The sequence below is a fragment of the Marmota monax genome, unplaced genomic scaffold, assembly GCF_021218885.2.
Source record: "Marmota monax isolate L192 unplaced genomic scaffold, Marmota_monax_Labrador192_F-V1.1 WCK01_AAM20220418_F8-fsc00338, whole genome shotgun sequence".
Lineage (NCBI taxonomy): Eukaryota > Metazoa > Chordata > Mammalia > Rodentia > Sciuridae > Marmota > Marmota monax.
Window position 1 is genome coordinate 608421 of NW_026693035.1, and position 144179 is coordinate 752599.

Consider the following 144179-nt stretch of genomic DNA (forward strand, 5'->3'; position numbering starts at 1 on the left):
ACTGTCTCAAAAATAAATAAATAAATAAAATAAAAAAGGACTGGGGAAATAGCTTAGTGATAAAGTGTCCCTGGGTTCAACCCCCGGTACCAAAAGAAAAAAAATATTTTAAAGATATTAATTTACATTTTAAATGGATTTATTTGAAAAACATAAACAGAACACTTTATAGACCACCCCAATAGACATTAATAACATATTTCTTTAAAAATATTTTTTAGTTGTAGACGGACACCATACCTTTATTTTATTTATTTATTTTTATGTGGTGCTGAGGATCAAATCCAGTGTCTCATGTGCAGGCAGGAGCTTTACCACTGAGCTACAATCCCAGCCCAATAACGTACATATTTTTACAAGCATAAACACAGGTTCATCATAAGAATCACACATGTATATAATGGTTATGAAGAGACAAAATGTATTCATAAAAAATATGTCAAAAACCAAATGTATTAACATGTATCACTATGATTTCTAATTGTATCCACCCAGCTTTATATCTGCAGTCATTGGAAATACCATGACAAAGTCTTTTGATGAGATCCATCAAAAACTGCAATGGGGGCGCTGGGGTTGTGGCTCAGCAGTAGAGTGCTTGCCTAGCACGTGTGAGGCCCTGGGTTTGAACCTCAGCACCACATGAAAAATACTTTTTGATAAAGAAGTAAATAAATAAATAAATAATAAAAATAAAGATATTGTGCCCAACTACAGCTAAAAAATAAATGAACATGTGTTTATGCTTGTAAAAATATGTTTTAAAAAACACAAAAAACTGCAATGGGTTACTACCATGTATGCAGTGATCCAAAGAGCTGAGATCTCAATTTTATCTTTCACAAATGCATATGTACAGAAAGGATATCTCTTTATTTATTGAGGAAGTTTCACCGTTTTCATGTACATGAACAATGCTTAACAAAGTCAACATTGTGATAACACATTTCTAATTATATCCACCCAGCTTTATATTCGCAGTCATTGGAAATACCATGACAAAGTCTTTTGATGAGAATCAAATTTGAAAAAAATACATTAAATGGATTAGAATTATTTATATAACTCACCAGTCATGGTGGCACACCCTGTAATTCCAGCAACTCTGGAGATTAAGGAAGGAGGATTATAAATTTGAGGACATCCTAAGCAATTTAGAGAGACCCTGACTGAAATGAAAAATAAAAAGTCCCACATGTTAAGTGTTAAAATGGTTGCCTCCTATATGTGAAGCCCTGAGTTTAATCCCCAGTACTGAAAAAAAAAAAAAGAAAGGAAAAAAATTATTTACATAACTTGTATTTCTAGTACTAGGGAAGTGAAGATGAAATACATAGCCTTAGTGACTTGTAACAAATAATGTTGACAATTTAAAAAAACTAAAAAAGTAATAAATCAGGTGTAGTGGTGCACACCTAGTATCCCAGCTACATAGGAGGCTAAGGTAGGAGGATCAAAAATTCAAGGCCAGCCTGGGCAGCACAGAGAGACCCTGCCTCAAAACCAAAAACCAGGCTGGGGTTGTAGCTCAGCAGTAGAGCGTTTGCCTGGCATATGTGAGGCACTGGATTCAATTCTCAGAACCACATAAAAAGAAATAAATAAAATAAAGTTACCATGTCTAGCTACGACTAAAAAAATATTTTTTAAAACCCCCCAAACCAATCAAACAAACAACAACAAACTAAAAATATTAAAGAAAACTAAGAAAATTCAATATACAAAAAGTGTATTACAAATATAAGTTATGGACAATTGTACGGATGTAGTCCCTAAGAGCTAGTCAGTTTTTAAGATCATTAACTATATTTTGAAGTCTTATATTGTAATGAACAGATGCTTTTTTTCTTTTAGGGAATGGTTCTCCTTGGAGAATACATTCATATTGTTCATATTCTTTTTGTAGGTGACACTGTTCTTGAATTTTTCTATGATTCAATACACACTGACATTAGCATACCTTATGAAAACTTTCTATCTTCTGAAACCAGGGATAGTGGCACATGTCTGTAAATCCCAGCAACTCAGAGTCTCAGGCAGGAGGATTGCCAGTTCAAGGTCAGCCTCAGCAACATAGTAAGACCCTGTTCTAAAATAAAAAAGGGCTTGGGGTAGAGCTCAATGGTAGAGCACCTCTGGGCTCAATCCCAGTACTGCCCACCTCCAGTTTTTCCTCCATCTTCAGTGCCATGTTTCTATGTTGTTTTTAGTACGTGGAAAGTCCATTCTGCATGTACACACATATAGACCACAGATTTGGCAGAAACAATACTATTGATGGAACAGCACCACTGTCGCCTAAGTATCTTATTCTAGGTCACATCCACCGTCCAGTTGTACCAGGGCAGTGGGTAGATTTCAGAAAAGCCAAAGAAAGTACCCGGATACAGCATGCAAGACATATGATTTATCAGGGAAGTCTTACAAGAGATCAGTAACTGCTTCAGGAAGAGTTCATTGCTGATAAGCTGAACAAATAGGACCTCTGTTCCTCAAAGTGTTAAGCAGTGCCTCCTCTCCTTCACAGAGCTTTTCTATTCTGATGGTGGCTGGCTGAACAAATAACATGTATCCTTTTCATGGTGCCCTCAGTTCTGTGCCAGTCCCACTGAGAGAGGGTTATGTTAGGATGCAGAAGCAGTGACATCACCAGCATCAGCTTGCTTAGTCTGCTTCTAGGACCAACATCCCAAGGAGCAACGGTTCTGGTATACCATGCAAGAAAGTAGCTTTCTACCGGTAACACTAACTTGTCCCAACTCTTACTATGTAAAAGAAAAGGTCTTCAAAATAATATGTTTGTAAGAGGGGAGGGGAGGGGAGGGGAGGGGGGATAGTAGAGGATAGGAAAGGCAGCAGAACACAACAGACACGAGTATGGCAATATGTAAATCAATGGATGTGTAACTGATGTGATTCTGCAATCTGTATATGGGGTAAAAATGGGAGCTCATAACCCACTTGAATCAAATTGTGAAATATGATCTATCAAGAACTATGTAATGTTTTGAACAGCCAACAATAAAAAATTTAAAAAAAATATGTTTGGATATCTGGCCCAGGCTTTATCTCACTGTTCCCTTAACTTGGCTGTTTTTGGAAACAGAATGGAGTATTCAGCGACATGATGTTTTACTGTCTCCCTTTCATTAGGGATGATATATCCTACCATGCACATAGTTATTTTTTGAACCAGTTAGTAACTTCACTGGCTACTTCTGAGCAATGCGGCTTAAATTCATTAAAAGTTCCTGGAATTGGGGCTGGGGTTGTAGCTTAGTGGCAGAGTGCTTGTCTCTCATGTATGAGGTACTGGGTTCGATCCTCAGCACCACATAAAAATAAATAAATAAAATAAAGGTAGTGTGTCCATCTACAACTGAAAAAATTTTTTTAAATATAGTTAGTTCCTGGAATTTCATCAGCTGGAAGGAATACCAATTCAAACTATTGACAAAATTGAAGTTTTCATTGTTGCTCTGTACACTGTCAATCTGCTCGTTGGGAGCTGCCCTGGATGCAGACACCTTAAGTCCTGATAATGCAAGGGGTTCTGAACAATTACTGCATTCAGTCTGGCACGGTTAGTGCCAGGTCACAGTCACTTGGGCATTACCCCAGCTCTGATAACAAGGTGTGGCTCCAGGAGTAGGCGTCACCCACTAGGGTTAAGTTACACTCACCTGTTCCTTTGTAATCCTATCTTTTTGCCCTTACTGGGATAGAATGTTCCATGGAACCCCCCCCCCCCTTGTGTGTCCCCTATATAAGAATAAAGAATTCCAGTGGCTCTCCTTCTTTCCATGGACCCTTAAGGTCAGAGAGCTGTCTCAGATTCTGAAAAGCTACTTCTGTGTGTTTGTCGTTTTCTTAAACTATTGGAATAGTCAGATTTTATGAACCCAGCATTAGGTCACCAGCTAGGATAGATGGCAATATCCACTCATCAGATTTTCTGCAAAATTTAAGGGACTGAATGGAAAAAAAAAACACTTACTGGTTACATCTTGAAATTCACTTGTGGATTCTCACTTAATTACAAATCTATCATCATGGTTTGGGTATCTGACTGAAATCCCTTTTCTTCTGCAAAACCCACCATCTTATAAACCAAATAAATGTTTACAAATTGCTTTGCATTTTCCTGTCATTAATTCATAAGCATGTGGCTAAGTTCTAGAATTTTTTCAGGGACATGATGTTTTACTGTCCCCCTTTCATTAGGGATGATACATCATCATGCACATAATTATTTTTTGAACCACTTAGTATCATCACTGGCTACTTCTGAGCAATGCAGCTTAAATTCATTAAAAGTTCCTGGAATTGGGGCTGGGGTTGTAGCTCAGTGGCAGAGCGCTTGTCTTGCACATATGAGGTACTGGGTTCGATCCTCAGCACTATGTAAAAATAAATACAGAGTAAAAAGCACACAGTGGGACAATTCTTAAAGCACCATATAATAATCAAAGTGAAGCTTGTGATGGTTTTTCTATGTGGTAATACAAATCTTTCTTCTTTGATAGTCAAATCCCTTACCAAGAATAGTTTACCATTTAATGCATTTTGTAACCTCTGTATCAGCAAGTGTCTTTGGTTCAGAAGTTTGCTGAGTATATAGAATTATTTTCATTTTCTGATAAAGGGTATTTTTGAAGGCAAGCATAATGCTATGTGGAGGGGCAGAAGTAGTACATGATTGAATAATTTGACAACTATCCTGCATACAAACAAAATCACACTAATCCCTTCCCTATAATTCAATTCTTTCTTCCTCTCCCTCTCTCTCTCCGTCTCTTTTTTGTTTTAGTACTGGCAATTGGATCCAGGGGTGCCTTACCATTGATTTATATCCCCAGTCCTTTAATTTTTTTTTCTCTTTGGTACTGGGGATTGAACTGAGTCACATCCCTAGCACCCTTTTTTAATTTTAATATTTTATTTTGAGTCTCACGAAGTCCTTAAGGACTCATTAAGTTGCTGGTGTCTCAAACTTGCAATCCTCATGCTTCAGCCTCCCAGGTTGCTGTGATTACAGGTATATGTCACCATATAAATTTTTTAAATTTTGAGGCAGGGTCTCTCTCACTAAGTTGCTGAGGGGCTTGCTAAATTGCTGAGTCTGACCTTGAAATTGCAATCCTCCTATCTCAGCCTCCTGAGTCACTGGATTACAGGCATGGACCACTGTACCCAGTTTTCTATCCCTCTTTATATAGTCCTTTCTTTCAGGAAATTGGGGTTTTCAGGATTTCCAACTTCAAGAATTTGGAATTTGAGATTTTAATTGTTTAGGATTGTGATTTTCAGGATTTTGATCTTTAGAGGATTTTAGACTTTAGGGATTCTGATTTTTCAGAAATTTAACATTCCAGAATATGTGTTTTGATATTTTGATTAGCACGAGGACACACAATCTATTTTTTTTTAAATACCTAGGATTGAACCCAGGGGTCCTTAACCATTGAGCCACATCCCTGGTCCTTTTTCATATTTTATTTAGAGATAGGATCTCACTGAGCTGCATAGGGCCTTGCTAAATTGCTGAGGCTGGCTTTGAACTCACATCCTCCTGCTTCAGCCTCCTGAGCTGCTGGGAGTGCACCAGCACACCTGGTCTATTTTTCTTTTTATGGTAATTCAGTAAAATAGAATGACTGTGTTTCCTTATATAGAGGAACCAACCATAGTACAATTTATCCTGCATGTTTTTGGATAAAGTTGCAATTTTTTTTGCATCACCCCTGTATTAGTTATTTGTGACTGGATAAATTACTCTAAAATTTACCACCTTAAAACAATACATTTTCACCAGGCACCGCTGTGCATACCCATGATCTCATTGACTGTGAAGGTTGAGGCAGAAAAATTGCAAGTTCAAAGCCACTCCCAGCAATTTAGCCAGACCTTTTCTCAAAAAATAAAAAGAGCTGGGGATGTAACTCAGTGGTAGAGTTCCCCTGGGTTCAATTCCCAGTATAAGAGGTGGGAAGCATTTTCATCATCTCAAAGTTTCTGAAAGCCAGGGATTTGGGAGCAGCTCATCTGGGTGCCTTCAGGAAATCTATGAAGATGAGTAAATAAAAACCTAAAAATGTTAAGATTTCCCTGGTGCCAAAAGAGAAAGAAGTATATAACTCATTTTCAAAGCTAAATAAACCCCTTACCAGTTTTGCACCTTAGGCATGTCTTTCCTGGAGGCCTCTTTGAAATATGAATAATGAGGAAGAGAATGGTGCTCTGTCTCTCTGGTTGTGGGAATTTAGCCTAGATGCTGGCTCCAAGTTACGAAGTCCTCCTGCTTGTCAAAAAGATACAGGGACTGGGGATATTCCTCAATGATAGAACACTTCTAGCATGCCTGTGACCCTGGCTTTGAATCCCAATACTGCAAAAAAAAAAAAAAAAAAAAAAAAACTTTTCAAAAATAAATAAATAAAGTAACATATTTTTTTCCTTTGGGGATAAAGACAATTTATAGTTCAATGGATTGTATCTGCTTGGCTCTACAGAAGACTGAAATTTCTTTTTCTTTGGGAATCTAGTGGATTGTAGCAAACTGCCTGTGATAGCCATCACAATTGTTTTGAGGATTATTCAGTAATAAAATGTTTTCAGTCTTTTCTGCATTTTTTTTTAACCTACTGGGGATTGAACTCAAGGGCACTAAACCATTGAGCCACATCCCTAGGCTTTTTTTTTTTTTTTTTTTAAGACAGGGTCTTGCTAAGTTGCTTAGGGCCTTGCTAAGTTGTTGACGCTGGCTTCAAACTTGCAATCCTTCCGCCTCTGCCTCTCGAGTTGCTGGGATTGTATCTTTTCAGTGACCCCTCATCTAGTTAAAAATGCTCTAATATTTGCATTCAAAGCTGACTTGCCTAAAATCAAGAAAAATGAAATCATAATTAAAATTTTTAATTTCTTCTTAAATAGCAAACAAGAAACACTACAAATTGAGAGACTGCAGAAGAAAAGGCTTTATACTTTAGTTGAACTTTTAAGAGCATTTTTCTTTTACTCTTTTATGAATTCTGTGCTTTCATTTTGAACCAGTCCTGTAAATTATGTAGCAGAGCCTGTCTGCCAGCTAGGTTCTGTTTGTAATTTCTTGGATCTCTTTTCTCATCCTAGAGAATGTTCACTTTTCTACCTAATTTTGCATTCCCTTTCTTCTACTCTCTTCCCCCAGTTCTGGGACTAGAACCCAGGTTGAAAAGTGCTCTGCGGCTGAGTATTTGAATTCTCTCATTTTTTTTTTTTTTTAAACTGGGGACTGGGGATTGAACCCAGGGGTACTTTACCACTGAGCTACATCCCCAAACCTTTTCATTTTTTGAGACAGGGTCTCATTAAATTACTGAGGCTGGCCTTGAACTTTCGACCCTCCTACCTCAGCCTCCAGAATTGCTGGGATTTCAGGAGAACGCCACCGTGCTCCCCTTGGATTCTCTTTCTTAAAGACATCCCCAGGAATGGTAAAATCTTTGGTCTCCCATATGAGCTGCATCCTCCACGACCTTGAGAGATGCAATACCGAATTATTTCCCTCTTTTTCACAATAAGCTTGTTAGAGCTCTTATAACTAGTGGTAGGGGGAGGGAAAAAAGACAATCCTCCCAAGGGTGTGCCATTTCAAAAATTAAAGGAAATCGCTGGCATCCGAGGGGAGGCCGGAAGCCCAGGAAAAGGAAGTGGGCGAGCACTTGGGGTCCTCAGCCGCCCGCCCCTCGAGCTGCCAGGTCGGGCCTGAGGCTCCGGGGCTTCCCCTTTAAGGGGCGGGGCCAGGGCGGAGCCGGCGGCGGCCGGGGCTCCCAGGCTGCCCTGCGCGCGCGACGGCAGTTCGGCCACGTCCCTGGCCACGTCGCGCCCGCTCTCGCCATCTTCGCCGCTTCCTCTCAGGGGCAGCCGCTGCCGCTTGAGCTGCCGAGCCCCAGGGCTGCCGCGCCGCGCCGACCGCTGCCACCATGAATATCTTCCGGCTGACCGGGGACCTGTCCCACCTGGCGGCCATCGTCATCCTGCTGCTGAAGATCTGGAAGACGCGCTCCTGCGCCGGTGAGCGGCCGGGCAAGGCCCCGAAAAGCTGGGACGCGGGGCCGGGTCACCGGGAGGACCCGCCGGCTTCCGCTGCCCAGCTACCCGTCGGGCCGGCGCTGGGCCGACACACCCCCCTGGCTGGCTCGCCTGGCGCTCGGGCCTGGCGTGAACCTTCGGCCTCTCTGTTTGGTGCCTGGGCCGAGCCGGGGTGTTGCAGCGCCGGGCCCCGCAGCGCGCTGGGTCCTTTCGCGAACTTGAGTGGTTGGGGCGGAGGGGCGCTGGCCGAATTGCTTACGGCCCTTGTTCTGCCTGAAAAGTTTGTAATGGGAGTGGAGGTCCAGCAAATGTGTCTCCCGCCTTGGGCTTTCCTGGGGCGCTTCTTCAGGCAGGGTCCCGAGTGGAAGGCCCGCGAATCAATGGGACTGGCCGGAGGAGGATGGGCAGGACCGCGTCGGCTCCGCCTGACGTGGCAGCCAGGCCACCCGAGGAGGTGGGGCGGCCAGGGAGTTGGTGCGAGAGGTCATTTCGCTCTCCACCCTGCCCGTTTAAAGACTGAGATTCTTATTAAATCTGTAGGGTATTGAGCCAAGCCTGGGCTTAGAATTGTGTAGGCTTCACCCAAGTCCTGGCAGGATAATGCCTGCCAAGGGAGGGGCCGTGGGAGGTGAGTCTTATTAGTGAAATTCTTGGTGCCATTCTTGCTGCTTTGAGAAGCAAGCTAGTTTGTCAAACTCCGAATGCCTCCATCTAATAAGTGGTTCTCCTAAAACCGTGGCGTTGGGTACCGCTGAGGTTTCATGTGGTCTCATGCAGTTCCTGGCTCCACGTCACCAGTGAGTTGGTTCAGCCCCTCCCCAGGAGTGCACATTTTATACAAGCATTGCTGGGAGGTAGTGAACAAACCTTTCTTAGATAATAGCCATGGGGTTTTACACTTAATTAATCCTAAAAGCTTAAGAATTATGAATTTTTTACATAATTTCTTTAAATGCATTATTTTTGATGCTATGGCCTCAAAATGCATTATTTTTGATGTTCGGCCACATGAAATAGCTTTTGATTAACTCATGAACTTAATTTTTTTCAGTTAAAGATGGGTGGCTTAAAGGAAGCAGGTGGCAGAGATTCCCTTTACCTGGTTTATTTATAAAAATCTCCACATTTAAAGTAGCACCATGTTTTTGACTCTGTTTTCTGCAGCCCTCACCTGTCTCCCTGGAACATAGCTGAGATCCAGGAAGTAAGCAAAACCAAAAAAGACCTTTGAGCAATCAGAATGGATGTCACAAAGTCCATGTACTGAAACCATGTCTGACATGGAGGTGATCTCTCAATTTTTACATAGTGCTGAGAGGCTCAATTGCATGATTTCCAATGGTAGCAGATTTATTGCAGTGATTATGATAGCTAACGTTTAAGCACTAGCTATGTACTAAGTAGTCAGCTAAGTGCCTTTATACAGCTTATCCCAGGTGGTTTTTAATCTTATGAGGTAGGTGCCATTATTCCCATTCTGAGAACAGAGGAACTGAGTCTTGGGGAATTGAGCAAAGTAGTGATAGAGCCAGGAATGCAACACAATCAGTAATTCACAATTAAGAGTTTTGAATAAATGTCTGCTTCGGGGTAAACAATTCTAGTTTAAATATTAGATGTCAATAGTGTAAATTCTTTTGTTGTTGTTATTACACTGAGATATCATTTTTAATTTTTAGTTTTCTTCAATGTCTTTGTATGTGTCTCTTCATCTTTCTCATATTTCTCAGAATCCTCTCTTCTGGCAGATAGTTATATGTTGGAGTGTGCTGTCTCCTAAATTTGTATCTAAACTAAGATGTTTGATTGAGTTTAGTACAACTCCAGAAATAGAATTCTTAAAGGAACCTTGAGTAACAAAGAGAAAGTGAAAAGATTTGCTGTGTTGGTCATTTTTTAATATTCACTATTTACATTTGGGAGATTTAGAGCATTAACAGAAATATAAAGTACTTCAGCTAAAATGCTAAGAAAGAAAGAAAAATAGATTAGTTTGTGTGTGGTTCCCAAGTATTCCTCAGGTATTAATAAGCTATTCTTATTTGCAGACTTAGGATGATTTTCATTCTGATATGAGTTTTCTTGGTCTTTTAAAAGTCAAAAATCACTAAGATCATTTAATCTGAATTAAATGCTAAATTTAATTCACTGCTTTGTTTTCCCATTATGAATTATAAAAGTTGTGTAGAGACATTTGGAGGAGTAAGAACTTGATAAGAGTTTCTCAAATAACTGGAATAGGAGACACGTACATCCAGATTGTGTTTCTCACTTTGAAAATACTGGTATTGAGGCTCATTTTAGGATTTCAGCACCTGTTTTGAACATGCCTATAGCTTTAGGAACTTAGGGCTTTTTTCCCCTAGAGGAAGGGGTGAGGCAGATTTATGAGGAAGCTGGAGGTTCGGTTTTTATGGCATTTCTAGTTCCAGAATGGTTGCCTTTAAGGACCTATATTAAACTGGGGACAGTGAGTTAATCTTTGAATCTGCATTCTCTTGTGTCTGCATCTGCCATTGTCACTACAGAGGAATGTCCAAATGAAGCATGTCTCCTATTCCTGAACTACCATTGCAACTTGATCCATAGTATACTCAAGTTGTCACTTTTATGTGTGTGTGTCCTAAACCCTGACCTGAATAATCTCAGAGCAAGCTGTGGTTTTTAGATGAAGGACTTTCTAAGTTTTCTTATATATTATTAATAGTTAACAGTGCTGCATCTACTGAACATAAATGACAGTGGAGTCTTTCTGAGACCCAGCCTTACTCCCCAGTCTCCTTCCTTCTTTCCTAGTAGTTGTTAGAAGGTTGCAAACTTTTCACCCTATCAAATATGACAGGCCAGAATGATGTTTCCACATTTTATATAATTGGATATCAATGGAAAACACCTCATCTTTTATTGGTGTTGAATACTTCAAGAAACGTTTGCATTCTCAGCTCCCTCTTGGAGCTGTCACCTCTGTCCATTTGAGTTCCAGTCTCTTGAGTAATCATTACTCTCAAGCATTTATCGACTACCTACTGTGTGCAAGGCTCTGAGACACAGAGCTGCAGCTGGCAGCAATCAAAGATTTTGCTCTTATGAAAGCTGCAGTGGTACTATACTTCCCTAGTATGTGTGATGCCCTGGGTTATATCCCCAACACCACCCCCCCAAAAAAAAAAAAAAAGGAAGTCAAGTTGCAGTTCAGTTGAGCTAGTAAAACATGTATGAAAAGATGTGGTTGTATGGGCAGTAAATCCTATGGAACTGAAGCAGCAAGAAAGGTCCCAGAGATGCCTCCTTTGACTTTTCCACAAAGGAGTGTACAAGACCTCTGGAGAAAAGAATAAAACTTTGCTGATGGATACAGATGATTTGAATGTATATTCTTATCAGGGTCCTGGATAGGACCCCGCCAGACTGATGAAGAAGCAAGATAACACATTCCTCCAGATTAATTTATTAATTCAGAATGTTAAAGACAACTGAGAAATAATCTGTAGTATATGTAAATGACAGAAGGTTACTATCCATATTAAAGTAGTCCTACAGGTAAAAACAACTTGATAGAAAAATGAACAAAGTTGGCAGTTTACAGAATAGTAGAAGACCAATTAAGCATAAAAGAATGCCCAGTCACTAGAAGTTTGGAGGTTAGGTATTAAAATGACAGCAAATACTGTTTATATGCCTGCTGGGCAGAAAAAGGTTAAGAGAGGTTTAAAAGGTCTAATGTACGAAAGGTATGAAGAAAGGGGCCTTCCCATCTGGTGTTAATGGATATGTAAATTGGCATGTTCTTTCTAGGAGATATTTGACAATATTTACCAAATTTGAAATATTCATGTCTTTTACTCCAACAATTCTAGGGAATCTGAACTACAGAAATTAGTGTGTGAATAATTGGCATTTGGGTACAAAATGTTTGTTGAATATAAATAAGTACAGAATATTGCTACAGATACAAAGATGTTTGTGCAGGATTTATAACAAGAAAAATTATAAACAATAATGGAGTGGTTGCACAAATTGTGGTATAGCCACATTGAGGAATACTATGCAGTCATTTATAAAGAACAAGCCAGAGCTAAACCTGTTAATAGGAAAAGATGAATCTGAGATACTTAGTTCAAAAGGCAAGTTGGAAGGCTCAAAATTGGCCCCACTTTAACAGTAAACATGCAAACACATAGGAAAAAAACTTTAAAAGTTACACTTAAAATGGAGATGGCAGGGTTGTTCAAGAGACTTTTCACTTTTTATTCCATATATTTTATCCCACTTGAAATTTTCAATAAAATAATTTACATGGATTTTTTTTTTAAATAAGAAAAAAAATGATACAACAGTATGTAATGAGCTGTCATTTCTCAAGCATTTGCAGTGGCAGGTATATTATATTATAAAACTTTAACTTCTCTTTTGATTCCCACAGTTAGTATAATTTTTCCCCATTTGACAGATACAGAGGGTATTTGACAGATACAGAGGGTAAGGTCAGGGTGATATATAATGGAGCCTGTACTACAAGTGGCCGAGTTTGAACCTAGAAGCTCTAGATCCAAAGCCTCATTTTTCCTAAGTCACATTCTGTAATAAGAGAAAAAAGCCTTGTTAAGAGGTTGTTCTTAACCACTAAGCCAAGAATTCCAGGGAACATCCAGATCCTTTGAGAGTGGATAGGAGCACAGTTGCAGTGCTGCCCTGAGGACTGTCCTGTGGTCTGACTTGCATTGCTTTGTTGTATCCCTGCTATTACCAGGAGAACAATTCCTGGACTTTTTTTTTTTTTTTTTGGTTGAGGAATCTATTCAACCAATAGAAATGTAAGGAAAGACGCCTTTCACTTGCAGTATAATAACATACAATGAGGTATATAGTTGTAGGCTTTTATAAACTTCACTTGACCCTGTGGGAAAAGACCAGAATGATGTTAAATTTAATGAATTATTTCCATTTGGCAAGTTATTCTCCTGAATGTGTAACTTGGTGCGTTTTGTGTTAGGACGCCAGTTTCTGAAACCTTTACAGTTGAATATTCTATAAGTACATATTACATGATACAGTCTTAGCAAGGAGGTATTGGCTGGGGGTAGAGGTCAATGTTAGAGTGCTTGTCTTGAAGACACGAGGCCCTGGGTTCCATCTCAGTACCACCCCCCCCCAAAAAAAAATAAATAAAAAATAGAAATAAAACAGGGAGGTAGCCATTCTGACTTAGCAGTTATTTCACATGACCAGGTGATTTCTGCCCCATTCCCTTCTGTCTTCACCTGATATATCTGCCTTTCTGGGAATTCAGGACAGTTTTGCAATTTTAAAGCGTAAAGCTGCTACTTGTTAATCAAGATTCAGACTAGGGGGCTGAAGTTGTGGCTCAGTGGTAGAGCGCTTGCCTAGCATACATGAGGCACTGGGTTCGATTCTCAGCACCGCATGTAAATGAATAGAATAAAAGTTCTGTCAGTATCTGAAAGAAAAAACAAAAAAGATTCAGGCTAGGGAGAACTATGTAGAACTATTCATTTCCCAGCATGCTGGTTCTTGCATGGAACAGGACCTGTCTCCTCGGTTCCATGCTCACCCTGGGGTCTTTCCTACCCTCTAGCTGGTAGTAAATTAGGGCAGAACTTATATAGCACATTGTCTGTTTATAGTCATAGAGACACAGTGGGACTTGGAAATTCTTCAGAAGTATTATCCCAAAATACCACTCGAGAATTTCCCATATGACATGGAAATATTTTCTGGACCCTGCTGTGGGTCAGGCCCAGTGCCCAGCACAGGAAATATAAAATGGAATAAGGTACGACCCCAACCTTTAGAGATTTCTGTGTCAGGTGGGAGTTTGAGGGGAGAGGAGAGGCAGGAACCAGGTCATCACAATGTATCTTTATAGCTCTCTAATAGGAGGTAGCCCAGCAGTTGATATGAAGGAGTTCCCATTGTATGCCTGCTGAATGAATGCCAACCATTGAAGAAGGGCATCTCAGAGATGACCTCCCAGGGGAGGTGATAGGTGAGTTGGGTTACAAAGGGGAAGGATCAGAGCTATATGATGGTTCTAAGTTTTTAGTTTGGAATGCTGAAAAGAAGGCTTAAGTCTGCTTGGCTTCCAAAGCTCCGTTAGAATAAACTCTGTACATCAAAATGTACCCATCTCTATCCTGTAAGTTTTAATTTAAAATATTAGAATGAGCCACATAGCAAATGTCTTCAACAGATTCCAAATGTGAGCTGTCTGCTCCCTTTTCTTTCCACATCTTGTATTCTCTTTCCAGTTTTTAGTACCAACTTCATTGTTTATCCTTTGGAACATTGATCTCTGATAGAAAAAAAAAAAGGGTCTTTATTACTGAGGAAAGGCTATAAACAAAGCACCTTATGGCCTGCATCGCCATTGACCCTCAAAATGGGTTTCTGTTGATCAATTTGGAAAGACAGAGTCATCTTTTTCTAAATTTTGATTGCTTTGTGTATAGGCTGGAACTGCAGTTACTTACATTTAAAAAATAACATTCTTAATCCAGGCTCTTAATTTTAGCAAGCTGCAGATGCTTATAAAATGCATTGAAAAACAATGTAATTTTCATGTTCCAGAGGAGTGTTGCTAATGACTTAAATGCAGTGACATTTGAAATGTGTAATGATATGAAGTTTTGCATTATAGTTGAGGGTGGGTAGATTCTGGTATCTAATCAGCTTTCAGTTTCCTTAAAGAATTTGCCCAGTCTCCATAGTTCACACCATTTGTCACATAAACATTTGGTCAAATGTAGATGTCAGAAAAGCCATGTGAACTATTCTCTCTCAGCTGAGTGTGGATGTACTGCTTTGGAGATGGGTTGGTGGTAGAAATGAAAACAGTTTCAAGTTATGCCAAAGTTAGACACATCTGAAGACTGCCTGTAGTTGTAGGTTCCTACTCTTGTGTTTATCATAGCATCCAGGAATATGTTTAAACAAATATCAGATTGGTTGTGTGATGGATCTTAAATGATGGAGTTTCTGAAAATCAGTACATCCAAGTAAATGCTGTTTTCAGCAAAGTAGTCACCTTGGGAGGTCATGCCATTTTTTCCAGGGGATGCAGGGTTATTGCTCAGATTCTTACCTAAAACAGTGTTCCTCAGTTGAATCCTCATCTCCTTAATCAGAGTAAATTCTAACTCTATACTCAAGAGATTTATCACCATGGATATACACTTTTTAAGTGGAAAGAAAGATCTGAAGGTAAAGACAAGTTACAACACAAACAGCACAATTATTAAAAGAAATTTATTCCTACCTAAGGTGACATATTTGAGAAGTATAATGTTAATGTTCATTTGAAGAATATGTCTAGGTATGTTGGAAATGGTGTAACAAAGTCATTTTCCTAAGTTACCAGTCATAGTAAGACAAAGTTGATGGAGCCTTCCAAAAGGAGTGTGTTCGGCAGGGGTTGGGGGGTTGTGGCTCAGTGGTAGAGCGCTTGCCTAGCATATGTGAGGCACTGAGTTTGAGCCTCAGCACCACATGAAAATAAATAAATAGATAAAAATAAAGATGGGGCTGGGAAGGAGTGTGTTTAAGAGTTGTCAAAGGAAAGAAAATTGAAACTGCTCTTGTTTACTCATCCCCAAAGCTCAGCCTTTGACCCCCAAGTGTTCACTTTCCCTATCTGCACTTCTTGCACAGTGTGATCTCAGGAGTTGTAAAGCTCTCCAGGGCTTTTCTAATGCTTTACTTTTGTTTCTTTAGGTATTTCTGGGAAAAGCCAGCTTCTGTTTGCACTGGTCTTTACAACTCGTTACCTGGATCTTTTTACTTCATTTATTTCATTATATAATACATCTATGAAGGTATGGTATGGCATCTGGTAGGATGTATTTTATCTGTAATATACAGATCTATGGAAGCTGTCAATTTATGTCAGTTTTTTTTTTTTTTTTTTTTCGTTTAGTTTTGGGGTACTAGGGATTGAACTTGGGGAGTTATTCATCCCTAGTTCTTTTATTTTTTATTTTAAGACAGGACTCACTAAGTTGCTGAGGCTGGCCTCAAACTTGTGATCTTCCTGCCTCAGCCTCCTAAGCTGCTGAGATTATAGGCATATGCCACCACACTCTGCTTCCCTGGTTCTTTTTATTTTTTATTTTGAAACAAGGTCAGAGTTGCTTAGACTGGCCTTGAACTTGTGGTCTTCTTGCCTCAGCCTCCTGAATATCTGGGAGCTTGTGTTTTTTTAATTAAAAATCTCCAAGAATACTATCTAAATATGCTGTTGTGTTCTTAAAAACTTTTAGACCACCTTGTGTGTATAACTTGAAATAGTTATCATTAAGCATACATTTCTGTTTCAAAACAATCATTTAAAGTACTTTTACTTAGAGGTTTTAAAATTTAAGTTCCTTAAATATGATAGAGCTTCTAAAGCTCTTGATAACCCTGTAAGAAAGAGGGATTTTCAAGCACTGGGAAATTATAGACTTCCCAGAGAAACATAGCAAGTCAGTACATAATGAGGAATTAAAGCTGGAACTTCTGGTTGTAGAGTCTTGTTTTGCTGCTGCGTATAATCTTGCACTTTTTTTCTTTTTTCCACTTAGTTTTTCCTAAACTTCTGTGTTTGTGCTCTCATTGTTTGTCATGTTTAAATAATGTCTGCACCACAATTTACTTAATAATATGTTTTAAACCTTTTAACTTGTCCTAAGCATTCATATCCATGACACCTTTGGTGTCCTTTTATATTTCTTTTAATTCATGTTAAAGCAAATGAGTAACTATTAAAATACAAAATGCTGCATACCCCTAACATTTATATACACTGTGGTCATAGTTCACACTTGAGGAAGCACTGCCTCAGTTCTTTTCCACAATCATTGAGCTTGTGTTATAAATACCTACAGAGTTAGGCACTGAGTATTTGATTTGAAAAATAAGCAAGTCTTATAGTCTGGTGTGGGAGAAGAGGCAGATCATCCCAGCACTAAATAAATGACTGCAATTTGTGATGGACGCAATGAAGGAAAAGTAGAGAGGTTTTCAGGATGTGTAATAGGTGTCTGATTTCTTTCATTCATTCATTCATTCTACAAAATCCTAGCACCTGGATGCTGGACATTGTTCTAGTTATTTGGTTATAGCTACACCTAAGGAAGTAATATTTAAGTTGAAGCCTGTTGGTGTGGAATTTCAGTAAGTGTCCCCCCAGCACATTGTGTTCAAATGTGTATTTTAAGCACCATTAAAATAAACAAAGCAATATTTGAATTTGTGTTCTTTACTAAAAATCAAATTTGACTTGGTGCCGTGGCCTAATTCTAGCTCTTGGAGGTTGAGGCAGGAGGATTGCAAGTTTGAGGCCAGCCTGAGCAACTTAGCAAGACCCTGAATCAAAATAAAATGTAAAAATGACTTGGGATGTAGCAAAGATAATAAAGACAAAGATGTTCCATCTTATCACTTCTAGTCAAAATAGTGGAGGTTCTAATTGTTGCAATAAAATAATAGAACATACATACAAATTGGAAAAGAAGTAGTAAAACTTTTTATCTGCAAATGATGTGATCACCTGTATAAGAAATCCTACAGAACCTATAAAAAAAACTACTAGAACTAGTTAGTTTAACACAGCGGCAGGATACAGTATCAATCCACCACTACCTCAAAAAAAAGAAGGAAGGGGGAAAAAAAGCAAATTTGAGTCACCTGTAATCATTCCATTCTTTACTAAGCAATGGAAACCTAGTAATCAGGAAACAATCAACTGTCTTAAAAATGGCTAAGTCCCTGCTTGGTGCCTGGGCAAACTGAAACTGCAGGCATTAAAGGTATGTGAGCCAGAATCCTCCACCTCCTCTTTAGGAGTACCACCTTTCAGAGGAATTCTTCTGGTTTGCTTGATTGCAATTCCTAAGCATTGTGTCCTGAAAGCTGGTGGAGTTAGACCCAAGTTGTACATCCTCATGTTTTACTTGAACTTTAAGCACTAGTGAGAGGAGACGAACAGCTGTTGTTTCCCGGTGGCTGCTAAGGCCTGGATGGACCGAACCTCCCTGGCTCCACCTGGCCTGCTGGGGCCCCTGGCTGCCAGGAGCCTCTTCTGCATATGTGCCAGAAGAGGGCACAGTGTAAATGCACATGTATATGTACTTTATTTATGCATGTGTATGATTATGACTGACAATTTGAATAGTGTTGACTGTTTACTTTCAAATATAACTGTATAATATACCAGGGACTCTTTAATGTCTTTGTGGGTTGTTTACATTGTTTTTAGGCATATGAAGGCTTGATGATTGCTCTCATTTTCCTGTTAAGTAGTTTGCCCAAATGTTTTTCTAATTGTTTGTCAAGTCATATTTCCTAAGGAGAAGTAGTACCAAGTAGGGTGGTCCCTATCCCAGTTGTCTCTATGCACTAAATCTGCTGTTGATTCTTGAGCCTAAATTTCTGCAATTTGAAAATTGATGTAATTTCAGCATATCAGACCTTTTTCCTTGGTCAGGTGACTAGATGATATTTCACCTTTTAAAGATGAAAGAACACATAACTTAATTGTAAGTCCTTGAGCAGTTATACTGCCATGTGCACAAAATCATTCCCTTAGAGGCAGCAATGTTTTCCAAATTATCATTAACTTTAGGTTTTGCTTTTGTTATGTTACCAAACCATTTCATAACAATTTTCCAAATGTTCAGTGTTAAAAGTAACATAATTTAAGTAAATCATCATGGCAGAGTTTAACTTGAATTGCATTGCATCTTTTCTTTACAAAAATGCTAGCCAAGGAATAATGTTATGCTAGAAGGAAGTTCATGGGTTTTGAACTGCATTGAACTTTTTTTTTTCTTTAATCTGCTGTAATAGTAAGATGAGATTAAAGTTTATTTCTTTGGCACTTTTATTAAAAAGTGAAACTTACAGTTGACATTTGACCCAACAAACCCACTCCTAGATATAAAACCAAGAGAAACGAAAAGTTATGTTCTCATAAAAGCCTGTAACATGTTGATAGCAGCGTTGTCCACCACCCTTCCACACTGGAAACCATCTAGCTGTCCTCTAACTGGTGAGTGAATAGACAACTTATGATGTGCCCTCACAATGGGCCAGTACTCATCAATAAAATGGATTATTAATGCTATGCTGGACACAGTGGCCATTCCTATAATCCCAGCTACTCTGGAGGCTGAGGCAGGAGAATGGCAGATTCAAAACTAGCTTGAGCAACTTTGTTAGATCTGTCTCAAAATAAATAGCTGGGGGTGTGGCTCAGTGGTAGAACACCTCTGAGTTCAATCCCCAGACAGTGGAGGATGGGAAGCAACTAGTTTGTTGGCTTTCAGATGCATTGTGCTAACTGAAAGAGGCCACATGCAAAAGGCAACATGCTGTCTGACTTCATTTATGTGGCATTCTAGAAAAGGCAAAGTGGGACAGGGATGATTAAAGGTGAAGCCTGGAGAGGCTTGACTTTGTACAAAGACAGGATGATGGAATTTTGGGTTTAATGGATAAAATTTCCTGTTTATATCACTCAGAAGTATACATCTCCCCAAAGTGAATTTTACTGTTTAAATTAAAAACAAAAACAAACAAAGCAACTGGTGATGTAGAAAGCTGAGGAGTTGAAACAATTGCAATGTATTGACAACCTGGTATTTTTCTTTTGGTTTTAGCTTATCTATATTGCCTGCTCTTATGCCACGGTGTACCTGATCTACATGAAATTTAAGGCAACCTATGATGGAAATCATGATACCTTCCGAGTGGAGTTTCTGGTGGTCCCTGTGGGAGGACTCTCATTTCTGGTCAATCACGATTTCTCTCCTTTAGAGGTTAGTTAAGGTCTTATTTAGTAGTCATGTCTGGTTCTCTAAGGAAATAAACCTATATGCAGATAATGTGGAGTTTTGTTTTTGTTTTTCAGGTAAACTTCTGGTGCAACATGAACTATTTGGTGTAAATATATTATAGACAGGAATTAAAGCATGCAAGTATTTGGGTATCTGTTGACAGCTTATCCCCTGACTGTCCTTGAGAAAGAACTCAAAACTGTTTTATTATCTTAACTTCTGTGGTTCCAAACACAGCCCTGCCTGTCCTTGTGTTTGAAGATAATATGGTCTTCTCCCTACTCTGACTAGGTTTTGTTTCCTTTCCACATATGGATGTTGCACACTGATTTTGTGTCTATGCATCTCCTAAGCAGCACTCCTAAACTTCTTACCCTTGGGGACAGTGATTTATGGTGCTCTTTACACTACAGTGGAGTGAATTGTTCCTAAGTGCCTCTTTCCCAGTGAAGAGCTGCTGATTAGCACCTTGGTGTTTACTAAGTTACTGCAGTGCTCTTGGTTGTCTGATAAGTGCTGGGAGTGCCTAGACTACTTATAAGTCTTTCTTTTGTCAACATGAGCAAAGTACCACATCGGACAGAGTTTTCATAATTACACTTCCAATTTCTGAACCCTTTGATTTAACTACTCCTGAAAGCCTGAAGACTAATAAAAATATAAGTCCTTGACTTATGATGGGGTTGTATCCTGATAAACCCCTTGTAAGCTGAAAAAGTATTTAATAACATCTAACTTACCAGAAATCAGCTTAGCAACATATGGTACATTTTAGAATGTTGATTGTGTCCCCTTGGGATGGTGTGGTTTACTGGTGAGGCTGCTGCTGCTGCCCAACATTAAAGCAGAGTGTCATAGTGCATATCAGTAGTCTAGGAAAAGATCAAAATTCACAGTATCCTTCTACTGAGTGTGTATTGCTTTCACACAATCATAAAATAATAAATTATAAGTCGAAAATTTATGTCAGAGGTCACCTGTAAGTGAAAAATATAGGAGTCTGGAAAAGATCAATTGGTAAGGAAAAACAGCAGTGATGAAGTAGAAGGAACACAGTTATCAATATTTTTTTTTTCTTTCATTTTGGGGATGGAACCCACGGGGGCACTTTACCACTCAGCTTCATCTCTAGCCCATTTTACTTTTTTTTTTTCCTCTAATATTTATTTTTTAGGTGTAGATGGACACAACACAATGCCTTTATTTTTATGTGGTGTTGTGGATCAAACTCGGGTCCCACCTGTGCTAGGTGAGTGCTCTACTGCTGAGCCACAATCCCAGCCCTACCATTTTACTTTTTATTTGGGACAGGGTCTCATGGAGTTGCTGAGGCTGACCTTGAACTTGTGATCTTCTTGTTTCAGCCTCCTGAATTGCTGAGATTACAGGTGTGAGCCACTGTGCCCAGTGAACTATTGGTATTATTAACCCTGGCAGAAATCAGGGCTGATTGGAGACTCTAGATTTAGAGTAAAACATGCTTGTCCAGGAGGAACATCTTACATGTAGATTCATAGAATGTTATACAGGGAAAAATAAGGTGTTAGACAAGGTAGTGAAAATTCAGAGGTAAAGGTGTCCAAGTTACCCAGCTTGTCTTGGGCAGTGCCTATGTTGCTTAACTATCTGTGATGTATGTAGTCTCTATGCTGCTATTTGAGGCCGAGATGCCCATACCCAGACTTCTTACTCTTTAAGCTACTCTATAGTAAAGCAAGAGTATTTCCCCTGAACATGTGGTGGGCACAAAATCCTGACTGAAGTTTGCCCTTTCTCTTCCAGATTTTATGGACCTTCTCCATCTACCTTGAATCAGTGGCCATCCTTCCACAGCTCTTTATGATCAGCAAGACTGGGGAGGCTGAGACCATCACTACCCACTACCTGTTCTTCCTGGGCCTCTACCGTGCTTTGTATCTTGTCAATTGGATCTGGCGCTTCTATTTTGAGGGCTTCTTTGACCTTATTGCTGTAGTGGCTGGTGTAGTCCAGACCATTCTATACTGCGACTTCTTCTACTTGTACATCACAAAAGGTATGTTGGGTCTGGCCTTCATGGTTCCTGTAGGCACATCCTTTATTGGGAGCTTGCTTACCATTTCCCTTGTCCAACTCTGCTTATCTGACACTATGACTCTCAGAACAGAACTGGCTTCAGGAAAATTCATTTTCATAGTTGTCAAATAAAATTCAAGATCAGGGCTTTGGGTCTGATATATAGGACCTTTTTTCCATTGGCTACAGTTCCCCCCCCCCCCCCCCCCCGAAATGGCACATTTTCATTATGAAAGATTCAAATCAGAATTAATTTCAAAAGATGGTCATCAAGATCCTACCCCTAAGAGATAATCACTGTTAACCCATTTTGTCCCATTGTCTGAGATAAAAACATATAATACATAATTATATAAGACATAACATAATCATATAGCAAAGATAATATAACAACTGTAATATGTGACATTAATATATAAGTTCCATATTGTTATTCCAGTTTATTTTAATGTGCCTGTGTCAATTTCATTGAAATATTTTCAGAATTGAAAAATTGAGATCTTTGATTAACGTTTCAATAAATCATAATTCCAGATATTTCTTTCTTTTTTTTTTTTTTTTTTAAAGAGAGAGCGAGAGAGAGAATTTTTTTTTTTTTTTTTTAATATTTATTTTTTAGTTTTCGGCAGACACAACATCTTTGTTTGTATGTGGTGCTGAGGATCGAACCCGGGCCACACGCATGCCAGGCGAGCGCGCTACCGCTTGAGCCACATCCCCAGCTCCAGATATTTCTTGAGTGTATACAGACACTTCATTTAAACTATATTTACTATTCTGTGATCTGCTTTTTTCCCAAGTCACATTTTTTCATGCAATAAATAGAAATTATCCATATAGACTTTCATTATGTGTTGTATATACTATAATTTATTTTTTTAATTTGCTGCTATTAAAATTCTGTGCTTAAATCAACCTCCTTATATGTACATTTATAGTTTCATGTTTGCATGAATATAAAATATGTGAACTTTACAAATATCTGATGAAAACTATGGTCCTTGCTCATAAAAAGTATATATTTATACATATGTACACAAATTCATGTGTATTGTTGTGGGGAATTCAGGAGTACCTAAAGCTATAACCACAGATTCCAACCTAAGTATCTTTGCTGTATAGTAACATTCCTCATGGTAGACTTGCTCCATAAAGGAACATATTTATCGTGTGTGTGTGTGTGTGTGTGTGTGTGTGTGTGTGTGTGTGTAGGAGGGTAGTGAGGATTGAACCTATGGGCACTCTACCACTGAGCTACATCCCTAGCCCTTTTTACTTTTTATTTTGAGATAGAGTCTTACTAAGTTGCTGAGGTTCTTGCTAAGATGCCTCAAACTTGGCATCTTCCTGCCTCAGCCTCCCAAAAGCATGTGCCACTACAGCCAACTTTAATATCCAAAATTTCAAGACCCCTTTCATAAGTCATATTTAATATATGTTGATGTGGGGGGGAAATCATAACAAAGAGTAGATGTAAATTTGGTGGTGCTTTTAGTTGAATTTATATTTTTTTAATGTAATTGCTTATATCCTTGTATTTACTGGGTAGAATCTTGTGTATGACAGCCTTCTAAGCATGAGAAAAAGGAAACTGAGGTTGTCAATATCAGTAACATTTTCTCTTCCTCTATTTACAATTCTAGTACTCAAGGGAAAGAAGCTCAGTTTGCCAGCGTAAGTGCCAAAGACCATCAGCAGCCTCTGTCCTTCAGGGTGCGTGGACAGAATTCTTAACCACAGCAAAGGCATGAGATGCTTGATGCGGAAAATCAGAAACTTAACTCTTTTGTTGCAGACAGTCATCAGTGGCTCTGTAAGAAAGCAGAGGAAAAGAACCAGAAGGTTTCTGTTTAATGCATCTTGCCTTATCTTTTTTTATTACTATGTACAAAGATTTTTTTACACAAAGAAACAATGCTGTATTAATAAATTCAGTGTGTAGTTTAATTGGGATAGTTCCAAAAGTGATGATTTTTTGTGAGGAATAAGTGCAAACTTTTTTATTTTTAAAAATTCTTGGAAATTGTTGATTGTGTCTGCAATGAAATCGTACTCCTTGGCAGTTGGTAGATTATCTATTCTAACATCTATCAAACTTGCATTCCACTATATTTATTTTTTGCCAAAAAGATGAGTTATTTTTGTTTGAAATCTGAGACACTATGTTGAATTTTGTTTATCTGTCCAAATTTATTTCTGCCAGCCGTGGAAATCCTTCTGTGGACATCACAACACTACATTTAAGGTTAGTGATGGTGACTTGCAAGTCTTTCAGAACCAAATTTTAAAGTTCTGAATGTAGATGGGGTGTCAACTAAGAGTCACCAAAGGTGCCTGCCCTCCTCCCCTAAGACTGTTAGTCTCAGTTTGGGACTATCCCAAGAGAACCGAAGAATTAATGGGCAGGGGCTCTGGACTGCTTGCCCTCCCGGTGTGTGATGGGAGGGACTGTAATGATTACTTTAGATATGAGACTCTATTCCTCTGAGGAACAGAACACAATTTGTTATCTCTCAGCAGTTCCCAAAAGATTGCCACAACCATGTCCTTGCTCAGATTCAAACGGTTTTTCCTATCACTCTTGGGTGGTAAAGTGATTTACAATTTTTTTAAATTGACAATACCAATTACCATTCCTTATATTCTTTTTTTTTTTTTTAACTGAGCTCTTGCATGACTTATGTTATCCCAAATAAACATTTTATTAAATACAGAATAAATTTGTCTTTTTTATGAATTAGGCTTTTGAACATCCTATATTGGGATGATTTGTTTTTAATTTGGCAGCAAACATTTCACTTAACAATCTTTAATCTTTCTGTATTTTGTGGAGAAACTAGAATTTTTCTTTCTGATTTTGCCATTATATTGACTTTTTATTGATTTATGCAAAAGTATATGACTTTGTTTTTATATGATGCCCCATCAGTATGAAAGTGTTGAATACTAATAGTGCTTACCACAAGGAGGATGTAGTATTTTGCTTCCTGCATTAAAATGTCTTGTGGAGGAAGGGAGCTGGATGAGTTGTATGTTCATTTAGTGTGGATTATAATGTCTTTCTAAATTGGCAGTATAATTGCATAGTTTAACCCTCATTTTATTTTCCCCTCTTGCTTCATATTTTTTGCTTTGTGTAGCAGTCTACCTGTCTTCCCAGCATCCTAATCTTGGTTTAATGGCTGTGTTCTGTTTTCATCCTCCTTGGGATAATTCTGAGAGTAAGGAGGAAAGGTGGGACATTGAGTGGCAGTAGGTCAAGCAGACTGCTTGCTGCTCAGACTTGGGGTGGGGTGGGGTGGGTGGGGCCAATTCCTGTCTTTGCGCATGCAAATCGGATAAGCTGGGATGCACAGAACAAGCACCAAGCACAGGACAAGATCTGGAACCTCAACATGTCAAAGCCTCCTGAGATCCTTATTCCTAAGTAAATATCAAATTGGCTAAGATGTCACCCCATTTTATGGTGAATCAGGATGACATTTTATTAAGGAGGGTGCTTGAGCTGGAGTGCGGGACTGGGCCAAGTCCTCATGTGTTGGAAACAAAGGCCTTTCCTTGTCTGACACGCCTTATGAAGCACTGTTTTCTTTCACTTCTTGAATAAAGGTTATCAGGTAATTAGTATTTTTCATTGAGGTGTTTTGTGTGTGTATGTATGTATTTTCTTTGTTTCTTTTTGTAGTATTGGGGATGGAACCCAGAGCTTTGGCCCACGCTAAGCGAGTACTTTACCACTGAGTTACACTCTTGGCCTATGTGTGTGTGAGGTGATAACTGTTAAAACTCATGGACACCGATCCATTCCTATCCAGTTCAGTAGGAGTGTTTGAATCATGTTTCCTGCTGCCTTACATTCTTCCGAGAGCGGAGGTAGAGAAATAAGTTTGATAGAAATCATAGTGCTTTGTGGGAACTGTAAATAAGAAAAGCATGAGCTTTGGGATTAGATTTGTGTTAATGCACTTGCAGCTCTCTGGGCATGGAATCTCAAGAGTCTTGTTCTCCTGTTACGTGGAAAATTACTGCCACAGGCTTTCTATGAGGCTGAAAAGAGCCCCTGTTTTGGGATGGGGGAGGGAAGAATGGATTAGACAAAGGGGAATGAAGGAAGGGGGGGATGGGAAAAGGAAAGAGTAGAATGAATCGGCGATAACCTTCCTATGTTCATATATGAATACACCATCAGTGTAACTTCCCATCATACAACCACAAGAATGAGATCCTAATAAGTTATACTCCATGTATATATAATGTCAGCTCTACTGTCATGTATATCTAAAAAGAACAAATTTAACAACAAAAAGCCCCTGTTGGTCAAGCTCACAAAACCAAGCTTGGTACATATAAATCACTTCCAAGACCCTCTTTCCTCTCCTATTCTTTAGAGATAGCACCCCCCAAAGCTGGCTGATAACTGGTACTGGAAGAGCCTTTCCTGTCCAGTTAATGACACTGGTCAATTCTGCTCAAAATACTTGTCAGAGAGGAATAGATGAGGAGTAGTTGACTCTTGGTGCCTTCCCAAATGGCCCCTCAGGTTAAATGGTGAATGGATTGGGGCTTCAAGAAGATTTTGCTCTTTCTTCTCTTTAGGGGTCAGTCATACGTGGAATTTCCAGGGAACCTGAACTCTGGGATGGGTTTCCCCACCTGTCTGTGTTAAATCTTTTTATAGTATAGACTTTTTGTTTGTTTGTTTTTCTATTTCCAGTATCGGGAATCAAACCACTGCTTTACCACTGAGCTCTATCTCCATTCCCTTTTTAAAAAAAATTTTGAATTCTTTAAAAAGAGTCTAAGTTGCATAGGGCCTCACTGAGTTGTGGAGGCTGGCCACCTCAAACTTGAGATCCTTCTGACTTAGCCTCCTAACTCAGATTACCTGTGTGTCCTACTGCGCCCAGGCACAGTGTACAATCTTGGTATAGGTTCTTTGGGTGTTTCTTCAGGTTTGAAGTATTGGCTGCTTTTATAACTGCAATTTAAAAGCTAGGTGCAACATGGCACTCATTAAATGATAAAGCAAGGATAGTTTTTTTGATAATCTTATTAACTTTTCATCTAACCAAAATGTCTGACAAACAACTTAGAGGTGGAAATTTTATTTTGGGCTTATGATTTAAGGGGGTCTTACTTAGTCCATGATCTCCCAACTGTATTACTCTTTACTCCAGGTGAGGCAGAACATCAGTGGTGGTAAGGTGCACTGCACACAAGAAGCAGAGTGGGCAAGGCGCCAGGGACAAAACATCAAACCCAAAGGCAGGTCACCGCTCTCCGCCCCCCAATTTTCTCCAGTCATGCCTCATCTGCCTACACTTAACACATAGGACAGTAGTCCTTTTAAATTATTAACCCATCAAGTTAATTGAACCACTGATTAAATTACAGCTCTCACAATCTAATCTTTTCATCTGTGAACATTGTTACTTTAACTCAAGAGCTTTTGGGGGACACCTCATATTCAAGCCATAACATACTAAAATAGCACTCCAAGTCTCTGTCCTACTTTCACCTCCAGCACTTAAAGGGTGTCTTAGTCAACCCAACGCCACATTTGACTCTGCTGCCAGAATAGAATGAAAAGATAAAACCTATTTATTCTCCTAATAAGGTTTCTATGACATGAATGGGTCTCTCATAAGGAAATTGTGTGTCTGAAACAAAGTTAACTTCAGGATCTGAGAACTCAAGATATCAGGACATTACAGAATTCTTTTTTTTTTTTAATGTAATTTTTAAAATTTTTATGACAGCAGAATGCATTACAATTCCTACTACATATAAACAGCACAATTTTTCATATCTCTGATTGTATACATAGTATATTCACACCAATTATCAACTATCCAAATTCAGTAGGCAAGAATGGCAAAAGCTAAATGCAAAGATATTCATTTTTTCCAAATTAGGATTGACTCTAATCAAAGAAAATCAAGTACTAAATGGAAAAATAGAGGAAGGTATGAATTAATTTCGAAAAATGAAAGATTCAAGATGCTTTTCCCCTTGAATATAATGATGAAGTACCAAATCTTGTAGACTGCTTCTTGTAACTTGCAAATAGTGAAGTTAACCTAAAAGAAAAGCAGACAAGGATATCAAAGATGTTCATTTTTCCAAAAGTCTTACTTTTGGAAAAATAGAATATCATAGGATTTTATCCCTTGTTAAAGAGACCTGGTGAGTTGTTAGGTTTTGGGAAACTCCTCTATATCCGAAACATTTTCCTCATGGAAAAAAAGGCATGAGGGTGCTTTGCCTTCTAAATAGCTATGCTTTGATCTGGATGGTTCATTTTGAAAGAAAGATTTCGATTTCTTTTTTTCTTTTTGTATTGGGGAATTGAACTCAGGGACTGTTGACATATCCACAGGCCTATTTTGTGTTGCTTAGTGTCTCGCTGTTACTAAGGCTTGGCTTTGAACCCAGGATCCTTCTTTCTCAACCTTCCAAGCTGCTGAGATCACAGGAATGTGTCTCAGCGCCGGCTTTAATTTCTTTTTTAAAGTACACTATCCACCTGGTCATGGGGCCTGCACAGGTGTAGGGGGCGCGGGGTGGCGGGGTGTGTGTGGGGTAGTTGCATGGCGGCAGTGCACCTGCACAGAGTTGCTAGCTGGTAGAGTGAAAACCACAAGTGCACCTGGATCGAAGAATTGGAGACCATTGGTCGGCAATTATGACCCGGCTCCCCTGTGCCAGGTCTCAGTGGTGCTGTTGATGTGACCTTGGACACAGCCTCCCTCCTCCGTCCTCAGTTTGACATTTGCACAATGAGGACAGCAACCTCACCTACCTGCTTCCCGGTGGTAAGGACAAGGGAACACAAGGGAAGTGCGGTGACAGAGTCAAAGTTCTGCAGGCTGGCGACTCTTATCACTGTCTCAGGTGACCCCGCGACCCCGCTCCTACTCAGTGCGGACAGCACTAGCACGAACTTCTTGAAGAACGGAGTGAAAACCACATAATCGCTGGAAAAGTCCCAGCGCTAGCGTAAGGGTTTACCAGTTGCATATTTCTGAGGCAGGATGGACAGTTTCCAGCAGGCTGACATTTTATTTGCTAGCTTAGGGTCTGAAAGGGATTTAAATGGATTCAGCAGGCACTGAAGAAGAACAATGATATAAGCCTAGAAAGTGTGTGTGGGGGGGAGAAAGTCATAACTCTTTAGTTGACTTAGTGTATCTTTCACTGATGAAAATTATATTCCACAGTCAGACTTACCTTATTTTGGGAAATATTAACTCCCTTTACTTCTTTGTGTCATGTTTTATAAAACAGTTCCTTTGATTTCATTTCTCACCCCCCTGTTTCTGGGCAGGTGGATTGGCATTCTAGTTTTGTATGTCACATATAAAGGGAAACTAGATGTGCTGATGAAATCCTGCTGAGCAGTTACTTGATCATCCTCATGGTCCTCTGGCAGTTGTTATAGATACTGTGTCAGCCATCTTGTGTGTGAGCATGAAAGGTGAAAAGTAGCCATTTATATTTGACACCTATTTCTTTTTATTTATGTTTTCCTAAGCTTAGTGAGATGTAATAGAGAATTATACAATAGGATCAGGGTAGCCCTGAAATTGCAGCCATTGGTGAGAAGGGCAAGTAGACTGGAAAACTTGGAGCTTATAGCTGGTTTCTGAACACAGGGCAGCGTAGAGGGGGCCAGTGGGCTCAACTTGTAGCGTGTGACCTCCATGCAATTGATCAGCATTGGAATTGCATTGAACAGTGCCTTTTTTTTTTTTTTTGCTTTTTTAAAAATTAAGAACATTTATTTTTAATACCTTTATTTTATTTTTATGTAGTGCTGAAGATCAAACCCAGTGCCTCACGCGTGCCAGGCAAGCACTTTACCTCTGAGCCACAATCCCAGCCCACGGTACCTGTCTTTAATGACTTCCCTTCATGGAACTTTTACCTCTTCAGTTGCTCCACTCACCCAACCACCATCCCTCTTGTAACACATTCAACCAGCCTTAAGCTCATTGCATGTAGGTACTTCCCAGCCTCTTGACATCATTTCCATTTGCCTCTCCAACCCCACACCACATGTCATCACTGGCTCTGTTGCCACCTCTCTTTAGCTTTGTTTTTCTTCTGATACTTTGCTTCACCTGCTTCTTTCCACAGCTGCTCCCGTATTCTCTCAAGCTCCCATCTCCCAAGATGCTTGTCTGCAGTCATTCAGTGCCCACACTGTTAGCTCTTTCCTCTCTGTGCCTACTTATTTATCAGCTTGAGCTCTTCCTATCATCTTATTCATCTCACAACTTGCCCTAGTACCTTCATTTCCCTTCACCAGTTTTTCAACAAGACCCTTTGGGTTTCCTTCTGTTATGTAAAACTAGAAATAGTTTGTGGAAAAGACTCAAATTGTGATTCCAGTAGCAAAGTCTTCCATTCCCTGTGTGTCCCCCATCTTTGGACCATTACCAGGAAGGCATCTCCTGTTGAAATGCCTCTTCTTGATTTTGGTTTTAGATTGTTATGCAGCTCTCCTAGAATTTTCTTTCACTCTTCCTGTGTTGTCTCTCTCAATGTCCTCCCTGTGTTTCCTGCTTCTAGACTCTAGTTAGAAAGTTCTGTTTTCCAAGATGAAAAATAATTGAGGTGTTTTCCTCCATAAGTAAGAAATTTGGTTAATTAAAAACAACCCTGTTAAACCACAGTATCATTTGACAACAAACAATCTAGAATAACATGATCATGTGTATCATTAAGGTAGAAAGATTTTCACCTTTATTCAGTTTCCCTACAAATGCACTGAGCTATGATCTTCAAAAGAACATAGGCACCTCTGAAAAAAATCACATAGCACATATGGTCTTTTACAATCCATACTTGAAAAAGACAGAAAAACATGTCAAGGCAAGTTAAATAACAGCAGCTCAATATTCACAATAATGATGATTGAACATCAAATGAAAACTTTATAAGACTATGGGGTAATGCCACTGAGATATAAAAGTAACAGATAAAATAGATTAAAAACTTCAGAGAAATAATTATGTATACAAACGGTTATAACACTCATTACAAAACTAATAAGAAATAACAATTTTCCAAACACCATCTATCTCAAAACTATTTAAAATAAACATAGATAAAATAAGCAACATTTATCATATGTACTAAAGCTATGACAATCCTATGAATAAATCATCTCCTTGCTTCATATTCTTAAGGAATGTATGACCCAAGATGAATTAAAAGAAGAGGGTAAAAAAGACAATTTACAGGTGAGTGAGATATTCATGACTAAAGGACATTTATTCACTTTAGACCAAGATCAACCTTTCACCATTGCCGACATTTGGGCCCAAATTGTCTGGGTTAAGGATTTCTAGCACGTCCTGTGTGACAAACTGTTCTCTCTCAGGTCTGGATGAGCAACCTCAGAGCACCCAGCACACCTCTAGGAGGTCATCTATGTGGTTGGGGTTTGAGACCATGAAGCTGACTTGGAGATGCAGTCTGTTTCACCTCTACAGAGGTGGCTGTGGGTGGGAGGTGGACAGGACTGGATCAAGAAGTTAGGTCCTTGAGCGTCCTAAATAAACAATAAGTGACCCTGTCATCAGGCCAAGGATACAGAATTTTGTACCTCCCCTCAGGCCTCCATGGTACCAGGACTTCTAGGCAATGAAGGTGTGATCTCAGCCCCATACCCAGAGCTCCGGATCATAAGCTTGAATCTTGGAAAGAAAAAGAGCCCCCACCAAAGCTGATGACTTTACAGGATATTGAGTGTTTTGAAATTAAAGTTAATTTATTTTCCCATTCCTTAAAATTACTTCACTTTGATATAGACTTTCTAGTCACCATGATTCAACAGTCTACAAATATCTCAACAAATACAATGTTGAGAGGCTTGATTCTATTAACTAAGTTCTGTCAGCTACAAAGCAAGTGACATATCAAGGTGTAACTATTAGATTTATTTAGCCTGGTGAGAAATGAAGTAGTTATATGTGGATATCACAACATTATTTCACTTATTACTAACATGGATAACACAGGAGCATATTATATAAGATGTGGGACATCATATTTTCAGCTTTCTTTTCAATAAAAATTAAGTATACTTTCCTATTCTATATCAGATAAGTAAATTATGCTAGCTGTGTAGAAAATTTTGTGAAGATGCTTTGACAGATACAATCATTTTGGTGTCCCATCTAAATCAAACTTGAAAAGTTGATTTTATCAAGAGACAACTTTATTATTGTCTCTGATTTGAGTGGAATAATGGTTAGTGATATTTATGCTTGGATCCATCAAAACAACTTAGTTACATAGTTAAATGTATTTTTAATCATTGAAATCCTATTATAGTTTCAACATAACCATAAGGTTGGCAGGTCAGTAGTTTTGGTATGATTTTTGTTTAAAACTAAAGAGTACATCTCGGTGTTCCAGACAAATAATTAAACTGTAATTTTAGTTAGATCCAAAGTAGTAATTAATTGTGCAAAAATTGTATAAGTGAAAAAGTATTTCACCATAAAATGTTCTGCTTTGTGAATAATTTTAGTATAGTATGAAAATTCCTTCATCTCATTTATCCACTTCCTTTAAAATAAACCATAGATTACAATTGTTAAATCTATTTATACATAAATATATACTAAAGACCCAAGATATATATCTAAAAAATCGCTTATATGTGTTTTATTAAACTATAGTTCCCTTAATGCATAGAAATTGGATTTGGCTTTACATTTTTAATGTACTTTTCCTCAAGATATGAACTTCATTTTCCTAAAATGGAACTTTCTTTTATTACTTGAATCACTTATGTATACCTAGTAAATTTCCATGAATTTTTTGTAAGATTGCATACAGTAAATTGAGATACAAATTTGGTTCACTACAAAAAAAAAAAAAAAATGCAACAAACAAACTGATGACTGCCTGGAAGTCCTTCCCTCTGTGCACAACCTACAGAGTTTCTCCCCTTCCAATCCCACCTGCAGTCACCCACCTTCCTGTGTTTCTCCAATCAGCCCATCCCTCTCCCCCCACAAGCACACACAGCACCACCCACCCCTTCACACTCCTCCCTGGAAACTCGACTGTTCCAGCCCATGGAATAGATGAATTGGTAATGTGTGGAACAGGGGACGCTGGACACAGCTCTTCCCATAGAGGAAATGAAAGATGTCTTGTTTAGGAGCCTGGTTGTCCTCCTCCAAGTCACTCGCCAGGTAGCTGGGGAAAACCAGGTTGTTCCTCAGAGGCACAATCAGGAAGGACCTCCCCTTGGAGGCAGCTTCCCAAAAAGGACCCCCAGAGGACCATCTTCAGACAGGACTACACCAGCCCTATTAAGGGTTACGGAGAACCACGCCATGGTCCAGAGATCTCTGCCAGACACACACCTTCTGAAGGACTCTAGCCTTTTTCTAGAAAGCATTGAGCAACACAGTTGTGGGAGAGCCTAAGGGGTGGTTGGACCCATCTTGGAAGGATTTTCAGAAGGTATGTACAAGGCCACAAATGTGAGAAGGCATCTGTATGAAGGACCAGAAGGGAGCACTTTACACTGCACCTGTGCCGGGCTGGGAATTGGGCATCTATCTTGGAAACTCAGAGGCAGAAGACAACAATGTTGGTGTAGATACAGGAAGTAAGAGCGGTCAAATGTGGCTGCACCTTCAGTCTCTCTGCCAGGGACATAATGCTTCCTTCACTCCTTTTAAGTGAGCTTCATGTTTCCTTTGGTTTTGTTTAATTTTTTAAATCTGGCCTTAATGAAGCTCATGTGTTTGTTTTGACTAGGAGAAGTGTGAAAAACAACCATGCTACAATGCTATAATTTCTTGTACACAGGAGGGTCTTGGGTAAGCTGGAGAACAGGGGGTCCCAAGAGCAAACAGGACAAAGAGGCTAAAGATAAACTATAGGTTAGTGCCCCTCTGCTCCCATTCTACCCTCCCAAGTAATGAATCCTGATTGATGAAGGAGACCAAATACTCACAGGGCCAGAAAGAAGTGGATTCGTTGGTACTGCCAGGAGAAGAGGCCAGCCCGGCTAACATAAGCTATGATCATAGACAGGAGGTACTGATGGAGAGAGGAAAAAAGAGAGAGAGGTCACATCCTGGAAGAGGAGGAAAGAGGGGAACGAAGAATGGAGGTCTGGGGTAGAGAGTGCTCCTAGGAGAAGGTAGCCGAGTAAGGAGACCTGCTTCTTTGGGGAAGGACAGGAAGGATCAAGGTCAATTGGAGCAGTCAGGGGGAGAGAAGGCCTAGGTGTGCACTGGAGGGCCAGATCACAGGGGACCTTTTGAGGGAAGGCATGTAGGTCAGCTGGGTGAGGAGGGTCTTAGGTAAGCTGGAGAACAGGGGGTCTCAGGGAGCTCAAACAGAAGAGGAGCCCAGAACCTCAGGTGGCAACAAGCAAAAGGAAGTAGCCATGCAAGACTGTGGACTTGGGCTTGAAGCCCAAAGCACCTCAAGAAGAAGCAAGGTCCACCTGTCCTCTCTGCAGGAAACTGCTAGGTCCTGAATGGAGATGTGACAAGCCACAAAGGAGCCAGGACTTGGCACATTTTGTTGGCTCTACGTGGAGCCAGAGGGAAGGACCATGGGCTAGAAATCCCTCCCCATGCAGGCTGTGCTGGAGCAGGAACACTGCCCAGTGGAGAACAACCTCACCTTGTCAGACACCCTCAGGTTCTTGTCCCAGGCCAGGAATCTTTTGACAGCAGGATCCTCTGTGAACAGAACACTGGTGTTAGTTGGGAACCAGAAGGGGCTTCAATGGGAGACAGAGAGCAGAGAGGAGAATAGGACCTCCATTGGAGAAGGTGTGGGATTGGAGCACAATAGAGGTGGATAGGAAGAGAACGGGAACATTCCTAGGAAAGTTGCGTGGACCTGAGACCCCCCAACCAGGGAAACAACTGAGTGAGGGTTTGTGTAACAGAAAGGGTATCTGTATGATTAAGAGCTTCTAGTAAACTGTGGGGGCCCATCATCACTCCAAAATACACCACCTTAGAACCAGAGTTACTAGGTCATTTTTCATTTGATTTCATTTTTCATTTTACAACAGCGTGAACATGGTCCCATTAACCACCTCTCAGGGAGGATGAAATGTATTACAGCCACAATGTCTGCAATCAGTGAGGATAATTGGAACCAAGCTCTGTGATCCCAAGCTGGGACCTTTTCATTTCTAATATAAGCATCCATCATCTAAGAGTCTCTGAGGGCAGATGGGTTCTGAGTCCTCCAGGAATGAGTAGATCAGAGATAGCAGGGCTCTTTGTGAAAAGTGCAGTGGCTGTAAGTTTCCCCTTTGTTTAACTCACACCATGATGCTTGCCAGTTACTTCACATTTGAACTAACTTTGTGACAAACATCTCTAACATCAACACCAAGAACCAGGAGACCAGGTGCCTGATCCCTGGCCAATCCCCTCATTTGTCCCCATAGTACCTGCTCCTAACTTGGTTGCCTCCACGTGGTTGAAATAAAATCTTTGCTTCATCCTCTGCCCAAGTTCAAACTCTACTGTGTTCTGCATAAGAAGCTGTCCTGAAGCTATTTCTTAACCCCCTGTGGTTATGAAAAACTTCCTTGACCATGAACTTGACAGGGAAAAGTGTGATTATATAAGAGGAGAGCTTTGTCCAGAAGTAATAAGTCAGTGGGCAGCATATATTCAGAAGTGAGTTCCGGCCATAAGCCATTTTATTGTGAGCAAACTGTAATGAAAATAGAGTTAATGAGAATATCTTCATTGTGGAATATGTGAACAGTTGCATGGAATATCCTACTGTGTCATATTCACATTGTTGTAAATAAATCTCCGTACTTGGTATCCTTAGGGAAGAATGGTCCAAATGAAAAAAAAGTGTAAAAAGGCAATTAATTTATGTGGAGAGAGGGAAACTCATGGCTAAGAGTTATTCACTTTAGACCGAAAACAACTTTTCATCACTGCTGACATTTGGGCTTAATTCTCTGAGTTAAGGATTTATAGCACATCTAGACAAACTGTTCTCTCTCAGGTCTGGCCAAGCAGCCTCATAGCACCCAGCACATTTCTAGGAGGTCATCTGTGTGGTTGTGGTTTTGAGGCTATGAAGCTGCCTGGGAGATTCAGGCTGTGTGTGCATGGCTATGGTGTTGCATGGTGTACAAAAGGTGGCTGTGGTGTTACATGGTGTGCAGAAGGTGGCTGTGGGTTGGAGGTGACAGGAGGGCGTCCAGCAGCTGGGTCCTTTGGATCTCCTAAATAGATAATGAATGACCCTGTCAGTAGGCCAGGGATACAGAATTTTGTACCTTCCCTCAGGCCGATGACCATAGGCCTCCATGGTTCCAGAACTTCTAGAGCATGAGAGTGTGATCTCAGCGCAAACCCAGAGCTCTGGATCATAGCTTGAATCTGGAAAGAAAAGGAGCTACCACAAAAGGAGATGGATGACCAGAAAGACCCTCCCTCCTTGTGCATCCTCCAGAGCATTCTCCCCAGATCCCACCTGCAACTACTCGCTTTCCCATGTCTGTCCTATCCAGCCCATCCCTCTCTACAAGCACACATGGCTGCACCCACCTTCACACACTCCTCCATGGAAACTTGCATTTCCAGCTCATGGAACAGATGATTGGTAGCATGGTCTGTGGAACAAGGGATGCTGGGTATAGCTCCTCCCACAGAAGAAACTAAAGATGTCTTGTGTAGGAGCCTGGTTATCCTTCTCCATGTCACTAGCCATGTAGCTGGAGAAAGAAATCAGGATGTTCCTCAGGGGCACAACCAGGAAGGACCTCCGTTTGGTGTCCTCATCCTTAAAAAGAATTCAGGCTGACCATCTTAAGACAGGACTACACCATCCCTATCCAGAATTAACCCTTGGTCCGGAGGCCTCTGTTGGACAGACACCTTCTGCAGGGCACCTCTCACACCCTGATGCTACTGAGAAACCCTCTGCAGCACCTGAGGCTGCTTATTGCCAGCGCAGTTGACTCGGTTTCCCCATCTCCATCCTCACCCACTTCCCTTCTGCTTTTTCCATGTGCTCACATCTGTGTCCCCATAGGTCAGGACCTGACCCTGGTTTATTTCTCTCCCACCAATTTGTCATCCCTCTCCCACCAATTTGCTAGTGGATGGCTTGGTTTTCATTGAGCACTTATTCAACAAGCTGTTGATAGATCTCCTTCCCCAGGTTCCTATTCCCTGACACGGAGGACCCACTTCATAATGTTTTGTTGAACACATGAATGAATGAATGAAGCTTTATCCATAGCCCAGTGCCTTATGACCACGTCATAGACTAAGTGCTATAACATAAACACTTTTGCAAGATAAAAAGAAGTCAGCTTAGTATTTTTAAATATTTGGATATTTGGATAAGACCTTGCCTTCCTGAGGTGTTCAGTGCAGCGGGATTAGGGCAAGGGGCAGGGAACATGATGCCATCTTATTATGGGCCTTAGTACTGCCAGGCTGTAGAGGGTGACTGATCTGGGAACAGAGCACAGATTTGTTTTGTTTTACAGACAGGGTTTTGCTTTTTTTGCACAGCTTATTGTCCAACTCCTGGGCTCCAGCGATCCCCTTGCCTGAACCTCTGAGTAGCTGAGAGTACAGATGGGTGCCACCCTGCCCAGGTAAGTGTTAGTTTTTAATCTGACTTTAAGAATAGGTCATTTTTGGGGCTGGGGTTGGGGCTCAGCAGTAGAGCACTCACCTAGCACGTGTGAGGCCCTGGGTTCGATCCTCAGCACCACATAAAAATAAATAAAATAAAGGTATTGTGTCCAACTACAACTAAAAATAAATATTAAAAAAATGTATGAAACCAGCTTGACAGGAAATACAAGATAAAGAGGGAACAGAGGGCATTTGGAAGATAGGTGGTAAAGGAATTTAATGGTGGAAAGACTGTAGAGAGGGCTTAATTCCACATGAGAACTCCATTTTTGGTTTAGAAAGTGATGAGCAACACAGTTGCTAAGGAGGCCTGGGAGGTTATTGGACCCCATTTTGGAAGGATTTTAGGGAATGCATAAAAAGTCTCAGGCCTAGGAGTCACTGGTAAGAAGGGCCAGCAGGGAGCACATTACAGTGAGCCTATACTGTGTAGACAGACCTGAACTGGGCGTCTCTCTTGGGAATCCAGAGGCAGAAGAAAATGCGACATTGGTGCAGGTACAAAGGTGTCAGATGCAGCTTCGGCTCCAGTCTCTGCAGGGATGGGATGTGCCCATGCTTCCCTCCTCTCAGGTGGGCTTTGTGTCCTTTGGTCTCATTGACTTCTTCTGACATTAAGGTAGTTTAAATGTTTGTTTTTACTACGAGTTCAAGAAAACTATGCTATACTGCTGTCATTTCTTCTACCAACTGCAAACAGGACAAGAAGTTAAAAATCAGAGGACAGGCTAGAGCCCCACTACTCCACTCCTACCCTCTCAGGTAGTGAATCATTGTTGTGGGAATAAAAGTGACAATGGTGACAGAAACCAAATGTCCAACCCTTCAGAGGACATTTATCTGAGTGTTTTTCTGTTTTAGGTAGAAGATGGAAGCCACACTTGGATGTCCAGGAAGCCGTGTGGTGAAGAGGGGCAGAGCCAGAACTCCTGGACCCCACCCAGTTCTCGCTTCCCACCTTCCATAGCCCAGATCTGAGAGGCTGCTTCAGTCTGGTTTCTGCACTGTGACCTCTAATTGCCATGTCTCCTCAGGTACCAATTCTGTCCTTTCTGCTCAGGGACACTACTGCCTTGCCCAGCTGTTCTCCTTCTCTGTGGCTTGGAGACTCCTCATCTGGCCAGTGAGCTGTTCTTTGTCTGGTCTGGCTTTTCTCAGCAATTTAAATTTCTAAAGATTGACATTTCTTATCTTTTTCCCTCTTTTTGAATTTGTTTCAGAGAGGACAGTAAGTCTGGACCCTGTGAATTCCATGTTGGGTAGAAGTGGCAAAAGTTCACCTTTGGCACTCATTCTTTTCCCCTAGGGTTTCACTAGTTCTTTGGATCATGATGGGACTTATCAAGGTACAGGGGCATTGACTTACTAAATTACAAGTGAAGGTGAAAGGAGAAGACTCAGCCCATGTGAGCCTGCCAAGGCAGAGGTAGGCAGAGCTTCCTTGGAAGCCTTCTATTCACATGAACCCCAAGGCTGAGCAAGGGGTTGTCACTCACCAGGATTGCAGCCTGGTTCAGAGGGTCCCTCTCATTGGAGGACTCAAGACCTGCTACAGCCCTTCCTTCTAAGGCCCTGATCATACCTCACCTCCCCACAAAAGTATTTCTTCTTTATTTCCTACTGTAGTGATTTTGATTTCTTTGGGATCCCTATTGCCTTATCCAACCAGAAGTTTCCAAAACTAAAATTATAACAGTGAAAACATTGTCATTCCCATTTAATCAGAATCTGTGAGGCTAGGCCCAAGCACCTGTGCTGTAGTGTTCCTCTATGCGACTTTATGCTGAAAGGCTGGTACTTGCAAAGCATTTCTGTTCACTCTGCCATCTCTCTAGTATAACTGTCATTGTTGTATCAGACAGCATCCATCGGAGAAAAAGGGAAGTGGAGAGGTAACAGTGGATTCTAGGCAAAACCTAAGAATTTACTCTAGTTTGGATAAGATATCAACATATAGTGAGACCAGCACTGCCTACTTGTAGCCAAAATAATCAAGGCTTTTCACGGTTTACAACAGAAAATTTAGCTGCAACAGAATTTTGATACTTTTGCATAGTCATGAATCACTTCAATATTAGATAAGGTGTTAGCAAATGTCATTGTGGGAAACCAAGAGTACAATTACTAAGAAGCTAAGATAGCTCTGATATTCTGGGAAATATAATCTTATGGGACCACAAATGGAGGCATGGGCTGTCCCTGACTGAAACATCATGTGGCACGTGAGTGCATTAGAAAGCTGTCCACTAGAAGAGTGTGTGAACTTCTCGGTTGTTATGGGTGGACCCAACCAGCTCTGTTGGTCACAGTTATCATGAATGGAAACTGGGTAAACAGAGCATCCTGGCAGTGGTCTTCTACTGTGATAGGACCTGCTTCCTGACCAGCAGTACCTTTCACATCAGGGAGAGACTTAGAGGGTAGCTCAGGCCTGTGAGGAAGAAGCCAAGGAACATGCAGGTCTCTTGGAAGGCCTCTGGGATCTCATCCAACTGAGAACATTTACTATTGCCTAATATAGTGGATACTTACTCTGCCAGCAGGTTAGATAAACTAAGTTCACTTCATTCATATTTGGTATGGGTAGATTAGAGTCAGGGAAGAGATCAAAATATAAAACAAACAGATATGCCTATATATAAGGTCTAACAGTGTATTAAAAGAAAGACTTTATAGCCCAAATGTGGAAGCAATCCAAAGCCTGTCAATGGATGAATGGATGAATGGACAAAAGATGGAGTCTATCCTCAAATTCAACTAGTAGCCCTAAAAAGGAAATGCTGGCACATTTCCACCAATATAGGAGCTTAAGGTCGGTGCACAAATCAGCCAGACATAGGAACAAATACTCTTGAGTTCACACTATGCAAGACAGACGAGGCACCAAGAATTGTTAAATTCATACAAAGTAGAATGAGGGTCGGCAGGAGCTATGGGAAGAGAAGTAGGGAGTTTCTGTTTCAAGGCTACAAAACCTTGTAGGGGTGATCAAAAAAAAAAAAAGCTCTAGAGAAAGGAATGTGGTAGTGACTGCACAAGGAAAACTTACAGTCACGCTTCACATGACAAAATTTTAGCCAATGATGGACCAATACATCACATATATGAACGGGCTCCATCACATGATATTCCACAGTGATGTCACAGCCACAGGTGTAAGCACACTGTATGCTGTGAGTGCACAATGATGAGATCAACTAAACACATCTGGGAAGAAACCTCCCTCACAAGAGACACATGGTCGTACTTAATGTTGCTGAATTCTACACTTCACAATGGTCACATATTTTGTTTGGAATATATATTTATTCACAAATTTTGCTGAGAGAGAGACAAAGCATGACTCGGTTACAAAGGTAGAAAGCAGAGGCCTAAATTAGGAGGTTGGTGAGCAACTCACCAGTTCCTTCAGGTACCATGCACTTTCCCCAGGAGAAAACAATGTCTAGAATTACAGAAGTTTCCTTTTTTTTTTTTTTGTATATGTGACATTTTTCTTTAAGGTACATAGTGGTAGTGAAATATGTGTGTCACGACCCATGCTTGGAATTCCAAATTTGCTAAGCAAGTGAGATTAATTGGAATTGAGAGGCAGACTTTTAGTTGACATATAAACTCCCCAAATTATAGATACCGTGTGAAGAGTATGTGAGTACATGCAGTTTTGTATTTTAGATCCTCAAAATGTCTCCCAAACTCAAGGATGGCTTACAATGTGTCCTCAAGACAGATTCCTGAAGACAGTAAAAGCCAGTGACATTTAGTAGAATAGCTTTGAAAACCACGGGTTTTCATTTTTCAGCTGACAATTCAATGTACCTGGTCTTTTGTGTATATTTATTATTTTCCTCTTGAGAGGACTTATCATTTCTGTTCTCCTTAAGTTTCCTTGACATTCTTCTCCCTCTTGGCCAGACTGAGCTCTGAAATGGTAATGTGCAGAGAAGAAGGGACAGACTCCAGAGGCCCTTGGCACACAGGGGACAAGTCTCTCCTCAGGACTGATCACTGCTGATTTCTCCTCTATCTGGAGAGGTGCATGTTCAACCAGATTGCAGAAGGGTTTGCAAAGATCAGAGTCTAGGTTTTGTGGAAGAGAAGCAAGTTTGGGAGAACTCACGACCACTTGTCAACTGTCTGCCAAGACTGAGGACCAGAATTCCCAGCTTAGCACCTCAGGGTACTGCCTGGAGGTAGTGGTGGATGACAAAGTTACAGGACCATCCGATGAGGGAGCTGGAGTGAGAACAGATTTGAGACCGTGACTGGCATGGAAGAAAGGATGGAGAAGTCAGGAAAGGTGGACTAAGGAAGCCCAGTTTGGAAGAAAGACAGGACAGGATGTGGGTCAAAGTCGTCCACGTGGAAGGTCAATCTTCAGAGAGAGGAACTGGGTTTGGAGATATGATCCAAACAGAGGAAAGGGTTAGAGGGGATGTAAGCAGGGTCACTCCCCCCAAAAGAGAAAGTTTGTATAATGTGGATAAGTTTTTAAAAACGGGGAGATGGGACCATGGAAAGGGAAATCAGGGGCAGATGGTTATCAACAAAGGCAAAATGTGCTGAGGAGAAAGGAAGAGTTGACTGGTTTGGGTTTTCTGGTGGTGGATTAGGCTTAGTGGTGAAAGGCTGAATTCTAAACAGCACCTTTACTTGGGTTTCTTTACTCAGCCCCACCTGCTGCCTCAGTCTTCCAGCCAGAAGAGGCAAACGGGTGATCATTGGAATTCAAAGAAGATGAATGGATATGCCAGAGTTTTCTGACTCGACCCAGAGTGTAGAACCCAGGATTCAGCCTGTCTTCTGTCCAGAAAAGAAAAGAGGTGCCATCTTCAGATTCAGAAGTGGAGGTGGAAATTGTCAGGGTTTTGACTTGACCTGGAAGGCAGGACTCCCAGCCTTCATACTGTCCTCTGTCCAAAAGAGGAAAGAGGAGTCGTCATTTGATTCTGAGGAGGAGATGGAAGTGGAGTTGTCAGTTTTGTGACTCCACTGAGGGGGTAGATCCCAGTCTTCAGAACTAGTCCTCTATCCTGAAGGGGAAAGGGAAGCAGTCATCAGATCCAGAGAAGCTGGAAGTGGATCTGTCCAAGTTTTCTGACTCCATACAGAGGGTAGAACTTGGGCTTCAACTTCAGTGCTCTGGCCAGAAGAAGAGGAAGTGGTCATCAGATTCTGAGGAGGATCTAGAGGATCTGGACCTTGAGCCTAAGTACCTCTGGGTTGTGGAGACACTGTGGCCTGAAGACGAAGCTGAAGAGACAGCGTGTGTACTCAGTGCTACCAGAGCACCATGAAGTCTTCACCAGGCTGGTAGGCAGGGAGACCTCATTTAGTTCCTTCCAGAGCTTTTTACACGAAACAGGAGCAGGCATATGGGGAGACAGTTGGGGGTTAGGGTAGGGATCAGGCACCTGAGCTCCTGGGTCATGATGCTGATATGTTAGTGATGTTTGTGTCATGGTTAAGTTCCAATGGAATAACTGGCAGGGACCACGGTGTGAATTAACTCTAGAGTGCTATTTTCCAGGTGTGTTCTGCTCCACCAGCAGAATTACCTCAAGTCCTTGCTATGAAGCAGAACTCTGGGCCTGACCTTGGGTGTATGAAATGATTTTTGGAGTAGGGATCAATAAAGTCTGAGGATCAGAACCAAAAATAAGGGCTGGGGTTGTGGCTCAGTGATAGAGTACTCGCCTGGCATTTGTGAGGCACTGGGTTTGATCCTCAGCACCACATAAAAATAAAATAAACATATTGTGTCCATCTACAACTTAAAAAAAAATAGAACTGAAAATGATGGTTCAGGGTGTCAAGAATAAAGGTTGAGATAAAATTGGGATTCTAAATTGGTCTAAGAACTTACTCACCTTCATGTCTGAGAATTGCATCCATGAAGTCAAACAACCTCTCCTCTTTCTTCCAGATCACTGGGTGAGGAATGTGGTGCATTTTCAGCAGGATATCTCAGGGGACACTGAGAGAGGCATGAGAAAAAGGGGCCTCTTGGACAGATAATCCAGGATCACCCAGAGCCACATAGTTACCGTGTCATACTCATGGGAGCTGGGAGTACACGAGTCCATGAAGGAATGATGAGAAACCAGGGTTCTTTCTCATTCCATTCATTCCTCAGACATCCCTAAATTTTAGTGTCCTGAATTCAGCTTTTCCCCTGTGGTATTGATATCAAGGTCCTTTTTTATATATATTTAGGTGCCACGGTATTGGACCATTTGAAGGTGTCATGTAGTGACTAAGAATGAAATGGAATTACTTTCAAAACATTTGAACCAGAGGACTAGCGTAGATAATTTTACTACATATCATGAATTTCATTGGTTTACTTTGAACAAGTTGGCCATAAAATTATTACTGTCTTTTAATAGTTTTGAGACAGTTGTTATTTTGAAAACATGCTGTTCCTAACAAATTTTCTAATGGGTGTTAAGAGTTTTTTTTTTATAGGTACATAGATATTTTCACTTTTAAGAGAGATTTTCATCTTTTCAGCTATCATAGTTATGTATCTACTATGTTTCCAGATCAGTGGTAATACCCCAAATTCTGAACAATATAAATATTAATGTTTAATCCTCATTACTGAGTTGTGAACATTGAGTTGCCATTCTTTAATGAGCCTTGACCCTTGACACATCTGTCATTTTAAGTTTTTTTTTTTAAAGGGAGAGAGAGAAAGAGAATTTTTTAATATTTATTTTTTTTTAAGTTCTCTGCGGACACAACATCTTTGTTTGTATGTGGTGCTGCGGATCGAACCTGGGCCACATGCATGCCAGGCGAGCGTGCTACCACTTGAGCCACATCCCCAGCCCATATATCTGTCATTTTAAAGAGAGTGTAGGGGCTGGGGCTGCACGTTCAGTGGTAGAGCACCTGCCTTGCATGTGTGAGGCCCTGGGTTTTGATCTTCAGCACCACATAAAAATGAATAAATAAAGATATTGTGTCCATCTACAACTAAATAAATATATTTTTGTAAAAAAAAAAGAGAGTGTGTATTTTAACGGTTCATGCACTGGGCTGGAGATATAGCTCAGTTGGTTAGAATGCTTGCCTTGCATGCACAAGGCCTTGGGTTCAATCCCCAGCACCACCCAAAAAAAAAAAAAAAGTTCATGTGGTATGTGCTTTGAAAGAACATAGCATATTTCTTGGGGAAAATTAATAAAGATGAATGTCTTTGCACTTTTATGATGTATGGGATCATGTCAGTCTAGACTGCTTCTTTGCTGTCAAATGACACTGTTATATCACAGGGTTCCAGGTAATTGACCAAATTTCTTTCTTGTGGAAAAAAAAAATCTTCAAGTGCTTTTCATGTTGGAAAACAACAGAGAAGGTGGCAGATCCTAAGCTGGAGATTAGAAGCAGGAAACATAGGACATTGAGGGAGGCAACTCTGGAGTAGTACAAAGAAGAAAGAAAACTCTTAAGGGAACTGTATAAAAATCCTAAATCTGAAATCAAGGAGAAGTGGTCTCACAGGAGGATGCCCTCCTGGTAATGGTCCAAGGAGGGAGATGCTCAGGGGAAGGTAGAGTTTGTTAGTTGAGTCATTATTAGAGTCTTTTCCACAACCTCTAATTCCAGTTTTACATAAACAGAAGGACAATCCATAAGGTTGTGAGGAAATAGAAACACATGAAGGGAAATGAAGGGAATGGAGCAGGTTCTAAGAAGAATGAGGTGAGAGGAAGAATTAACGCTCTAAACAAAGAGGCATGGAGAGGAAAGAGATACTAGTGCAGTCACAACAACTGTAGAAAGGCATCTTGGGAGATGGGAGCACCAGGGAATGTGGGAGCAGTTGGGGAAAGAAGCAGGTGAAGCAACATATCATCCAGAAGTAAAACAAAGCTAAAGAGAGGTGGCAACAGAGCCAGCGATGAGATGTGAATGGGTTAGAGAGAGAGAGAGAACAATGCTGCGGGGCTGGAAAGGATGACATTTGGAGCTTAAAACTAGATGGATACATTAAAGAGGGGGATGGTGGTTGAGGGAGTGGAGCAACTGAAGAGGGAAAAGTTGCATGAAGAGAGAAGCCACTGAAAACAGGCACTGTTATTGGGTGTGGTAACAGAAGCCTGTAATTACAGTGGTTTGGAAGTCTTAGTAGGATTGGAAGTTCAAGGACAGAGTTAGCAACTTAGTGAGTCCTTGTCTGAAAAAATAAAGAGGGCTACGGGTGTGGCTCAGTGGCAGAGCACCTCTGGGTTCATTCCCTAAAGAACAACCAGCAACAACAATAAACCAGATGGGCACTGTGCAAAGCAATTCTGATGCCGATAAACTGCACTGAGGTGAAGTGCTACAGATTGAGGCCACAGGCCTCACTCCACTGCCCACACTTCAGACACCAGCTGCAACCTCTGGGTTTCCAAGACCACTCATGCCATCCCAGAATGTCCTCAAGTCCAGGCTGACATGTCCCGGATCTCAAGTTCAACATGCCTGAAATCCAGTTGCTATTCCTGTCTAAGGCTGTTCCTCCTCTAGCCTAATGGAATCACTCTGCAGTATTGGCCACACTCACCAAAGCAATAAGCAAGCAGATGACACGTGTTCTACTTTTATATTTCATTTCAGGAAAGTCCACAGCCTGCTACAAGAGGTATCAGCAATAGCATGACTTGGTTGTTCCCAATTTCCAGCTGGCAACCCTGAATTTCCTTTCTCCACATTAACACATTCCAGGAAAGGAGAAACACTGTCCTGAGAAGGGACAGCTAGCTCACCTGGAAACTGATTTTTAATGTGCATCTTCTGAATTCACAAAAACTCCCACCAGCACTATAACTGCTTCCTTTTAGTATCATCACCTCTATAATAAGATGATGATGGTCCCAATCACATACTGTACCATCAGCAGGAAGCAGGGGCTCCGTGGAAAGCACTTAATGCAGCTTTGTGAATACCGCACTTATCAGTGTGTCTATTCCTGGCTTATCACTTTCCAAATTAGTACAGCAAATAAAGTAAGTCAGAGATTTTCCTTCTCCCTGGGCTCATCTCCAATCTTATTCCTCCCATCAAAACAACACAATCCTCTTTTGACCTCAACTCCCTCCACAGCTACTGACTAATTCCATTTTTCCTATTGGAGCAACATTTGTTTAAAAATTTATACACAGATGAAATCCAGTTCTTTCACTCTCTTTTAAACCCCTCCAGATCCACCTAAACAAATCCTCAAGGAGTCCCAGGACTGAATCCCATGGCCAGTTCTGTCCTTGGGCTTGACTGTGAACAGTGTTGATACAGTTCTTCCTCCAACCCCCAGATCTTTTAATTTCCTTAGCTCCTGAAACTTCATGCCTCTGGTCCTCATTCTGGCCTCACTACCAGCCCCACCCAGTCCCTCCTTCTGTAGCAGACTTTGCACATGGAAGAGTCCTGGGCTCACCCACTTACCCAACACAGCTTTCCATGCTGACTTCCAGCGCAGGCTGTCTACTGAAGTCCCAACACAAGCCCTGCCCTCTTGCTATCTCTGCTTTACCTCATGCTAACAGCGCCAATTCAAAATGGCTAAAACCCAATTCTGGCTTTTTCTTAAATTTGATTTTTCACCATCTTCCCACTCCCAGTTTAATGATAACCTACTTTTCTTGGTCACTCAGGGAGCCTCCGAAGAGCTTTCCACATAGGGGCAGCATGATCAAATTATGGTTTTAGGAGAAATACTCAAGGCAGAAAATGCACTTGAGCCAGTGAAGGAAAGTTGTAGTAGAGAATGGGAGTTTCTGCAGGAGTCCAAAGAAACAAAAACAACCCCCAAAACTGTAATAATGGTAACAAGGAGAGAGTAAGGGGAAAGGATAACTTTGAATATAACACCAGCAAACTTGAGCAACTGCCTGTGACAACAGCAAATGGAGGATCATAGAAGGATCCCACTTTTCTGGACAGGCTCATAGGCTGCATCAATGAACAAACAGGGGCAAGAGCAGAAGGCATAGACGGACCAACAAAAATGATTTGGGATCTATTGTATTTATAAGCTTGAGGTGTCCTCTGGACATACCCCAGGGAGAGGCTCAGTAGCTGGCTGGACAGAGGCATCTGATCCCCATGGGGGATTGACATAGACTTGGGGTTAAAAGCACAGGACGGTGAGATCAGACAGGAGTAAGGAGGGTCATGAGCTAACGGCAGAAGAACTCCTCAGATTCACAAAGAGGGCAACAAGACAAATGTGGGACAGAAAATTACAGGGGAGACTGCAGAGTGTCTAAGACAATGATGGGCAATTAGCCCTGGGTGTGCATGTTAGAAATACCCAGTGTACATTAGGTCGTGGGCAACCTTCACCAGAACAGGATGAGGGAAGTGTCAGGCACAGAATGGAGACCGTGGGAGGCAGGATAAAAAGGGAATGGGAAATGAGGACCCCTCTGCCAGGGATTTCTACTGCATTGTCTGCTGTGCAACCCAGACCAACCTGCAGAAAGAACTGCTTAGACTCACTTAAGGGAGAGGCCATTCCTCTAGCCGATCCAGGCCTTATCCTTGCACAGAGCAACAAAACCAATGTTTTAGTCACCACAAAGATCATGTGTGCTGAGTCCTTCCTGGGCATTATGCTGTCTAGCCAGAGGAGAGACAAGTAAGGTACCAGTGGCAGTGGCTTGCTGGTGGTTATTGATGTGATTAGGAAGGCTATTCCTAATCACATCAAAGAAATATTTAAAATCCAAAAGAAAGAAACCTTCCCACTTATGGTCAATGTAAGTCAATGAATGTATAATATTAATAATTACTTGCTATGAATGCCAAAAAATAGGAGACACACATGTACTCTGGTTTTAGGGATGCTTTAAGGATCATGCTGTTCTACACACATGAACAGGACAAAGTCATTGGTTGTTGATCACTACACTGTTTTGAACATATTTAGACTATTTATTTGCCTCCTAAGGAGTACTGTAAGCAAAAGTAGAGAATAAACACATGAATAGAAAAACTCACCAGGGATTTATTCATTTTCTGCTGCTCTTGGAAAACATGGAAGATGTGGAAGCAGGTGCAGACCTGGGGATTGAAAATGCAAGCAGTGTGGTTATGAGTCATCTGGCCTGCCGTGGCAGGGATCTCCTGCATAAAAACCTACCCAAAAACCTCCCAGGACATCTCCTGGGAGGCTGTCCCATTAGGCCTTCCCACCCACATGTTTGTATGGGTGAACAAGTGGGTGTGAGTCTCATGGTGAATGAACTTCCAATTCACATGAAAATATCTGCCATCATTTAAATGTCAGCTGAAAAAGGAATTCTGCTCTACAGCACTCATCTGTTTTCTAATTGTAGAAACTTTGGCTCTGGTGAAAGGGGTATTTTTAAAAATATTTCTTTTAGTTGTACATAGACAAAATGCCTTTATTTTGTTTATTTATTTTTATGTGGTGCTGAGGATCGAACCCAGTGCCTCATACTTCCGAGGCAAGCAGCTCTGCCACTGAGCCACAATCCCAGCCAGAAAGGGATATTTTATTAAGAAACTTACTGTGACTTAAATGAAATACAGGGGAAGGCATACTGGCCCGAAAGTGCCCACAAACTAACGGGAGACCTCGGTGAACTACTCCCATCTCAGACCCAACAGCTCCCTCCATCAAAGGAGGCAGAAAGAGACTTTTCCTTCACTAAGCTGCATGACTCTGCAAGGACAGGCCTCAGCGGGAGTCAGTCAAAGAACTGAGGTGCAGATGGAGGCTGTCACACACTGGGAGACACTCGAGCTCCCAAGGAAGAAGGGAGAAGGAGCAAGAACGGAGGAGAGAGGCAGAAGTCTCACAGAGGACAGGAGGACAGTGTCCCCTCTTCCCCAGCTCACGGTGGCCTTACAGATGTACCCACGGAGCACCTCGTCCTGCCAGCAACCCGACCATCCTGAAGCCAGTAAACCCTGTCCTGCTTCATGCCATAACGTCCCGCCACGCGGTTCCTGCACCCACTACCTGCCCCGCTGGGATTGCGCAGCTGTGGCCCTTCAGCTCCTGAGGGGTAGGGGATGACAGGGGCGAAGGTTCCCGCCGCTGCTCGGGACAGATCTGGGTGCAGATGATTCCGAGGGCCATTACGGGTCCAGAGAAGAACTAGCGGTTCCTGGGGCCGTTATTGCTCCCGAGGGGGCCGAGGCGTGGACGACTAACAGAGGCCCCTGCTGCTCCCAGGCCTCCAACCTGCCCTCGCCAAACAGGTGTGCTCCAAGGGCCCAGGCCGCGCCTCCCTACAGGTCCCAGATCCTCCTGCTCTGACTCAGCCTCCAGAGTCATGCCTGCTGTGGCGCTGCCGCCCTCGCCTAAGCTCCATTCCTTATATTGTGGTTTTTGTTTTTGTTTTTTTGTTTTTACTGAGCTCTTACATGACTTATCTGGTGTTACCATCCTAAATAAATATTTTATTAAATACAGAATGAATTGTTTGTCCTACAAATTAACCTTTTGAACATCCCATGTTGTGGTTTGTTTTTCATTGGGCAGCAAAAGCTCTATAGGGCTGCAAACATTTCACTCAACAATCTGTAAAACTTTATGTATTTTGTGGAAAAAATATAATTCTGGATTCCTGATTTTGCCATTGTATTGATTTGTAATATTGTTTTGATTTATGTAAAAGTACTCGACTTTGGGGCTGGGGCTGGGGCTTAGTGGTAGGATGAGTGCCTAGCATGTGTGGGGCACTGGGTTCAATCCTCAGCACCACATAGAAACAAATAAATAGGGGTATTGTGTCCATCTACAACTAAATAAAAAACAATTTAAATGTTTATGACTTAGTTTTTATGTGATGCACCATCAATATAAAAGTGTTGAACACTAACAGTGCTTACCACAAGGAGAATGTAGTATTTTTGCTTCCTGCATTAAAATGTTGGAGGAAGGGAGCCGGATGCGTTGTATGTGCATTTAGTGTGGGTCATAACATCTTTCTAAATTGACAGTATAATTACATAGTTTAACCTCATTTTATTTTCATCTCTTGCTTTGTGTTCTTGCTTTGTGTAGCAGTCTGTCTTCCCAGCATCCTAATCTTGGTTTAGTGGCTGTGGTCTGTCTCCTCTTCCTTCTGAGTGTGAAGGAAAGGTGGGAATCCAGCGGCAGTAGGTCCAGCAGACCCTTTGCTGCCCAGACTGGGGAGTGGGTGGGCTTAGTGGGGCTCACACCTGTCTTTGCACATGTAAATCAGACAAGCTGGGGTCACTTACCACAGAGCAACATGCACAGAACAAGAACTGGAACCTCAGAATGTCAAGCCACCTGTAGTCATTATTCCCACATAAAAATAAAATTGTCTAAGAAGTCAAAACCATTTCATGGTGAACCAGGATGACATCTAATTAAAGGAGGGTGCCTGAGCTGGAGTGCAGGACTAGCCAAGTCGTCCTGTGTTGGAAACAAAGGCCTTGCCTGTGGGACTCCCCTTATGAAGCCCTGTTTCAGTTACTTTCATTTCTTTCCTTTTTTTTTTTCCAGTAAACATTTCTTTAATCTTTAGATTTCTTTTTATAAGAACCCAGTTCAACACATCTGTAATTCAACAATATAAAGAGAACACAAATATCAAAAAACCTACCTTTCCTTCCTCTTAATATATCCCTTATTAGCTTGAGGTAGGACTTATTTCTCTGAAGATTCTGTTATTAAGTTGCTGTCAAAATGGAACTGAAGTCCTATGTGGAGCAGTGGCATACCTAAGTGAAACATTAGAAAATAAATAGCTAATTCAGACTTTAAAAAGTACATGATTGAATCATGTGATAGCAAAGTTATGGTCTTATCCAGAAAAGCTACTTGGAAAAGGTAATTTTTAAAGGGTAACATCCTATGAATTGTCACTTACAAATGGAATATAAGCAAAGGTACCAGTGAACAAGCAAAGTACAACTGCCTCAGTCCCATAAGTAGACTTGAGTGTGGTGAGGCATAAATAAAGTCTCCAATGAATAGTATCGTTTTTGCTGTGAGAAAGAAGGATGAAGGCTGGAGTTATAGCTCAGTGTGAGAGCACTTGCTTCACAAGTGTGAGGCACTGGGTGTGATCCTAGCACCACATAAAAATACATAAAGGCATTGAGTCCATATACTACTAAAAATTTTTTTAAAAAGAAAGAAGGATGAGTATACTGTGTAATTTGTCTAGCACCTATGGAGGATGTGACATCTACATAAGTAAATTTTCCACATAAAATTGAAGTAGCCTTGTGCAAGGCCCTGGATTTGATCCCCAACACTAACAAAAACAAAAAACTTTGAAGTTGGTGTTGAGATGGGCAAAAGGTGTGACTTATGCAGTTGAGGGGGAGAAATAAAGAATGTCCACTTGCTTCTGCCCTTTTCAATGCTTTATTCACTCAAATCACTCAATACAATTTCACTCTATAGGTTCTTAATCAAGAAAATGATAATCCTTAATTCTCGGCACTGCAATAGACATAACCAATTCACAGCAAACAATTCTGTGGATTAATTAATTCTAAGCACTGTAACACACTTAATCATGACAGGCTAATGACAGGCATTTCCTCTGCATGCTAAGTTCAAGTGTCAGATCAAAAGTCTCAAGCCTTAGGCTTTAAGTCCAGCAGATGCACACACACTTAGACCTTGGTGATCAGGTCAGGAACCAAGGCAGGCTTTTCCTGGGGGAAGCTGACAGCCGGCTGAGGAGGCGGTCCTAGGGAGAAGTTGTGGCTCTTACCAGGGTCAAGATGTGGCTGTAGAGTTTGAGAGCGGTGAGGAAGATACAGAGGATCAGCAACCGATGACAAGTGATGGGATGTCAGTCCAGGTCATCATCAGGCTCTCCATCTTGTGTGCATCAGTATCGGCTGGCTGAATGTTCCTTTGCTCTATTATTTATACTAAATTTTGGGGCTTTTGATCCCCCTTTCGATCCTTATCAGCTATCACTGGATTTCTCAGTAACATCATTTTACTCTGGGGTTAAAACATCTCACCTGGTGGTCCCCACCCTGATCTTTTCACCTTTCCCTATTATCGGGCAAGGATAGCCTGCCAGGGTTCACTCTTGAGTTTATCAGGGTGAGGGGAAGTGACTTGTTTGTGTCTGAGGGCCACACTGAAGGGCTCCATTAGGCGTGCATGGTGAGACTGCAGGTTTCAAACTCGAGTTTTTAAAATGGAGGTGCTTAAGCTCAGGCCTAAGGCCATCCTCACAGTTGGCTACTTTAATTTTAATTAAAATAGCCACAGACTGTATATTTCTACCAGCCTCTGTAACTGTTTTGCCTTTTCTCCATTTGAGTGATAAAAAAAAAGAAAAGAAAAAAGAATGAAGGTTCTGTGCTTTAGGAAATGCACCAGTATCGAAGGCCAATGGAGGAATATAGGCTTAGGAGCCCTTCTGAAGCTCTGGGCAGGGCGTGGGCTGGGCTTGTAAGTATGTGGCGCCACTGCAGCTTGCCCTGGCAGGAGGATTGTGGCCCCTTAGCAAAGCCCGGAAAGCTCCTGTCCCTTACCCTGCCCCTACTTTCGCTTCTTGAAGAAAGATTATCAGGTAATTAATGGTTTTCATTGAGATGTTCGTATGTGTGTGTGTGTGTGTGTGTGTGTGTGTTTCTTTCTTTTTTTTTTGTAGTGCTGGGGATGGAACCCAGGGCCTTGTCCCACGCTAAGCAAGTGCTCTACCACTGATCTACACTCCCAGTCCATGTGTGTGTGAGTCAAGCATACCTAAATGCAGAGTGTGTATTCCCAGGGAAGCTTTCAGAAAACGGTGGCCAGTGGCATGTAACCAATCAGATTTGCTAAACTGAGTGTTTCCATTTAACTTTTTCAAGTGATAATTCAGTGTACGTGGGTTCTTTGTATATACTGAGCTCCTTCTTGGGAGGTCATGTCATTTCTGCCCTCCCCCTTCTTGCTTGCCAAACTCCTTAATCTCCCACTGCACTGAGCTCTGAAATGGAAATGCCCAGAGGTTGGATGTCTAACAGAGAGAAGTGAAAAAGGGGTCAGAGACCCATAGGGTAGTTTGGCAAGGTGGACAGAGTTTGGATCAGTAGCAGCAGAGACCATCTCCTCTAGAACTCTAGGACAAGTGCACACACCAGTCTGACAGTTACAGGTGTTTTCCTTCAAAGTAGTTGCCAGGTTGGAATGAGTGATGACATCAGAGGATTCCAACCTTCCTGATTGGAAGGGACAGACTGTGTGGACCACTGGCAGTGCAGTGGGCAACAGTTTATCCTCAGCACTGTTCTTCACCTGGTTTCTCCCGTTTGGAGAAGAGCAGACAGACTCCTATTCAACCAAATTCTGGAAGAAGGTTTTGCCTTAGTAAGAATCTAGGTTTTGTAGAAGGAAGACAGAGTATTGGAGAACTTATGGAGGATCAACAAATCTCCCAGTCTGGGCAATCGCCTTCCCAGCCAAGCACCTCAGAAACCCACCTGGAAGTGGTGGTAGATGATGAGGTGGCAGGTCCATCAGGTGAGGGAGCTAGAGTGAGAACTGATTTGACATGATGACTGGTAAGGAGGAAGGAAGGGGTAGAGAAGCCAGGAAATGTAGACTAGGGAGCTCACTTTTGAAGTTTGAAGTTCCTTGCCATGGGACAAGGAAGTCCACATGGATGGAAAATCTGTAGAGAAAGGAGTTGGGTTAGAAGATGAAATCTAAGCATAGGAAGTAGGTAGAGCAGATGTAAAAAGGGTCACTTCCCCCAAAGAAGAAAGTGTCCATAATGAGGAAGAGTTTTGAGGAACAGGGAGATGGGACACTGGTAAGGAGAATCAGGGGCACATGTTTATCAGCAAAGGGGAGAGATTGAACAATAGCTCAGAAGAAGGTAACAGTTGAAGGTCTTGGGTGTGGGAGGTGAACTGGGATCAGATGATGAAAGGCTGAATTCCAAATTCAGGAGCTTGACTCTGCTTCCTTTACTCAGCTCTGTGGGTAAAACCCTGCCTCCCATGTCGGTCCTCAAGGAAGAGAGAGTGGACCTCAGAATCTGAGGAAGACTCGGAGGATGATTCCCCAGGGATTTTTGATTCTGCACCCTGGGTAGAATCTGGCCTCCTGCCTGAGACCACTGGTCTAAAGAGAAAGAGGGAGTCCTCCACTGAATCTGAGGATGAGCTGGAAGATCTGGAAAGTGAGCTAAATCACCCCTGGGATGTGGAGTCACTGTGTGGCCTCAAAATGAAACTCAAAAAACGTCGCATGGACTCGGTGCAACCAGAACACCATGAGGTTTTCAAGAGGCTTCTAGGTAGGGAGACACCCGGGTAGCGCCCTCCAATCCTTTCTTGACACAAACAAGGAACTTCCAGCCACTGCACTTTTCCAAAGAGCCCTGCTATCCCTGAGATCCCCATTCTTGGAGGACTCAGGACCCATGTACCCTGTGAAACTCTTAGATGATGGATGATGACGTTACTCCTGAAAAATGTCCCTGCTCGGGATCACAGAGCTTGGTTCCAATTGTCCTCACTGATTGCAGACATTGTGGCTGTAATACATTTCATCCTCCCTGAGAGGTGGTTAACGAGACCATGTTCACGCTGTTGTAACTATCAAATGAGAAATAACCTAATAACTCTGGTTCTAAGGTGGTGCATTTTGGGGGGATGATGGGCCCCCACAGTTTACTAGAAGCTCTTACTCATACAGATACCTTTCTGTTACACAAACCCTCACTCAGTTGTTTCCCTGGGGGACTCTCAGGTCCAAGCAATTTTCCCAGGAATGTTCCCGTTCTCTTCCTATCCACCTCTAGTGGGCAACAATCCCACACCTTCTCAAATGGAGGTCCTGTTCTCCTCTATGCTCTCTATCTCCCATTGAAGCCCCTTCTGGTTCCTAACTAACACCAGTGTTCTGTTCACAGAGGATCCTGTTGTCAAAAGATTCCTGGCCTGGGACAAGAACCTGAGGGTGTCTGACAAGGTGAGGTTGTTTTCCACTGGGCAGTGATCCTGCTCTAGCACAGCCTGGATGAGGAGGGATTTCTAGCCCCATGGTCCTTCCCTCTGGCTCCACGTAGAGCCAACAAAATGTGCCAAGTCCTGGCTCCTTTGTGGCTTGTCACATCTCCCTTCAGGACCTAGCAGTTTCTTGCAGAGAGGACAGGTGGACCTTGCTTCTTCTTGGGGTGCTTTGGGCTTCAAGCCCAAGTCCACAGTCTTTATGGCTACCCCCTTTTGCTTGTTGCCACCTGAGGTTCTGGGCTCCTCTTCTGTTTGAGCTCCCTGAGACCCCTGTTCTCCAGCTTACCCAAGACCCTCCTCACCCAGCTGACCTACATGCCTTCCCTCAAAAGGTCCCCTCAGAGCTGATCCTACAGTACACACTAAGCCTCCTCTTCCCCCAACTGCTCCGACTGTCACAGGTCCTTCCCCAAACCAGCAGGTCTCCTTACTTGGCGAACTTCTCTCAGGGGCACTCTTCACCCCAGACTCCCATTCCCCCCTTTCCTCCTCTTCCAGGATGTGACCTCTCTCTGTGTTTTTCTTCTCTCTCCATCAGTACCTCCTGTCTATGGTCATAGCTTATTTTAGCCGGGCTGGCCTCTTCTCCTGGCAGTACCAACGAATCCACTTCTTTCTGGCCCTGTGAGTATTGGGTCTCCTTCATCAATCAGGACTCACTACCTGGGAGGGTAGGAGGGGAGCAGAGGGGCACTAACCTTTCTTTTACTTTTAGCCTCTTTGTCCTGTTTGCTCCGTGTACACGAGATCACAGCACTGTAGTATAGTTTGTTTTTCTTTTCCACACTTCCCTAGTCAAAGCAACACACAAGCTCCCTAAAGGCCAGTTGTTAAAGAGTCAAGAAAACCAAAGAAACCTAAAGCCCACCTGAGAGGAGTGGAGAAAAGCATGGGCACCTCCTGTCCCTGGTAGAGAGACTGGAGGTGCAGCCACATCTGACTAGTCTTCCTTCCTGTATCTATACCAACATTGCTCTGTTTTCTGCCTCTGGATTTCCAAGACAGATGCCCAATTCCCAGCCTGGCACAGATCCAGTGTAGGGTGGTCCCCTCTGGTTCTTCATACAGGAGTCTTCTCACATTTGTGGCTCTTTCTACACACCCCCTAAAAATTCTTCCAAGATTGGTCCAACCATCCCTTAGGACTCCCCCACAACTGTGTTGCTCAATGCTTTCTAGAAAAAGGCTGGAATCCTTCAGAAGATGTGTGTCTGGCAGAGTCCTCTGGACCAAGGCATGGTCCTCTGTAACACTTAATAGGGCTGGTGCAGTCCTGTCTGAAGATGGTCCTCTGGGAGTCCGTTTTGGGAAGCTGACTCCAAGGGGAGGTCCTTCTTGGTTGTGCCTCTAAAGAGCAACCTGGTTTCTTTCCCCAGCTACCTGGCCAATGACATGGAGGAGGACAACCAGGCTCCTAAACAAGACATCTTTCATTTCCTCTATGGGAAGAGCTACGCCCAGCGTCCCCTGTTCCACAAACTGCGCTTTCAGTTCATCTGCTCCATGGGCTGGAACACTCGGGTTTCCAAGGAGGAGTGTGAGGAGGTGGGTGGTGCTGTGTGTGCTTGTGGGGGGAGAGGGATGGGTGGTTGCAGGTGGGATCTGGGGAGGAGAAAGCTGTGGAGGTTGTGCACGGAGGGAAGGACTTCCCAGCCAGTCTTCAGGTTTGTTTTTTTGGTTAGTGAGCCAAACGTGTATCTCAATTTACTGTATAACATCTAACAAAAACTTGGTGAAAATTTACCAGATATACATAAGTGATTCAATAAAAGAAAGTCCCAATTCAAGAAAATGAATTTCATATCTGAAGAAAAAGTAAAGTACATTAAAAATGTAAAGCCAAGTCCAATTTCTATGCAATAAGGGAAGTATAGTTATAAGCAGATTTAAGTGATTTTTTTAGTATAATTTTCAGCAGATTTAAGAGATTTTTAGACATATATCTTTGGTCTTTAATATATATTTATGTATAGATACATCTAACAATTGTAAACTATGATTTATTTTAAAGGAAGTGAATAAATGAGATGAAACGAATCTTTATACTATAGACTAAAATTATTCACAAAGTGTAATATTTTATGGTGAAATATTTTTTCATTTGTCGAATCTTTGGACAATTAATTAATACTTTGGAGCTAACTAGAATTAGTTTAATTATTTGTCTCAAACTCTGGGATGTACTCTTTTGTTTTAAACAAAAATCATCCAAAACTATGTATATGCCAGGCTTATAATTATGCAGAAACTTTAATAGGGTTTCAATGATTAAAGATGCATCTACACATGTAACTAAGTTGTTTTGATGGACCCAAGCAGAAACATCACTAACATTAAACCATTATACTACTCAAATCAGAGACAATGATAAAGCTTGTCTCTTAATAAATACAACTTTAAAATTTTTATTAGATGGGACACCCAAAGGATTGTATCTGCCAAAGCATTTACAAAATTTTCTACACAGCTACCATAATTTACTTATCTAGTATAAAATAGGAAAATTTATTCAATTTTTATTTGAAACAAAGCTGAAAATATGATGTTCCATGCCTTATATTATATATAATATGCTCCTGATAAGTGTCGTCCATGTGAGTAATAGCTGAAATAACGTTGTGATATCCATACATAGCTACTTCATTTGTCACCAGGCTAAATAAATCTAATAATTACACCTTGCTATGTCACCTCCTTTGTAGCTGACAGAACTTAGTTAATAGAATCAAGCCTCTCAACATTGTAGTTTTAGATATTTGTACACTGTTGAATCACGGTGACTAGAAAGTCCAAATCAAGGTGAAGTAATTTTAAGGAATGGGAAAACAAATTAACCATAACTTCAAACCCTCAATATCCTGTAAAGTCATCAGCTTTGGTGGGGGCTCTTTTCCTTTCCAGATTCAAGCTTATGATCCGGAGCTCTGGGTGTGGGGCCGAGATCGCACCCTCATTGCCTAGAAGTCCTGGTACTATGGAGACCTGAGGGGAGGGACAAAACTCTGTATCCCTGGCTTGATGACAGACAGAGTCAGTGATTTTCTATTCAGGATGCTCGAGGACCTACCTTCTTGATCCAGTCCTGTCCACCTCCACCCACAGCCACCCTCTGCAGATGGTGAAACAGCCTGAATCTCCAAGTCAGCTTCATGGTCTCAAACTCCAACCACACAGATGACCCCCTAGAGGTGTGCTGGGGGCTCTGAGGTTGCTCAGCTAGACCTGAGAGAGAACAGTTTATCACTCAGGATGTGCTAGAAATCCTTAACCCACAGCAATTGGGCCCACATGTCAGCTTTGATGAATGGTTGATCTTGGTCTAAAGTGAATATCCTTTAGCCATGAATATCTCTCTCCCCCTGTAAATTCTCTTTTTACCTCTCCTTTTAATTCATCTTGGGTCACATATCCCTTAAGGATACCAAGCATGGAGATGATTTATTTATATGATTGTCACAGTTTTAGTAAATATAATAGATGTTATTTATTTTGAACTATGTTTATTTTCAAGAGTCTTAAGATAGATATTGTTTGGAAAATTGTTTTTCCTTATTAGTTTTATGATGAGTGTTATAATAGGTTTATGTACATAACCATTTCTTTGGAATTTTTAATCTTTTACTATTTTATCTACTAATTTTATATCTCAGTGGTTATTTCTCCATAGTCTTATAAATATAAAGTTTTTATTTGATGTTCCATCCTCAGTATTGTGAATATTGAGCTGCTGTTATTTAACTTGCCTTGACATGTTTTTCTGTCATTTTAAAGTATGTATTGTAAAGACCACATGTGCTATGTGCTTTTGTTTTGTACTATGTGCTTTGGAAGAGCATAGCACAGTGCATTGTGTGGAAACTGAATAAAGTTGAAAATCTTCTTACATTAATGATGCATATGATCATGTCATTCTGCATTGTTTGGTTTTTGTCAAATGATACTGTGGTTAACAGGGTTGTTGTTAATTGACCAAATTTCTTACCTGTGGAGGAAAACACCTCAATTATTTTTCATCTTGGTAAACAAGAGAGAAGGTTGCAGAACTTTCTAACTAGAGACTGGAAGCAGGAAACACAGGAAGGACATTGAGAGAGACAACACAGAAGAGTGAAAGAAAATTCTGGGAGAGCTGTATAACAATCTTAAATGCAAAATCAAAGAGAGGCATCTCAACAGGAGATGCCTTCATGGTAATGGTCCAAGGAGGGGGACACACAGGGAATGGTAGACTTTGCTAATGGAGTCACAGTTTGAGTCTTTTCCAGAACCTGTTTCTAGTTTTACATAACAGAAGGAAACCCAAAGGATCTTGTTGAAATAGAAACTGGTGAAGGGAAATGAAGGTACTAGGGCAAGTTGTGAGAAGAATGAGATGATAGGAAGAGCTGGAGCTGGTAAATAGATAGGCACAGAGAAGAAAGGGCTAACAGTGTGGGCACCGAATGACTGCAGACAAGCATCTTGGGAGATGAGAGCTTGAGAGAATACAGGAGCAGCTTTAGAAAGAAGCAGGTGAAGCAAAGTATCAGCAAGAAGAAAAACAAAGCTAAAGACAGGTTGCAACAGGGCTGGGGATACAGCTCAGTTGGTAGAGCGCTTGCCTTGCATACACAAGGGCCCTGGGTTCAATCCCCAGCACCATTAAAAAAAAGAGAGGGGGTGGGTGGCAACAGAGCAGAGATGAGATGTGATGTGGGGTTAGAGAGGCAAGTGGAGATGATGTGAAGAGGCTGGGAAGTACCTACATGGAATGAGCTTAAGGTTGGTTGAATGTGTTAAAAGAGGGATGGTGATTGGATGAGTGGAGCAACTGAAGAGGTAAAATTCCATGAAGGAAGAAGTCATTAAAGACAGAGGCTGTGCAATGCAATTTTGATGCTTATCAATTGCATGGAGCTCACTGACACAGGTTGAGGCCCCCTCTATGCTGCCCTGTCTTCAGAAACCAGCTGTAAGCTCTGGGATTCCCAGGCCACTCGAACTTCTAATCAATGGCGCATAATTGGGGATTCCCATGATCCTATTTTGTATAACTCTCTATAACATCTCACTGAGGTTAGGAGAGCATAAATCCTACATTTACTGTTTTATCTTGTCAAAAAGGACACAAATTGGCACCAGCTAAAAGAGGCACATGGCTGGAGATGAGCTTCCCAGCTTGGTCGTATACATCCAATGTCCTACTGTATAATTCTCTGTAGTATCTCACTGAGGTTAGAAGAGCACAATCCTATAATTACTGATTTGTCATGTAAAAAAGGACACAAATTGGGACCAGCTAACATAAGAGGCACATGGCTGGAGGTCTAGGAGGGTCTGAATGAAAGTTATCGTGTCCTCAGGATGCAGCATCTTCAGAGGACATGGATGTATATGATCAACCTCGGAAGCTCACCTTGGTTTCAGTGTCCTGAGTTCTTACAGAAATTTCACTAAGCATTTGGTAGGAGTGGGATGAGCAGAGCAATAAATCAGACTCAGGTCCTGCCCTGTGGGTACTTACTATAGAGTGGGGCTGAGTGTCCAGGAAAGAAGACAAGGAAAGGGGTGTGGATAGAGACCGGGGAAATCATGACATGAACTACACAGTGTGAGGGTGGCACCAGGCAGCGTCAGGGTCTCCAGACTGGTTTGGTGTTCCTGATCACTGTGTGAGAGGTGCCCTTCAGAAGCCACTGCCAGGAAACTCTCTTGATGAAAGGCCTGTCTTGGGTAATGCTGGGCAGGCAGGCACCGGACTCCAACTTTTGGGCCCACCAAAAGGCTGTCTTTCTGGGCCCACCTAAGTCAGCCTTCCTATTCTCACTCTAAGACCAATTTCCTGGCCACACCAGAAGTCAGCATGAAGAGCTCACCGGAAATCCATGTTCCAGGGCTCACGGCAGGTACCAAGGCAAGTACTAGGACTCTATTTCCCAATTGATAAAGACCTACAGACTCATTGAATGGATGAAATTTCCTAATGTAAATACTATCCTATAGTCTTATCATGTGTTCATATTGGGGGATATTGCATGAATGGTACATTGTGTGTACCATTCTCACAAGTTTCCTTAAACCTGCAAGTATTTTAAAGTAAAAAAGCAAAATATTCCAACCAAGCATTTATCTTGACTGAAATTCCAAAGCCTGGAGAGCATTGTTTAATTCCCATTTTATGCATCTTTGGGAAAGACTGCTCTTATCTATGGCAGATCGGTGGATTCCTAGCGGTAGGGGCTGGGTTGCTCCTTTTGGAAAAAGTCATAGGAATATCTCTATCATTATTTTGGCAATAATTAAATGGTCAATTAAATTTCCCCCCAATTATCAAAACATTCACATAAATGAATGCTTTGGTTGTAAATATTAACGATAACAAGTTGATTTTCAAAACAAAATGAAAATTATATTTCCTGATTTGGGAACATTAAGATAGAGCTTGGCAGGTAGCAGTGACAGGTAAGCTGTCTTTTATTCATTCCCCCTTCTCCCTTTTAGTACTACCACCCTGATTTTATTTTTCCTTCTTTTCAGTTGGTGTGGCGTATGATTAGTTTAGGCAAAAAGATACAGGAGAACAGAGAATCTGAACAATCATAGGAGAGAACCTGAGTGTATGGGATTAGCTGAAGTGACAGTGTCCTTGGGTGGCCTGCTGGACTCTTCTGTCATTCCTGTTGCATCTTTCTGATCTCTAAACATTTTGTCTTCATAAAGCTGCTGCCACTGGTTTTCTTCCTTCCTCTTAAGCTATCTCAGACCTCCTCCCTCAGTAAAGCCCACCTCCATAACTGTCTGGGATCCTAAGTATCTTCTGATGTCCTGTGGCATCATTTTCTCCTCATAGAAAATTGTGGTTTCCTGATTCTTTGCTCTTTCAATTTTCTCATCTGATCCACTTTGTATAAGTTTTTATAACCTCAAACCCTTGATTCCTTTGCCCTCCTACTTTTCTGTTTTAATCATTCTTAACACGGTTTTGAATTCTCCCCACACTTCTCTTTCTCTAAGAAAGCCAGCTGTTCCTGTGACCCGCAACGACAGCTGTCCTCTCCCCAGCTCTGCTCAGCCTCCACATGCAGCTCTGTATGTTCTTCAGTTCCAGAAGCCTGGGCGCTCCGAGTCTGCCATATTCTTGTCTCAATTGCTCCCAATCATCCATCTCTGAGTCACATTCCTCCTGTCATCACAATGCGTTTCCAAAGCAACTCCCTTGATGCCGGGTTTCTGTTCTCACGAATAAAACTCAGGGGTCACTCCAGTTAAACTGGGCTGACTGGGCTGCACAAAATAACCACACAAGAGACACAAATATCTTTTTGTTTGGGGTCGCTGTGAAGGCTCCTCTGACCTTAAGGGTCCGCAGGAAGAGAGAGAACAAGAGCACGTGCTGACCCCCTTTTATTGAGGAGAAGCTATTCAAATGGGGCAAGGGGTCAGGTTTCAGGGGGCTGAGTCTATCTTCATGATGTCCACTGTCAGCAGGTTGACTGACACCTGGGTAGGCCACACCCAAGGGCACAGTAAGAGAAGGGGACACACACAAGGCACTTCCATGGAAGATTCTATCCTAAACCGGGCAAGGGGTTATATTATAAAGGAACAGGTGAGTGTAGCTTCACCCATGGGGCTGTAGCAAGACACACCCATGCACGAGACGCCGACCCTCGCACCCAAGAAGGGTGGGGAAAGCTCTGCCACATTTCTGTGACTGAGTGCCTCAGCACCCAGCCGGGGAGTGTGACTCAGTCACATGTAAGGTTGGTCTCCCACACCTTGATTTATTTTCCTTCTCAGCTTTCCATGGCCTCCAGCCCTCTCACTTTCTCAGCTGGTCCGTATCTTCATCCTGGGAGTGGTTTGAGCTTTCCCCCTTCCCAGTGACCTCCCCTCTCTTCAGCTGGACTCACTGCAGGCTTCTCTCTGCCCCTTGGTTTATACCACAGCCTTCTTTCCAAATGCTCCCACCCTGACCTCTGTAGCCTGGCCGTCTGCTTTCTTGCCTGATCTGGACTGGTAAATACATCCACCACATGCATCATCAGTTTCTTGGGTTACCCGTTTTCATTCAGTTCTTCTTCAAGGTGCTCATATGTCCTCTTCTACCCACGTCTGCCATCCTGAGTGGACCTAGAGCTACTTCACTACCTGTGGTTCCTATGTGTCTCATAAACAGGATCTGTTTCCAAGCTGCCCTCACCAGACCATTTCTCCTCTTCATTTTCTAGCTATGTCAGTGTCTGCAGAGCCTACACTCCATGCTGCTCAACTATCACCTTCATCCTGCTTCTGATTGCTGCCCATCTCCTGGAGCTGTGTCTTAGTACATTATTGTTGCAATAAAGAAATGTATGAGGCTTGATATTTTCTTTAGAATAGGCATTTATTTGCTTACTTTTGAACTGCCAGGGATTGAATCCAGGGCTACATGCATGCTAGCAAGTCTTGTACTACTGAGCTATACCCCCAGCCCCCATAAAATTTATTGAATTGATAGATCTGGGAGTCCAGGAGCATGTGCTGGATTACTGGAAGCCTCCTGCTTCATGGTGACATCAGAGTGTGGTGCAGAAGTAAAAAGGGAGCAGGCCAAGTGCAAAAGGGGCCAAATACAGATGGTAGTCTCCCTACACCCTCCAAAATAACAACCTGTTCTCATAACTCAGTGTGTGAGACCAGCATTAATGCCTTCTGAGGTAAGGGTCCCCATGATCTAATTACTTTCCATTTGGTGCCACATATAAAAGGTTCCACCACCTCAACACTGCCACATTGGGGAACAAGTTTTAGGCACTTGAACCACTGGGAGGCACATATCTAGTTTCAGTAAGCTGTCTTCCTCTGACTGTTCCACTTCCTGTGACTCCTTGGCTTGGATGGATTTGCTATCTGCATTACCCAGTATTTGAAGTTTTATGGGTAACAGGGAGAGACTATAATTTATAGTGGGCCCCTGGGACCAACACTGAATTTATGATAACAAGCCAGTTCCAATTGGGGAGAGCCAGCCACACTAGAAATGTCACCACATGATGAGGGGAGGGTGTGAAACTTTGGGCTACATGTCAGCCAGTGCTCCAGGAAGCAGAGGAAGGCTAGAGATTGGGTTCTACTGCAAGACAACTGAAACTATCATGCCTCCCTAATGAATTCCAGTAAAAACTCAGGCCACTGAAACCAAGGTGAGCTTCCCTGGTTGGTGAAGCACTGAGCACATCAATGTCCTGAGGACACAAATGCTTTCACTAGGGCCCCTCCCACACCTCATGTCATGTGTCTCTTTGGGGGCTGGTTCCAATTAGTGTCCTAACTTGGGGGTCCCCGTGAATAGGAAGCTTCTAAGCAAACTCCACTCACCTCCTCCCCAGCAGGTTCTCCACACCTTGTCCTCTCTTCTCAACATCCTCCGTCCTCTGGTGAGTAAAGGTCTCTGCACCTCCAAGAGTGTTTCCCCTCTGTGACCACAGATCCAGTGACATCCTTGGGAAAAACAGAATGAGCGTCAATGGTGGACTTTGGTGGCTTCTGCCCAACATGGATTTAAGGGTCCAGTTTGCTGTCCCAGCTGAAATGAATTTAAAAGGCAGGAAATATATATGGAAAGTTCATGTTTAGGAATTTAGATTCCTGAGAGGCCAGCCCAGAGACAGCCCAGCTCCCTGGCCAGATAGGGAGTGTTCAATCCACAGAGAAGGAGGGGACATGGGGTCAGCAGTGTCCCTGAGCAGAAAGGACAGAATATCTAAGGCAATTAGAGGTCACAGTGCAGAGAACTAGAGAGAACTAGAGAGGCGAGTTTTAGAAGGGAAGGGGCACAGCAGAACTCCCCAGCACAGTGTCTTAGGCTGGGGCGACTGTGTGCTGTTGACTTCCAACCAGAGCACACAGGCAGTGGGAGAGTCTAGAGCAGGGGACCAGTGAAAGGTGTTTCCTGGCAGTGATGAGTCAGTGGGTGAGATGTTCCCTGCAGGCCAGCAGAGACTCTCTTGTGTTCAGCATTGGGTACCCCCAATCCCCTACCAGGCTCTGGGTCACAAAGGGGACTTCAGGGACTTCAGGTAGCTGATGGAGAAGTGATTAGATGTCACACACCAGGGAAGAGAAGGCAGTTTCTCAAAGAGAAAATCTGGGTGGGGGAGCGGCCTCGAAATGCCAAACTTTACCAACATTCAGCATCTGAGGCCCAGCCATGTGGACTCTTCCCTAATGGAGATGGAAACTGTCAGAGTGGAACTGGGGGCTCACAGGTGAGGGGAAATTCAAAGCAAGTGGAGGTTCACACAGAGGCCTTTGCTCCTGTGGTTCAAGGGTTGGGTTTCCCTTCCAACATGTGGAAACCAGAGCAGTGCAAAGCCCAGCCCCGTTAATCTCAATCTGCATGGGGCTGCACAAAGTGTCCTAAAGGTTTTGGCTGATGAATAACACAATATATTCTGCGAAGTGTATGTATGTATGTATTTATTTATTGTAGTTGTAGATGGACAGAATGCCTTTATTTTACTTGTTTATTTTTATGTGATGCTGAGGATCGAACCCAGTGCCTCATGCATGCTAGGCAAGTGCTCTGCCACTGAGCTAGAGCCCCAGACCCTGCAAAGTGTATTTAGAACAACAAGAATTTGACTGTGATTCTTGCCTAAACGCTGGGCATCTGTCTAGTCAGATGTGGGAGAACAAGTGCCCAAGGATACACAGTTTGAGCCACCTGACCTTGTTAACTGGCTGATTAGGCTGCCCTGGCTCAGAGTGGCAGATCCTCCCTGGGGAGGAAAAGCTTAGAAAACCACACGCCCTTCCCCAGTCAGCATCAATATAAGCAGGGCAGAAAAGTCTTTGCTTTGCAGAAGGACACAGAGGGGACACATCCCATGCTCTATTTGCCTCTAGAGGATTTGTGTAGAACTCCACAAATATGCTAGGATTTGAGGTTCCATTATGGGGTATGAAGTTTGAATCAGGCCCTTTGGCCTGCCACCTGGGCCATGGTAGCTAAGTCACTTCATGTCTCTGGGCCTCAGTTTCCCTACCTGAAACAGTGATGAAGCTAGAGTTTCTCTGCTTCTACTGACAAGTGGGTTCTGTGTCAGTTACAGACCTCTGAAGCCAAAAAATCCCATTTCTTCTCAACTCCCACGGAGTGGTGTTAAGAGTGGCAGCTCTCAGTGGTGGGCTATGCGCCCAGTATTGCAGCAGACCCTACAGCTCACTGCAAATTTCTTCTTTCTGGATTCTTTGTCATGAATTTGAAGAATGAAAACCACGGATGAGGATAAGTGAGTGCAAGAGCAGAATATATTCAAGTGTGAACAGAAGCAGAACTCCCACAGGGCAAGAGGAGACCCGATAGGATCGCTACTTGGGAGTGTGCTAGTCTAAGGATTTATACAGCACTTGGGTGAACACACTGGATGAAATTTATGCAAATCAGTTTTGGAAAAATACCAAGGCTATTGGTTAACTCTTGAGACTGAACTTCCATTCAGGTCTGCCTTACTTCTGTTTTCTCACTGCTGGCCTGCAATCCCAGCTTCCCAGGAGGTTGAAGTTAGTGGATCCAGGATGCCCAGGTGTTCAGAACTGCAGCCCTGTGAGGAGAGGGTACCTGTACTGGTCCAGGGCCACGATGCGGTGGGGTGACAGGTTGGCATCCTCTGGCTTGCCTCAGTATTGCCTCACTGTGCCTCAAGCCAATTTTGTCATAGCAGGCTCTGGAGAGCTATGGTCTCTGTGGATACACATTCCCTGGGATATCTGCTTGCACTTAGCTAGGGGTAGCAGAAGGTGGTTGGCAATGTGGGTGGGCCCTGGTGTATTCCAGCTCACCCTGGATATTGCTTTGCTATTCTGGGACAAGTACATGGATTCAGTGGCATCTGCAGCTCTAAGTCATAAGGCCTAACTGACTGTCAGAGGTACAGCAACAGGTAGTGATAGACTTTGATACACAGCAGCTGCTGTTGTTAAGACAATTAACAAGGGAGAGATTGCAGATAACAGCTAGGACCTTCTTTTGAAGGTTTTTCTTTCAGAGCTATCACCATGGCCAAGATGTTGGGTTGCATGTGGCAGAGAGAACTGGGCAGGTCTCTCCTCCAGGGCACCCTTGGCTGCTAGGAACACATCTTCACCTTCAGTTTTGGGCTCCACATAAGAAGTGGGTCTTGTGCAGAAATGACCTGGCAGGGCAGAAGGATTTAGGTGGAGGCTGACGGTGGGTAAGAGACTTCCTCTACTGATGCAGGAGGAAGAATATGGCCACACAGGCTTCTCAAGAGTTGTTGTTGTTGTCTGGTCAGACATCTACGAACAGATCCTAGAAAGGAACACTATAGAGTGACGCCCCTGGGCAATGAGCTTTACAAAGATCACTTCCTGTGTGGGGTGCTGAGTTTAGGATCAGCCCACTTCAGAGATAAGGAAATTAAGGCTGGGAGAAGTCACTTGACCTGCGCATGTATCAGAGCTGGACACTGGTAGAGCAGAAATTGAATTCAGGGTTACCTGGCCTGATTCTGTATTGAAAGAGGCTGGATTGGATGTGGGAAGCAGGACTTGGGAACCCACAGCATGGCTGCTGTCCTCTAGAGCTCTTCATTTGTCAGAGATTAGATGACACAAGAATGACCTAGCAGGGGAATGAGGAGGATCAGCGGTGGGCTGGCCAGTGTGCTTCCAGCATTCTAAGGGCAGGTAGTCCAGCTAGGCATAAATGTGCTGGGCTTTGGAGAAGAATAACAAGCTTCTATCTGAGACACTAGTGTGCCATGCCCTTCCCCTGAGGCTGGCATCCCGGCAGTGACTAGAGGAAGTTGGGCGTAGACTGGCTTTGCCCCAAGCAGGCTAGTTGGCACATCTGGGGTCCATGACAGCTCCTTCCTAGCTGCTCAGAATCAGTACTGCTGGCATCATGGTCATGCTCTACATCAGCCCATACCTGAGGATCTGCTACTAATCCTGTGGAGTCAGCCTCTCTTCATTTGTCCTGCTTATAACTTTAGGAGCACTCCTCCCTAACATGTGGACACACAGCATCTTGCTGAGATGAGTCTGGGGTGGGTCCTGGGACCTGCATTTCTAACAACTACAGGGTAAGGCCAAGGCTGTTTGTCTGGGGAACTTGCAAACACTCCCACAGCCTCCATGCTTGGTCTGTGTCCACCTGTCCTCCTAGTATGCCATCTGGTTATCTCCCATCCTTCAAGGCCCTTCCCTGCCTTGTCAAACCCTTCTCCACAGCATGAGCCTACACTCCTGTTTCAGCCATCCTGACTTTTTGTAACTGAGATACATGCTTACTCCTACCACCCATGCCACTAGGCCTCGCCTGGTCAATTTACAGGGTTCTAGTGTCCCTGCAGAAGTCCATGCCTCCCTGAGTTTCATGTTACAGCAATTCCCATCCTTTGTTTTTGTTTCTTTTTCATTTTGTACTGGGGACTGAACCCAGATGTGCTCTACGACTGAGCTACGTGCTCAGCCTTTTTATTTTAAATTTGGGGCTCAAACTTGTGATCCTCCTTTCTCAACTTCCCAAGCGGGTAGGATTATAGGGGTGTGCCACCCAGCTTAGATTAATCTTTACAAGTATCTATGCCCTGGGATGATAGTATTCTTGAGGGGATTTTCTTTTTCCTCTGCCAGGCCCCACTGGGACAAAGATGTGACCCTTCTCTGGGCAGCTCTAAGACCCTCAGGGATGCAGTCTTCATCAGAATACGGCACCTCAGACTGGCAGCCAGGATCATTCTGGCTCCTCATCTCAGGAGCTCCAATCCTCCTCGAGTCCTGGTTCCTCAGAGGTTTCTGATGGATCTGAAGTTCACTGGGGTATAGTTCAGACAGGAGGTTCTTCCTCATTAGTGTATCGTCTGAGTCTGGGGGAGTGTGTCTGACACAGCCATCCCTGGTCACAGAAAAGGAGCAGCCCTGCCCCTGAATTTCTCAGTGGCCCTGCAGCCAATGCTCCCCTCTGGAGGTCTTGGATAGTGTCTGTGATCTCACTGTTATCTGCTGAGGGGAGGGGTGGCTTACCTCCCTAGGTCAGGGAGCAGGGTCCAATCCCCTGGTGGTATGCTCCTTCCTATTTGGTCACTCTGAGCACCATCCCATTCATCAGTCACAGTGAGACCCCTCCGGGCTTTCCTGGCCACTCTCCCTCCCTTGGGCTCTGCATTGGTGGTGTCCTGACTTCCTCAGTTCTGTCCATGCCCACACTCCTGGGAAGTGAGTCTTTATCGTGGCTGTAATGGCTGAACATACACCTGGTCCTACAGTTCAGGATTCTCCCTGGGCTGAGGTTGAGGTGTGGGTAGGCTGCATTCCTTCTACAGGCTCTGTGAAGAATTTCCCTCCTGCCATCTAAAGCTTCTGGGGGAAACTGCATTCATTGGCTTGTGGACCCTTCCTCTATTCTCCAAGACAGCAATCAGCTCATGTCTTTCACTCTGACCTCTGGATAATGCAGAATAATCTCCCCATCTCAACATCTGCAACTGCACATGCAGAATCTCTTTTGCCATATGAGGTGCTATGTTCACAGGACCCTGGAACATTGCGGGCTTTCAGCTGCCTATCCCTTCCTGAGGCTATTGTGGCACATCCTGAAACCCATTTTATTAGCCCAACAGCCTTGTCAGTGTCCCTGCTTGGCTACTGACAGATCTCAGTTCTGCCAATCAGATCAGCTCCCATGACCCTGGAAGAAACAGCAACCTGAGAAGTTACTGGCCCAGAGGTGCATACTACCTGACCCACAGGCTCAGCCACAGCCCTCAGACCATAGCATGTGGCTGCTTTGAGCTTTCATCTTCACAGCAGATGTTGTTAGCTCACATATGGCTTGGGAAGGGCTGGTCACAGACAGGAGAGGACAGGGCTTGCCTGCCCTGAGCTGGGGCAGGGGATAGGTCCCAGCTACCTCCTGACTTGCAGCCCTATCTCCCCCGATGGCATCCTTTACTTCTTGAAGAAAAAGCTGGGTGGCACACTGTATGTGTGGGTCTCATGCTGTCCTACCTGTACCCCCATGAGACCTGCAGATTGACCTTCCCAGGTTCTTCCCAGGGCAAGTGAGACAGTAGAAGACTGGGTACTTATATATGATGGATAATATCAACTCTCTCCTTTTGGAAAACTTTTTTTTTTTTACTTAACTATTGTAAGTAAAATAAAATGCCATACAATTAATACAAAATTTAAAAAAACAGAAAAATATCTAAGATCTAAAGAATGAGATAGTAAAAAAATAGCCTTTAAATTCCAAGAATTATCCTGTTAAGAGTCTCATTTTAAAATAGTAGGCAATCTATGTCCTCATTTTTGGCTCAAAGGCAGGTTTTATAAAGTAATTAATTGTAATAGTTCTCTTTTGGAGATAAATGGTGCAGATCTGTAAAAACAGTCCCACATAGCTGGCCCTCCAAGCAAAACAGAAAACAATACCCCCACACTGCCTCCTGGAGAGCTGGGACCCTCAATAAGAATATGTCCTAACACTGTCCATCCTAACACTATCCAAAGTCCCTGGGCTTGAAACACCTAGTGACAATGCCTACAAATGCTGCATTAATGCAGAACGCACACAGACAAAAAGTAAAAGTGGAGTGCTTCAGATCAAGGTTCCAGGAAGACATGAGGCACTGAAGAAGACACAAAGCTATGCAAGCCTTGGAAGGCATCTGCATTTGCACATTCACTTTCCACTTGAGATAAAGAAGCAGAAGTGGACCTGGGGCCTGTAGTAGGTGCCAGGTGATGACCCCCTACCAAGGAGCACAGCTGTGTTGCAATGTCCTCACCAGTCTTCCTCAAGTGACCCATAGTCCTACATCAGGTACAGCCACTGACAGCAGAGCAACAAAGATCACAAAATTGTGGATGTTTCTGGTTCCTGCAGCCATTTTCTATGGCTAGAAATGAGCAAGAGCTCCTGAGGCTCAAAGGCAGAGGAGAAGAAAGAGACGTCTCTTCATTAAGCCAAACATGGTAAATAGCAGCCCTCATCTGTCAAGGGCCTTCTCCTTGAGCACATGATAGCAATGAGAATGAACTGTTTCTAGTTAAACCTCTCACACAGGGCCAACTACAGCACCTCATCTCAAATCAAAAAAGAGCCAGACAGAGTGGCACATGCCTATAAACCCAGCGACTTGTGAGGCTGAGGCAGGAGGATTCCAGGTTCAAGGTCAGTCTCAGCATCTTAGACCCTATCTCAAAATAAAAATAAAAAGGCTTGGGGATATGACTCAGTGGTAGAGCGTCTCTGGGTTCAATCCTGAGAGCCACGCACACATGCACACACAGAAGCACACAAAATAATAGAAAAAGAAATGACTACGATAATATCAAGAGTATTCCCATCAAATACTTGCTCATATATATTTATAGAAAAAGAGGATCAACCTTTTGAACACAGATAATAGAATTATATTTGTTCCAAATGCTCCCTCTACAACTTGTGATATTTCTTTTATAGAGAAATATCAACCCAAAGCTAAAGACATTGTCTTTATGCTCAAATGATGAATTAATTATTGAGAGGTGACTAATAAAACAAAGGCACAATGGAAATTATACACGTACCAAGAATTACCAATGTGTTAATTATTTTAAAAAAGCAGACTTGAAAGTAAAATTTATAGGGGAAAAAACCTCACTGATTCAATGAAGGTAACACAAATAACAGTTAAAAACTGCAAATGGGTCAAGTTGATAAAAACTCCATTTTAGGACTGAGTGGTAGGACACTTGCCTAGCACGCAAAATGTCTGGGTTCCATCCAAAGTACCACACAACAATGATGATGATAATGATAATAATAAATTAAGTTTTAGAACCTCCTCCTTTCCCTGAACCCTAGTCCTCAGTTACTTTTTCTAGAAATAACAAGTAGCTGTGTCTCCTTCTATGGAAAGTACATAACATTACATATTATATTCTGTTTAGAAGACCAGCAAATGACATACGATGTCTTGTACCTTAGCCCACACGAAATCACCCTTTACTGTTCACAACTTATTTTCTCTTTCTTTTTCCCCCCACCACTGTGCAACCTGTTTCAGTGCCAGCAGCCTAAAGGCAGAGGTCAGGCAGAGCTTCTGGGCTAGTGTGCCCTCGGCTGGAAACTATCAGAGGCACAGGGGAGGGGCCTGCCACAAATCCATATCCAGGAATCACTTTCTCACGTAAAGGTGCACAGCAGACCATGAAATGGATGAAGTAGGTTCACCTAATCAATGAACTTTGGACACACATAGTGTTTTCTGATGTTTTATTTCTAGGAACAGCACCATGATGAAGATCCCTACAAGAGCTCCTTTGCACACGTCAAATATATAGGAAAAATGGGTGTATACAATCCCAAGGGATTCAATTAATTTACTTTCTCACCAACAAAATGAGCTGCCTGAGGGCTAGGGACCTGGCTCATGGCAGAGGACTTGCCTGGCATGCAATTGCCCGGGTTCCACCCCTGGCATTGGGGGAAAAAAAAAAAAGAGCTGCCTATTTCTACCCAGCCTCACCAGAGCAATGTACTAATAGATTTTATTTTGTAATTGAAGCTAAACATTTTATACATTTGAAAGTCATTTGTTTTCTCTACTGCTCGTGTTGTCTGCCTGTCTTTCTACTGCCTGTGGGTTCTCTTCGTAGTCACTGTAGAAGACATTATATGCTAAGGACACTGCTTCCTTATTTAAAGTGTTACAAATACTTTTTCCTACCTGGATTTTTTGTTTGCTTCTTACCTTTCCCACAGTATTTGTTGTTCTTGTTTTAGATATACATGACAGTAGAATGCATTTTGACATATTATATATACATGGACTCTAACTTCCCATTCTTGTGGTGTAGAAGGTGAGAAGTTAAAGTGATCATGTATTCTTATATGAACACAGTAAAGTTATGTTTGATACATTCTGTTTTCCCTATTCTCTCACCCCCACTACTCCCTCCCTTCCTTTCATTCCCCTTTGTCTAATCCAATGAACTTCTCTCCCCACCACCTTATATGTTAGCATCCACATATGAGAGAACATTCAGCCTTTGGTTTTTTGGGATTGGCTTATTTCACTTAGCATGATAGTATCCAGTTCATCCATTTACTGGCAAATGACATAATTTCATTCTTCTTTAAGGCTGAGTAATATTTCATTTTGTATGTATACCACATTTTCTTTCTCCATTCATCTGTTGGTGGGCATCTAGATTGGTTCCATAGCTTAGCTATTGTCAATTGAGCTGCTATAAACACTGTGTGGTTGCATCACTACACTATGTTATTTTAAGTACTTCGGGTACATGGGATAACTGGTGGTTATCAAATGGTGGTTCCATTCCAAGTGTTCTGAGGAATCTCCATTATGCTTTCCAGAGTGGTTGCACCAATTTGCAGTCCCACCAACAACGTAAGCGTGTACCTTTTTCTCCACATCCTCACCAACATTTATTGTTACTTGAACTCTTAATAATTGCCATTTAATTTGTTTTTCTCTAATTACTAGAGATGTTGACTTTTTTCATCTGTTGACTGACCATAGACACTTCTATGGTCGCAGAAGATCCTCTGCCTATTTATTGATTGGGTTATTTTATTGGTGTTCAGTTTTTTCAGTTCTTCATATATAGGAAGATTAATGCTGTATTGGAGGTGAAGGTGGCAAAGCTTTTCTCCCAATTCTGTAGGCTCTCTCTTCAGATTCTAGGTTGTTTCCTTTGCTGTCGGGAAAATTTTTAGTTTGATATTTATGATCTTTTGGGAAAGTAAAAGGTGCAGTTCCTTAGAAGTTTGGCAGTTCCTTAAAAGGTTAAAGGTAGAGTTACCAAATGACCCAGCAACTCTACTCCCAGGTGTGGGAAGCTATCCTCACACGTGATTTGAGTTACCTCCCTGGCTGGGTGAGAGGCGCTTAGACACAGCTGTGTCAGAGCTTTCCCCACCCTTTTCCAGGTCCGAGGGCTTGTCCGTGCAGAGGCGTATCTGGCCACTGCCCCGAAGATCCAATCGTCGCCCCTGACCTTGGGATGCTGCCCCCCTTAACACTTCATTAGATGGGATTTTCCCTGCAATTTGTTTCTCTCTCTCTCTCTCTCTCTCTCTCTCTCTCTCTCTCTCTCTCTCTCTCTCTGTAGCCTCTTTAATAAACCTCTCTACCTCATTAGGTGGCTGGAGGCGGGAGCTAGGAGAAGCCGTCCTGGAGCTGGTTTTAAAGGTAATTAGAATCTTATCTCTTTAATTTAAAACTCCCTAGCTTTTACTCATGAATCGAACCTTCTTTAATGAAGCCAGTGCTGGTCGTGTGGCAGACCCAGGTACATACCTGGGAGAAATGAAAACACATGTCTGTACAAAAACTTGTGTGCAAATATTCATAGCAGCATTATTAGTAATAGTTCAAAAAGGGAAATAGTCAAATATTCACCAACTGATGAGTAAAATGAGTCAATTCCTTCAATGTAACCTTATTCAGCCATAAGAAAGAATGAAGGTCTGAGCATGTAAAATAACATGGATGAACCCTGAAGATTTTACACTAAGAAGCCAGACGAAAGGTCACATAGTGGATAATTCCACTTCTGTTATGTCCAGAATAGGCAAATCTATGGAGACAGAATGGAGATGAGAGGACGCCTAGGGCTGGGTGAACCGGGGGGAAATGGTGAATGACTGCTAATGGGTACTGACAGGATTTCTTTTGGAGGTGATGAAATATTCTGAAGTTGATTGTGGTGATAGTTGCCCAACTCTGATGTGTACTATAAACCCCTGAGTTGTACACTTTAAATAGGTGCATCACAGCGTATGCAAATTACATCTCAATAAGCTATTAAATAAAAAGGAATAGGTGTCCAATAGAAAAAGCTACTCTTTAACCTTTCACACTGACACACACAATGGCCCAGATAGCACTTATAACAACTGCCAGGAGGACCCTGAGGAAGATCAAATAACTGCTGAGCAGAATTCAAAAGGTACATCAAATCTCCCTTGCTGCATGACATATGAAGTCAGAATGCCAATTCACCTGTCCAGAAACAGGGAGGGTCAGAAAGAGAATCCAAGGCATGGCTTTGTTAAACATGATTCAAAGAAATAAAGGGAGGCAATATTTTCCAAAACAAGTAAGGCTGACAGTGGAATATAATTTTCATCAATAAAATATCTACTATGTCAACTAAATATTATGGCTTTCTTTTTTTTTCACTTGCTATATTTATATCATTGTTCTTAGTCTACGCTTGCTATATTCCATTTAAATGCGTTTAAAACCATAAACAAGCAAGTATAATGCAAACCACTATGACTCAGAAATATGCAACCAGTAAACCAACAACTACATGTTTGCTAAATTACTAACAAGAGAATTTGTACATCTGTGGATTAACAAGATAATACACATTAAATCTGAACAAAGAGGGAAGGCACTTGAACAGAGATGCAAACATGCTCATGGTGAGCACTGATAAAACTCAAAAGGAGAAGTCCTGTGGCCTATAACTATGACTTTGTAACTCACTGCAGAACAATGAAAGTCAGCAACAAAAAACACAAAGTCATAATTGTAAGAATAAGACAAGGTGGGCAGCGACCAAAGGAGGCAGATTTAAAAAGGCTGCTGAACAAGGCTTTATTTGAGATTCACTCCTGGGCGGCAATTCATCAGACCCACAGAGTGGACAGGAGAAGGGTGTGAGGAGAAACCGCATGGGAGCTCCACTGGACTGGGATTTTATGGGGCTTAGGCAGGAAGGGAAGGGCTTGGGACAGGAAAAGGTGTTTTTAGAGTCCCTTGTCCCTCTGGAGTTGGTTGCAGGAAGCTGGTTGAACCCCAGGATTGGCCAGGGGATTCTGCTGACTGACAGGCGATTCTGTCGGCACCTGATTGATGTTTTTTTCCCAAGGGCAGGCTGCTTCACTGCCACCAACCTGACAATAATGACTCTGGTCCATCCCTACATCCCTATTTTAGCAAAACATAGCACATCACTTGGCAAGACTGTCCTATTAAAGATTCAGGTCCAGGGGGCTGGGGCTGGGGCTCAGCAGTAGCGCACTTGTCTGGCATGTGTGAGGCACTGGGTTCGATTCTCAGCACTCCACATAAATAAATAAAATAAAGGTCTATCAACAACTTAAATAAATAAATAAATAAAAGAGTCAGGTCCAGAACCTTTAAGTAAAACTAGGGCGTGGGTTGTGGCTCAGTGGTAGAGCGCTCGCCTAGCATGTGCAAGGCCCTGGGTTCGATCCTCAGCACCACATAAAAAAATAAAATTAAATAAATAAATAAATAAATATTTTAAAAAAGAAGTGGAACTAGGGGAAGGGGAATTTAGCTCAGTGGCAGAGTACTAGTGTAATTTTCATCAGTTTTGTGGTATCAAGTCTGCAAAAAAAAAAAAAACAACCCTGGGAACCAATCTCTGAAAAACCTGACTCTGAACACTAGGAAGTGCTTGGAAGGCAGCTCATAAAAGTCCTTGTTTTCAAATTTCTTTCCCCTTCAGAATCTACTTTTTCAGAACCATTCCTTGCCCACACCCTTTGTGAGTGGACTTCATGCACCAATGCTGCTCCCCACTGGTTCCACACTCTGGAACAACACATAAATGTGGAGCCTTTCCACTTCTTGAGAAATTCTGCCACCTCTGGCTCAAGAATGTCCAGAAGGGCATTGTTTTCCACTGCCCGATTTCTAATTCTTTAGGATCCTTGCTACTTTCTCCAAACAGATATTTTGAAATTTTAAAGACTCTAGTGAAAACACTGTCATTCCCATTTGTGGGGAGCTACTCTGAATGACCCATGCCTTCCATCCTGAACCAAGAGGCTCTGAACAATCACTTCGTGACTTGGGCATTGCCCCAGCCCAAGAAGTAGAAGGAATGTCTTCAGGAGCTATACTCAGCTATTCCTTTGTTATACTACACCTTTGCCCTGTTTGGAATAGAATGGTCAACGAAAATGCCCTCTGTGTGTCCCCTTCTCTTGCTCTGCCTCTGGGTGTGGCCTTCCTAGATATCAGTCAATCTGCTGACAGCAGACACCACAAGCTAGACTCAACGCCCGGTATCTCTGTCGCTTGCGTGGTTATTTCCTGCAGCCCAGTAAACTCAGGAGTGACCCTGAGTGTTTCAGTACTGAGAAATACGACACCCATTTAATTAGAATCTGTGAGGACTGCCCAACAAACTGTACTGTAGTGATCCTACATGTCACCTTATGCTAAAAGTGGTATTTGCAAAGCACAATGATTCACTCTGTTATCTCCCCAGTATAACTATCATTATTGTTGCATCAGACTATATCCATAGAAGGAAAAAAGTTGTAGAGGTGAAGGTACATTTCAAACAAAATCTGCACGTATTACTCCATTTTAAAACAAGATAATCACATATATTAATATGGACTGGGCCTGCTATCAAAGAACACAAGCAACAATAACTCCCCTACCCCCAACACTCCCGCAATAAAGAAATTCTTCCGACCTGCCTGGCTTAACTGCAGATCATCAGGCCCTTATTACAGAAGGAATGCTGCAGAGTGGCCCGAAGAGCCTGCACAGACAGGCCTGGCTGGGCCACCCCCAAGTTCACTACCATCAACTCACACACTTCTTTTCCAATCATGTTTCTACATGGCTGTCCCTGCCTCTTCAGACCTGAGCATAAAAATGGGGAGTTCACCCTGGGTCTTTGGGTCTTCATTCTGAAGCCTCCAGTATTACATAAGACTACGATCAAGTAAATTTGTTATGCTGGCTGGGCACAGTGGCACACACCTATAATCCCAGTGACGTGGGAGGCTTAGGCAGGAGAATTGTAAGTTCAGGCCAGTCTGGGTGACTTAAAATTTTGAAAGGGATGGAGAGGGGATTAAATTATGCTGTGTGCTTGTACAAATAAGTAAAAATGAATCCCAATATTATATATAATTATAATGCATCAATAAAAATTACCATTAAAAAATAAAAAAATAAGGGGCTGGGGTTGTGGCTCAGTGGCAGAGTGCTTGCCTTGCATGTGTGAGGCACTGGGTTTGATCCTCAGCAACACATAAAAATACATAAATAAAGATATTGTGTCCATCTACAACTAAAAAAAAAGAATAAAAAATTTAATTTAAAAAAAGGACTGAAAAGTATTGCTCAATGGTAGAGCACTTGCTTGAGGCTTTAGGTTCAGTCTCCAATACCACTAAATAAATAAATAAATAATTTGGTTATGCTTGTCTCCTGTTAACCTGCTTTTGTTATAGAGTGTCAGCCATGATCATCAAGATGGGAAAGAGAGGGATTGTCCTCTTACTGTTTCCCCAAACATGCACACATCACCTACAGACACACAGGTTCCCATGTACACAGGCACACTAACATTTGCACACAAACACATGTGTGTGCTCACATGGATGAATGTGTGTGTACACTTGTGTGCATATGAAGCTTGTGAACTCAAACAACTTCATGCACTCACAAATGCACAAATGTGCACATGCAGAGCGCACACTGCCACACCAACATGCTTGCATATGCCCATATACTGAAGGAACCAGGCCACCTCTGCCTGGAGCCCTGGGATTTTCATTGCCCAAAGGTGACAAAGGTAGACCTGGGCTTTCTATTGAACCTTCACGGCCTCCTGGTTTGAATAAACCAGCTGCAGAGGCATTTGGGGTAAAATTTGGAGAAATCTGACAATAGGCAAGATATGAAATGATGTTCAAAAGCATCACTAATTTTGTTGAGAATAATTATTTACATTGTGGTTTTAGAGGGAACTGTACATTACTGTATCTAGGGGTAAAGTGTCCTGATGTTTTTATTTATTTTATTTAAATGTTTAACCTCATAGTTACGCCATTCAGTGGTCATCTCCTAGGGCAATTTGTTATTCTTACAAGGATCTCTCAAGCAACAGAAGTTGGACACTCCAGGAAAGAGGAAGCACTGGCTCTGAGATCAGCCTCAGGCCACCTGCCAAACAAGAGCCTGGGATTCATGGCCTTGGTATCCACCAGGCTGGATCTCACCTACCTGTCTCTCTCCAGTGGCATTGAGGGCAGCTCAACTTGGGGGCCCCGCGGGAAGTCTTTCCTGTCCTCAGGCTGGTCTCAGCTGGGCTCCTCCGGCATGGGTGAGATATGCAGAATGGAGCCATCCTAGGACCAGAAAGTTGCTAAGTGAGCTCGGCGGGGATGTGAGAAAGCCATGTTATCAAGCAGAGGGTTTCTGAGGGACATGGGAAGGTCCATGTCCTCCCTGCCATTGCCATGCAGTGGGAGGCCAGTCATCTGCACAAAACCTGCAAATGGATATTTATAGCAACTCTTTTCATAATTGCCAAAATTTAAAAGCGACCAAGATGTCCCTCAGCAGGCAAATGGAAAAACAAACTTTGGAACAGCCAGATGATTGATGGATAGTTACTTAACACTTAACACGGTCAGTGGACTCCTTAACTCCTGCCCCCACCAAGGAGATCTCCCATGTCAAATCCCCAGGGATCATCCCACCACTTCCACCCTGAGCAACAGTGGTATGCAAGGAGACACCTATGTGAGAAACCCTAAAAGTCTATAGGCCTGCAAAAAGTTAAACAGACTTATTATGTGACCTGGAAATTCCAGTTCTGGGTCTATACCCAAAAGAATTGAAAGCAGGGACTCAAAAGAGACTTTGCTGCTGTGGCATTCTTGCCAAAATGCATCATCATGAGAATTAGCTCAATCAATCTACTCATGGAAAGACACCAGGCCAACACAGAACAGGGACATTCTACAAATTAATGGAGGAACAGTCTTCAAGTGTCAGACCTGGGAGAAGGAGAAAGACTAAGGAGCCATCCCAGACTGAGGGAGACTAGGGAGACATGACTGCTAAAGGAAAAATGGATCCTGAGTTGGGTTACAGACCAGAAAAGGACATGAGTGTAGAAAAGCATTGCAGAAGATGCTCCTGTCACCCCACCACTTAGGAGACAACAGGGGCTTAGGCAGGACACAAACAAGAGGAGCTCATGGTCCTTACTAAGGAATGCAAAATTCTATGGCCACTCTGGAGGACAGTTTATCACTTTCTTTTTTTGTTTTTGTAGTACTGAAAGTTAAACCCAGGGCATTCCACTTGCAAAGCAAGTCCTCTGCCACTGAGCTACATCCCCAGCCCAGTTTGTCAGCTTCTTACAGAAGTAAACTTACTCTTGCCACATGGTCCAGCAATCATGCTACTTGGGATTTACCCAAAGGCATTAGAAACTTACATCTGCACAAAACCTGCACATGGATATTTATAGCAACTCTTTTCATAATTGCCAAAATTTAAAAGCAACCAAGATGTCCCTCAGCAGGCAAATGGAAAAACAAACTTTGGAACAGCCAGATGATTGATGGATAGTTACTTAACACTTAAAAAAAGTGATCAAAGCATGAAAACACATGGAGGAAACATTAAATCCCTGTTACTAAGTAAAAGCATTCACTCTGAAAAATCTGTTGTATGACTCCAACCATATAGTTTTGGAAAAGGCAAAAAGTCAGAGGCAAACAACCAAAACATTGGTGGTTGCCAGGATCTGGTGGGGAGGGAAGGATGAGCAAGGGAGCATAGACGATGCTCATGGCAGGGAGACTGCTGGACGACAATACCGTGGCAGGTACTTGCCTTCTAAGTGTCCAAACCTACAGCATGACACTACAAATGAATTCTACAGTAAACTATGCCTCTGGTGATAATAATGTGTTGGCATGTCCACTAACTGTAGCAATGGACCACTGTGGTGCTGTGTGGGATATGGGTAATGGAGGTTCGTGTAGGGGTGGGGGAGATGGGAACTCTGTGCTTTCTGTTCCACTTTGCTATGAACCCAAAACTTCTCTAAAAGAGAAAGTTTATTAAAAACAAAAGACAAAAACCAAAGTGAGACAGATGTCTGGAAAGGATGGGGAAGCAGGGCAGAGTAGAGGCTTTTCTCAAACAGGAAGCAGATATGCAAGAGGTAACTGAGCCCACAGACCCAGAAGAGCAGCCCAGCACCCTGACTCATCCTGCTCTCCATTGGAAAGCACAGACAGTGTACTGCCAGAGCCTGAGCAGGAGAAGGGGGTGGGGTAGGGAGTGCTTTGGCTGAGCCTTCCTCATGCCATGCATCGCCCACCCCGGCTAAGGTCTAGAAGTTTCTTCTTTCTTTCCTCTGGAGAGTTAAGTCCAGGGTCTATGGTCTGGGGACATCAGGCCTCCTTTATGGCATGCGAAGATCAGGTATGACAGCATTCATGCTCAATAGCCAATGCAGAGGCTACCTCAAAGCCCTCTCCCCTGCAAGCTCACCAAGCCTATCCTGACAAGACACCCAGAGCAAAGAAAGACCTAACTCTTGAGATCTCGCCACGGGTCCCAGAGGACACTTCTCTAGGTCATCAAGGCAATAAGGCCCTCTGCTCAAGGAAACTCAGGAATCCCTGTTGGGCTTTGCCACTGGCAGAAATCCTGGTAATAGCTAAGGATTAGAGAGGTCCTAGGAGACAGAACAGAGTGGCCTGGTCCTGTGAGTGGACCTCCTCCACTATCTCTGGCCAAGCCATGTCCATCAGAGCCCAGGGAGGGCTGGCCTCATCCTGAAACCTGCCTGAATCCCCAGCCTGTGGCTCTGCCTGTCCTCCACCCTATTGCTCTGGCACTAGGCAGTTGGTCTACTGGTGTTTCCAAATTTTCTCTTCTGTTTCATAGGGCCTGGCACAAACAGGCCCCAGTGCCACGGATGGGAGAGGCTGACTATGGCCTGAGCCTGGGGCGGGGGTGGTGGGGGATGACTGGCAAGCAGGACTCACCTGGAGGGAGCCAGACATCACTGAGTGCAGCAGCAGCAGGCGGTCTAGTGTGCCCTCGCTCCGCTCCTGGGAGTACAGCCGGTACTGCTTGTCCAGAGACTCCGGAACCTGGATACCACTGTCTGAGGGAGCCAGGAAAGCAGGATTAGAATGAGGAAGGACAACCCCTAGAACCAGGCAAAATGTCCACTACTTGTTACAAGACAGTATTGTGTACCGGAAATTTGAAGGCAAACACTCCAATCTGATAGAAGAGGCTTTTCTGTTACATTGTCTTTGCTTCTGTCTACTTAAAAAAAAAATTGTTCTTGTCTTTGCAGTGCTGGATATTGAACCCAGGATCTTACGTGTGGAGGAAGTGCTCCACCACTGAGCTACACCACCAATACAAGTTTAAAATTTTTCTATTATGTTCATATATTGCCTTTCAGTCATAAAATAGTGTTATTAACAATTCTTAAAAATACTTTTAGTTGTAGATGGACAGAGTACCTTTATTTTGGTGTATTAACTTTTATGTGATGCTGAGACTCGAATGTGCTAGGCAAACGCTCTACCACTGAGCCACAACCCCAGCCCTGTTATTAACAATTCTAAAGTACAAATAAAACTTAAGTTAAAAATTAAAGGACCTGGGGCTAGGGATGTGGCTCAGTGGTAGATTGCTTGCCTAGCCTGTGTGAGGCACCAGGTTCGATTCTCAGCATCACATAAAAATGAATAAATAAAAAAAGTATTGTGTCCATCTACAACTAAAAAAAGAATAAAAAAAAAAAAAAGTTAAAGGGCCAGGGCTTGGAATTTAGTTCAATTGGTAGAGTGCTTGCTTTGCAAACACAAGGCCTTGGGTTTAATCCCCAGCACCACAAAAAAGAAAAAAAAAAATGTTAAAAGACCACTCTTAGGGATCTACCCAAAAGAATTAAAAACATGTCTCAAAGAAAAACTCAAACACAAATTTTATTCACAATAGCCAAAAGACAGACCCAACCCCATTTCCCATAAACAGATGAATGGTGAACATAATGGTTAATCCACACATGGAATATGACTCAGTCATAAAAAGTTTATGATGTTCAGGGTGCAGCAGTGCATGCCTGTGACCCCAGCTACGTAGGAGGCTAAAGCAGGAGGATCTCAAGTTCAAGGCCAGTCTGGGAAATTTTATGAGACCCTATCTCACAATTTAAAAGAGAAAATAAAAAGAGCAGTGGGGGCTGGAGTTATGTCTCGGTGGTAGAGCATTTACCTAGAGTGTGTGAGGCACTGGATTCGATTCTTAGCACTACATTAAGTAAATAAATGAATAAAATAAAAATATTGTGTCCAACTACAACTAAAAAAAAAAAAAAGAGCAGGGGGTGTAGCTCAGTGGTAGAATGCCACTGGGTTCAGTCTCCAGTATCATGAAGAAAAACGAAGTTAAAGTAGGAAATTGCCAGGTGTGGTGTTGAACACCTGTAATTCCAGTGACATTGGAGGCTTGGGCAGGAAGATTGCAAGTTAAAGTCAGTCTGGGTAACTTAGCAAGACCGTGCCTCAAAAAAAAAAAAAAAAAAAAAAGTGTTGGGGATGTAACTCAGTGGTAGAGTGCTTGCCTAACAGGCACAAGGCCGTGGGTACCATCCCTAGCACTGCAAAAAAAAAAAAAAAAAGAAGAAAAAAAGTACGGTTATAGCTCTGACAAAATTAATTTCACTGCTTCTAGGCAAGGTGTTGAGTTATAGGGGACTTGCTATCTTTTCCAGAACATTCATTAATGCTGTTATAATTCATGCCTTTTTCTCATAATAAAGAAAATCATGTAATATCTCCCCAAAGGAAAACTATTATGCAATTTAGTGAGTGTTGACTGCAGGGACAAGATGACTATGGTATCTGCACACACTCAGGATGCTACACACTTGCACAACCATGTGAACAAGAGGAGACACAGGGGTGGGTATCAGAACACAAGATGAAGAAACATCTCAATTGGATGGTTAAGAAAGTGCAGGCATTTCTACAGATAAGGCGGTTCATTGTCCCCTTAAAGGGCAGTTTCAATAAAAAAGAAGTCAATGAAAAAGAAGGTAAGGGTGTGTGACATGCTCATGTGGGTGTAAAACCCCCATCCAAATGCTATCTCTTTGCACAGACCTCTAGAGAGCACACGCAGGGAGTTGGCAGTGGCCAGGCTCCCAGAGGGGAAGGGAGGAGCTGCCTGCTGTCTCTGCTCTGCTGCCACTGGGGACTGCTGGGGTTTGTGACAGCAGGCATGGTTCCAGAAAACAACCATGATGAATAGCGCGCCCCAGAGGTGGCCTACCCTGCATCAGCTGCCGCTGCTCCTGGATGACCTGCTCACAGAGCAGCCGGTGCTGGTGGTAGCGCTGGATCATAAAGTCCTTCTGGCACAGCAAGTTCTTCCAGTACAGGCTGTTGGCCTGCAGCTCCGTGTTCTCCACCTCTAGCTCGTGGGCCCTGCACAGCAGCCTCAGCACCTCCCGCTGGTCCTCACTGGTGACTTGCTCAGGCAGCAGCTTCTCCATCTGTGAGGCTTTCTGCTTGGCATGGGCCAGGCGTTGCTCCAGCCCGGCCTGAGGAAGACACTGAGGACTCAGGGAGGACATGGGACCCTGCCAGCCATGGCCGTTCATTCCTATGTGCCAAGGTCTACTGATCACGCTCAGGAGACACACAGTGGTAGGCTCTAGGATGTGCCACTGTCCCCTAGACTTTCTGTCCTCCACTTTCTGCATTCGGACACTTTGACACCTGGGGCCTCACTGATCCTGGAGTGGCAGCCCCTCTCAGCCTCGCCAACTTCTGGACAAGGCAAATGACTCATCCATGAGTTCTCTCTGTGGGACTCTCACACCCTGGTTTACATTCCACCTACCCTAATCTCCCCAGAGCTCGTACTAGACAACTAGGACAGCCCCTAGGCCCAAATTTTCTAGCCAGTCAATCCTAAACCTTACTAGCCTTCCTTGACTGTTTCTTCCTGCAGAAACCACAGTGAAGGCCTTGGTCATGTTGCTTTTCCTGCCTCTTAACCCACCCTGGTGCCCCCCATGTGGCCCTGCATGGCACAGCAAGCCCCTCTTCTTGGGAACCACGAGTAGCAAACTTTTTAATGGCAGTCATCTCTTGATCCGTCAGCCCCACTGAACCTCAAGTTTTCTATTGACACGTTGTGTTTTAGCTATAGCACCAGGGCTCACCACTCACCATGTGCCCAAGTGTTGCCATGGGAAACAGAGAATCCCACTTTCACACTGTGGAGCAGCCCCTACATCTGTCGTATGATGGATGGTCCACAGCCAAGGTTCTGGGTCTCCCAAACCAAGCAGCACATGAGAGGAAGCAGGAAGGGCTGAGGCCCGGCTCCTCCACTATACGCCCACAGACTGCTGTCCCCCTTGTAGGAAATGGGCTGGAAGCCCTGTCAGAGTTCTCCAGAGAAACTGAACCCACAGAAGCCCCATACAGATATAGACATATGTTGTGTACATGTCTATGCACATGTGTGTATATATACTAAAGTCAACTGAGTGCATATGCTAACCAGGCCTACAAAATACCTTCAGAGCAACGCCCAGCGTTTGATGGCATCACTGCATCCTGTAGCCTGAGGGTAACCATCATACCTCACAATTCCATCCAGGTAATAACCATCAAAGTAACCATCATACCTCACAATTCCATCCAGGCCCCCAGAGAGTAACATGTGGGCCAAGCCACCTGGTGAGCCCAGAATCAAGGTCCCCAGGAATGGGTCAGATGACAGTTTCCAAAGCACTGAGGAGCTGCATCTGGCCACCTTCTTAATTGGGATCAACAGGGGACCACATTGGAAGAGTTGGCCCAGCTCCCCAGCTGCTCTCCTCCTACTGGGCATTACTCTTTTCCTGAAGACCTCCCTGACTCCCAGGCTACACTAACAGTCCCTCCCCTCCCTCACTTGCCCCTGTTCCTGCATTGTTGCTATGCTGCTGTACTGAACTGCCATGCTGTCTCTTCCCACTAGGTGCGAGCACAAATCATAGAATGTGTCTTGTTCATCTTTAGGTCCCTAGGGCCTGTCATTAACGACACTTAAAACATTGATTTGAGTTGATTAACTGTTAACTAAGTAGTCAAGTAACAGACTTATCATTTACAGACTCCATTGCATATCAATATTCATGCTTGTTCTTGAAGCCATGCTTTCTTGTTGATGCATATTAGCGGCTCAGGCAGAAACCATTTTTCTTATTTTTTAGAAGTTGGAGGAAATCCAACTTTGAATTTTGAAGTGAAATTGCACGATCCCCATGCTGCAGTCAGATGTGGTAGTATCAAGTTCTTGGTTTGGTTCATAGCTTCTAAGTGAAATAAATCCTACCTGCTCGTAACAACATGATGTCCCAGACACTTTTTGCACTGCCTGAGAAGATACCTGCAAGCATTTACTAACGAGCTGCAACAGTACATGCTTCTGAGGAATCTCCAATATGCACCAGTTCAGCAATTTTCCTGAAGTGAGACTATTAGATAACCAGCTATTATATAAACAGCTCAAACGTGAAAAGACTTCCATCTCCGGAGAGGAACTTGAATGTGGCTTCCTTCTGATGGTACCCCTGGTCCTTGCATGATATGCCCAAGACCAGAATCAGGGGAGGAATGAGCCAGATGCCCGTGGAATCACTCTGCAAACTACAAAGTGTTCGCTCTGCATGGAGGTTATTGCAAAGGGAATGAGCGAGCTTTGCCATTCCAGGGTGTCCAGAGAAGGCGAGGCGGGCAGAGTCTCAGTGGAGCAGACACTGCCACTCCTGCCCCACTTTCACACACACAGGCTTCCTGCCCTGAGCTCCCCCTTCACTTCCTGGGGCAGCAAAACTCCTCAGGAGGGGGCAAAGGCATTGGGTCAGACCAGGTCAGGTCCCAGCTCTGCTCCTTCAGTTTACTCAATACATCTTTTTTTCTCCTGCTTGCACCACTGAGCAACATCCCTAGTCACTTCTATTTTTATTTATTTTTTATTTTTATTTTTTTAAAGAGAGAATTTTAATATTTAGTTAGTTAGTTATTTGCAGACACAACATCTTTGTTTGTATGTGGTGCTGAGGATCGAACCCGGGCCGCACGCATGCAGGCGAGCGCGCCACCGCTTGAGCCACATTCCCAGCCCCTCTATTTTTATTTTGATATAGGGTTTCACTAAGTTGCTAGCCTCAAACTTTCAATCCTCCTGCCTCAGCCTCCCAAATTGCTGAGAGTACAGGTGTGCGCCATCATGCTTGACTTAATTTATATCTGCACCTCAGTTTCTTATCTCTAAAATGATGGTGATTGACTTTATTCCATGGGATGAGCTCATGTTCACAAAGAGCCCACCCATCCATTGGTTCATAAGCACCATCCCCGTTACCATGAAAATGCTGCGTCTCTCTCCCTCACCTTGAGGGCCGCAGTTTTCCGCTGCTCAGCTAAAAGCAGGCCGACTTCCTCTCTGGCCAGAACCACTTCGTGCGGCTCCACAGACTCGCCCTCATCCACATCAGCATCTGCAGGCTCCTCATCCTTCCCTGGGTCACCCTTGTCCTTGTGCACGTGGTGGTGGGTCTTCTCCCGTTCCCAGCTGTAGCATGGCAGAGGGGACAGAGTGCAAGCCAGGGAGTCCTGGTGCCTCATGTCCCAGAGCCTTTCTTGGACCCAGCTGGCTACCTCACAGGTGTGGACATGAAAATGGAGCAGAATTGGATCTTCTGTATGATCTTTTCTCTACATATGATTCCCTCCCTGCTTGCCCAGGACTCCCTACAGCCACCTTGACTTTAAATGTGCCCCTGCTGAGCCTCAGTTTCCTCACTATAAAGCTGTATAATGGAGCTAGGGTTGTAGCTCAAAAGTAGAATTCTTGCCTAGCATGTGAGAGGCCCTGAATTCAATTTCCTGCAGCCCAGTAAACTCAGGAGTGACCCTGAGTGTTTCAGTACTGAGAAATACGACACCCATTTAATTAGAATCTGTGAGGACTGCCCAACAAACTGTACTGTAGTGATCCCACATGTCACCTTATGCTAAAAGTGGTATTTGCAAAGCACAATGATTCACTCTGTTATCTCCCCAGTATAACTATCATTATTGTTGCATCAGACTATATCCATAGAAGGAAAAAAGTTGTAGAGGTGAAGGTACATTTCAAACAAAATCTGCACGTATTACTCCATTTTAAAACAAGGTAATCACATATATTAATATGGACTGTGCCTGCTATCAAAGAACACAAGCAACAATAAAGGTTGGCAAGGATATGGGGAAACTCATACATTGCTGGTGGGACTGAAAATTGGTGGAACCACTCTAAAAAGCAGTCAGGAGATACCTCGGAAAACTTGGAATGGAACCACCATTTGACCCAGTCATCCCACTCCTAGGTTTATAGCCAAAGGAAAATCCGCATACTACAGTGACGCAGACACATTAATGTTTATAGCAGCTCAACTCACAATAGCTAAACTATGGAACCAACATAGTTGCTCTTCAACAGATGAATGGATAAAGAAACCGTGGTATATATACATGGAATATCACTCAGCCTTAAAAAGAATGAAATTATGGCATTTGCTGGTAAATGGATGGAGCTGAAGAATATTATGCTAAGTGAAATAAGCCAATCCCAAAGAACCAAAGGTCAAATGTTTTCTCTGATATGCAGATGCTAATTCCCAATAAGGGGGTGTGTGGAGAATAGAGGTATTTTGGACTAGACAGAGAGGAGTGAAGGAAGGGGAAGGGTCATGAGGGTAGGACTGACAGTAGAATGAATGGGACATTATTACCCTATATGCAGATATATGACCAGTGTAACTCTACCTCATGTACAACCAGAAGAAAGAGAATTTATACTCCATTTATGTAAAATGTATTCTACTATCACGTGTAACTAATTAGTATAAAAAATGTAAAAAAAAAAAAAAAAGGGGATGAAATCTGCCTAACTGCATGCAGCATGTCTAGACCAGGTGGCCAGCAGAGATAGGAAATGCAAATTATGAGTTGAATTTGGGCCAAAATTATGGGGACTTTTAATTTGAACAGAATCTTCTCACACACTCATGCATCATTTAACGTTCAGGATAAGGACTGAAAAATGTGCCCATAGGAAATCTGTCTTTGGGGGGCGTCACAGAGTATACTTACAGAGGCTAAGTTGGCTCCTATATCAACAGGCGATACTATCGTGTGAGATCAATATCATATATGTGGACCATCACTGACCAAAACATTATCATGTGGCATGTGGGTGTACTTGAAGGCTGTCCACTACAAGGGAGAGTGTGAACTTCTGATTTGCTATGAGAGAACCCAAGCAGCTCTGATGCTTAAAGACATCATGGGGAAATCGAATAAGCGGAGCATCTATGCAATTGGTTTTCCACAGCAACATGACCTGCTTCCTGACAGCCAGGACCTGAGAGAGAGCTGCCAAGGAACTCATGGTCACTTGGAAGGCTGCTGGGTGCTCATTGAACTCTGAACATCCAGGGCTGCAAAACTAGGTGGACACTCACTCTCAGCTGACAACACAAATCAACTGCATTTACTCCTGCTTGGAATGGGGTCATCAGAATCATGTAAGACATTAAAATGCAAAATAAAGCTTCAAGCACAGCATGAATAACAAACATGATCTTGTTGATAAGGTCCAACAGTGGCAAAAGAAAGTCTTGCAGCTTAAATATGGAATCAACCCAATGCCCACTGAGGGATAAACAGATGGACAAAAGATGTTATCTTCTCTTCTGCTATTCAGCCTTAAGAAAGAGGGAAATTCTGACCCCTTCTCCAGCAATGTGGGATCTTGAGGACAGTACACAAAGTGAAATGACCCAGACACAGTGGGACACATACTGTATGAGTTCACAGTCTTCGACACAGATGAGGTACCGAGGGTTTTCAATTTCATAGAGACAGAAAGTAGAATGGTGGTCAGTAGGAGCTGAAGAAGGAGAAGTAGGAATTAATGCTTCATTGGTAAAGAGTGTCTGTTTATGGTGATGGAAAAGCTCTCCAGATGAGTGATGCAGGTGGTTGCACAACAGAAATTTAAACTCATGCCCTACACGATGACGTTATGGCCAACGATGGAACCACATACATGAATTTGTCCCACAATATGACAGCACAGTGAAATTGTAGCCATCTCAGTTGGTGTAAGAGCACTCTAGGATGTTTATACAATGATGAATCACCCTATAACACATTTTTAGGAATATATCTCCATTATTAAGTGAGACATGCATGTAATTGACACCACTCACCCTCTACACACCACGATGGGTAACATGGCAAGTTTTCTACACATTTAAACACATTTTGTGGACAGAAAGATAAAACATGGATTGAATGCCCAGCTGGAAAGCAAAAGGCTGAGTTAGGACGTTTGGAAGCAGCTTCCCAGTTCCACTGGGTGCTGGGTCACATCCCATGCACTTCCCATCTTCTCAGCAAATACTATTCTCTGTCTTCAATGGGAAAATCTCCCATTTGTTTCTTCTTTCTACATGTGAGACTTTCCATAGGGTGCATGGGTGATAATGAAATATGCAGGTCAAGAGCAATGTCTGTGCTCCCAAATATGCTATGTAACTGAGAGAGATTGATTGGAACTGAGAGGCTAACCTGAGGTGATCCATAGACTCCCAGAAAGTGTAGACACTCTGGGAAAACCATGAGCATGGGTACAATTTCCTATGATTTTATGACCTCAAAAGGAATCCTTGTGTCAAACATGCCTAAGTGCAGAGTCTGTGTCCCCTTAACAGATTTCTGAAAACAGTGAAGACCAGTGGCACTTAGCAGATTAGATTTGCTAAACTGAGTGTTTCCTTTTAGGGTTTTCAAGTGATAATTCAGTGTACGTGGGTTCTTTTGTACATACTGAGCTCCTTCTTGGGAGGTCATGTCATTTCTGCCCTCCCCCTTCTTCCTTGCCATACTCCTTAATCTCCCACTGCACTGAACTCTGAAATGGAAATGCCCAGAGGCTGGGTATCTAACATGTGTTGTGTTGAGAATGGAGAGAAGAACCCATGTCTAGACAGAAGTGAAAAAGGGGTCAGAGACAAAGTGGACAGAGTTTGGATTAGTAGCAGCAGAGACCATCTCCTCTAGAACTCTAGGACAGGTGCACATTCCAGTCTGACAATTGCAGGTGTTTTCCTTCAAACTGGTTGCCAGGTTGCAATAAGCGATGACATCAGAGGCTTCCAACCTTCCTCATTGGAAGGGACAGACTCTGTTGACCACTGGCAGTGCAGTGGGCAACAGTTTGTCCTCAGTACTGTTCTTCACCTGGTTTCTCCTGTTTGGAGAAGAGCGAACAGACTCCTATTCAACCAACTTCTGGAGAAAGATTTATCTTAATAAGAACCTAGGTTTTGTAGAAGGAAGACAAGAGTATTGGAGAACTTATGGAGGATCAACAAATCTCCCAGTCTGGGCAATCGCCTTCCCTGCCAAGCACCTCAGAATCCCACCTGGAGGTGGTGGTAGATGATGAGGTGGCAGGTCCATCAGGTGAGGGAGCTAGAGTGAGAACTGATTTGACATGATGACTGGTAAGGAGGAAGGGATAGAGCAGCCAGAAAGGTGGGAAGCCCACTTTTGAAGTTCAGAATAGGCCACGGGACAAGGAAGTCCACATGGATGGAAAATCTGCAGAGAAAGGAATTGGGCTAGAAGATGAGATCTAAGTTCAGGAAATGGGTACAGGGGATGTAAAAAGGGTCACTCCACCCGTGAGAGAAAGTGTCCATAATGAGAAAGAGTTTTGAGGAACAGGGAGATGGGACAATGGTAAGGAGAAGACAGCTACCAGCCAAGCTAAGAAGGCAACAGTTGAAGGTCTGGGGTGTGGGAGGTGAACTGGGATCAGAGGATGAAAGGATGAGTTCCAAATACAGGAGCCTGACTCTGCTTCCTTTACTCAGCTCTGTGGGTAAAACCCTGCCTCCCATGTCGGTCCTCGAGGAAGAGAGAGTGGACCTCAGAATCTGAGGGAGACTCGGATGATGATTCCCCAGGGATTTTTGATTCAGTACCTTGGGTAGAATCTGGCCTCCTGCCTGAGACCACTGGCCTAAAGAGAAAGAGAGAGTCCTCCACTGAATCTGAGGATGAGCTGGAGGATCTGGAAAGTGAGCTAAATCACCCCTGGGATGTGGAGTCACTGTGTGGCTTCAAAATGAAACTCAAAAAACGGCGCATGAACTCGGTGCAACCAGAACACCATGAGGTTTTCAAGAGGCTTCTAGGTAGGGAGACACCCAGGTAGCGCCCTCCAATCCTGCTCTTTACACAAACAAGGAACTTACAGCCACTGCACTTTTCCAAAGAGCCCTGCTATCCATGAGATCCCCATTCCTGGAGGATTCAGGACCCCTGTACCCTGTGAAACTCTTAGATGATGGATGATTACATTACACCTGAAAAATGACCCTGCTTGGGATCACAGAGCTTGATTCCAATTATCCTCACTGATTGCAGACACTGTGGTTCTAATAGATTTCATCCTCCCTGAGCGGTGCCTATCAAACTAGAAAATAACATAGAAACTCTAATTCTGAGGTGGTGCATTCTTGGGGGATGATGGGCCCTCGCGGTTTACTCCAAGTTCTTAGTCATACAGACGTCTATCTCTTACCCCAACCCTCACTCAGTTGTTTCCCTGGGGGGTTTCAGGGCAAAGCAGCTTTCCCAGGAATGTTCCTGTCCTTTTCCTATCCAACTGGGATATCGGGCTCTTTTGGGCTCTATTGCACTCCAATCCCACACCTTCTTCAGTGGAGGTCCTATTCTTCTCTCTGTTGTCTATCACCCATGAAGCCCCTTCTGGTTCCCAACTAACACCAGTGTTCTGTTCACAGAAGATCCTGTTGTCAAAAGATTCCTGGCCTGGGACAAGAATCTGAGAGTGTCTGACAAGGTGAGGTTGTTCTCTACTGGGCAGTGATCCTGCTCCAGCACAGCCTGGATGAGGAGGGATTTCTAGCCCACGGTCCTTCTGTCTCCATGTAGAACCAACAAGATGTGCCAAGTCCTGACCCTTTGTGACTTGTCAACATCTCTCTTCAGGGCCTAGCAGTTCCATGCAGTGAGGACAGGTGGACCTTGCTTCTGCTTGGGGTGTTGCATTCCTATCCTCCTCTCTTGGCTATTGTTACCTGAGATTTTGGGCGCCTCTCCTCTTTTATTTTTTTAAATATGTTTTAGTTGTAGATATACAGAATACCTTTATTTTTTATCTTTATGTGGTGCTGAGGATCGAATCCGATGCCTCACATGTGCTAGGCAAGCTCTCTACCACTGAGCCAAAACCCCAGTGCTCAACAGCCTTTTTTCTGTGATGCTAGGGATTGAACCCAGGGCCTTGTGCATGCGAGGCTAGCAAGCACTCTACAGAGTGAGCTATATCCCTATTGCTGGGGCTCCTCTCCTCTTTGCACTTCTTGGGACCCCCTGTTCTCCAGCTTACCCAAGACCCTCCTCACCCAGCTGACCTACATGCCTTTCCTCAAAAGGTCCCCTCAGAGCTGATCCTACAGAACACACTAAGTCTCTTCTTCCCCCAACTGCTCTGACTGTCTCAGGTCCTTCCCCAAACCAGCAGGTCTCCTTACGTGGTGAACTTCTCTCAGGGGCACTCTTTACCCCAGACTCCCATTCCTGTCCCCTCTTTCCTCCTCTTCCAGGATGTGACCTCTCTCTGTGTTTTTCTTCTCTCTCCATCAGTACCTCCTGTCTATGGTCATAGCTTATTTTAGCCGGGCTGGCCTCTTCTCCTGGCAGTACCAACGAATCCACTTCTTTCTGGCCCTGTGAGTATTGGGTCTCCTTCATCAATCAGGACTCACTACCTGGGAGGGTAGGAGGGGAGCAGAGGGGCACTAACCTTTCTTTTACTTTTAGCCTCTTTGTCCTGTTTGCTCCGTGTTCACGAGATCACAGCACTGTAGTATAGTTTGTTTTTCTTTTCCACACTTCCCTAGTCAAAGCAACACACAAGCTCCCTAAAGGCCAGTTGTTAAAGAGTCAAGAAAACCAAGGAAACCTAAAGCCCACCTGAGAGGAGTGGAAGAGAGCATGGGCACCTCCTGTCACTGGCAGAGAGACTGGAGGTGCAGCCACATCTGACTGCTCTTCCTTCCTGTATCTATACCAACATTGCTCTGTTTTCTGCCTCTGGATTTCCAAGACAGATGCCCAATTCCCAGCCTGGCACAGGTCCAGTGTAGGGTGGTCCCCTCTGGTTCTTCATACAGGAGTCTTCTCACATTTGTGGCTTTCTACACACCCCCTAAAAATTCTTCCAAGATGGGTACAACCACCCCTTAGGACTGCCCCACAACTGTGTTGCTCAATGCTTTCTAGAAAAGAGCTGGAGTTCTTCAGAAGGTGTGTGTCTGGCAGAGTCCTCTGGACCAAGGCATGGTCCTCTGTAACACTTAATAGGGCTGGTGCAGTCCTGTCTGAAGATGGTCCTCTGGGAGTCCGTTTTGGGAAGCTGACTCCAAGGGGAGGTCCTTCTTGGTTGTGCCTCTAAAGAGCAACCTGGTTTCTTTCCCCAGCTACCTGGCCAATGACATGGAGGAGGACAACCAGGCTCCTAAACAAGAAATCTTTCGTTTCCTCTATGGGAAGAGCTACGCCCAGCGTCCCCTGTTCCACAAACTGCGATATCAGTTCATCTGCTCCATGGACTGGAACACTCGGGTTTCCAAGGAGGAGTGTGAGGAGGTGGGTGGTGCTGTGTGTGCTTGTGGGGGGAGAGGGATGGGCTGACTGGAGTGACACAGGAAGGTGGGTGGCTGCAGGTGGGCTCTGGGGAGGAGAAAGCTCAGGAGGGAGGGAAGGACTTCCTGGGCAGTCCTCAGTTTTGCATTTAACCATGTTACTAAGTATTCTTGATGGATCCAAGCAGAAATATTACTAATGTTCAACCACTATTCTACTCAAATCAGGGACAATGATAAAGCTTGTCTCTTGATAAAATCAACTTTTCAAATTTGATGGGAAGGGACACCAAAAGGATTCTATCTGTCAAAGCATCTTTACAAATGCTTAATTTATTTATCTGATATAGGAAAATATACTCGATTTTTATTGAAAAGAAATCTGAAAAAATGTGTCCCACATTTTATATAACATGATCCTGATAAGTGTCGTCCATGTGAGTAATAGCTGAAATAATGTTGTGATATCCGTATATAGCTACTTCATTTGTCACCAGGCTAAATAAATCTAATAATTACACCTTGCTATGTCACCTCCTTTGTAGCTGACAGAACTTAGTTAATAGAATCAAGCCTCTCAACATTGTAGTTTTAGATATTTATAGACTGTGTGAATCACGGTGACTAGAAAGTCCAAATCAAAGTGAAGTGATTTTAAGGAATGGGAAAATAAATTAACCATAACTTCAAACCCCTCAATATCCTGTAAAGTCATCAGCTTTGGTGGGGGCTCTTTTCCTTTCCAGATTCAAGCTTATGATCCGGAGCTCTGGGTGTGGGGCCGGGATCGCACCCTCATTGCCTAGAAGTCCTGGAACTACGTTGGCCTGAGGGGAGGGACAAAATTCTGTATCCCTGGCTTGATGACAGACAGAGTCAGTGATTTTCTATTCAGGATGCTCGAGGACCTACCTTCTTGATCCAGTCCTGTCCACCTCCACCCACAGCCACCCTCTGCAGATGGTGAAACAGCCTGAATCTCCAAGTCAGCTTCATGGTCTCAAACTCCAACCACACAGATGACCCCCTAGAGGTGTGCTGGGGGCTCTGAGGTTGCTCAGCTAGACCTGAGAGAGAACAGTTTATCACTCAGGATGTGCTAGAAATCCTAAACCCACAGGAATTGGGCCCACATGTCAGCTCCGATGAATGGTTGATCTTGGTCTAAAGTGAATATCCTTTAGCTATGAATCTCTCTCTCCCCCTGTAAATTCTCTTTTTACCTCTCCTTTTAATTCATCTTGGGTCACATATCCCTTAAGGATACCAAGCATGAAGATGATTTATTTATATGATTGTCACAGTTTTAGTACATGTGATAAATGTCATTTATTTTGAACACTGTTTATTTTAAATAGTTCTGAGATAGATATTGTTTGGAAATTTGTTTTTCCTTATTAGTTTTGTAATGAGTGTTATAACATGTTTGTGTTCATATATATATTTCTCTGAGGTTTTTATTCTTTTTATCTATTTTATCATATTACTTTTATACCTCAGTGTTATTAACCCATAATCTAATAAATATAAAATTTTCATGTGATGTTCTATCATCATTATGGTGAATATCAAGCTGCTGTTATTTAACTTTTCTTTAAATGTTTTTCTGTAGTGTATATTGTAAGAGAGCACATATGTTATGTGCTTGTGAAGAGTACAGCACAGTGCATTTGTGAGGAAACTGAATAAAGTTGAAACTCTTCTTACTGTAATGATGCATATGATCTTGTCATTCTGGATTATTTTTTTGTTGTCAAACAATACAGGGTTGTGGTTAATTGACCAAATTTCTTACTTGTGGGAGAAAAACACCTCATTTTTTAGGTAGCGAAATAACAGAGAAGGTTGCAGAACTTAAAGTAGAGACTGGAAGAGGAAACACAGGAAGTCACTGAGAGAGACAACACAGGAAGAGTGAAAGAAAATTTAAAGGAAGCTGTACAATAATCTTAAATCCAAAATCGAGGAGAGCATATAACAGGAGATGGCTTCCTGGTAATGTCCAAGGTTAGGAACACAGGGGGAATAGTAGTCTTTGCTACTTGAGTCAAAATGGGAGTCTTCTCCACAACCTGTGTTTCTAATTTTACATGACAGAAGAAAATCCAAAGAGTCTTCTTGAAATAGAAACTTGTGAAGGGAAATGAAGGTACTAGAGCAGGTTGGAAGAAGAATGAGATGATAGGAAGACCTCGAGCTGGTAAATAGAAGGCACAGAGAGGAAAGAGCTAAGAGTTTGGGCAATGAATGACTGTAGACAAGTACCTTGAGAGATGAGAGCATCAGAGAATATGGGAACAGCTGGAAAGAAGCAGGTAAAGCAAAGTATCAGCCAGAAGAAAAACAAAGCTAAAGAGAGGTGGCAACGGAGCCATCGATGAGATGTGATGTGGGGTTGGAGAGGCAAGTGGAGATGATGTGAAGGGATTGGAAGGGACCAATATTGAATGAGCTTAAGATTGGTTGAATGTGTTAAAAGAGGGATGGTGGTTGGGTGAATGGAGTAACTTCAGAGGTAAAAGTACCAAAAAGGAAGAAGTCATTAAAGACAGCACTGTGTAAAGCAAATCTGATGCTGATCAACCACATGAAGGTCATGTGCTACCCGTTGAGGCCACAGGCCGCCCCTACACCATCTTCTTTTTAGACATCAGCCATAAGCTCCGGGTTTCCCAGGCCACTCGCACTTCTCACCAATGGCTGCAAATTCGGGGATTCCCATGATCCTATTGTATAATTTTCTATTAACATCTCACTGAGGTTAGGAGAGCACGAATCCTATAATTACTGATTTGTCATGTAAAAAAGGACACAAATTGGGACCAGCTAAGAGAAGAGACTCAATTTTTAAAATTTCCTATGCCCTTTTTTATTAGCCACAGAATGCTTAGCTCACTGTGAACCACTGCAATCAAAGAGGGGAAGATTCCAATATTTCCAGAGATATTTTCTAAGAAATGATTGCATAAATCTGTAATATGTTGGAAGAATTATCAAAAAGATTAGACAGAAGGGCTAGTGGTATAGTTCACTGATAGATTTTGGTTACCATGTGCAAGGCCCTGGATTCAATCCCCAGCACCAAAACAAAATAAAGGGGGTGGCACAGAATCAGTATAACTATAACTCATTAATAAAGAGATAAATAAACTTGTTTATCCTTTTACAGAATTAGTTCTCCAAAACTGATGGCCAATGAGCACATGAAAGGTCAACACCTTTTAGTCAACTGGTCATCAAAAAATGCAAATCAAAACTACTAGATACCATTTCCTGATCACTAGGATGTCTATAATCAGGAAGTCTAATAATGTGTTGGTTAGGATGAGAAATTAGAACCCTTTACACTGCTGATGGGAGAGTAAAAGGTGCAGCTGCTCAGAAGTCTGACAGTTCCTCAAAAGGTTAAATGTAGAGCGGCTGGGGTTGTGGTTCAGTGGTAGAGCACTTGCCTAGCATGTGTCAGACACTGGTTTAGATTCTCAGCACCCTATAAAAATAAAAAAAGGTCCACTGACAACTAAAAAATACTTTTTGAAAAAAGGTTAAATGTAGAGTTACCACATGACCCAGCAAGTCCACTCCCAGATATATACCTGAGAGAAATAAAAACACACTTCTGTACAAACACTTGTGTGCAAATATTCATAGCAGCATTATTGGTAATATTTAAAAAGAGAAATACTCAAATATTCACCAACTGATGAGTAAAATGGGGTCCCTTCAATGTCAATTTAATCAGCCATAAGAAGGAATAAAGGTCTAAGCATGAATAACATGGGTGAACCATGAAAACATTATGCTAAGAAGCCAGACTAAAAGATAACACAGTGGATAATTCCACTTCTCTGATGTCCAGAATAGGCAAATCTATGGAGACAGAATGCAGATGAGTAGGTGCCTAGGGCTTGGTGAACTGTGGGGGGAAATGCTAATTGGTACTGACAGGATTTCTTTTGGAGGTGATGAAATGTTTGGAAGTTGATTGTGGTGATAGTTACACAACTCTGACATGTACTAAAAACCCTGAGTTGTATACTTTAAATGGGTGGATCACAGGGTATGCAAATTACATCTCAATAAACTATGAAAATAAAATGAAATAGGTGTCAAATAGAAAAGGCTATTCTTTACCTTTCATGGTGACACACATGATGGTTGACACAATAGCTATAACAACTGCCAGGAGGACCCTGAGGAAGATCAAGTAACTGCTGAGCAGGATTCCACAAGCACATCAAATCTCCTTTGCTGCATGACATGCGAAGTCAAAATGCCAATCCACCTGTCCAGAAATAGGGAGGGTCAGAAATGGAATCGAAAGAGCTGCTTTGTAACACATGATACAAAGAAGTAAAGGGAGGTAATATTTTCCAAAACAAGGTAACCCTGACTATGGAATATAATTTTCATTAATATAAAGACACACTAAGTCTGCTATTTGAGGAGGCATCCTGGGAGCCTTCTGGAGATTTGCGGCTTCTGCATTTCTGTCCACCCTACAAAAATAAGGCTCCCAAGGTAAGCTAATTCATTTTTTGGTTCCTGGGATTGAACCCAGGGGTATTAACCACTGAGCTACATCCCCAGCCCTTTAGAGATGGTCTGGCTAAGTTGTCCAGGCTGGCCTAGAATTGTTACAGTCCTCCCTTGGTCTCTCCTGAGTCGCTGGAGATTACAGGCTTGAGCCACCAGGCCCAGCGTGGCCTAAGCTAATTCTTCAGATCAAAGTAAGACTAGCATATTGAATAAGAGGGTCTGGACTGGGGTACAGAGAAAATCCTGCCTCTGCCCCACTATCCAAAGAGGACAGGCTGGGGTGAAAAGGGAATCTGGTTTTCCCTAGAGACATTATTACTAGGTACCCAGCTGTGACCCCTAACTCTAGCCTATTTTCCATATGCCTAATTTCTAGTGGCCAATGGTTTTGACATTAATGTTCCAATTTGGGAAATTTCCAATCCAAATCCTTCAGCTACAAAGGGAATTCAGGGTTTTTACACACTTTAGATATTCTCTGGATTCCCATGTGCCTTAGATCCCTGTTACCACTGGGCCCCCAAAGGGAACTGGGAATGTGGGGATCTGCTGGAGGCTTAGCCATTGCTGATATCTGCATGGGAAGATGGTTCTCTGCACTAGATATCCTCCAACCCCAGACAAGTAGTTGGTTGGCATCACAGGCATGCACTACAAACCAGATGAACATTATCTTTAATAAACTGCTTCCTTGAAAAAAAAAAGATACACTAAGTCAATGAAAGAGTATGGCTTTCTTTCTTTTTCACTTTCTAAGTTTATATCATTGTTCTTATTTTATGTCTATTATAGTCTATTTAAATCCATTTCTAGCCACAAGGATGCAAATATAATGTCAGCTGCTGGAAAACTGCTTGATATGACTCAGAAATATGCAACTGGTAAACCAATAAACTACATGTTTGCTAGATTATTAAACAGAAAATTTATACATCTGTGGATTAACAAGATCAACACACATTGAATCTGAACCAAGAGGGAAGGCACTGAACACAGATGCAAACATGTTCACAGTGAGCACCGATAAAACTCAAAAGGAGGAGTCCTGTGGTCTTATAACTATGATTTTGTAACTCACTGCAGAACAATGAAAGACAGCACTGAACAACACAAAGTAATAAGAAGTCTGACCCATCTCTACAGGTATTTTAGCAGAAGGCAAGACTGCCCTATTAAAGATTCAAGCCCAGATAAGAAGCGGAACCCGGGGACTGGAATTTAGCACAGTAGTTGAGTGCTTGTGTTTTTCATCAGTTTTGTGCTATTCAGGTCTCCATGTCTACACAAAATAATAGGGAAATGATCTCTGAAAAACCTGGCCCTAAAAACTACAAAGTTCCTGGAAAGCAGACCACATTTCTTGTTTTGAAATCCCTTTCCCCTTCAGAATCTACGTTTTCAGAACCATGACATTATTCCTTGCCCACACCCTTTGCAAGTGGACTTCATGCACCAATGGCACTCCCCACTGGTTCCACACTCCGGAACAACACACATATGCAGAGCCATTCTGCTTCTCGAGAAATTCTGCCACCCCCAGCTCAAGAAGGGCAACAACGAAGGGCATTATTTCCTACCTTTGTCTTGCAGGGCAGGAGCTCTGCTCTCCCGCGCAAAGTGGGAACCATGCAAGTGCACCTGGCTCTGTTGTGGTGTGAACTGATAAATACAATCAATAAGAGTGTAAATTAGATTACATATTAGTTAAAAATATAGTTTATAGATATAAGAGTTTGATAAGTGAGATAAGACAATTATGAAGCAAGAACTGTCATAGACAGGCCTAAGACTCCATTTTGCTGCTTTCTATAAAAAACTGTTACAAAAGCTGTTTTCTTATAAAAATTGTTTTTCTGTACTTTGTATCCCACAAATTGTACCCTAATCAGAATGCAGTGGTAGTCATGGTGAGCTATATCCTGGGTCTGAGTACACTTGTGGGTCTATATGACTTTGAAGTAGATTCTCAGCCCCCACAACACCCGCCCAAATTCAGGAAGCAACTGTCCAGCACCTGCTTGAACCCAGGACTGTGATCAACTGAACTGCAAAGCTAATGCTTGTTTTGCTTCTGTTTATCGCTGGCTTGCTGACTGGAAAATTCCAGTCCTGCCTGGAGCCCACAGGTCCCACTTACTAATGTTTTAATTTCTATGACCGGCTAGCTTACATGATGATAAGCGAGTCACTGAGTTGTGGATTTTGTGCTTATATTCTTTTTGGATGAACCAGGAAGCTGCTGTCCTCCCACAGAGCTTAAATCTCCACGGTGGGTGACAGTCCCTGGCCAGGTAAATAAAGCTCTCTTTTGATTTGAAATTCGGACTTTCAGTGCTTTCTGAGGCGTCTCCTCATAACAGCTCCAGAAAGTTGGAGGCCGCCATTTTGGGTCTGTAATGACGCCCCGCTCCACCCGTCCTCCGCGCGGCAGCCCGTGCTCCTGCCCGGCAGCGCTGACCTCTGGGCCGTGGATGTGACCCCGACACGGCCTCCCCTCTCCCGGCCTCGGTCTGACGTCTATAAAGCGGGGACAGCACCCGCACCTACCTGCTCCGCCGTCGCGAGGACCAGGCAAGAGACTAAAAGGCCATCGCGGTGACCGCGTCAGTACCTCTCGTCAGAGCCTCAGGTGACGGCTCGCCTCCCTGCTCCTCGTCGCCGTCCAGGACAACGCTCGCAGGAACAGCTTCAAGAACGCGGGGAAGACCAAGTTATAGCGGGACAGCGACGGCCAAAGAGCAGCAACCCTCAGACGACGCCAGCGCCTCTCACCTCCCTGGACTCCACAAGCAAATCCGCCGATACTTCGCACAGGCGCACAAGGCGGGGCACTGCGCATGCTCGCTCAGGACCGAGGCGCGCGCACGCGCACTGACCCACCCGCCGCCCACCGCCCTCTAAAGATAGGACAAAAAATCGAGCCCACATAGCCCAGCAAAGATGTAGAGAACCTGTAACTCCCTTCACATCACGGGTGGGAGTGGAAAATGGTGGAAAACAGTTTGTTGGCTCCTTGACCAAGTAAACACAGACTCCCCGTATGAACCAGCAATTCCATTCAGTGTATATTCCCAAAGAACTGAAATCAAGTACCCCAACAAGGATCCATACACACATGCTCACAGATGCATGATTCACCATAGCCAAAGAGGGAAAACCACTCCAATGTCTATCAGTAGATGAATGGGCAAACAAAATAGGTTTTATCCTTATGAAGGAATATTATCAGTTAAAGAAGGAATGAAGTGCTGGATGTGCTGATGTATAGATGTAAATATACAGCCATTGTGCATTCATTGTCTGTCAGTCACAAATTCACCCCCTTTTCTTGCTCTGTGATCATGGACCTGGTCCTTGTAAATCTCACTCCTTTGTCATCCTAACTGGTAAACCTTGTCTGGAGGGGATTCTGGGAGAGAGATGGAGCTTGATTTCACACTTAGTCCCCTCTTTTGTTAGACAAGGAAACTGTACTCAGAAAGTTGTCCCAGTCGTACAGCAATAAGTGACAACTGGAGATAAAGCACGGGTCTGCTGCTGGTGCCCCCAAATTCACCTGCTCTGTAGTTTTTTCCCAAGTCGGCCCCTCTCCACTCCCTCACAGATGAGAGCATACAGCTGGAAACCCTCATTTTGCAGAGCCTGGTTTTCTTTTCCATTCCTCACCCTGATATGGAACCCTATCTTGGTTCCCAGCTGGTTCATTCCATGTTGGTCTCCATTCCACCTCCTGGCCAAGGACCTATGCTCCCACAATATGTGATGCACCTGCATCAGGTGCTGAGTGCCGGTGTGCTGTTGGCTCAAGGAAGTCCTGCAGGGGGCTCAGAGGTGCGACCTATCCATCCAGGTGTCCAGTGGCAGGTGCTGAGTCTGGAGTGGTTGAGAACAATCACCAACTACTTAGGACCTACAACTGTGGGTCTCTAAGGTCAAACAGGAAAGCAAATCACAGAAAGGCTCCTTGACTTGCCCAACACTTTACAGACATTCTCTAACAAAAACCTGCTGGGCTATGTGGGCTCGATTTTTGTCCTATCTTTAGAGCATGTCCCTATCAGTGTGTTTGTTCATCTTATTCTACATTTTAATACTTAAAAACATTCTTTTGGTAGTGAAGATGGACACATGCCTTTATGTTATGTTATTTTATTTTTTTTAATGTGGTGTTGAGGATCTGTGCCTCACACATGCTAGGCAAGCAAGCACTCTACCACTGAGCTACAGCCCCAGGCCTACATTTTAATTTTCTTCTAAAAACCCTTCTGGATTAGAAGCAGTTATTCTATACATGGTTTATAATTTTGGTATTTTTGTGAGAATGTATTTTAATCTTAAAATATATAGAAGAATTATCCTGTGTGCATGAATATCTTTGTACTTAGAATTTGCCACTCTTGTCTACCAATTTGGCCAGGTGATTGTTCAGGAATTTGGAGAGTTGTTTTTCTGAGAATTCTTTAAAGTCCTGAGATCTTTAGGCCTTAGACCATGGAGGAAATAAGTCACATTGTTAGTTTTAGGGCACATCAATTTCCTTATGACAAACCCACATTGTCGTAGAAACCTTACAGAGTGAGTAAATAGGTTTTATCTTTTCTTTCTAATCTGGCAACAGTTAAAAGTGTAGTGTTGAGGATGACTAAAGACTTGCACCGCTTAAGTGCCCAAGGTCAAAGTAGAACAGAGATTTGGAGTGCTGTATTTCAATGTCTCTTATGGCTTGAATATGAGATGTCCCCCAAAAGCTCATTAACAATGAGCTCAGGTGAACAATGTTCACAGGTGAAAAGATTAGATAGATTGTGAGAGCTGCAATCTAATCAGTGAACTAATAATTTGAAAGGACTACTGTACTCAGTGTTAGGTGTAGGAAGATGAGGTGTGGCTAGAGAAAATAGGTCACTGGGGTCACCTGCCTTTGGGTTTGATATTTTTTCCCTGTCGCCTTAGCCCACTCTCCCTGCTTCCTGGCTGCCATGTACTGAGCATCAGGCCCTACTGCCATGGTGCCTCACGTGGGCCCAGAGTCATGGGCTCAGGAGACCATGGACTAAGTCCTCTGAAATCGTGAACCCCAAATCAAGTTTTCCTCCTCTAAATTGTTCTTGTCGGGGATTTGTGTAACAGCAATGAAAAGCTGACCATACATAAAAGCGTATCCTTGTTCTGTCATTTAAAAGGATTAGTGCTATGTTGCAACTTACTTTTAAACTGTGGCTTAAAAGCAGGCATTACTTCAAACCTGCAGGAGAAACACCTAAATAACCTACAGCAAGATTGCACACTGTAACCAGGCATGCTGGTGTGCACCTATAATCCCAGTGATTGGGGGGCTGAAGCAGTATGTTCTCAAGTTTGAGGCCAGCCTCAGCAATTTAGTGAGACCCTGTCTCAAAATTAAAACTTTAAAAATGGGAAGGGAATAGTAAATCAGAGATTTTTTAACCTCAGTGATAAAACAGGGGTTCAATCTTCCATATTTAAAGAAGAAAATAAAAAATATAGTTTACACTGTAAAAGGGTAACCCTAGACAGGTGGGGGAACCCATCTTAGATAGAGTTATGATCCCTGGGAAATTCCACTTCAGACTGCTAGAGGGAAAAATCACAGAAAGACTCTTCTTGAAGCCCATTCAATCAACATTTAAACTGACGAGCCATTTGGGAAGGCACCTAAGACCAATTCCTCCTCATCTATGCCTCTCTAACAAGGATTCTAAGCAGAACCAGTTACCAGCCAGCTTTCAGGGGCGCTGTCTCTAACGAACAGAAGAGAAAGTGGGCCTTGGAGGTGATTAATGTGTGTCAAGCTTAGTTCTGTGAGCTTCACCAACAAGGGTACCTTTAAACCTCACAGAAATCCTAGGGCAGCAGTTTTTCCATGAATCAGGGGAACAAGGCTCATATGAGATTCCTTGTCCGGGAAGTCTGACCCCAAAACACAAGTCTGACCCCAAAGCTCATGCTTTTCTTATTTAGAGTTCCCATAAGGCACTGTGGTTTCTATCAAAAATATTTCTCTACCTGCTCTCTTGGCCAGGGTGTGAGGCAGCAGGAAACTTGATTCAAACTCTGACTGAACTGGACAGGAGTGGATTGGTGCCTGTGAATTTACATAGTCATCACTTCACACACACATGGACTGGGAGTGTAGATCAGTGGTAGAGCACTTGCTTAGCGTGGGACAAGGCCCTGGGTTCCATCCCCAGCACTACAAAAAAAAGAAAGAAACACACACACACACACACACACACACACATATGAACATCTCAATGAAAACCATTAATTACCTGATAATCTTTCTTCAAGAAGCGAAAGTAGGGGCAGGGTAAGGGACAGGAGCTTTCCGGGCTTTGCTAAGGGGCCACAATCCTCCTGCCAGGGCAAGCTGCAGTGGCGCCACATACTTACAAGCCCAGCCCATGCCCTGCCCAGAGCTTCAGAAGGGCTCCTAAGCCTATATTCCTCCATTGGCCTTCGATACTGGTGCATTTCCTAAAGCACAGAACCTTCATTCTTTTTTCTTTTCTTTTTTTTTATCACTCAAATGGAGAAAAGGCAAAACAGTTACAGAGGCTGGTAGAAATATACAGTCTGTGGCTATTTTAATTAAAATTAAAGTAGCCAACTGTGAGGATGGCCTTAGGCCTGAGCTTAAGCACCTCCATTTTAAAAACTCGAGTTTGAAACCTGCAGTCTCACCATGCACGCCTAATGGAGCCCTTCAGTGTGGCCCTCAGACACAAACAAGTCACTTCCCCTCACCCTGATAAACTCAAGAGTGAACCCTGGCAGGCTATCCTTGCCCGATAATAGGGAAAGGTGAAAAGATCAGGGTGGGGACCACCAGGTGAGATGTTTTAACCCCAGAGTAAAATGATGTTACTGAGAAATCCAGTGATAGCTGATAAGGATCGAAAGGGGGATCAAAAGCCCCAAAATTTAGTATAAATAATAGAGCAAAGGAACATTCAGCCAGCCGATACTGATGCACACAAGATGGAGAGCCTGATGATGACCTGGACTGACATCCCATCACTTGTCATCGGTTGCTGATCCTCTGTATCTTCCTCACCGCTCTCAAACTCTACAGCCACATCTTGACCCTGGTAAGAGCCACAACTTCTCCCTAGGACCGCCTCCTCAGCCGGCTGTCAGCTTCCCCCAAGAAAAGCCTGCCTTGGTTCCTGACCTGATCACCAAGGTCTAAGTGTGTGTGCATCTGCTGGACTTAAAGCCTAAGGCTTGAGACTTTTGATCTGACACTTGAACTTAGCATGCAGAGGAAATGTCTGTCATTAGCCTGTCATGATTAAGTGTGTTACAGTGCTTAGAATTAATTAATCCACAGAATTGTTTGCTGTGAATTGGTTATGTCTATTGCAGTGCCGAGAATTAAGGATTATCATTTTCTTGATTAAGAACCTATAGAGTGAAATTGTATTGAGTGATTTGAGTGAATAAAGCATTGAAAAGGGCAGAAGCAAGTGGAATTCTTTATTTCTCCCCCTCAACTGCATAAGTCACACCTTTTGCCCATCCCAACACCAACTTCAAAGTTTTTTGTTTTTGTTAGTGTTGGGGATCAAATCCAGGGCCTTGCACAAGGCTACTTCAATTTTATGTGGAAAATTTACTTATGTAGATGTCACATCCTCCATAGGTGCTAGACAAATTACATAGTATACTCATCCTTCTTTCTTTTTAAAAAAATTTTTAGTAGTATATGGACTCAATGCCTTTATGTATTTTTATGTGGTGCTAGGATCACACCCAGTGCCTCACACTTGTGAAGCAAGTGCTCTCACACTGAGCTATAACTCCAGCCTTCATCCTTCTTTCTCACAGCAAAAACGATACTATTCATTGGAGACTTTATTTATGCCTCACCACACTCAAGTCTACTTATGGGACTGAGGCAGTTGTACTTTGCTTGTTCACTGGTACCTTTGCTTATATTCCATTTGTAAGTGACAATTCATAGGATGTTACCCTTTAAAAATTACCTTTTCCAAGTAGCTTTTCTGGATAAGACCATAACTTTGCTATCACATGATTCAATCATGTACTTTTTAAAGTCTGAATTAGCTATTTATTTTCTAATGTTTCACTTAGGTATGCCACTGCTCCACATAGGAATTCAGTTCCATTTTGACAGCAACTTAATAACAGAATCTTCAGAGAAATAAGTCCTACCTCAAGCTAATAAGGGATATATTAAGAGGAAGGAAAGGTAGGTTTTTTGATATTTGTGTTCTCTTTATATTGTTGAATTACAGATGTGTTGAACTGGGTTCTTATAAAAAGAAATCTAAAGATTAAAGAAATGTTTACTGGAAAAAAAAAAAGGAAAGAAATGAAAGTAACTGAAACAGGGCTTCATAAGGGGAGTCCCACAGGCAAGGCCTTTGTTTCCAACACAGGACGACTTGGCTAGTCCTGCACTCCAGCTCAGGCACCCTCCTTTAATTAGATGTCATCCTGGTTCACCATGAAATGGTTTTGACTTCTTAGACAATTTTATTTTTATGTGGGAATAATGACTACAGGTGGCTTGACATTCTGAGGTTCCAGTTCTTGTTCTGTGCATGTTGCTCTGTGGTAAGTGACCCCAGCTTGTCTGATTTACATGTGCAAAGACAGGTATGAGCCCCACTAAGCCCACCCACTCCCCAGTCTGGGCAGCAAAGGGTCTGCTGGACCTACTGCCGCTGGATTCCCACCTTTCCTTCACACTCAGAAGGAAGAGGAGACAGACCACAGCCACTAAACCAAGATTAGGATGCTGGGAAGACAGACTGCTACACAAAGCAAGAACACAAAGCAAGAGATGAAAATAAAATGAGGTTAAACTATGTAATTATACTGTCAATTTAGAAAGATGTTATGACCCACACTAAATGCACATACAACGCATCCGGCTCCCTTCCTCCAACATTTTAATGCAGGAAGCAAAAATACTACATTCTCCTTGTGGTAAGCACTGTTAGTGTTCAACACTTTTATATTGATGGTGCATCACATAAAAACTAAGTCATAAACATTTAAATTGTTTTTTATTTAGTTGTAGATGGACACAATACCCCTATTTATTTGTTTCTATGTGGTGCTGAGGATTGAACCCAGTGCCCCACACATGCTAGGCACTCATCCTACCACTAAGCCCCAGCCCCAGCCCCAAAGTCGAGTACTTTTACATAAATCAAAACAATATTACAAATCAATACAATGGCAAAATCAGGAATCCAGAATTATATTTTTTCCACAAAATACATAAAGTTTTACAGATTGTTGAGTGAAATGTTTGCAGCCCTATAGAGCTTTTGCTGCCCAATGAAAAACAAACCACAACATGGGATGTTCAAAAGGTTAATTTGTAGGACAAACAATTCATTCTGTATTTAATAAAATATTTATTTAGGATGGTAACACCAGATAAGTCATGTAAGAGCTCAGTAAAAACAAAAAAACAAAAACAAAAACCACAATATAAGGAATGGAGCTTAGGCGAGGGCGGCAGCGCCACAGCAGGCATGACTCTGGAGGCTGAGTCAGAGCAGGAGGATCTGGGACCTGTAGGGAGGCGCGGCCTGGGCCCTTGGAGCACACCTGTTTGGCGAGGGCAGGTTGGAGGCCTGGGAGCAGCAGGGGCCTCTGTTAGCGTCCACGCCTCGGCCCCCTCGGGAGCAATAACGGCCCCAGGAACCGCTAGTTCTTCTCTGGACCCGTAATGGCCCTCGGAATCATCTGCACCCAGATCTGTCCCGAGCAGCGGCGGGAACTTTCTTCCCCTCCCTTCCCCAGAGCCAGACCTGGGAGCAGCCAGGACTGTGGTGAGTCTGGGCTGAGCTCCCTCCGAGCTGTGCACAGGAGCACAGTGAAGTGTCCAATGTGCGCAGGAGTGAGTGTGCAGCTGGAATGCCAGCTGTGTTGGAAGTCAGGCCCTGCCAGCCCTGAACCTCACCTTTCACACCAGGAAGCCACCCAGAACCTCAGAGCCCCGGGGTTCATTTGTGGGTGTGGTCGCTATCTCCTTGGCTAAGTGACTAAAATCAATCTCTAACCTTCTCCCCTCACTGGAAGTCCACTGGCCCAAAGTCCCAAACTTTCTGGCCACAAGTTTGGTAGCCAGGCCTACCAGGAGCCAGCTTATCAGAGTGACCAAGACCTCCCTGTCATTAGCGACAAGGGAGTGGTCTATGAAGGTCTGTGCAGGATCAAGAGGGGCCCAGCGGGCAGATATCTTCACTGTGCCTCACCTGTCCTGAGGTGGGTGGGTCTTCTGCTCACTTTTTTATTGTCTTAACCGCTTGCCCATTGGGTGGTGTGTTCTTGGACGGAGTGTGGGACAGGGCCTAGTCTGCCAAGGACGGTGCGCACCTGGTCCTAGGGATAGGCATGGCTACAGTAGGTGACCAGTGCATAATGTCAGGTGAATGAGCTCAGCTTGGCTCCTACCACAGAAGCCTGGCCACAGCCACCACTGTGCCCTGGTGCATGACACCACCACTCTGCCCCCATGTGTGGGCCACAGCCTTTCGGCCAGAGAAGAAGCCGAGGCTCAGGCTCAGGCTGGTCCCTGGATGTATCAGAGGGCACAATGGTCCTACTTGTGCCTCCACTTCATCCACAGTGATGGTAACACGTCATCAAAAGCCACGCCATTGAAAAAGCCAGGAAAGCAAGACTGTCTCCTCCCTCCACCGTCCCTCCGAGTGCTGCTGACTCCTCCCATCCATGAGGTCGGTGTGCGGTGCTCAGTGGGGCCTGGACTGTGCAGAGGCTCCTCACTCCCCAGCAGACCCTCACACTCTCAACCAGAGCTGCACAGGGCCAGGGGCGAATGGGTGGGGCATCCAGAGGGAGGGCCATCCATCCTCCTGCAACCATCAGGATGGTAGCCTGCACAACACTAGAGGTTAGCCTGTGACAGTGTCCTGAGGCTGCTTCAGGTCCAGCATCAAACACAGGGCTACATCCTCTCGAGTTCCGAAGGCTGAGAGTCCAAGGTAAGTGTCTGGTAGGCCGTGCTCCCGCCCAGGCCCCGGAGGAGGAGCCTTCCTGCCTGGTGGCTCCTGGTGGTTCCTGGCTGCAGCCACACAGCCCCATCTCCCCAACGTCTTCCTGTGGCTCTGCCTTTCCCTTCCTGTAAGGACTGCAGTCCCTGGATTACAGCCCATCCTGAATCCAGGATGCCCTCCTCTAGAGAGCCTTAACTAAGAACACCCACAGAGATCCTAGTTCTGCATAAGGTCCCCCCAGGTCCTGAGCAGATGTGAACTGGGGGCATCCTGTCACCCTAGTGCTGGCTGCTCCCACTTGGCGATGAGGCCATCTTTCTCCTCAGCTTACAAAGTAAGAAAATGAGACACAGGTACTGGAAGTAACTGGCTCTTCCCCCTGCGGCTGGCTGTGGTGGCTCTGCAGGATCTTCCTTTGCTCATAGTAGGTTGGGGTGATGAAAAGGATTACAAGAATGAAGGAGTTAAAAGCATCAATGTGCTCCTGTGTCCTCCCAACTTGCTTTTTAGCTTTTCTGGGGTGTGGGCACTTTGGGGCTCAGGAACCAGCCAGATCTGGGCTCAAATTGCACTGTATCCTTTGCTAGCTTTGTGACCTCAGACAAGTTACTGCACGTCTCTGTGCTGTTTCTTCACCTGTAAAATGGTGAACATAAGGGTCTTATTGTGGTGCCAAGTTCAAGAAAAAGCAGTCTAACAACTCAGGGAGCAGTGCCTCTCCTTTCCCTGTGTGTCTCTTGAGGAAGGCTGACCAGGCCCACTCCTCGCCCACCCCTTGCCCTGACATACTTGGTGCCTCCTCGTTCTCACTGCCCTCTTATTCCTATTTTTGAGCCTCTCTCTATATGGCTTGAATTTTCTTTCTTCTCTCCCATTTTCTCTGCTTCTCTTTATTGTGTAGACCAGCCTAACTTTGCTCCCAGAAAGCAACAAGTCTCCTCTTTCTCTAGGGGTTGGGGAGGGGCGGACAGTGAGAGACAGAATGGCAAATATGAGACTCTTGCAGGGGGTGGGCTTGGTGAAGGAGAATCCCTGCAAGTCAGGGATTTGGTCTTTTCCCACGAGCAATTACGTAAAAGCTATTAGTGCTCGTTATGACTACGAACAGAATGAATGAGCAGGCTCCGACACATCCCACTGCTGCCCGCTATGGTGAGGACGCCCCATCCCCTGACGCCACGGGGCGCTGCAGGGCCGCTCTGCAGTGCAGAAGTGCTGGGGAACTCCTGCCTGGAGAACTCTTGGTCAGTGACCCTGGGAGCCCCTCCCTGTGGTGGCAGGACCCCACACCTGAGTGCCAGTCTTACTCCGGGGTGTCCCACACATTCAGCACAATCACCAGAGTGGCACTGTCTAGTCACACACCCTCCTTAACCATGTTACTCCCCAGTATCTTTCCCCCTTATAAACTACCTACCTGGAGTCATTGTCTCCAGGTCTGCTCTGGGATAGTAGTGACACTTGGGGACAACAGTCCCATCTAGGGCCTCTGACCACTCTGTGGGTATTGCCTTCCTACAGAAGCCAAGCTCCCTGAATATGAAGAGCCTGCTGTCCAAGGTGTACCCCCCAGCTGGGGTGGAGCTGGGCACCCTGTGGCCAACAGGGGAGGCTGGTAGCCTAGCCCTGAGCACCCAGGTGCTCAAGGAGATGGCCCTGGGCACCAAAAGCATTGCCCTCATTGCAGCCAGCCGACGCTCCAAAGCACAGGATTGGGAGGGCAACAGCAGGCGCTCCTCCCGCCACCTCCTAGAGGAGGCAACCCTGGATTCCAGAGACCTGAAGCCCAGCACCACCCCTGACCCCACCCTGGCAGATAGGAGCTGGCCCCATGCCAGCCCACGCAGGGACCATTCCATGGAAAGGAAGTCCAGGAGGAAACGCTCACCCTCGCTTACCTGGAGCGTGCATTCGGTAGGTGCTAGGGCACTGGAGGAGGACAGGAGGGCAGGTCAGGGACACTGAGTCATGGTTGACACGGGAGGCCCCAGTTCCTCACCTGTCCCTCAGCAGTTTCAAGCTCATATGTGATCTTGAATCACATGTGTCCATGTTCCATTCGAGAGAGAGATTGAGACTTATTACCAGGAACTGGCTCAGGTGATCATGGAGGCTGGAAAGTCCCCAAATCTGTAGGCTGAGTCAGCAGCTGGAAGCCCCAGAGAGTCAGTCTGAATTCAAGGCTAAGGGTGGGAAAAAGTCAATGGCCCAGCTGGAGGAACTCTCTCTTATTTGGGGAAGGGCCTGCCTTGTGTTCTGCTGAGGTCTTCACGTGATCAGAGGTGGCCCACCACATTAGGAGGGCCATCTGCTTTTCTCATCCAGATGTTACGCTCACCCAGAAGCACTCTTCCAGACACCCCCAGAATAATGTTTAGCCAAGTATCTGAGCACTCCGTGGCCCAGACAGGTTGACGAACATAACTGACCACTGCCCTGGGTTTAGACGAAAATTCCCACTGCTAGAGGACTTTATAAGGGGAAAGGGGGACTCACTGTTAGAAAAGGGTCATTTATTCATTCAGTGGGGACTGAGGAGATTAGTAGGAATTCTGCACATTTTGTACCTAGAGGCTCACAACAGTCTGTCACACGGCAGCTGTTTAATCAGTGCTCCCCTTGCCATCCTGTCCCTTCAGCACCCATTCCTCACTCCACACCACACCTGTTGTGTGACCTTTCCTGCAGGAGAAACTTCAGCCCCACTCTGTGGAGCACCTGGTGGACAGCCAGCTGCCCCCAGCGCACCTTCAGCAGTCAAAGTCGCCAGGAAAAAGCTTTCTCCCTGCTGTCCCCGTGGCCTCCAAGATAAAACCCAGCCTCAGTTTCCACACAGGTATGGCATCCAAGGCAGAAAACAGCATGTCAGTTTTTTCTGTATCCTATGACACTGTCCCTCCTTCCACATGAGCATCTTAGAAAGTATGAAAGGCTGCCCCGTGATCAGCTGTCCCGGTGAGCTGGGGCCACTGGCTTCCTGAAGATGGGGCCGTGGGCTCGCCTTGAGCCTGCCGACTCTCCAGATGGCGATTGAGATTGGGTGTAGTCCCCAACTCTATGTGCCTGTGCTCCTGTCCTAAAGGCCAGTTAGTGAGGTCAGAGGGTGGCTCTTTGGGTGTTATGATAAAAACAGTTAACTTTATTTTGCTACGTAGATCAAAATTATACATGAGAAGAACCATTTATGAACCCTACCACCCAGAAGTAGTCACCAAGAATAGTATCCTGTCTCTGCCATTGATGTGAATAGCCCCTCCCCTTACAGGAAGTCAGGGCTATGTGTGATTCATCACCACCGCAAACGTGGTGACCTGCAGCAGAGGTCAAGACCAAGTATTTGAGAATACAGTACAAGTTTGGTGGTACCGTGACTCATGACCAATGGCTTAGTTCTATATTTTTGTTTACTGATTTATTTTTGCAGCATTAGAGATTGAACTCAAGGGGGCTCTACCATGAGGTGTATCCCCAGCCCTTTTTGATTTTTGAGACAGGATCTTGCTAAAGTTGGAGACTGGTCTTGAACTTGTGATCCTCCTACCTCAGCTCCCCAAGTCACTGGAACCACAAGTGTGCCCTACTGTACCCAGCTAGTTCTGTATTTTAAAAAATGCTATATTTTGCTAGGGGCAGCGGTGCATGCCTGAGGCAGGAAGATGGCAAGTTTGAGACAGAAGAGACTGTCTCAAAATAAAAAATAAGAAGGGTTGAGGATGTGATTCAAAGTGTCAACCCACAGAAGACTGTAAGGAAGTAGAGCAAGCTCCTCCTCACCAAGGTGGCTGGGAGCACCAGCTGACCCGGGGGTTACATGATGGTGCCCATTTACTGAGCACACACTGCACCAGGCACTATGCTATGCACCCTTCAGGATGCATCTTTATCCTCATAATAGTCCTGTGAGGTAAGGAATGGCCCCCTCTATGTTATATGATGAGTAAACTGAGGCACAGAGATGTTGAGGAGTTTGCTCAAGTCCACATGGCTGGGAGTGGCAGAGTTGGGACTTGAAACCAGGTGAACTGGCTCCAGATTGCTAGTTCATGACCACAGTTCCATGTCCTTTTGTTTTTACTTTATAAAGGTGTGGTCTCTGGATCAGAGGGTGTGCACATTGGGGGGTTATGGATGGTATTTCAAGGACAGTGGAAGCAGACATTGCCAGGTTTACTGTCCACCTTGCCACAGACATGCAGCTTGGCACTTCAGAAGTGTTTGATCCTGATGACAAAATTGACAGAATGAAGTCATCAGCAGTGTGTGTGTGTGTGTGTGTGTGTGTATGTGTGTTTGGTATCAGGGATTAAATTCAAAGGCACTTAACTATGAGCCACACCGTCAGTTCCCCCCTTTTAAAAATATTTTTAGTATTTATTTTAAACAAGGATGGAAAGAAAATATTTTAAATGACACAATGAACTTAATCCACGGAAAAAGTATACATAGTTGATATTAGAATATACATATCTTTGGGATTTTTTAATTCTTTTAGTCATGTATCACAGTAGAATCTATTTTGATATGTTTATACAAGCATGAAATGTATCGATATTCTAATTAGGATTCCAGTTCTTAGGGATGTACATAATGGTGAGATTCACTGTGGTGTATTCATATAGGTACATAAGAAAGTTATGTCCAATTTGTTCCTCTGTTTCTCCTACTCCTATCCCTCTTCCTTCCGGTCATTCCCCTTTATCTAATACACTGAACTTGTATTCTTCCTCTACACATTTTTATATACAACTAATTGTTTCTGTAAAAAACAGGTAATGAGGGCTGGGATTGTGGCTCAGTGGTAGAGCACTCATCTAGCACAGGCGGGACCCGGGTTCGATCCTCAGCACCACATAAAACTAAAGGCATTGTGTTGTGTCCTCTACACCTAAAAAATAAATATTAAAAAAACAGGTAATGAATTATATATAAAACTGATACCAAATTGTGGGGGGAAAACTATCAAGCTATTTTTACCCAGCTTTAGGTGAGTCAAAGATTTTAATAGAAACCACCATGTCACATGATCATGTCTTTGGGCATGAGCAGGTGCCGCAGTCCGGCTGCAGCAAAATAACCTGGGGGTGACTAGGAACTTGTGTAGATTGATACAGCAGGAGTGGAAGCCATTTATTGTAGGACAATAGAGGTATTTATACATTCCACACAGCTTATTAATTAGCATAAACTAGATACAGCAGTCAACCAATAAGGAATCTCCACACTTAATGGCTCGCTGGCGTTACTTCACAAACCACTCCCTCTGGCAAAATGCCAGGCGCCATCCTGACTTGTTTACAGACTCTAACAAGCAGGAGCAGAATGAGCATGTTCAGAGGATGCTTTCCTGTTTCCATTATGTAAGCTATGCATAGTGAAGAATAGGACCGGGAGAAGCCAAGTCCTCTTCATTCTCACCTTCTATGAGCCCAAACTCTCCCATCATGTATCTCTATGTCTATGTCAGACCCCCAATTCAAGCAAAATGCAGATTGTTAAATCCATAATCAAACCACCAAAGAAAGTAGACGAAATTTATACAGAATTGTTTCCCTGATGAGTTTAGATGTTTTTCATGTTTCTTAACATATTTTTGCATACCTGGGCTTGTGGATGCAACTTAGGAACCAAGTTCACCTTTTTATTTTTTATTTTGAGACAAGGTCTTGCCAAGTTGCTTAGGGTCTCATTAAGTTGCTGAGGTTGGCTTGAACTTGAGATCCTCCTGCCTCTGCCTCCTGAGCCTCTGGGATTACAGGCATGAGCCTCCATGCCCAGCTTGTAGTACCATTCCCCACCCTCCAAACTTGAAACACTTTTAAAAACAAAATGTTCTTTATGGGATTTTCTGTTTTCAGGAGTAGCCCCCTTCCCATTATATGCTCTTAAAACAATGAAAAGTCACAGAGAACACAGAGTGGCCTAGAGTGGGAGCTGGGAGTCAGGGATGGGGCTGGCCTCCCCCAGCACTCCCAGCTGACAGGCAGTACACAGTGCCAGGCTCCAGTCATGCCAGGGGGTGTCCATGATAGCCCCTTCCTGGATCAGGGACTTAAAAATGCCTGTGCAATTATGTGTAACGGCTCAGCCTGGTGGGTGGGTATTCATATCTCCTCTAGAAATGAGCCTGTGGGGATGTGTTTGTATGTGATCAAAAATTACATTTTCTTTCCCCAACAGACTATTGTGAAATTTTTAAACATAGACAGGAGCTGAGACAATAATTACAATAATCTCCATGTACCCACCACCCAACTTGTTTCTTCTCTCTCTATACTTTTGTTTGTTTGTTGTTTGATTTCCTGGGGATGTCTCAAGAAAACCCAAGATCGTGCCATTTTATTTCATTTCAAGAGCTCCCTGACAATAGAGCTTTCCGTGTGGTAGATAGAAGAACAAAGAGCTGTTCCCTAAGATCATCTCATGCTATCTGCGTACAAAAGAAGACCAACTTTGCAGATAAGCAAGAGTAGTCTGCACTGGCCCTCTCAGTGGGCAGGAAGGGGCTGCTTCTCCAGGATCAGGCCGAATTCCTGCTGTCCTCCCCAGGAAGTGGCTCGATGCCCTTCTCAGTGGTGCCAACACAGTCTCTGTGGGGCCAGGGTTCTCAGCTCTACAGCTGTGGGGTTCTGTGATCAAAAAGTTAAGAGCTGGATGGTCCTTCAAGATCTGTAGCCCAGCTGGTTCAGGTGGGTAAACTGAGGCCTGGAGAGTAGAAGTGACATCTCTAGGGTCACATCAGGTATTGATGGCATGGTTAAGATTGGTGCCAGTGCTGCTCTCTCCACCTGGCTGCCGTGCTTCAAGAAAGAATGTACTTGTGTTTTCTGGTGTACAGAAAGGGCTGGCAGGAGGTGGGGCAGACCAGGTATCCCTTCTTGGCAGGGGCCAGACAGCTCTTCACTGCACATAGGTCCCCTGGGGAGCTGGAAGATCACAGATGTACAGTGTTTGCAGAAGGCTGGGCTCCCAGATGGCATCTTGGCCCAATGAGTTTCGAGAGCTGAATGAGACAAGGAGGAAGAGTGTAGAACAACGCGACTTGGGCTTGGACACTCAGGGGGCTTCTCTGTAGGGTGATGTTGGGCAGAGACCTGAGGAAGTGGGAACCCAACTGGATGGAAGGGAGAGATGCCCTTCTCTCCCCACAGCCCACCCCCTGGCTTCCTTTTTAATTTGAGTATGTGCAATAAACCCAGCGAGTCCTCTTCTCTGCCATGTAACCACCAGCCAAGAGCAAGAGGGGATGGAGAAGGAAACACAGTTGCTGATGGGAAGAGACAAGAACCAAAAGCTGGGCTGGGGAGACTTCTTGAAGGACAGAGTGCAGGGGTTCACATAGAAAAACAATCCCTGGGGAAGTCCCAAGGAGGGGTTAGGCACAGAGCCTGACGTGGGGTGACTTCTTGGTATGTGTTGTCCATTCTTCAGTTTGATTTCCAGGAATCACTGGGTAGTGCTAATAATGATATCGTCCTGTCTTTGTTCAGATGAGAACACACTCCACGTGCCTGAAGTCAGCTTCACCTTCCCCAGCGCCATGTGGCAGAGCAGCACAGGCCCAAGCAGGCCACCCCTCCTGCCCAGGGACATCCGAGGTCAGTGTCTGCTTCCTCCCCACCATGCAGTCCTGTAGCTCCCACCCCACTGGCTACCAGGATTCTCCTGTCCCCTCCATGGGGAGAAGTAAGGGCAGGAGGGTCGTTGTGCACAACTCAGTCCACTCTTGCCATACCGCCTCTGTGTAGGCCCTATAATTGTCCTTGTTTGCAGGACTCTGGTGTTCACAGAAGATAGAGACTTGACTGAAGGTCACTAGGGAGTGAGAGGAGAGCCAGCATTTGAACTTGGGCTTTTTGTCTGCAATGCTCAGTTGTTCTGCTGGTAGAGAAGAGACAGCTGGATCTGGCCTGGCCCCAGCAGCTCTCCCATCCCTGATGCTGTACTTCACTTGCCTCTCACACATTTGCCCAGCTTCAAATGAACTGTAGGCCACAGCCCCAGATCGGCCAGGAAGGCTGGAGGAAGGCTGATGGCAGAGGAGGGTTAGAGTTGGGCTGAAAAGGGGAAGGCGGGGCAGCACCTCTGATGGGGCGCAGGGGCTGGAGTTGGAGAGCCACATCAGGTGAGTCAGCATGTGGCAGTAAGCTGGGGTGTGCACTCAGGACAGAAGGAGATGGGACTCTCAGGGCTGAGTCTTGGTGATGTGGAGCCAGACATCTGGAGGTTGGAGAGATACTTGGGAAGGACGTAGGTACCTGGTTGGTAGGTGGGAGTCTAACTAAGCCTATTTCCTATGCCCTGTGTATAGACCCATCCAATTCTTTTAAAGAACTTTTATTATTTCTTGTATCTTCAGACACGTACAGATAATAGCTTAATTTATAGTGTAGAACTGCCCTTCCCGGTAGAAGTATGAGGTGAGCCACATATATAATTGCAAATGTTCTCATAGGTACAGGTGAAACCAATAATGTGTTTTATTTACCTCAATGTATAATCAATGTAAAAGTAATAATGAGAAAGTTCACATTCTTTATTTTGGTGCTAAGTCCTCTGAAGTCCATGTGAGTTTTGCACGTACAGCACATCTCAATTTTGCATTTTGGGTGCTAAGTAGCTGCATGTGGCCAGTGGCTGCTATATTAGAGAGCACATTCCACAGAAAGCTCTCTCTGGTATCATTGACACCATTTTGTCACTCCCTGAATCACCTTGCAACCAAACCATCAGGAAGGATAGGTTCAATTATTAATGGGCTTATGGACCACTTGGGACCATCTGGGCCCATGCAGGAGGTTCATTCTTCTGTTTGATCTTAGTACCTGCTGCGGCACCTTTAACCCATTCCTCGTGTCACTGATTAAGAACTTGTCATTATGCCATTCTTTAAGGATTCTTGGCTCTCAATGGTGTTTAGCAGTGGGACAGAACTCCTAAGCCAGAGCATGCTGAGTTTTAACAGTGTGTCTCTAAATGTGAGGGATGAAGAAGGGTCCATAAACATCACCTTTCCTAATTGCATCTGGCCAGAGCTGCTGAGTGCATCCCCATGAGGAGACTGTGGCTCTGGGAGGGTCCTGAGAATGCTGGAGCAGCCAAGACCACAGTACCTGGAGGGTTTGGGAGAAAGTCCCAGAGGGCTCAGGGGTGGATCTGCCTGGGGAGTGAGGAAGGGCCCTGTGGGTCGAGCTGCCTGGGGAAGTGGCTTAGGTCATGGTGAGGCACCACACCAGCAGGTGCCCAGGCTCTTACAGGAGCAGAGAAGAGGGGCCATTCCATATGGTGGGCCCCCCCAGCTTGGGGTGCTTGCTTCATTTGAGTTTGCCTGGACTGCAAGCTGAAGTCTCCCCATTCATGCAGGGTCTACAGAGAGTGGAGGGCCACACCACAGCCCGCTGCCCCCCAGCAACCCCCGGAAGCTCCAGGGTGGCAGTGCCAAGAGGCCAAGAAGACTCAAATAGATGGTGGAGCCAGAGCCTCACACAGGGAGGCCAGAGGAGCTTGGCCTTAACCCAAAGTTGGATTGGAGAAAAGAGGGCCCTCGCTGAACACTTTGGGGATAGCTCCTACTCTAGATTCAGGGGCTACCTCACCTTCCAAACGAGGGCTGCCTGTGGAGTACCAGGGCCCTGACTGTGGACCCTTCCCAGAGGTCCCTGGCCTTTCTTGGGTGGCCACAGTTGCAGATGCTGTTCCTGGGACCACGCCACATCCTATTGTTGTCTCTGGGAGGACCTGTGTCTCAGAGCACTCTGGTCACTGCACACCACTCAGCCCAGGATGAAGAGGATGCCCAAGCAGCCACTGGTAGGTCATGGGGAAGAATCTGTCCCATCCCCACAAACTTCAGCCAACCTGCAGAGTGGACCTGGTCTCTCCCAGGTGTGCAGGCTATCAGAAGCACGATAACTTAGAGGAAAGCTGTACCCCAAACCCTCATAAATGGGAACCTATATTAAGGTGAAGGCCTAAGGGGTTTATGAGTTTTAGTAATTTTTTCATCAGAAAAGCACACAGAAAGCTTGAGCGCCATCCTATGGATACACGGTCGTGGCATCCTCTGATCATGTTTGGCACTTTCTTTCTCAAATCCACACCTTCACCCCTCGCACTCTGGGACTCCTGTGTGGAGGCTGTGGGGGTCAGAGCCACCTCCCTGGTGGTGGGAGCCACTTCTTGTTGGCCAGCTTCCTTAAGCCAGGAGGTGAGCAGGACCAAGAGAGCAGAGATGAGCTCTGTGGACTTTGGCATCAGCACCTCAGGGACAGGAGGTACAGGTGGCATTCTGGCCTCTTGGCCCGAGTAGGATGCCCATAATCGCTGTGTAGACTCCATAGCTGGTGGTGCAGGCTGGCCTCCCTGTGATGACACCCTCTGTCAATGAAGACAGGCTTGGGACTTGCACAAAGCCAGGCTGCCCTTCTGGAACTTCTCTGCAACCCCCGGGGCACATCAACACCCACACCTTCACTCAGAGGGAGGCACCACGCCTGGAGTATAGGATTTCAATTTTTCTACCTGGTCCCAGACCTCTGAGCTGAAGCTGGCCTGGGTTTCATGGCCCTTAGGCCTAGTGGCCCTGATACTGACACTAAGTACCTCCTGAGATGTGGTGTGAAATGACTTCAAGAAAGTCATGGACAAATATTTTTATCTTAAGGATTTTTATCATAATGTGTATTAGAAAAATATGTAACTGGCCCATAAGACATTTGAGTCCATTAATCATGTCTAAACTTAAAGAGTGAATTGCTTCAAAGGAAAAAAAGGATCCACCCTCTAACTGACCAGGTGGTACTAGGGCAAAGCGGCAATCATGAGTGTGGTCTGCAGTATCTGAGGAGCAGGACACATGGCCTCCCCTGGGTCTCAGAGGCTGAGTTTGGCTGCCAAACAGAAAACCCCCAACAGTGACTTAGACAAGGTGGGGCTTATTTGCAGGGAAAAGCGGGGCAGTGGCATCGTGTCAAGCTGTTCTCTGAGGTCATCAGTACCACGGAGGAGGAAGCCCAGGGCTCAAGGTCACCAGGTGTCTGTAGAGCTGCAGCCAGCATATCCACATCCCAGGCCAAGGAGGAAAGGCCACCTGCCAACCTCTGCCTCTGCCTCGCTGGCCAACACAGTGCCCTCATGGCCCTCTCTTCTTCAAGGCCTTCTGGGAATTGTAGCTGTGTTCATTGCCCCAATATAACTAGGTTTCCATGATTAGGAAGGAAAAATGGACACTGGGTTGTCACCCAGCAGTCTATAACACCCTCCCCAGGGTGCAGATAGCAAAGTTGAGGCCCAAAGAGGGATCCAGTATTCCAAAGTGATTGTTGGCTCATGCCACTAAAAATGGAGGACGCCCTTGGCTCAGCTTCGTGGCCCCTCCCACACTGCCTCCTTGCCCTTCCATTCTCAGCCCAGCCTCTGGCCTGGCCCCTAGCAGAGCCTGGGGGTGACTGCAGGACCTTCCACGGCCCCTGGGCACCTGCCGCCAGCACTCAGGCACCCTCAGCTGCTTGTCCCTCAGGTGGGGTCCCTTCCCATCCCTGCCGGTGCTCCTCCTTCCACGCCCCAGTTGACCTGCAGGCTCTGTTCTGCCACAGATGACCCTCCCTGCCTGGGCTGACCTCCCTGCAGGGGCCTGACCTTGCCTGTTGGGGGTTGCAGTCATGTCTCCTGGGAGGGTTCCAGGGTGGTTGAAGGGATGCGCGGGTACACAGTGCGAGAACAGGGTTGGCTACGGCACAGGCATTCGCTGTGCCTCAGCTGTGGCAACTGTCATTGCACATTTGTCGCCTCGTCACCCATCTGTCTCCGGAGTAGTCAATCTTGTGCTTTCTCAAAGCTCAGACCTTGACTGGGGGATGGGACAGCCCCCTCTCAGGCAGGTGCACAGTGGCCACTCAGGAGATGCTCATGACAAGTGAACTGCGAGAAACTGGAACACTGCAGGCTGTGTGCCCAGGGAGAGGATGGTCTGAGGCCCCTGGTGGCTGCACAGGGTGTGGAAGGCAGGTACGAGTGGCAGGCCCAAGACAGCTCTTGTTTAAAAGCAGTAATTGTACCATTTGGCTCATAAAGCACTTTCTCATCCATCAACTAATCAGAGTCTCATTTAGCAGCCCCCACCCAGGCCTGTGGGGAGGGAGGAGCAGATTTTCTTTTACAAGTGAGAAGCTAAGGCTCAGATGGGTTTGAGACTTGCTCAAGGCAAAGGAAGCAGGATCCAGTGAGGATGAGCCATGCCTCCGCCCCTCTGAGAGCAGAACCCGGTGCTCCCCCGTCCCTGTCTCCTTCCCTCTCTCCTAAGGCCACCAAGCAATGCAGCATGAGAGCTGCTGTGCAAACCCCCCCCCCCCCCCCGGCAGACTGTGGCAGGAGACACTCCAGATGCCACCCAGACATGGCCCCAGCGTGTCTCAGGGCAGTGAGAACTAGCCGGCACTGGGCCAGCAGGCAATGTCTGTGCTTTTCTGATTCTAGGAAAGTGCTCAGGTATTCTGTGAAAACACAGTGAAGTTCACGTGTGCCCATCACGTGTGTCCCCACCAGGATGGAGGTGGAGAGCATGTGCCCTTGGGAGCTCTGCTCTGACTCCGTCTCCGCAGGGCAGTGCCGGTTCCTTGCCTCCCCATCACATGGAAAGGCCCCCCTTCTTTGCTCCTGTAAGAGCCTTCACATCCTGAGGGTTCATGGCTGTTCTCTTTTGTAGCTATGTGACACTGCTGGTTAAATGTCATGATCTGCTTCTCTGGTCTCTTGCTGATGCCCTTTGGGTTGTTTCCAGATAGGCCGAAGCCATGGAGCAGCTGTGAGGCCCATAGTTGGGCACACGCGAACCCTCTCCACACTGTGTATTGGGTTGGAGCTCCAGGAGTGGAGTTGCTGGGTGACCAGATGATCGCTGGTCTGCTCTTAGGACTAGATGCTGTGGGATGGCTGCCTTTCAGCCCTGGGTGGGACACTGCTCAGGCCTTTCCCGGTCAGGACCTGGGTGTCTGCTCTTAGTGGGCAGTGACCCCATGTGATCTTCACCCTGCTAGGGCCTGGCAGGCTGTGGAAAACACCTAATATCCAGGACCCAAGTGGGGCCTTTATGAAGTCTCTCTGGAACTCTCTTTAGGGCATTTTCCCATGACCTCTTGACCCCTGAGACTCTGGCCCTTGCCCTTTCTTTGTGTCCCTTGGCCATGGCAGAGGGATGAGAAACTGCCACAGATCTGATTACTCACTGGGCTGAGACCATAGGCTCTTTCTCACTTCCAGCCTGGATTCAGGAACTCTGTTCTGCAAATGTGGCAGCTAACATTGACCTAAGGATGTCTATTATGGCCACAGCATGGAGGGAGTGAGGTGGTGTGTGCCCCAGTGAAGCAGTGTGATATGGTGGCTTCAGAGTCAAATAGCTTCAGGTGTGATATGAACTTCAGAATCAAATAACCTAAGACACATACCAGCTCACATCTCCTTCCTGGGCCTCCATCTGCAAGATGGAGCCTGTTATCCCAGTAGAAAAAGCATAAGAGAGATTCTCCTTAGAGTACTCAACATGCAATGAGGCATGATTCCAGGATTTCCAATTGGCAACCTCAATTTCCCTCTGTGCAAAAGAAGTAGCAGGCCTTCCACTCTATGGAGTAATTTTTTTTCTTAATTTGTTTTCCTTCCTTTCTTTGTGCTGCTGGGGATGGAACCCAGAGCCTCACACATGCTAAGCAAGCACTTTAGCACCAAACACAACCAGCCCTGATGAGCAATTTTTAAGCATACAAATATAATTTTTTAAAAAACAAGAACATGAGCCAGGGTGGGTGGTAGATGTGTGTAATCCCAGCCATTGGGAGGTTAAGGCAGGAGGGTCACGTGTTTGAGACCAGCGTGGACAACTTAGCAAGACCCTCAAAATAAAAATTTAAAAAGGCTGGAGGTTAGGGCTGGGGACATGGCTCAAGCGGTAGCGCACTCGCCTGGCATGCGTGCGGCCCGGGTTCGATCCTCAGCACCACATACAAAGAAAGATGTGGTGTCTGACGAACACTAAAAAATAAATAAATAAATATTAAAATTCTCTCTCTCTCTTTAAAAAAAATGAGGAAAGGTTTATTTGGGGCTAGGGATGTGGCTCAAGCGGTAGCGCACTCGCCTGACATGCGTGCGGCCCAGGTTCGATCCTCAGCACCACATACAAACAAAGATGTTATGTCCGCCGATAACTAAAAAATAAATATTAAAATTCTCTCTCTCTCTCTTTCTCTCTCTCTTTAAAAAAAAAAAAAGCTGGGGATGTAGCTCAGTAGTCGAGCACCCTGGGTTCAATCTCTGGTACTGAAAACAAATAAACTACAAGACCTCCTGCAGACAGCTGAAGGCTCCTGTACCGTGACAGGTCTGGGGAGGGCAGCCAAAGCTGTGAGAGGGCCAGAGCTTCTGCTTGCCCCGCAAGAACTCACACACAGCAGTGGGTACATCCTGCCCCACAGCAGAGATCCGCACCAGCCATTTCCAGGAACCGGGGAACTCCACTGAACAGGATTCCTCATGCAACTGGGATGGATAGACACCTCCCAGGGATGGATAGACCTGGGAAGAAATCCCATCTTCTACCCCAGTGTCCTTTCCCACCAGTCTCAAGAGTAGGAATATAGGAGGATGTCCTTTGTGTGGTCATTGGGGTCCTGGGGCTGCCCTCACAAATGACTGCAGTCTGGGTGGCCTAGAAGAGAGATTGATTCTCTCACATTCTGAGGTCCAGGTGTTGGCCAGGCATGCTCCCTCCGAAGGTGGCAGAGAGGGTCTGCTCAGGTCCTCTCCAGCCTCTGGTGGCTCTTTGGCTGGTGGCAGCATCTTCCTGTGAGCATGTTTGACTCATCACATGGCTGTTTATTTATTTACTTATTAATTGTCATCATTTAGTGCTGGGAATTAAACCCAGGATCTTGCTAGGGAAGCACTCCACTCAGCTGTGCCCTCGGCCCACATGCACATCAGTCATATTAGAGCAGGGTCCACCCTTCTCTGGTATGACATCATCTTTACACCTATCGCAATCCTGTCTCCAAACTTGCTGAATTTAGGGTTGGGAATGGGATAAACAACTCAGCCTATATCACCTGGGGAGGCAGAAAAGCCACTAAAACCCCCCCAGAGGCCACGTCATAAATACGTTTGCTCATAGCATACAGTGTGAGGCAGGGTTTTTGCAGAGGGAATGCTGAATCAGTTGCAGGAATGTAAAAATGTTTTTCATTTTTATAAGTGTATACAAAGAGATTTGTCATATTTAAATTCTCATTAAAATGTCTAATAAAGTCGTTTCTAGTATCCCTTTATTCATGCTTCTATAAAAGCTATTTGTGAAGTGATTTCAAACATATGTTACATGGATCTGCTGGGTCCAAATGGCAAATGATGTTTATGATGTTTCTGAGTTTGAAAGGTTAAGCTGAATTAAAAGTTGCAAACTTGTCAGGCACCGTGGCGCAGGCTTGTAATCCTAGCAGCTCGGGAGGCTGTGGCAGGAGGATCTCGAGTTCAAAGCCAGCCTCAGCAATGGGAGGCACTAAGCAACTCAGTGAGACCCTGTCTCTAAATAAAATACAAAATTGAGCTGGGGATGTGGCTCAGTGGTTAAGTACCCCTGAGCTCAATTCCCAGTACCCACTCCCCCACCCCAAAAAAGTTGCAAACTTGTGGGGCATGGTGGCAAACACCTGCAATCCTAGCAACCCAGGAGGCAGAGGCAGGAGGATCACAGTTCAAGGCCAGCCTGGGCAATTTAGTGAGAACTTATCTCTAAATAAAAAATTTTTAATGTCTTCCTTTCACCCATGTTACTAATACAAACAAAAACTGGGCTAGTAGCACCCATGTTCTGAGTACCTTTGTCTTTTGGCCGAATCTGTAGCATCAAATTGCCTCAACCACCCCACACACAGTCTCGAGAGTAGGAAAATAGAAGGATGTTCTTTGTGTGGTCATTGCTGTCCTGCCCTGCCACTAGCAGCATGGACCTCACTGGGACTGCAGCCTTTTACTCAGATAGAAGCTGACATCAGCCCCATGGGCTCACACCAGGCCACTCCACTGGAAATGTCCCTGGTGTTTTCTACTGTGGCTGGTGCCAGGTGTTGTTGCGAGAGAGGGATGTGTGGGAGCAGAGTGGACAGTGTGACCCAGAGAGAAGCAAGGGAAGAAAGTCATGCAGAAGAGGCAGAGAGCACTCGGGGGTTTCCTGGAGAGGAGAGGCCAGAAGTCTGGGTGGCCAGTAGGCCACTGGTGGGGAATGAGCTTCCCATATTGGTGACATGGGTGTCAAGTCACAAGCAGTTTGAGGACTTCTCAGTCTCCTTCTACAGAGCCAGTCATCCCTCAGAGAGGCTGAGACTTGCATCCCCCACTGGCTTATCCTTTTGATGTTTTTGCACAGATTCATGTTTCAGTCCATCCAGTCTCTATAAGAAAACATGAGACTGGCTGGCTTATAAACAGGAAGCTATTTTCTTTAGTTCCAGAAGCTGGGAAATCCAAGATCTGGGATCTAGTGAGGGTCTGCTGCTGACTTGCAAAGTGTTGACTACTGGCTGTGTCCTCACATAGGGAAGGAGGGTTCTCAGGGGTCCCTTTTATGAGGGCACTAGTCCACCCTCCTGACTTGGTCACCTCCCAAAGTCCACATCCTAACCTTAACCCTAACCCTAACCTTCCTAATATCATCACTTTGAGATTAGGTTTCAACATAAGGTCAGCCGACACAAACATTTCATCCATTGCAATTATTCTGTGTGTGTACTTCAGTTCTTTTTTTTTAATATATTTTTTAGTTGTCAATGAACCTTTATTTAATTTATTTATGTGTGGTGCTGAGAATTGAACCCAGTGCCTCACACATGCTAGGCAATTGCTCTACCACTGAGCCACAACCCCAGCTCTGTACTTTGGTTCTTGAGTACAACTTCCCCAAGCTTTCTGTCCCTCATGGTACCCTCAGCCTGTGGAAGGGGAGCTGATTTCCACCCACCATGCTCTGGGAGCTCTTCAAGCCAGGACCCAGGTCTACCCTAACTTGATCTTCCATGACCCACACAGAGCCTGGCCCCCACTTTCCTTCCTTTGGGGTTTCCTTTGCCTTCAGAGTGAAATGTAGTCCCAAGCATCTAGCCTCCTCTGGCTATTCCCCAAACCTGCAAGACATTGGAGATAGAAACACTGCAGAGATAAGACTCCACACAGGGGCGGGAAGTAATGAGTGCACAATTAATCAAGAGGGTTCGTCTGTCTGTTCTCCTGGATTTTCACGTCTTGCAGGCAGTGTGGAATAATAAGGGTGGTAGGAAGCTGGGTCTGGAAACTGAGGCTGTTGCTCAGCAGCTGTGCCTTGGGCTAGTCACCCAACCTCTATAAGTAGCTCAGCTTTCACCACCAAGCCAAATCTTGCCCCTCATCCCACAATCAGATCCTCCCAAATCCCCTGTATGTTCCTAACTCAGGAAGTATGTTTCAAAAACAGAGGTGAAATTGACAAAGTGTAATGTGGAGAGCGGATGAACCCCCAGTTATCAGCTGATCCTGTGGTATCAACAAAAAGCTAAGCCTGGGAAACATTCCTTGCCAAAGCTCTGATGCTAACAGTTATCAGACATCCTGGGACAATGGGTATCCTGGGTTACAGCAGGATAATAGCAAAATGTTCTCAGCACAGCAACAGTAGGATAGCTAAAAAAATGTTTCTAGCTCTGTAACTTTTTAGTGCATAAAGAAGCCTCTGACAACTTACAAGCCTTGGACAATTTACAATGCCCCTGTAGTTTAACTTCCTGATTCAGAGATGCTATGTAATAAACGTGCGGAGCTAGTTCTGGGTACCTGTTGCTCCATCAGAGTGCAGTCTCCCACCTGGCCCCAGCTTTTTGTGAAATTACTTCTGTGTCTTCTTTGTCCCTGTGTTTTTCTTCATCTCCCATCGCCTCTACTAGAGAATCCTTTGTTGATGCTGTGAGGGTTGTGGCAGTTGGCACCCAGCAAGGGGCTCAGGCACAGGGGAACTCAAACAGAAGAGACACTCCTGGAAACACACTCATTGATCCCCACATTAGTAGTAATCACCGTTAAACAAGGTAAGGAGCACATATTTGTGGGATCAATCACTAGATGGAAAATTCCAGTTCTCAGAAGAGAAACCTTTATGTGCAAGCACTTAAAGCAATACTTAAAGATCAAGGATGCACTTTATTTATTTACTTATTTATTTGATACCAGAGATTGAACTCAGGGGCACTTGACCATTGAGCCACATCCCCAGCCCTATTTTGTTGAGAGCCACAGCCGAAGGGGCCCCAGCAAACTTCCAGCTGCCGGCTGATGATTGGCTCACAGCGGCCCCAGCAACATCTAGCTGATTGGCTCCTCTGCGGTGATGCTCATTGGACTGTTTCCCTGCCCTTTCAGACCACAGAGCTGCTCATTGGGGGACTTTTTTGGCTCCGCCCACATGACCCAGCCAATCGGCCTCAAGAGCAGGAGAATTGTGGGAGGTGGAGAGAAGCTTGTGTGGGAGAGAGAGGCTTGTGGAAAGCCGGTGGTGGCAGTTGAGGCTCTGAGGGTTTTTCCTGAGAGGCTGTTTTGTTTGGCATGTGTGGTTCTAAAAATAAAGTTAGTTTCTTTTGACAAGTGGCTCCTGATTGTGCCCAGCCAGACTGCGGCAGTTTCATATTTTAATTTAGAGAAAGGGTCTCACTGAGTTGCTTAGTGCCTTGCTTTTTGCTGAGGCTGGCTTTGAACTCGTGATCCTCCTGCCTCAGCCTCCAGAGCCACTGGGATTACAGGCAAGCACCAACTCACCTAGCAAGGATCCACTTTTAAAGATAAACAGCGTGTTAAATTTTTAAAAATCTGTTGATAAAAAATTGTTGTTGGTTTCCAGAGGAGGGTACTTTCAATTTGGATACCTGGCGAAAAGTTGGGGAGCAACTGTGTGCTTGCTATATTAATGAAGGTTCAGATAAAATTCCCATGTCAGCTTTTACTTTAAGATCATAATTAAAGACTGTTTAAATCCTACCCAAGAGAAATCAAGATTACTTTCCTCTACCAAGGTAACAGATTTAAAACAAACTTTAGACGGGTGTCAGATTCTAAAGTTGTCCACCCTTTGCCCGGCCTCCCTCTCTAGAGGCTTCAGGGATAAGCTCAGTTAAACAATTACCCTTACAATATGAGCAAGAATTAAGGGCTGGGGTCGTGGCTCAGTGGTAGAGCACTTGCCTAGCCTGTGTGAGGCACTGGATTCGATCCTCAGCACCACATAAAAACATATAAATAAAATAAAGGTATTGTGTCCAACTACAACTTACTTTGTTACTGTTAACTCTTAAAAAACTTTTTTTTAAGTTACAGACACAATACCTTTATTTTATTTATTTTTAAGTGGTGTTGAGGATCGAACCCAGGGCCTTACATGTGCTAGGCAAGTGCTCTACTACTGAGCCACGACCCCACACCGCTACTGTGATTTTTAATGTATCTTCTGTGTCCTCTACTGTGGGTGCCTAATCAAAAATTTCAAGCCAGCGGCTCAGGAGGCAGAGGCAGGAGGATCGTGAGTTCAAAGCCAGCCTCAGCAAAAGCCAGCCTCAACAATGGTGAGGCCCTAAGCAACTCAGTGAGACCCTGTCTCTAAATCAAATACAAAATAGGCTGGGGATGTGGTGCAGTGGTCAAGTGCCCCTGAATTCAGTCCCCAGTACCCCCCACCCACTGCAAAATGTCAACTGTTTCCCCATTGTTGCGTTTGTCTCCATTTTAGTTGAGCCTACCAAAGTCTAGACAGGCTGGGGAAGATACCAGGCTTTCAAATTTTCCCTGTCATTAAAAGGCATGATCCTAATAATCCTGGACAAATACTGCACATATACGAGCCTATCCCTTTTAAAACCTTCAAGGACTTAAAAACAACTTCTAGCTCATTTTGGGCCAATTTTTCCATTTGTTATTAGCTTGCTTGAAAATATCTCTAATGAGGCTCTGACTCTAAATGATTGGCAAGCTCTGGCTAAGGCATGTTTGAATCCAGGAGATTATCTCATGTGGAAGTCAGGGTGGAAGCCGATAGAGACCAAGTAACTTGAAATCAAGCACATGCTGTAAACATGACTGTGGAAATGTTAACGGGAACTGGAGCTTTTCAAAATGTACAAAATCACCTAAGTTATACATTACAATCTTTTCCGCAAATAAATATATACGCAATAAAAGCATGGAGAAGTTTACCAACTAAAGGAGAAAAAAAAAACAAAAAACAGATATCAGTAAAATAAGATATGGGCCTGATGAGCTCTATGCTGATTCTATGGCTCACTCGTTTCAGGCTACAAGTAGAATTATTGCAGATCCTGATGCTGGAAATATTCCAGTACAACAATTGGCATTTGAAAATGCAAATAAGACTTTCCAAGATGCATTGCACCTTTATCAAAATAAGGGTACCGTAGTGATTTTATTTGTTTATGTGCAAACATTGGGCCATCATATATTCAAGAGACAGCTTTTGCCACAGCATTAAAAGAGGTTTTTCATCCAAAAAAAAAAAAAAACAGATAAGTTCAAGGGACTTGTGTTTCAATTGCGGCAAGTCTGGGCATTATGCCAGTGATTGCAAACAGCGCTCCTTTCCTGTAATGGGTTAGTGGAAGGCAGGGCTCTCCCCAGCTACAGGAGAAATGCCCTCAGTGTCAGCGAGGTTATCACTGGATAAAAGAAGGTAGATCAGCCTGGTGTGGTGGCACACGCCTGTAATCCCAGTGGCTCGGGAGGCTGAGGAAGGAGGATTGTGAGTTCAAAGCCAGCCTCAGCAAAAGCAAGGCACTAAGAAACTCAGTGAGACTCTGTCTCAAAATAAAATATAAAGTAGGGCTGGGTGTGGCTCAGTAGTCAAGTGCCCCTGAATTCAATCCTGGTACCCCCCTCCCCCCACCAAAAAAAGGTGGATCAAATACGGATATATGTGTATATCCTTTAGTTCCTCCACAGGGAAACTGTTGAGGGGGCCAGCCTCACCCCCAACAAACCTTGGGGGCACTGACACCATGGAAACCAGTCAGAGGCCTCTACTGTGCCACCCTGGAAGCACAGGATTGGACCTCTGTCCCACCTCCAGATTCATATTGACCTCAGAGATGGGTCCTCCGACTATTCCTACAGGAGTATATGGTCTCCTGCCACAAGGTGTTATGGGATTTGTTTGGGAAGAAGTAGTTTAACCACGAAAGGTTTTCAAGTATTACCAGGAGTCATAGATCCTGACTATCAAGGGGAAATTACGTCAAGGCTCAAACAATACTATTGTTCAAATTCTTCCTGAGACTAGGATAGTGCAAATTGTTCTTTTACCCTACAAGCTAACCAGTAAAATTATTTCCCCTGAACCTAGAAAAGAAATTTTGGCTCCCCTGTTCGGGTGTACTGGTCACAATTGATTAAACAGGAGCGTCCAGAACTTAGATTGAAATGGAATGAGAGGTGGTGCTCCATTTGTGTACAATGAGTTGAAATGCATTCTGCTATCATGTGTAACTAATTAGAAAAAATTTTAAAAATTTTTAAAAAATTAAAATGGGAAATCTTTTCAAAGTGTGGTGGATACCCCGGCTGATGTCTCTTTCATTGCCCTGCAACATTGGCCAAAGGCTTGGCCTCTAGATATGGCCTCTGCCAACAAGTTTCCCTGCCCCAACAAAGTGCTCAACATCTTAAATAGGAGGACTCTGAAGGTAAAACCGGAAGCTTCATGTTATTGATCATCTTCCTGTTAATCTTCGGGGAGAGATATATTAGCTGAGATGAGTGTCCTAATGTTCAATTCCAACTCAGTGGTCACCTCTCAAATGTTAAATCAAGGTTTTGATTCTACTAAAGGATGAGTTAAATGCAGCAAGGCATCCAGAAAACAGCAGCTAGGATCACCTGGCTTTCTGATGACCCTGTTGGGTCCATCAATGGTCCCTAATGGGAGAGAAGCTCCCAAGAAGCTCATCTATTGATACAAGAACAGCTTCAGGCTGATCATATTGAACTTACTTTTAGTCCTTGGAATACTCTTGTTTTTGTGATTAAAAAATATGTGTATATGGAAGGTGGACGCTACTACAGGACCTTAGAGAAGGTAACAGAACCATGGAAATTATGGGTCCTCTACCACTGGACTACCATCACCTACTGCCATTCCTTTATCTGGTCATTTATTTATACTGGGTCAAAAAATTGTTTTTTTCACAGTACCTTTGCACCCAAAGGATTATACACATTTTGCTTTTAGTGTCCCTTCAGTCAATTTTAAAGAGTCAAATGCTATTGCTAAAAAGTATTACCACAGGGATTGGCTAACAGCCCCACCTTGTGCTGACATTTTATAGATCAAGCTGTTTCCTTCATTTGTATAAAATATCGTAATGAATATATGATCCATTACATGGATGATATCTTATTAGCTCAGGCAGAATTGCTTGTGCTCCAAGAAGTCTTTATGGACTTGCACACTTCTTTGATCATTCCAGAACAGTTTCAAAAGACTGATCCATTTCAATATCTTGGAAGTCCTAAGGGCCCACAGTTCAACCCCAGCAGCTTCAAATTAGAATAGACACCTATGGATTCTCAATGACTTCCGAAAACTTCCGGGTGACATTCATTGGTGACATCTGTCTTTAAAATTGACTACATCAGAGTGGAGGCCTGATTGTTCAATATCCTTAAAGGAGATCCATCTCCATCTTCCCCTTGGCAACTTTCTCCAGAAGCTAGCTGTGTCAACTTGTGTAAATCTGCTTTTCAAGTAGCCCAACTTACTAGGGTTGATCTAAATAGATCTACTGAGGACTGGGGTTGTGGCTTAGTGGTAGAGCGCTCACCTAGCACGTGTGAGGCACTGGGTTTGATCCTCAGCACCACATTAAATAAATAAATAAAGGTATGCATCATCTACAACTAAAAAAAATTTTTTTAAGTAAATAGATCTTATCGAGTACTATTTTTTTCCTACTACTCATACCCCTATAGGAGTTCTTTGGCAAGAAACAGGAATTATAGAATGGCTTCATCTCCACATTCTTTTTCTAAATCCTTAATGCCATTTCATGATTTAGTTGCTCAATTAATTGCAAAAGCTCCATATCAAGTGCAGTAGCAGCTCTTAGGGCCGGAGCCGTCCGTTATTGTCGTTCCTTTTATTACTGCGCAAAACAAGATTGGTTTTGGCAAAATTCCACAAGTAGGCAGATTGCACTTGCTAATTTTTCTGGCCAAGTAGATAGTCATTACCCTGCTGATAAAGTTTACAGTTTGCTTCTATGACTACTTTGGTTTTCCCTAAAATTGTTTGTACTAAACCAATTTCTCAGGCTTGAATGGTTTTTACTGATAGGTCCAGCTCAGGGACAGCTGGATTTTATAACAAAAAAGAGTCTGACAATTTTTTCCTCTGCACAACGTGCTGAAATACAAGCTATAATTTTTGACCTACAACACTTTTCATCAGAATCTATTGATATTTACAGTGACAGTGCTTATGTAGTAGGGGCAACTCAAGAAATTGAAACAGCCACTATTGGGCATACTAACTCTGAGGAATTATTTCAGCTTTTTACAAAATACTATGCAACAATGATGTTATCCATTTGGGGGGGGGGTAGGTTACCAGGGATTGAACTCAGGGGACACTCAACCACTGAGCCACATCCCCAGCCCTATTTTGTATTTTATTTAGAGACAGGGTCTCACTGAGTTGCTTAGCACCCCACCGTTGCTGAGGCTGGCTTTGAACTCATGATCCTCCTGCCTCAGCCTCCCAAATTAACTGGGATTACAGGTATACACCACCACATCCACCGTTATCCATGTTTAATTGGTCATATTTAAGCTCATTCAGGTCTTCCAGGACCTTTAGTAGAAGGTAACAATGTTATAGATCACCTTGTTACATCAATAAAATGTGTGTCACCTTATTCCTTTACTCAAGCATTGGGTGTCCTCTTTCACCAAAATGCTTCTAGTTTGCACAAAGAATTTCATCTCACTAGGGAACAGGCTCAGACCATAGTTAACAATGCCCTCAATGTGTTATTCACCTCCTGGTCTGATCAACCAGAGTAAATCCTCGGAGCCTAAAACTAAATCATATTTGGCAGATGGATGTTACCCAGGTACAAGGGTTTGGAAGAAAACAATGGGTACAGGTGTCTATTGACACCTATTTTTATTTTATTTTTGCTACAGCACAAACTGGAGAAAGTGTAAACATGCTATGAGGGATCGTCTGACCGCTTTTGCTGTCATGGCCAAAGCTCAGGAATTAAAAACTGATAATGGTCCAGCTTATGCCAGTTCTTCTTTTCAACGCTTTTATGTTTCTTATCAAATTATTCATAAGACAAGAATCCTATACAGTGCTCAAGAATGAGCAATAGTAAAATGAGCTAGTAAAATGTTAAAAATTCAATTTTAAGAACAAAAAGTGGGAGAGAGGCATTATCCATCTCTGCAGAATCGATTGTATCATATGCTTGTTTTACTTCAAATTTCTTTTTGGGGTGTGTGTGGGGCGGGGAGAGAATACAGGGAATTGAACTCAGGGGCACTTGACCACTAAGTCACATCCCCAGCCCTATTTTGTATTTTATTTAGAGACAGGGTCTCACTGAGTGCTTAGCGCCTTGCTTTGAACTCACGATCCTCCTGCCTCAGCCTCCTGAGCCACTGGGATTACAAGCATGTACCACTGTGCCTGGCTTAAATTTTGTTTTGTTTTGTTTTCTTTTTTTTTTTAATCTTTTAAAATTTTGTTTTAATTAGTTGTACCTGACAGTAGAATGCATTTTGACATCTTATACACAAATGGAGCACAATTTCTCATTCCTCTGGCTGAACATGGTACAGAGTCACTCCAGTTGTGTAATCATACATGTATGTAGGGTAATAATGATTGTCTCATTCTATTGTCCTTCCCATCCCCACATCCCCACTCCTCCCCTCACTCCCCTCTATACAAACAAAGTTCCTTCATTCTTTCCTACCCTGCCACCCCCATCAGAGAAAAAATTTAGCTTTTGATTTTTTGGGGATTGGCTTATTTAACTTAGCATGCCATTCTCTTGTTCCATCTATTTACCTGCAAATGCCATAATTTCATTCTTCTTTAAGGCTGAGTAATATTCCATTGTGTATATGTACCACATTTTCTTTATCCATTCATCTGTTGAAGGGCATCTAGGTTGGTTCCATAGTTCAGCTAATTGTGAATTGAGCTGCTATAAATATTGATGTGGCTGCATTACTGTAATATGCTAATTTTAAGTCCTTTGGGTATAAACCGAGGAGTGAGACAGCTGCATCAAACGGTGGTTCCATTCCAAGTTTTCTGAGGTATCTCCATACTGCTTTCCAGAGTGGTCGCACCAATTTGCAGTCCCACCAGCAGTGTATGCTGGCTTAAATTTCTTAAACTGTGATGAGGAGAGCCACACTGCAGCTGAGAGCTATCAAGTCTCTAGTTTGTTCTGCAGGAATGGTATGGCAGATAGATTTACAGTCAGGATAATGGAATGAGCCAAATCCAGTAATGATGTAGGGAAGAGGTTATGCTTTTATTTTTCCAGAAGGTGCTGAGAAGCGGATTTGGATACCTGAGAGAGCAGTGCGTCATCAACATGGATCCAACAGCCAGACAGGAACCCCAGTTCAAAAGATTGAGGATTGCTCTAGAAACAGTGGCTTCAGCAACAGGCACCCCCAAAATCTCAGAAGAAAAGAAAAAACTGAGAGAAATAAGCACCCAGCAAAAGGCACACTAAGTGCAAATCCCCCAACTTGGGATCAGATGGAGAAGTTGATGATTGGGCTGGGGTTGTGGCTCCGTAGTGGAGCACTCGCCTAGCATGTTTGGGGCCCTGGGTTTGCTCCTCAGCAACAAATAAAAAGTAAATAAACAAAATAAAGGTATCATGTCCACCAACAACTAAAAAAGAAATTCTTTAAAAAAAAAAAAGTTGACAATCGAAGCTCAAAATGTGGTTGAGAGTCAATGGGCCCCTATGACACCAGCTACCGTGTTTATGGCAATGTTGGCCATTGTAGGTTGTCAAGTATGTAGGGTGACAGGCGGAACTTATTGCACATATTTTTCAGATCTTGCGGTAATTAATTCTGCTACTTGGGCTGGAGGATCTCTCCCAGTGTTTACAAATTATTCTGCTGTGATGGGGGTGTCAATCTGATTTTCATATCATTCCCTATCATTACTTACATTGTACTTATTCTGGATATAGTGTTGAGACTCCTATTTGTCTATTTATCAAAAAACAGAGTGCTTACAAGTGTCCCAGGAATATAAGATATCCTACGATGGTACTCGTGTTGCCACAGTTTCCGGTCCTTGGGATTTAAAAAAAATGTACAAATTATTATCAAAATAGGTTTTCCTAATTCTGGTTATAAGGATTCTGTCAAATACCCTCCATTTCCTTATTGCCCTAATTCCACCACTTCAAAACTGGGACTTTCCTCATTGGCTAGATTGTGCTAATTTAGTTCCTGTAAGACATGATATTTCCCAGTCTGAGCCATATGTCCTAAACTGGTCTCATAAGTTTGATTTAGCACATCCTCATAATGAACTTACAACTCCTGGAGGGTTTGCTAGTAATATCTTGACTATACGATCAGGAGGCATTCAGAAGGATTTATGGCATCTAGCTACTGCTTTAGATTTTGTTAACTCTAGTCAATTGCTTGCAGATCTAACAGGTGATTGTATCGCTAACTCATGTTATGGTTGCAGGTGCGTGTCCAGACTCCTGTGTTATTAACGGGAAATACTAATATCACAAAAATGGACAGTAATTGACATTTTGTACAGTGTACTAACTATAATCTTAGTAACTGTGTGACTAGACATAACAAAGATCAAGATATTTTGGCTTTATACCAGTCTTCCTTCCTTATGCTTCTCACTAGCAAATATAAAAGACTGATGTCAAGATGCAGGGCTATAGGTTCTTCAAGAACTTCATAATCAACTGATTGGCTCATGGAGTGAAGTGGGACTTACAGTCTTTGGTATTGTTATTTTAATTACCATGATTGCTTCTGCAAACACTGCCTCTGTTTCTCTGGCACAGGACATGGATCAGCTTGTTTTGTCAACACTTGGCACAAAATACTTCAAGAGCTCTCCAAGAGCCCAGTATGGTGGCGTATGCCTGTAATCCCAGTGGCTTGGGAGGCTGAGGCAGAAGGAATTCAAAGCCAGCTTCAGCAATGGCAAGGCACTGAGCAACTCAGTGAGACCCTGTCTCTAAATAAAATACAAAATAGAGTTGGGATGTGGCTCAGGGGTTGAGTGCCCCTGAGTTTAATCACTAGTACCAAAAAAAAAAAAAAAGAAGAAAGAAACCCTCAAAGATCAGGAGGCTATTGATGATAAACTTAAAGCTAAGTTAAATCTTTTAGAAGCTACTATAATGAGTTTAAATGATCAGATTCAAAGTCTTAAGGTCAGACAACAATTACAATGTCATATTGTTTATTGATTTATTTGTTTTACACCTCCTGTTTTATATGATAGCTCTCAATGGGATTGGAATAAGATCAGGTATTTGGAATCATAACAATGTTAGTTTAGATCTTTTACAATTACACCGTTACATCTAAGATATGAGAAAAATTAAGATTTCTATGTTATTTCCTGCCAAGTTTGTAGAAAAGCTGTTAAATGACCTAAATGGTTTCAATCCTTGGAATATGCTAACATTTACTGCATATTCCTGCACATTTATGGTGTCTCATAGGGCTTGTTTCCTTACTTTTAATTCTGTATTATTTTCTCGGTGTCAGCAGCAAGCTCATCTGATCCCAGCTCCAATAACTTCAAGTAGACATGCATTGGTTGCGATTAAAAAATAGAAAGGAGGAGCTGAGCGTGGTGGCATACATCTAGAATCCCGCTTCCTGGGAGGCTGAGGCAGGAGGGTTGCAAGTTCAAAGCCAGCCTCAGCAATTTAGCGAAGCTTTAAGCAACTCAGCGGGACTCTGTCTCTAAATAAAATATAAAAAGAACTAGGGATATGGCTCAGGGGTTGAGTGTCCCTGGGTTCAATCCCCAGGGGCAAAAAAATTAAAAAATAAAAATAAAAAGCAAGGCGATATGGAGCGCTGATGAGCCCCCAGTCATCAGCTAAAAGTCAAGCCTGGGGAACATTGCTTGCCAAAAGTGAGGATGTTATCAGCCTTGATTCTCAGCTCTGATGCTAACAGTTATGAGGCATCCCAAGACAATGGATATCCTGGGTATAGCAGGATAATAGCAAAATGTTCTTAGCACTGCAACAGTAGGATAGCTAGAAAAAAATGTTTGTAGCTCTGTAATTTTTAGTGCACAAAGAAGCCTCTGACAACTTAACAAGCCTTGGACAATTTACAATGCCCCTGTAGTTTAACTTCCTGATTCAGAGACCCTATGTAATAAACGTGCAGAGCTAGTTCTGGGTCTCTGTTGCTCCATCAGAGTGCAGTCTCCCACCTGACCCCAGCTTTTTGTGAAATTACCTCTGTGTCTTCTTTGTCCCTGTGTTTTTCTTCATCTCCCATCACCCCTACTAGAGAATCCTTTGTTGTTAGCTGTGCGGATTGTGGCAGTATAACCCACCATTTTAATAGTGAACAGCTCTGTGGCATTTAGTCCATTCACAATGTTGCACAACCCTCACCTCTGAAAGCTCCAAAACATTTTTGTCACCCCAAAAGGGGACCCTAGACTCATTACACATTTGTTCCCCATTACTCCTTCCCCCAGCAAAGGGACTTTCTGTCCCAGTTCTAGTTCCTAATTTCTGAGTCCCTCAATCCCTTACTCATCAAATTGCCTTCTAAGCCTTTTTTCAAACTCTAACAAGGCTTTTGCTACTGTGAAGCCACCATCTCAGGGGGGAGTTTAAGAATTGCCAGCTTAAGTAAAAGCATTAATTGAGAACCTCTGAAAGCAGGCACTCTGGATCCATGATTTCATCTAATCCTCATTATGAGGCACTTCTCAGTAACTAGAAAAATCTCAGCTGGGGGAAATGACATTTTTAAAGATTTTTAAATACAGATATAATTTGCATAAGACAAAATGCATCCTTTGAGTGTACAGCCTTATGGGTGTCCACAAAAACATGTGGCCACACAGCCACCGAGGCCACCACCATCAAGACATAGAACCCTCTAAAATTTCTTCCCTTCCTAGTCACCCCCTCCCCAACGCCAATCCCTAGAAGGCACCTGTCTACAGTTTTGCCTTTTCCAGAATATCCTTTGTATGGACTCAGTATGCAACATTTTGAGACAGACTTCTTTTGCCCTTTATTATACACTTGAAATTCATCTACACTGTTGCACATATTGACAGCTCGTTTCTTAATATCACGGAGTGACACTCCATTGCATCGATGTATCACTGTTAATTTACCAGGTTCAGGATATTTGGGCTGACTCCAGTTTGGAGCACCTGGGAACAAAGCCATGAAAACATTCACATACAGGTTTTGTGGTAATATGAATTCCATTTTCTTAGGCAAATATATAGCAGTGGGTTTCTGGGTTGTTAGAAAGGTGTGTACTTGTATCAGAGACTGCCCCACTCTCTTCCAAAGGGGTCACACCATTTTGCATTTCCTAGCAGCTGGAGTGCACACCTTCTTCTTTTTAGATATACCTGACAGTGGAGTATACACACATGGAGGATAACTCATTCTAATCAGGATTCCATTCTTGAGGTTGTACATGATGTGGAGTTTCACTGGTGTGAAAAAAAAAAAATGTTTGAATGTGACGCTAAGAATGATGCCCTGCGCGCTCGCTACGCTGAGCACTTTATACGCACGCATCGTCTCATTTGACTCTCACAAGCTCCCTTTAAGGTCGTGTCCCTATCCAAATTTTAATGAATTTGGAGACAGCTTCAGAGAGGTTAAGTCATTTTCCCCAGGCGCACAGCGAGTCCAAAGTCCCAGCTGGTGAGCATCAAAAGTTCGGCTCCCGAACGCGGCCGGTAGACGGCGGGAGACTCCTGGAGGTGGGTTAACCGGGTGGCATCTGGCTGCAACGCCTGCCAGGGTTCGGGTTCAGGCCGTGGAAGCGTCCGGGTCCCGCCCCCGCCGCGGGAGGATCAAGGCTGAGGATTGGCTGCTGGGGAGGGGGTGGAGCTCCCGCTCGTCGGTGGGCGGGGCTGATCGCTGGCGGTAAATACCGCGCCACATGGCACGGAATAGCGGGAGCGGTGTGCGGAGGGCGCAAGCGCATTGAGAGGGGGCGCCCTCTGTCTCTGCGGCTCCGCCGGCGAATTCTCGCGAGAAGATGTTGGGGGCGGGACCTCGGCGCCGGGGGCGGGGCTGTGCCTGGGGAGGGTTCGCTAGTCGCGCGGCCGTGGCGGCGGAGGCTGGCGAGGCGAGGAAAGGGGCGCCGGGACAAGGTGAGGAAAGGAGCGCGGGGCGAGGGCGTGGGACGGAGCGTGCGGCACTCGGTCCCCAGGCGGGGACGGGCCGGAGTCTCGCGAGTGAGAAGCGCTCTGGCCGGCTGAGGGCGCGGGTCAGTCTTCCCCGCCCGGCCTTGGCAGGTCCGGCGTGGCCCGGGTTCGAGTCCCTGCACCGGCCCGCTGTGTGACCTTGGCCTGGCGATCACCCTCTCTGAACCCTCTGCTTGCGGGGTCCTGGCCCGCAGGATGAGCGGAGAAAGCGTGTGGCCGCCTGTTCCCCTACCCATCTGCGGGCCACCTCTCCTCCGGCGACCGAGCTCTTGGCCCTGCCGGCGTTAGCAGTTTTGTTCTTTGGCTGCTTGAGCATCTGCGAGCAGAATCAATAATTGTTGAGAGATGACAAAGGTGCTGCAGTGTCCCGCGGAACCCGTCCAGTGGCGCCCTGGCGGTGGTTAGTGTGCGTTGCCCCGCAGGCAGAGACTGTGCACCCACCCAAGCCCCCCGGTCTACACCTCCCCCCCAGTGTGCGGGCGGCTTTCTGCTCCAACTCCGCTTCCCTTCGCTGCGTCAGGCCAGCAGAGCGCAGACCCCAGCTCCAGGCGGAGGTAGCAGAGCATCACCTAAGTGACCCTTTGCTCCAGTCGGAGCCCCTGCCTCTTCAGGGGGAGGAAGCCTTGCATGAGCCGCTCACAGGAGGACCTATCTTCTCTTTGGGCTCTTGGCCCAAAGGCATGGCTGGCCAGCCCCTGGCCCGCACAGGGGTTCCGTCTGGCAGGGCGCACAACAAGCTGTAGTGTTTTCACAATTATTAAATTATTTATTTTATAATCCGACACCGGAGGGACTCGGAAGACCCGGGATGAATAAGAATGTGAAGTCCCGGCGTCTGTCTGCGGGTGCCCTGCGTTGTCATCAGTGCTCTGGGTCTTCCCTGCCCCCACGGCAGGACCCGGCTTAGCCTGGGTCAGCCCTTCTCTGGGAGCATCATGTGTTGGGAATGTGAGTCAGCGCTGGTGTCTGGGTGGAAGGAGAGAAAACAAGGATAATTTGGAAATTGCCATGTGAAATCCCCTTTTTGTGGGTTTGAAGTGTGTCTGTCTGGGATGGCAAGGGGCTTGCACATGAGTCCATAGGATTTTGTGCTGAGGCTTGCAGGCTGGCAGGGTCGGCTCACCCGATGCACCCCAACTCCATCAAACCTCCAGTCACTGCAGGATAGCAAGTTGGGCTGGATAGTGTACATCCAAGGGCCTTGCCCTGGGCTGGCTGCTCCATGGTCAGCTGGAGCTAATGCAGGGTGGCTGGTGCTACAAGCCACACTGTTGGCAGGGCGAGGGAAGAGGGAGCAGCTCAGCTTAGTGGATGGAGTTGAAGTTTTCCACAGTGGAGCAGGCCTTGGGGGATGAGTTTGGGGAAGACTCTGATGGAGTCAGTATGCAACATTTTGAGACAGACTTCTTTTACCCCTCATAATACATTTGAAATTCGTCTACACTGTGCACATATTGATAGTTTGTTTCTTAATATCACAGAGTAGCAGCAGAGCGGTGGAAGTGGAGATACCTGGGAGATGTGAGTTGCCCTGTTCCTCCTGGAATGGGGATTGGGTGGAAGGATGCATTTATGATTGGGAAGGACCTGGAAAGCCAAGCTGGGGAGTTTGAGTTTCATGCCCTTGGAGAGGAGCAGTTGAGGTCTGGGTGGAAGATGGTTGGATCTGTATTCCAGACAGGCTAGTCATACTAGTGGAAATAGGGAAGGTGGATTTAGGGCCTGGGGAGATGCAGACTGTTGGTTAGGCTTACAGGGGGTGGGGGTGTTGAAGACAGTGGCTGAGAGAATGGGGGGCTGCAAGAAGCTGGAAACTCGCCTGGGTGGTGGTGTCTTGTGGGCTGCGGGGAGAGGCAGAGAGAAGGCAGAGGTAGCTGGATGTCTTGAATGGGCGCTGAGGGCATTGTTGGCATCTTTGATGATGAATTGAGCAGGGTGGGAGCAGGAGCCGGGAAAACGTAGCCCACTATGGGGCTGCCTGTGGCCATGCAGGTCACTGTCACTCTGCACAAGTATCAAGGCTGGTGGGTGATTCTCTTCTAGAGAGGCCCAGGGCTGAAGGTGCCATAGGTAGAAAAGAGACTGGTTATTGATAATTCTGAAACAAATGCAGCTAATCTCTAATTTTAAAATCTTTAGTTTCAAGTTTCATATTCTTTCTCTTCAGAAAGTAGCTGTAAGCTTCACACCCAGTTGGTGGCTCTAGTCAAGGCTGGTGCCTGGAGATAACTGACCTTCTGACATAATGCTTCCTGCTATTAACCAAGGAGGTGGTTTCTGTAACTATTTAGAAACTTTAAAAGTATTTCAGAAAGAAAAAAAAAAAAAGTATTTCAGACAAGAATGGGAAACACCAGGCACCACTGAGAATGGGCGGGGGTGGGGGGCAGGTGCACTGCTATTCAGAACACAAGCGAATGCCACAAGAAAGCTCCAGAACATGACCAGTGGGTCTTTCCCTCCAGGCAGAAAGATGGCTAAGTCTTTGGGGAATCTGAGAAGCCCAAGAGAAAAGACCTAAAAATATCAACAAAGGGGGATCCTGGTAAGAAGGATCTTACTAACAGAGTTCACAATTAATAACCGTCTCCCAGTGTTCAAAGCACCCAGATTCTTTTACCCCCATCCCTGAAGTGTGCACAGCTAACCAAGGACACCGAAGAAGCACCCTGATGTGAGAGCCCGGGTGGGACACTTGCTTGGGAGCAGCAGCCAGTGTGCAGGAAGGAGACCCGGGAAGCAGATGCCCCTGCTCTGCAGTGAAGAGGAGAGAAGATATTGCAGACATAGAACAAGGATGGAAAGTTTTACCAAAAAAAGGAATGTTCAGAGATCCAAAAAGAGAAGCCTTGGATATAGAGAGTGACAGTGGAAATAAGAAACC

General features: G+C 44.0%; 4 protein-coding genes and 1 long non-coding RNA gene across 8 annotated transcripts in view; 3 read left to right on the forward strand and 2 right to left on the reverse strand.

Moving 5' to 3' along the window:
* The first annotated feature begins 7835 nt into the window (after positions 1–7835).
* Kdelr2 (KDEL endoplasmic reticulum protein retention receptor 2) lies at positions 7836–25596 on the forward strand. 2 transcript variants are annotated; one of them, XM_058582472.1, is made up of 5 exons: positions 7836–8055; positions 15805–15905; positions 19731–19889; positions 21690–21942; positions 22582–22877. In XM_058582472.1, the coding sequence occupies exons 1-5, from the start codon at positions 7965–7967 to the stop codon at positions 22620–22622; spliced, it is 645 nt and encodes a 214-aa protein (XP_058438455.1). In that variant the 5' UTR covers positions 7836–7964; the 3' UTR covers positions 22623–22877. The 2 variants fall into 2 exon arrangements, with proteins under 2 accessions (XP_058438455.1, XP_046309731.1); XM_046453775.2 differs by lacking the exon at positions 22582–22877 and adding an exon at positions 23606–25596 and having other exon boundaries at positions 7838–8055.
* A 2074-nt stretch (positions 25597–27670) lies between these two features.
* LOC124098827 (kinesin-like protein KIF19) lies at positions 27671–102559 on the reverse strand. Of its 3 annotated transcripts, none has more exons than XM_058582471.1 (9): positions 102284–102559; positions 101314–101395; positions 99332–99482; positions 87858–88038; positions 84736–85006; positions 82428–82549; positions 79636–79760; positions 64961–65083; positions 27671–28042 (listed from the first exon to the last, which is right to left on the reverse strand). In XM_058582471.1, the coding sequence occupies exons 3-7, from the start codon at positions 99457–99459 to the stop codon at positions 79713–79715; spliced, it is 750 nt and encodes a 249-aa protein (XP_058438454.1). In that variant the 5' UTR covers positions 99460–99482; positions 101314–101395; positions 102284–102559; the 3' UTR covers positions 27671–28042; positions 64961–65083; positions 79636–79712. The 3 variants fall into 3 exon arrangements, with proteins under 3 accessions (XP_058438454.1, XP_046309742.1, XP_058438453.1); XM_046453786.2 differs by lacking the exon at positions 27671–28042 and adding an exon at positions 51995–58843; XM_058582470.1 differs by lacking the exon at positions 27671–28042 and adding an exon at positions 59464–62884.
* LOC124098829 (speedy protein E4-like) lies at positions 54561–59510 on the forward strand (the record flags this gene model as incomplete). Its single annotated transcript, XM_058582476.1, has 5 exons — positions 54561–54903; positions 55522–55580; positions 56160–56245; positions 56998–57166; positions 58523–59510. Coding segments are annotated over 5 exons (717 nt in total), but the record flags the coding sequence as incomplete, so codon positions are not given.
* A 6219-nt stretch (positions 102560–108778) lies between the features above and the next one.
* On the reverse strand, positions 108779–112855 carry LOC131424519 (uncharacterized). The gene is made up of 2 exons (XR_009227686.1): positions 112659–112855; positions 108779–111396 (listed from the first exon to the last, which is right to left on the reverse strand). It is a non-coding gene; the product is annotated as an uncharacterized LOC131424519 (long non-coding RNA).
* A 28276-nt stretch (positions 112856–141131) lies between these two features.
* Chst12 (carbohydrate sulfotransferase 12) overlaps positions 141132–144179 on the forward strand; it is a 23071-nt gene continuing 20023 nt past the window's right edge. Inside the window, exon 1 of the mRNA XM_046453826.1 lies at positions 141132–141241. The gene's annotated coding sequence lies outside the window, so the exon portion shown is untranslated. The remainder of the gene's footprint in view (positions 141242–144179) is intronic.

Excerpts from the sequence above, each read along its gene's own strand:
- LOC124098827 (XM_058582471.1), bottom strand. The coding sequence starts at position 99,459 with ATGTCATGCAGCAAAGGAGATTTGATGTGCTTGTGGAATCCTGCTCAG. Across the intron at positions 88,039-99,331 it reads CATGTGTGTCACCATGAAAG|CTGGGAACGGGAGAAGACCC; the intron begins GTAAAGAATAGC and ends GCCATGCTACAG. Across the intron at positions 85,007-87,857 it reads GGAAAACTGCGGCCCTCAAG|GCCGGGCTGGAGCAACGCCT; the intron begins GTGAGGGAGAGA and ends TGTCTTCCTCAG.
- Kdelr2 (XM_058582472.1), top strand. The coding sequence starts at position 7,965 with ATGAATATCTTCCGGCTGACCGGGGACCTGTCCCACCTGGCGGCCATC. Across the intron at positions 15,906-19,730 it reads TATATAATACATCTATGAAG|CTTATCTATATTGCCTGCTC; the intron begins GTATGGTATGGC and ends TTTTGGTTTTAG. Across the intron at positions 21,943-22,581 it reads CTACTTGTACATCACAAAAG|TTTTCGGCAGACACAACATC; the intron begins GTATGTTGGGTC and ends TTTATTTTTTAG.